A 144,179-nucleotide genomic window follows, 5' to 3' on the forward strand; every position below is an offset into this window, starting at 1 on the left:
ACAGCAGAAGTGACAGAGCAGACAGAGCCACCAGGAGACCCAGAAATGCAGAGCCCAGCAGATGTTCCCATGAGATGCTAAGCAAGCCAGAACCTAGAGAGAGCCAAGAAAAGCTGGGAAATGAAACCCAGCCCTGGAAAAGCCAAGTGAGGAACTCCCACAGGAAACAACAGCTGAAAATAATGGAGCCCAAGAGCAAGGGACCAGCAGATGCCTGCCAGATGCCTTCCCAGCTGACAGAGGAGTTCCTGACAACATCAGACTTTCCTGAGTGAAGGCAATGTCTTGTAGGTGTTTTAATTTGGACATTTTTCAGTCCTTAGAACTGTAAACCTGTAATGCAATGAATTCCCTTTAAAAACCATTCTGTTTCTGGTATATTGCATTCTGGCAGCATTAACAAACTAATACACAGGCAAAGAGAGAATCTAATATAAAGAGTTTAAATAAAGCAGAATGAGACAAAGTTAAAGTTGGAATTATATTGAAATCTTTCTGCCTAAAAATCCAGCAGCCTCTGACATCCTGACATTATCTTACTTAAAAATTTTAAGAAATGTATTTTAACATTGTCCTATTTATTTTTCTTTTCATTTTGTGAAAGCTGTCTCTTGTTTTATTGCTCAGTATGGTGCCAAAAACTTTAAATCTGTCTAGCTTTATGTATAATTGAATCATTAGTAACGATAGTAAAGAAATATCCAAAATTTATAATGTGTGCATTTAAGACGTGCCTGGCACTCTTCTAAATGCTTCACACATTTCATCTTAAAAACCCTCACAGGTAGATATGTATAGCAACTATCTCCATTTCAAATGAAGAAACTGAGGCATAGAACAGTTTAAAAACCTGAACAAGGTTACACACCAGATAAATTGAAAATATGGAATAAAAGCTAAGAAGTTTCCTTCAGACTCTAAAGTCTTTATCTTTAAAGGTTTCATAGTCAGTAGGCATTCTGTCACCGTCCAGCTTATAACTTTTAGAAAGTTAAAAATTTTTCTTTGATGTTCTCTGTATAAACAGGAAATTAATAATATTTGACGCATCAAGTTGCTCATAACTGTGGATCTTTGAATATATGTCCATGAAATTCATGGAAGGTCTAAACAAACCATCCTCCTTGCCAATCTCAGCACAAGGGGGAATTGAATGATTGAAAAAGGAAAGTTGATCTGTTCCACTAAATGTTACCTATCCTTTGTTTCCTACATTTAATAGAGCATTGTCTGGTTCCAAACCAGGAATGCAGAATTCTTGAGAGACAATGGCTTGTGGCTAATTATTATCTTATCTTTCTGGTATGGCTTTTCCACCTGCAGCAGCACTGACTCTTTGAAAATGTGTATTTTCTAATTACCTTTATATACTTTAATATGTATTATTCAGAAATAAAACATGGATAGTTTATATAAGTCATGCATAAAAATGGTCAGAGGATTTTAAATGTTTTACCTTTTGAGATGAGTAAAAGTAATGTTTTGGACTCTTTTCCTAATAAAAAATAAAAGTAATGCAATTCTTCAGATATTTTAAAAATGAATAAGGAAGCATTGAGAATGTGTGTTTACGTGACAAGATGATCATAAGATGCAAAATGAACTGCATTCTAATGTCAGATTCCCAAGAGATCTTTGACACGATGTCACTATTTATTCTTTGCTTTGTTTGTTGTTTTTTTTTAAGAGAATGAATTATGGATGAGTATAAACAGCATACGGATGTAAAGAAACAGCAGGCATAACTTTGATGACAACTTGTTTGGCATATGTAGTTACCTTCTGATGTTTTTCTAAGCAGGTTTCAGATGGAAGGGAAAAACAACATATCAAGTAAAAAGAGATGGAAATGATAAAAGAATTATAGAAGAATGTAAAAAGAATTCCATGGGATTATCTCAGGTCAAAACATCTGTGTATTTCCTCTGGCAACTTCTTGATTGAATCTAATACTTAAGAACTTATTTTGTTCATAGTTATTTTCCTCTACTACCTACATAAAAAGTCCAGTGGAGAAAATGGAATAGCGGTCATTCTAAAATTAGCTTGAGTGGGGAACAAATACCTTCTACATTCTTAAATTCAAGTATAAACTCAGTCATCCTAGAGTAAAGTCTCTAACAGGCGCTGGAGAAGTCTTTTGTTGAGGATGTTTTTAACATGACAGAATTAGATAACTGTTTATATATTTCATAAAATATCTCATACAAATATAAGAATAATTTTAAATAATTAATAATAGACTAGAGTATCTGTATAAAATGCATTTGTATCAGAATCAGTGTATGAGGTTTGGGAGGTTTATAGGGTCCTAAAGCAGCTTCTTATTTTACACTTAATAATAGGTTGTAATCACCTAATAATGTCACACATCATAAATGTACACAATTTTACCATTTCCGATCAAAGTATGTAAATAGAATTTGAGCAGGACCTTGATGATAATTTAGTATAAGAATAATAGTTCAAATATAAAAATATTTATTTCATACTACACAGTAAATTTTTTTTTCCTATTCCCCCTCTTTATGATCTCTGGCATTGTATCAACCATAGGAGAAGATAATGGCAACTGATAACAAGACTCAAGAAAAATGATAAGGCCAAATCTCAATGACTTTATTAGCAAAATAGTTTTCAGGGATGCATTAAGAAGACCACCTTGTTCAACCCACAAATTTGCTTTATGTCTCTTCTGCATCCCCAGCAAACCAGACTGGATATAGCTGAAAATGAATGAATGAAAATCAAGACACATGAGAGAGAGAGAGAGAGAGAGAGAGAGAGAGAGAGAAACACTTTAGGGTGCAAAGAAAAATGGTTAAAGTAAATAAGGAACCACAGAAGGCACCAAAAAAGAAGGCAAGGTTTTAGCCAAAGGCTCAACAGAAGATCTTAAAGATGAAGGCATGAGGATTTGCACCAATTAATTGTTGGCTATTTTACTGGAACATAAGTGTTTAATCAATCATGAATACTCCAATCTCCAGTTAATTCTGCTTAGCAAAGTAAATATGACTACAACAAAAAATGTCTGCCTTGAATGTGTGCTTTAAAAATCTTTGATGTAAGTGTACTTAATATTGGAATTATCCATCATCATGAAATAGCTATAGAAAGGAAAGTTTATCCAGTAAGGAAGCAATTTCATAACTTCAGGAGAGAAATAGTGGTGAGATGCCTATGACTAGATAGCAGCAATTGATATATTATGCTATGTCTACTCCTCAGTCTCATTGGGATTACATTCCAGTATTTAGGATTACATTCCAAGTACATAACAATACTTGACATTACATTTACTCTTCCAGTATCATGGCAAATTTAAGAGTAAATTTTAAAGTGGTAAGTTATAAAATCAACAGGTTTTAATCTGGTGTAAAAAAAAATGCCAGCTTAAAAAAATTGAAAGAATTTTTTTTTAAATCAGATTTTTGGTTTAATCAACTGTATATATCATGGCACCATTGATTGAAGAGTAACTGGTGAATCTAATGACATAGTGGGACATATTTTGAACATGGACTTGATTGGCACCTCTGTGGCTTATCATTCACTTATTCAAGCAAGTCGCAGTTCATATTTTTTCTGAAGTTCAGTTTACATCCTGGAGAAAGGGAAAAGCTAGTAACTACCTTTCAAGGATACTATGGACAGGTTCTGTCAATATCTATTTTTACTCTCTTTTAAGATAGAAAATTTGAAAAATGTAACTAAATATACTAGATTCCTGTGAAGTTTAAAGTTAGGTTGTGCCAGTCAGATGAACCTGCAGGTCTGTGATTTGCAAATGATTCATGTGGGGTGCAGGCAGTGAATTATGTAGATCATTGTAGAATGTCAGTTCCTTGAGTAGGTGTAGTGACATATTCTTGATTCGGCAGGTGGTGTCGTGATTTTTTTTTTTTTGTCATGACAAAATTGGTATCAACTTTCTGATTTTGGAAGATTGTGATTATGACAGAAACATTTTATTTCATGGTTTATATTTCTAGGCTGCCATTGTGAGTGGTTTTTATAAGCTCAACCAGATTAATTTCCTTGGACATATTGGTGGTTCTGTAAAATATCTGTATTTCTTTAAAAAGTTATAATTGAAAATTGAGATGGGACAAGATGGTGGCATAGTGAATGTGGAATTTAGTTCGCTGGCCAAGGAGGCCAGTGCCTCTCCCACATGGGCATGGCAGGCTGGTCCCCAGAGAGGAAAGGAAACAGACTTTACTAGCAGCAAGGACTTAGTTCAACCAACCTCCAATTGTGAAATTAATTAATAAATTCTGACAACCGAAAACAGTTGCCCAGCACAGATAAACCTGGAATAAGCACTAAAGGGATTAGAAGCTTTTGTCCTGACAGAGAGGAGACAGGGATGATGGAAGAAAAAGGCTTTTTGAGTTACACAGCACAAAATACTTGAAAAAGGCTGGACCTCAAGAAAGGAGGCACATAGAGCCTGGAGATACATAGAACCAAGTACCAACTCAAACTCTTTATTGACAAACCAGAGGATCAGGAGTCCAGCTCTGAAAAGGTTTTTGTTTTTGTTTGCTTTTGTTTTGATTTACAGTTTAACAGCTCATTAGATAGACCTGGAAAAACTCTCAGGCTCCAGCAATGCCCCAGGCAAGAGCAGGATCAACTTGTCTGAGAAACAATGTAATTAGTCAGGTGAAAGGAGTTAATTTCTTAAAGGGTGTGTCTTCCACAAGAAAAAGGGTCTGGGGCTTAACTCAAGTGGAATCCCTCCTTCAAGGAATTCAGGCCCCAGGGACTGGAAAACAGAAGCAATTAAAGTGTGGGTTACTTTTTCATCCTGAGATATAGACCTGTTTGTTCTGTGAAAATTTGAATGGATTCTATAATATCTGTGGAGATCTTCCTCAAAAAATAAAAGCTCCATATAGGAAGAATAAGAAACAGAAAAACAAAAACTGAAAAATTCTGGTTGGCTAAATAGAACCTATGCTAGAACTATAAAATAAGTTTATCTGAATATTAAAGAACAGATAGAGAACAAAGCAATCCAGGAAGAAAATCCTAGGTAAAAGAGTGAAAACAACCTCCAGGAAAAAACGAATCAAGAAAATCAACTGCCTAGATGCCAGCAAGAAATAAGGAGTCATACTAAGAAAACTGAAGATATGGCTCTAAGGAACAAGCCAACACTTCAAATGAGATACAAGAGTTGGAACAACTAATTGAGGATATCTGAACAGATATGCAAAACCTCATGAAAAAATCAAATCAACAAGTTGAGTCGGGATATAAAGAAGATATTGGGCAAACAAAGAATTCCAAAGTTTGAAAAAGCAAATCACAGAACTTATGTGAATAAAATAAAATAGCATAGATGAGGAAAAAAAAATGGAAATATACAATGGATTTGAAGAAGCAGAAGAAAGGATTAGTGAATTAGAGGATTGGACACCTGAAATCCAACACAGAAAAGAAAATATAGGTAAAATAATAGAAAAATATGTGCAGTGTCTCAGAGAATTGAATGACAACGTGAAGGGCATGAATATATGTGTTGGTGTGTCCCAGAAGAAGAGAAGGTAAAGGAGGAGAAAGACTAGTGGAGAAAGTAATCATTGAAAATTTCCCATCTCTTTTGATGGACATAAAATTAAAGATCTAAGATGTGAAGCATACCCCAAATCTAATAGATCCAAATAGACATATGCTAAGACCCTTACTAATGAGATCATCATATATCAAAGACAAAGAGAGAATTTTGAAAATAGTAAGAGAAAAGCAGTCCACCATATAAAAGTGAAGCCCAAAAATACTATGTGTGTATTTCTTAGCAGAAATCCTGAAGTCAAGAAGGCAACGGTATGACATATTTAGGATTCTAAAAGAGAAAAAGTGCCAACTAAGAACTGTATACCCAGCAAAATTGTCCTTCAAAACTAAGTGGGAGATTAAAATATTTTCAGAGAAACAATAACTGAGAGAATTTGTAAATAAGAGACTGGCTCTGCAAGAAATACTGAAAGGAGCACTACAGGCAGATAAGAAAAGGCAAGAGAGAGGGGTCTAGAGAAGAATGTAGAAATAAAGAGAAAAAAATAGATGTGAATATGTGTTACTTTGAAAGCTTCCAGCATGTGATATACCAGAACTGGAACAACTTTTAAAAAGGGGAATTTAATAGGATAAAAGTTTACAGTTCTAAGGAAGTGAGAATGTCCAAATTAAGGCACCAACAAGAAGTTGCCATCACTCAAGAAAGGCCGAGGGTCCGGAACCCCTGTGTCAGCTGGGTATTCATGTGACAGGCATCTGTTCATCAACCATCTGTGGGTACCAATGCCTTCAGACTCTGTTTCTGTCAGGGTTCCTCACTTTTCTTCTCCAGGGCTGACTTTCATCTTGGCTCTCTCCAGGTTCTGGCTTGCTTAACATCACATGGCAATGCCAGGTGGGTTCCAAGCATCTCCAAACATCCATGTCTCTTTTTCCATGTGCTGGCTTTGCTCTAAAATTTCTGTTGGTGCTGAGGCTTCTGTCATTTCTGGCTCTCTCCAAAATGTCTCCTCTTTAAAAGGATTTCAGTAAGCTAATCGCGACCCATCTGGGGTGGGTGGAGTAAACATCTTCATCTAGTCAAAAGTTAATACCCACAATTGGGCATGTCACATCTCCATGTTAATAACCTAATCAAAAGATTCTAACCTACATTATTGAGTCAGGATTGAAAGAAATGGCTGCTTTAACAAGAGTGGATCAGGATTAAAATATGGCTTTCCTGGGATACATAACTTCAAACTGGTATAAAACATAAAATCCAAAAGAGGAAATGGAAGAAGAAATTACTGCTTTACAGTAATAACATTCAATGTTAATGAATTAAACTCTCCAGTCAAAAGAGATACACAGGCTGGGTGGGCCACAGTGGTTCATCAGGCAAGTATGCTTGCCTGCTATGCCAGAGTACCTGGGTTCAATTCCCAGTGCCTGCCCATGTAAAAAAAAAAGACATACACAGGCAGAATGGATTAAAAAACAGAATCCATCTATATGATGCTGCAGGACGCTCGTTCTATGAATATATGAAAAATGAGACTTCAAATGTAAAACACGTAAAAGAGACAAAGGGGGACACTACGCATTAATAAATAGAACAGTTCAACAAGAATACAAAACAATCATAAATATTTATGCACCAAGCCGGAGGGCTCCAAAATATACAAGGCAAACACTGATGACACTGAAGAGAGAAATAGACACCTCTGATAATCAATGGAGACTACAATTTCCCACTCTCATCAATGGATAGAACATCTATGATCAAGAAGGAAACAGAGATTTCAGATAATATGATAAATTAACTAGACTTTGCAGATATTTACAGAACATTACACCCCACAGCAGCAGGATACAAAATTTTCTCAAGTTCTCATGGATCATTTTCAAGGCTAGACCATATGTTAGATCATAAAGTAAGTCTCAATAAATTTAAGAAGACTGAAACAATGCAAAACACTTTCTTGGATCATAATGAAATGAAGTTGGAAATCAATAACAGGCAGAGGTCCAGAATATTCACAATTATAAGGAGACTAAACAACACACTCTTAAAAAAACAGTGGGTCAAGGAAGAAATTGCAAGAGAAATCATAACCATGTTGGCTTCATCCACAACTGATTGCATTTGCCATCAGCTAAGGGGAGTGTCTTTTGCAATGCGTGGTGCTTAATCTAATCATGGGAAAGCTTTTAAAGAGGATTCAGAAAAGATAATCACTCTTCCTGCTTCAGACAACCAGCCTCTCCTGAGAGTTTGTTGAGGACCTTCATTGGAGCTGCCAACTCACAGCCTGCCTTATAGATCTTGGACTCTTACATCCCCACGGTTGCCCAGCCAGGTTGTCCTGAGAGTTTGTTGTGGATCTTTATTGGAGCTGTCAGCTCATGGCCTACCCTGAGTGGCCTCAAGAGGGAATGAAGTTGTGAGGCATGCAACCAGGTGAATTTAGGGCTATATCTTGAATGAAATGTCAGAAACAAAGAGACAAATATTAATATGCTTCACTCATATGGACTAAGTATAATATAAAAATTCGGTAAACTGAAGTCGAAAGCATGGGATATCCAGTTGGAGCCTATTGTAAGCCATCCTAGATAGTAAGCCCTTACAGCCATCACATATATTCAGGAGTTGTAACTGTGATTTCTAAATCCTGACTTACTGAGCTGCTTGTATATAACCTGGTCATTCCCAGAAAATTTGGGTATTTATGTGACACCTGAGACGTAGCGTTCTGAAGTTATGGAAGTGAGCAGTGCCCCATATACAACTGTTTAAGAAGTGAAAAAGGAATCAGACTTTGACTCAAAATATGAAGGAAGCTGATTTGGATAGGACTAAGGTAGATTAGAATACAGGGTAAAGGATGATATGGTCCATATTTTCAAACTTCAACTTCTGAGTGAGACCAAAGGGATGTTTATTTTTTGTAATGTATATACATATATTGGATAGCACATGACTATTTAATTTACATGGTCAGTTTAGTTGAACACCATAAGTATATGGAATCTTGAGTAGGTGTGATATTTTATTGGTTTTTCTAGATTAGTGTGATGCCCTGATATATCTCAGGGTAATTTGAGCAGTGAATAAAGAAGTATTTGCCAAGTCCCCATGGGGGACTTGGGAGAAAGGAGGAAATATTCTCTTTCCCCATTTGGTAATTTATCATATTCTCACAAGTAATGGGAACAACCAAATCAATAGGCCAAGCCTTCAATCTTGGGGCTTATACCTGCAAAGATAGGCTAATTCTACTTAAAATTATGCCTAAGAGTCACCCTCAGAGAAACTCTTTTTTTCCTCAGATGTGGTCTCTCTCTCTCTCTCTAAGCCAACTCAACTGGTGAACTCACTACCCTCCCCTCTATATGGAATATGACTCCCAGGGTGTAAATATCCCTGGCAATATGGGGCATGACTTCCAGGATGAGCAAGGATGCAGCATCATGGTACTGAGAAAGACTTCTTGACCAAAAGGAGAAAGAGAAAAATGAGACAAAATGGGGTTTTAGTGGCTGAGAGATTTCAGATGGGGTCGAGAGGTTATTCTGATGCATTATATAGATATCATTTTATAGTTTGTGGTATATTGAAGTGACTGGAGGGAAGTACCTGAAACAGTTGAGCTGTGTCCCAGTAGCACTCTTGATGTTGATTGTATAACAATATTTTATTTGCAATATGACTCTGTGATTGTAAAAACCTTGAGTCTGATGGTTTTTTTATTCAGGGTATAGACATATGAGTGAAAAAATAAGGATATAAAATAAATAATAGAGCAAATAAGAGGTAAAATAAATTGGGTAGATGGACCTACTAGTGGTCAATGAGAGGGAGGGATAAGGGGTATGGCATGTATGTGGTTTTCTTTTTATTTCTTTTACTGGAGTGATGTAAATATTCTAAAAAATGATTATGGTGATGAATACAGAACTATGTGATGATATTGTGAGCCACTGATTGTATAACACGTATGGACTGTATGTGTGTGAAGATTAGTCAGTAAAAATATTTTTTTAAAAAAGAGTACAATTGCAAAATGTGCTATCATCAACTGAATAAATGTTCCACACCAATGAAAGGTGTCAGCAGTGGAGTAATATATGTGTATTTTATGCATGATTGGTTTCTGAATGCACTTTTCCAATAAAAAGTTTTTTTTTTAAAAGTTATAATTATTATTATTGTGTTTTTACTCTAACAAGGCCTAATGGATCCTGATGTCTGCAATTAAGAATTTGTTCTAGGAATGTATGTTGACAATATATTCTCAGTGAAATGGGAATCTGAGTTTGGCAATCTGGTATGATTGGGTTGGAAAGCCAAGACACAGTTAACACTAGAGAATAATCATGATCTTGAAAAATAACATAACAAGAATATGTTATATTGAATTGTGTTCCCCCCAAAAATATAATTTTAAGTACTAATTCCTGGTTCCTATGAATGTGAAAATAGATTTATTACAAATGAAATTAGTGCTATTATAATGAAATCGTACAGAAGTAATGTGAGTCCTTAATCCAATATGTATGATATTCTTGTGAGTGAAAATGTGGACAAAGACACAGACAGAACCAAGAGAGGAAAACACCATGTGTAGATAAAGATGCAGTATGATAATTGTGTTGCTTTCCAACACAATTATCATATGATGTGCTAGTTTGAAACTGTTTTGCACTCCAGAAAAGCCTTGTTCTTTTAATTCAATCTTGTGCTGGCAGACCTATTGTAGGTGATATCTTTTGGTTGTTTCCATAGAGATGTACCCCCACTCATTCAAAGTGGGCCTTAGTCTGCTTGGTGGAGTCCTTTAAAGGAAAGACATTTTTAGAAAGAAATCGGAGTCCAGAGAAGCTAAGACAATGAAAATACCCACAGAGACCTTTGGGATCATAGGAGCAGTAGACATCACCATGTACCTTCCCATGTGACAAAGGAACCCTGAATGCTAGCAGCCTTTCCTCTAAGAAGGTATCCTCTTGTTGGTGCCTTAATTTGGACATTTGCATGGCCTTGGAATTGCAACTTGTAATTTAATAAGTCCCCTTTGTAAAAGCTAATCCATTTCTGGTATAGTGCATTCTGGCAGTTTTAGCAAGCCAAAACTATGATATTCTCTTATCTACACTCATTGAGTAGGCCATCAGGATGCTGTCTTTACAGATACTGAGGATATAATTGCTAATGAGGGAATCAGCATCTTTGAAATACAATACTAATAGCATGTTCTGTGGGTAGAGGATAAAAGTGGGAAATGACTCTGTTGATGTTTATTTCATGAGTTTAATAGAGTTTAATAGTAATAATTAGATTCTAAGGGTCACAAAACACCACGTGATTCTTGAACCAGGCAGCAGAGTGAAAGTGATGTCAGAAGGACCTGCTGAGATTTTATCAGCAGGTAGTCAAGCATATAATCCTTGGGAATTGTATTCATCCATTTAAATTGTACTTAATTTGCATCACAGAAATCTACATACGGTGAAGTAAACTGAATCATTAGGTGGAGAGTCATGACACCTCACCAAGTCCCCAGATTTGAATCCCTCATAGAGACAGAGTCCTTTGAATGAATGGAAAGCCAAACACATGATGAAAGGTTCCTACAAAATCATATGAAGTTCATAGAGTGTATCTTCTTTCCAGTCTTCCCCTGAGGAATCTATTTTTATTAACTGGAACAACTTATACTATAAAAAGAAAATTATATAAACTTCTCTGGAGTAAGTGAGCAATGGCTCTAAACTAATCCTATTTTCCTGAAATTAGGACACCATAGTGTTTCATTGATGAGAATGAAGGTTTATGAAGATACAGAGTTCACCGTTTATGAACTCACCCTGTGGTTATTTCCCCTGTTCCTGTGAGGATGGTTGAAAATATAAATGCTCAGACACTCACAAAATCCCCACAGTAGTTTCCTGGGAGTGAAGGCTATTGGTTGGAAAAGCTAATTGGACAGCTTTGGAGCACTCTGTCCCTACTGAAATAATAAATACAAAGCAATAATGAATTCCTGCAGGCCTTACAGAATGTAGGGTCATTATCAAAGACATCAGAGAGGGAGGAGAAAGGGCCTCTTTTCACATCTCTATTTATCTTATCTCTTCAACCTGTGCAGAAGAAAAATGAATCTTAGAAAATAATAAAGGATTGTTCCAAACTTAATGAGGTGGTGACAAACTAACTGTATTTATCTTATTATTTTTATTACAAAAAATTAACATGGCCCTTGATAACTATTATGCAGCTATTGATCTATTAAATCTTTTTTTTTTCTCTATCCTAACAATCAGAGGAACAGAGGAAACCACATGCTGCCTTTAGCATGCAGTAAATCCTCACTGTTTGGTTCAGGGCTTTATGACACTGTACCTCTCTGCCATAATTTAGTCCATAGGCATGTTGGCTATCTTGCCATACCACAGGACATGACATCCTTGTGCCACAATGCCATATTGCTGAGTGTGTCTGGTGAACAGGAAGCAGCAGTTCACACCTGCTGGAATATAAGAATGACATCCTTCAACAGAGGGAATCGCATCGTTTGTTTCTGGCATCTGTTGTTCCAGACATGTAAGAATGCCTCCTCCAAAGAAACAGTTGCTTCAAATTGTTTTCTCCTTATGCCACTTTGGTGAGCCACTTTGAATTCAGGAAGGAACAGATACTACATTTGATCATGTTGCTCTGACACAGTTACTAACTGTCCCACCAGTCTGCCAGGTTTCACACTGACTGAAAGCAGAAACGGCTCTCCAGCTGCTACAGACTTGGTCATCTTGCACTTCAGGGCTGCTTCCACCCAGCCTTGTTAGACTCTGAATGTGATGGGGCCTGAAATGTCTGTCTGATCAGGATGATTCATGACGCCTGTCACAGGCTTAGATACTGAGTCAGAGTAGAAGCTACACGGGTTTGGAGCAAACCAGGCTGTCTCTGAAAAGTGACCAGAAATAATTCCTAGCTTGTTATTGTGCCATGGTCATTTTTAACAACTGACAATGGAACACCAAGTGATTGTAAATTCGTAACTTCCCATGATGAACTGGTGTAATCCAAAAGCTGTAAAGCCAGTCATACCCAGAAGAGTGTTCTTGAGATCGGATGCGTTATATTCAAGACTCAGCTTGAGAAGGTCTTAATTTCACTGTTTGCTTCCACAAAGGTTCCTTCTTGCTACCAAATTACAGTCTCATTAGGATTTCCCTATGGCTATTAACTGAGGAAAGCATTTTGGCTCAGAGGTAGAATGCTGCAGCTGTACAGGGTACCTGGGAAGAGAGATGGAAGAGAAAATCCCCCCAGTAAGCAAAACTTTGAGAATTACATATCGTTTTCCATTTTACTTGGAAGTAGACATTACTGGATATAAAAACATGCAATGATTCATGGGCTGTATCTAATGGTTTGCCTAGATGATCAGGAATTTGGAAAGAACAAGATTGGAGGATTGGTGATTAGGCAGTTTGTGGAAGAGGAATGTGCATAGACTTCACTGAACTGATCTAAATATTGAGAATATCTATATCTGATTTGAATTACCAGATGATCCTCTCTGGTGATAAGGCTCTCAATAATCAAACAAGGTATCTTGTCTTAAAGCTCTTCGTCAGCTTCTTTCCACATTCATCCTTTCTCAACGGGTTCATAAAAAATGTGCCCGTGTATCAGAGATGGTCATATAAGCCATATGTCTAATACTGCCGATGTAAGTGCCAAATCTGCAAACTTCAGGGAACCAGCAGCCAGCCTCATAGAAGGGAATCTTCCTTCAGAGGGAGTGTAGTCATTTTTCTGACTGTTATTAATATACATTTTTAAAGAAATTATTATGTCTTTTCTGTCATGCTTCTGTAAACTGACCTCTAATGGACTTACTAAATGTCCATTAGGCTATATTCACCAACAGGCTATATAACACACATTTATTCTCATCAAGGAGTTCATTTTAGCACAGAATAAATAAGGAAACAGGCTAACGCAGGTGCACTGATCTAGACAGAAGAAGCTATATTAGAGAATCAACCAGTTTCACGTAGGTGGGGAAAAATCTTTAGAACTTTGGATTTTTGTATGACAGAGTGCCACTCTATATGGTACTAAGGGACAGATGTAAATTATTCTGTAGATTTTATAATCTTATGAAAAATGTAAAATAGAAAAAAATTACTTCACATTTCTTCAACTTTTGGATAATATTCTGCTAATTTAGTACTCAAAGGTACCATGTTTCCATAGGGAATAAAGAATGGGATTATTAATAGAAAACTAAAACTCCAACCAGGAAATTTCGGGAATCATGTGCCACCAGAATAGTAAACCATAAAAGGGCTCTATCCTGTCGCCTTGGTGCTTGATCCTTTAAATCAAGGTTTAATATATTTCCTGCAACAAAATTGGGAGATGAACCAGTCTATTTCAAATTCCATGGATCATCTTGAGTGCATTTCAATCCTGCCATGTGCAGTGGTAGATTAGATATATCTCAAACTGGTAGGACAACCTAGGAGCTCCAAACCTGCAGGAATGAAAATTTCAGTAACTTTCTCTCCACCTCCAGATAAAGGACAGTGGCCAGCTGAGATGCTGACAAAGGGTAAAAGGAACATGTAATGTGTAAAGGAAGATAAATGTTATAGTAAATGCCAACCACAGCCGTGAGGATACTTAAAGGAAAGAGGATATTCTGTACTCATCTGCATTGCCTCCCTTCTATCCTTTATTTACACACATACACACGTATTATTCAAGTATACCTTTTTCTTCAGTTTTTGTCATTCCTCAGTGATGCATACATGCAATGTCTGAAGATACTGGGCTTTCTTTTTTGGGGAGAAGATAAAGATATTTTTGTTTTCAGCTATCTGCATTAATTTAAGTAAGAAAATGTTACTGTTGGTATTGGAAAATTGGAAGATTTGGTGAGCTACCTATAAAACTTAATAAATCCCTTGCTATTTATACTACCTAGTGTGGGTTCTATTGTCTACAATTTAGTATCTTCACATTTTCTTTGGCTTCTTGGGAAAATTAAATGAAAATAACACATAAATTATCTAGAATATACAAGATCAAAAATATTCCTTTTCTACTCTCTCTTGAAAGATATTAGTGATTTCCAATTAATGTCAGTTTATTTCTGAAGAAATATGAATAATGTAAGCTCTCCAGAAAAAGGTGACATTTACATCATGCATTTCATAAGGCAGAAAAGGAGTCATAATGCTGTAGTTTTGTAAAAGTTCTCCTCTCGACAAGGTATAATTTATGAGAGCAGAGCTTATGAATAAATATGCTTATTTCCTGTACTTCTAATAATGTTCTAATAATGCTGGTAACTGTAAGATTAGAATCAAAAGAAGTTGCCTTTTCTGTTTAATAAGAATGTCATAACCTCTTTTCATCTTTTATTACTAAGGTTTATCTTTCATAATCATGTTCAATCCTATGGGTACAGGATAAAAAGATTTGAAGTAGCTAGCACGGGGAAAAGTTCATTATGGAAGGAACCTGATTGTCAATATTGGAAAAATAATCTAACGTAGATTATCATCTTGCATTTTAATTTAAGTTGACTAAGTAGACAAACAGGTCTAAGGATCTGCAAATACTCTTAATATTTGAGAAGGAAAAAGAAATTGAAACTAGAGTCAAATCAGCCCTTTGAAGCTGTATACATCCTTTGTCTGTTAAAAATTTAATGATAAAAATCTCTCTTTTCTAATAGAAGTTCACGTCTAACTATCCCAAAGAAAGACATTCTCTTATGAGAATAAAATCCATTTTTCAAGTCTAAATTTTTCTCTGCTTTTTGACAATATAAAAAGAAACCATTATGAAAAGGTACTTGCAATGCTCTTCTGAACATTCAGAAGTTATACTATTAAAAAAAGTAAATATATTTTAAAATATTGAAATATTCACATTCCTATTTTATCCATGTGTTGAAATAATATTAACTTCTGAATTGTAATTAGATTGTTTATGTTGCTTTGTTTAATTGTTCACTAGGTCTAGTTTTGCAATTTAATTTTTATTTTTAAATAGTTAATATTGTTCTCTTTTAATCAGGACATATACTACTGGATGTAGTCTATTTCTTATATAATGAGCCAGCTTATCCTTAACAGAGCAGAATATTTTCAACTGCTTTCTAAGTTGACTTTTGTTTTCATTTATAGAAAATAGGGGTATTTGGTTATGCAGAAATGAATAGCTGCGATGCTATCTATCACCAGTATTGCTTAATATTGTTCAGAAAGTTTTCACTATTTAATTCAGGTATTAGTTCTTTCATTCATTCAATAAATATTCATTGCATACTTACTGAATGGCAGGTACAATTTCATGTGCTACAGGGGTTAAAGCACTAAATTAAAAAATTCCCTGATCCCATAGAATTTATATCTGAGAAGCAGTGACAGACAACATACTTTGTCCAGCAGCAATAAGACTACAAGGAAAAAAATAAAGATGAGGGTGTAGAAAGAAAGTGACAGGGTTATGTTGTTTTAGAATGGATGTTCAAAGGAGTCATCTCTGAGATTGTGACATTTCAGCAGACACATGGAAAAAAAGAAAGAAACATGCCACTTTAGATATCTCAAAGAAAATATTACAGGCAGTGGAAAGAGAGAATATGTAAAAGTAAATAAAATGTCAGTGTGGCTGGAGTAGAGAGGACAAGAGATAGAGTGGTTGAAGACAAGGTCATGGGCCAGAATATGTGAGCTTTGTTGGTAATCTTAATGGATGCCTTTTATACATCCAAATTAAGTCATAAATTTAGATTTATTCTGAGTGTGATAGGTAGTCATTCCGAAGGTTTTCCAGAACAGGGTGACATAACCTGAGATATTAAAAAATTAAAATTCTAACTGCTGCTTGGAAAATAGACTCTGATAGTGCAAGAATAGAAGGAAAGAGAAAAATTAGGAGACAACTGAGATAGTCAAGGCAAGATAGAGAGCAGGTGAAAGACAGTAAAAAGGGAGATGGAATTCGAAAGGAGAGAGAACAAGTTTGCCCATGATTAGATGCCAATGCAAAGAGAAAAATATTGATATAAATACAAAAACAGATGCATGTGTAATTATCTGTAGTTGTTATGATTGCTTTTATAAAATAAACCTGAAAATTAATAATCAAAAAAAGTAATGAGATGTATTATTTATCCAATTTTGTAGATATAGGAATTGAGGCTTAGAAAGTTCAGTAACTTGGCATAAGATAACACAGATAGTAAATGAGTTGGGATATAAATACAAGTTGTCCTCTAGAAGATAATTTTTTTTCTGTTTTCCTCAATTTATATTTTTACAAACTACAAGCAATACTTAAGTACTACTAGTCAATAAATTGCAATATAAAAAACTATGAAAGAAATGGTCATGCTTACTGATAATTTAAAATAATGTTGCAATATTTATGGAAATCCATTTTGTCATAGTTCTCAAGAGACTTGAAAATATTCATTTCCCATCAACTCCATTATTCTATGCCTTACATTATAACTCAAGTGAATTACTGGAAATGCAAACTAAGCTTTTACTATGTAAATGTTTAACACAACATTATTAGTCATATTGAAAATAAACATTTATCAACATTAAGAAGGGTTAAGCAAACAATAAAAATCAAACAAGGAGACAATGTGTGCCTGCTGGAATTTCTTCACGTTGCTTATTATATTATTGATTGCCATCAATAATTGCTGATCATTACTCCCATTTCCTCAAATAAAAATATATGAGACACTACTTATTGGAAATGTACCTATCTTTCCGGGTCAAGGAATAATCAGCCTTCATGAAAATTCTTAAAAGTGATATTAATTTTCTGTGAGAACAATAACTCCTATTGTACGTCTCCTGATATTCTTCATGTCACAATAGAATTCCATAGAACTCCTAATGTTTATTTTCTCTTTATTATTTTTCCTCATTGGTGCTGTTTTGTTTTTAGATATTTGGTTGTGTCCTTTAGCATTAGCATAAATACCCTCCATTTTAAGAATTTCTGATTCACAATAGCTTTTATATCATAATATAATGAATATAGTCAATGAATGCTTTTCAACCTTCATTACACATTGGAATAACCTGAAGAACTTGATGTCTGGACCTCAGTCACTGAAATTCTTTAGCCCTGGCATTGGTATGCTTAAAAAGATTACTCAGATGATTACAATGTTTCTCAAAATTTGAGAATCAGTGTAGCAATTTATCTGATTCTTCTGTGAGTGCTTATCCTAACAGTTACTTAATATTAAAACACATTTTTTCAAACAGAAAAGAACTATGTAATCTTTATCACATTAAAAAAATATTTAAACCAAAATTTTAAATCTGATGATGAAGTTCTAATAGTCATTTTCAGAATGTTGTTTTAATTACACAGAAACAGAAGCCTATTTATTATCAAATTGATGGTTCTGAAATTTACTCAATTAATCTTTAAAGGATATTATTGCTTAAGGAAGAGGTAAAAAAGATATAAAAAACATAAACTAAACTTACTAGTTTTAAGGATGCCAAGTATTATATCAACCTTATATAAATGTATCAAGTGGACAAAAAGAAATCAGTGTGTCATTTTCCCAATTGTTCCATTTTCAACCAATAATGAGAAGGTGTAGAATTTAAGAAAATCAAACCTAAAACTTTTTTTTTCTGAATGTAGAGGCTTGAGTATTCAATTTTCTATTTATCTTTAAAAGGAAAAGGAAATAAAAGAGAATAAATGATAATGCAGTGGCCACTATGCTTATAGAACACTCAGCATGTTTTTCAGCCTCAACTATTCTGGGCCAAATATGCCAGTATTATTAAAATTTAAGAAGCACCACTTTTTGGGAAAGCTAAGGTTCACCAGATAAAAATTCACTGTTCTGTCTTTTTTTTTTTTTTTTTTTTTTGCATGGGCAGTCTCTGGCTGTTGAACCCGGGTCTTCAGCATGGCTCAGTGCCTCTCGCTTGTCACTGAACCACCATTGCACCGCCCGGTTCCATTATTTTTCTGTGGCAATTGATGACTGAGAATGGACCCAGGCTAATGACAGTGTTGATGGACGGCATCTCTCATCCACAGTTGAAAGGATTCCAAAATCAATGGATCAAGAAGCTCTGAGTGTGTGTTAGATTCTAAGTATGCTAAGGTACGAAGATTAAAAAATATCCACAGTCACAGACAAACATTTAGAGTTGGAAATTGGGCCTGATTTTCTGAGATTCAACAACAAGCAGTATTTATGTGAGCTGATCAATGTTGTGGGCTAAATTCATGCAGCAAACACCCTATCACTGCATACATACACAGAAATGCTGAATATACTACTTAAATTTGAAATTATAATTATAAACAGTCAAGCTTGAAAACAGGAAAGGAAAATGATCAAATATTGGGTAAAAAATTAAAACCTAAGAGCCAGTGTTGTAAGGTGAGATTCCTGAAGTTACTTGTGTGTTGGTTATAGGGACATGCTTAATTTGTGAAAATTCATCAAACTGCTTACTTCTGATAGGTGAACTATTACTCTGTGCATGTCATATTTCCATAAATAATTTTAAATTAAAAGCTCCCCACTAGATAATTCTAATATTCAGGCAAGGGCAAAATATTGATCATGGGAGCATCAGAATTAGGTATGAAATTATAAGTTGACATTTTAATGTCTTTGTGGTGGTGCTTTAAAGCTACATGTACCCCAGAAAAAAATCTAATCCATTCCTGTGGATGTAAACCCATGGTAAGTAGGATGTTTTGTGAGGCTACTTCACTTAGGGAGTAACCCACCTCATTCAAGATGGGACTAATCTTTTTACTGGAATTCTTTTTAAACAAAATGAATACAGAGAGAGAGAGAGAGAGAGAGAGAGAGAGAGAGAGAGAGAGAGAGAGAGAGAGAGAGAATGTGTTACACAAGCAAGTAGCCAAAATCACCAGAATCTGGACAAGAAGGGAGAGACAAGTAGACCTTGCTATGCATCTTACCATGTGGCAGAAGAATCGAGGCTTGCTAGCAGCTCGTGCTCAGGAAAAAAACTCTGCTTTGATGTGGACTTGGTTTGGCCGTTTTCTCCACCTCCAACAATAAACTACTAAATCCCCGTTGTTTAAGCAAACCCACTTCATGGAATCTGCTTTTACTAACCTAGAAAATGAGAACAGCCCTCATAAGAAAAGTAAATGAGTGCTCCTTCTTGGGTGAAGTTGTGCTAAAATTACCTTTCTAGGTAAGTGTGGAAATAATTAAAAGAGTCCTTAAAAAAGGAGACCTAAGATGCCCACCAACTTAGAGATATGGCAAGGATGTCGGCCATCTACATGGAATTATGAGTGCACAAGAAATGAAAACACTGAAGTCTGCATTATACATGCATATGATCAAAATTTTCACTACCCGTGCTGACTAGAAATCCATGAAGAAAGCAACATAAAAAACAGCCTTGAATGAATAAAATGTGTAAATTCCATGCAGAGACCAGTGAGAAATTATATAATATGGCAGTGACTACATCCCATAAACCTCTGGATTACCAAAGACAAGTAATTGAGTCTGAAGATAAGATGAGTAAAACCTGCAAACCATATGTGTAAATAAACTACCATGAAATATAATTAGTACTTAGAACAAAAGAGTAATATTACATAGGCTAAGGCATGTTTTTAAAGTATCTTTAAGATAAGTATGGTTACCGTGCTAAAAGAGATGACAGAATTAGTAAAATAAAAAAGGGCAAAGTAAGGTGTTATGAAAGAAAACAGATAGTATGTAAAAGAATTAAATAGAAAGTCTATGAATCAAAAGTCTGGCCTTGAAGGAAATAACACATAAGTTGAACAATAGGAAATGTGCAAGAGAAGAAAAAGCTAGTTAATTAGAAAACAAATTTGAGGGAAATAATTTACGATAAGGCACAGAAAGATATCTAGTTAGAAAATATGAGACAGAAATGAGGAAGCATGAAAGGTAGCTTGGCAATATCCACATATGTCTCTTAAGAGTATCAAGAAGAGAAAATGGAGAGACTAGAGAAAAAGGAATATTTAAGAAAAAATGGCTAAGAATTTCCCAGATTTGATGGAAAGCATGACTGAGAGAAGATATGTTCAAGGAAAAAATAAGTCTCTTAGTGTTTTTATATAGAAAAAAAAGCAAAATTTTGAACATACCAGAAAAGAAGAGTGGGTTATTTTCAAAGAGTTGGAAATAAAATCGAGAGCAGGATTTCTTATCAGCAAAAATAGAGTATCAAGGAGACTAATACCTTTAACAGGTTAGAAAAATACTTCCCAAGCTAAATGAGTTCAGCGGCTTATTTTCTTTGGAGTGATTATAAAATAATATGTCTTTAAATAGTAAAAGCTCAGTGAGTTTACAAACCTTAGATCATGACTGAGAAAAGCATACATGTAATTTAGAATGAAACTGAGCTTAGAAGAGACCCATGAAGCAAGAGGTAGTGGTGAGAAAATGATTATTATAACATGCTGTTTAATCAGTAAATATTGACTATAACATTATATTTGTTCTTGGGAGACTAAATCATGGTGGAAATAAAATTCCTGACAATGACATTATAGACGTTATAATGAGAGGCATTTAGAGGGAAATTGCACTGTTTTGAACTAACTACCTTAATGAGAAAGAAGATAGAGATCATGATTACCTTTCAATTTTCTTACACAAATATAGATTTATGTTATGTATCTGTGGTAGATAGCTGAATTGGCTCCCTTCCTTGATAGCACCAATTCCTAACTATGGAAGTGGACTATGATTCTGATATGATGTAACTTCTGCCAATTCTGTGCAATTTCATATATTTTTGAATGCAGAAATATGGTGGAGACTTTTTTTGCACTGATTTGGCTGACAGCAATCCCTGACAGAAAAGAAAACAAACCAGAAAATAATACAATTAAGTAAAAACATACAAGTAATTTCAGTGCAAGTAAATAGATGAAGGTACTAAAATGTTGAGAAACTCATATTGTTTTTTAAATTCCAGCTGGTTTTTAATGGTTTTATTTTTAAGGCTCAAAAAAAGAAATATGAGACATCAATTAAGGGAGTCAGACAGCAGAAGATAAGATCTGATGGAAGTCAGAAATATTAGGCTGCATATACAATGAAATCATATGAAAATAAAATCATCTGAATAATAAACTCTACATTAGCTTCAGCATGAATCAAAATTGATGCTAGAAAATTGTTATATTGTACAAAGGCTTGGGAATTAACAGAAGATGTATATTATAAAACGATACATTTTCTAGCAAATGGTAAATGCTAACACATGAATTGGCATGCTAAATAGGAAACAAAAGAAACACAGTAAAATAAAACTTTCTCAAAATAACAACAGATCCACAGGTTAAGAAGTACACGGAGTTACAGGAAAATCTGTAACAGCATAAATACAGTATAAAATTGACACTATATCAAACTCTTGTAAAAATCATTGTGAATGATCATGGTGATGATTATGCAACTATGTGATGATATCGTGAGTTATTGATTATATACCAAGAATGGAATGCTCATATGCTAAAAATGTTCATGTTTGTATGTTATGCTTAAAAAAAATTAAAAATTAAAAAAAAATCAACAAATTAAATTTAAAGATCCAGAAATAGCCAAAGGACACAAGAATTTTATATCAGGCAAGTTGTTGGTTGTGTATAAATTCAATGAAAGCAGATTTATGAGAATGCAATGAGGTCAAGGCATCCATAATATATTAAAAAAAAATACTGAAGACCATCGAAAGTAGCTCCAAATAGATTTTAGTAACAGGAAAATTACAACCTGAGAGAACTGGTGGCAGTAAGGATTCTTGGACCATTAAAAAAAAAGTTATAGAGTTCCTCGGTAGATGGGACTTTTTATGACAGAAAAAATCTTTGTTTTGATACCAGATTGAATCATGTCCCCAAGAAAAGCAAGTTCAAGTCCCAACCTCTGGTCTGTGGATTTGGACCCATTGTAAATAGGATCTCTTCAAGTTGTTACGTCAATTAAAGTGCAGTCTACCTGAACCAGGTCGGATGGGATCATTTATAAGCAGAACGAAACTTGGACACACAGAGGGAGAAGCCACGGGAAACTGCCAGAAGCTGGAAGTTAATGGAATCCATAAGAGAAAGAAGGAGAAGACGTCACTATACATATTAACATGAGTCAGAAAAGCCAAGGACCACGGGCAGTCATGCTCAGAATGTCACAGTTTTCAGGGAAAAAGCATAACCTTGCTGAAACCTTGATTTTAGACTTCTGTTACCTTCAGAACTGTGAGTTGATATATCGCCATTGTTTATGCCAACCCATTGGTATTTGTCCCAGCAGCCAGGAGACTAAAACTGCATTAAAACATTAGTATGAACTATGTGAAAGTACTGACTTCATAGGTCAAAGTATTAATATATCTGTAATTTGATATGGTCTTAGATTTATATGTATAAATTGTATCAGATTCTGATATTCAAAGAGTGACAGTGATTGAAGTTTAAGTGAAGAGAATATTCTGTTAGTGGAGAACCATAGCTTCATCCAGACATGAAACGAACCTATTTATCTTCATGTTGTGGTTAAAAGTCCAAGTTCTAAGAGACTATTGTTCTTCTATGGCCTTCAGATGTTCAGGTATTCATTACAGGTCCTACTTCATTCACTGGTCCAGAGGACCCCAGGGAAGTCATTTGAATCTCTGAATACTTTAAGAAGGTTTGGAAGGTTTCAGAAGGCAGCAATCATAAGGAATGAAGCTCCTACAGAGATAGATGTTACTGGAATGAGGCCTCAATGAGCTGAGGAAGAGATCTTGACCTTTAACTCTCTTCTTCAGCCATGATTATTTAGATGGAAAATGTATGGAGACCAGTTAGACCTGAAGACAGTCAGAGGTTGTTGAGATTTTCTTCACTTGATTCTGAGTCATTTGTGATCTTTGAAAGCATTATTGGTGCTTTGAAAGAAAGAGTGATATTTTCTGCATAATGTAGCAGGAGCAAAAATAAAATATGCCATCTTGTCCTATCCTTACTTATTGCATGTTTATGTGGGGCTGTAGTAGGCAATTGTGTGGTAGATACTACTAGTCGCCACCCTAAAATCCACACTTCTTTGCTACAGAAATTCCATTTTGCTTGGGATGTGCAGGTGTCCAGATAAGAATATGTATTCAGGAGTAGCATCATTTAGACCTGATTAATGAAATGTGAGCAGCATTATATGGAGTGGGCTTCTGAAAAGGTTATTGATTTTCTAGTAAAAATAGATGGAGGGTGCAAGGGTAGTCAGTGTTAGAATTCTCGCCAGTGATGCGGGAGACCCAGTTTCGATTCCCGGTCCATGCACTTTCCAAAATACAACAGGAAAAACAAAGAAATATACAAAAAAATTCAACAAATATTGCTGCAATAACAGGACACTCACATGAAAAAATAATGAAATGTGACACCGCCGTACAGCATACAAAAAAAAAAAAATAGATGGACTTACTCTGCCCATTCCTTCCTTCCTTCTAGGAATATGAACAAATGGAGAGAGAAACACAGCCATTTTGAAGTCCTTGAGTTATAAGTTTGAAATAGAAGACAAATATCAAAAAAAGTCAGAATTTAAAGATTAAAAAAAGTTTGGTTTCTGATGGCATCGTTAAACCACCATATCATCCCTGCACTGCCTTCTTTAACATTTCTTTTTATGTGGGACAAATAAGCAATTTAATCATTTAAGCCACTGTTTGAGAATTTTGGCATATTATTTTCAACTGATCAACTTACTTACTAATAAATATACCTATACATGTTTAGTGAATAATCATAGGAAACGAAGTATTATTGAATAAATGGAATTTATGTGTTAAACATACATCCACATTTCACAAATCATGGAGAAAAGTAAAAGGTCCTTCTGTAAAGAATTGGTAGCATTGATGTACTAATGCTAAAGAATGCATAGTTTTCTGTAAATTTACTAAGTTCCAAATATACCTCACGCTTCTCAGATATCAACAATCCCTAAGTCTGAGTCCCAAAAGTTATAACTTTGATGTTTAATTCAGTGATAAGTTATTAGCTTGAAAAAAAGACAGCAACTTTGCACAAAATAAGTTTTAAAATTCAAGATCATAATATTTTCCCTGCCCAGAGATGTTTTTGATTGGGTAGCAAATTCACGACAGCTCAACTTCTGGGAAAATATTCAGGGTGCATATACAAGATATACATAAGTTTAAACTTTTCTAAATAGCACACACTAAGTTGTAAATTCAAAGATGCTGGATCAAAATTATATGCTATAAAGACTATCAAGAGGTCAGTTTTTAAACTGTTAAACCAGAAATAAATGTCAATCATAAATACATGTTTTGATTTGTAGGACACCACAATTATAACTTGTATTAACCAGTCTTCCCTAGTGTGGTCATTTCCTAACTGAAGCTAAAACTACCCTAACTAGTCTTTTGTTGCTCCTGAGTCTGAAATTTTAAATTAGTAGCTTATCTCCAGCTTTGAAAAACAAAACAAAGAATTTTATTTTATAAAGCAATTACAATTGACATTGTATCTGTATCTGAGGTGCAAACAGCAAACTATAAAAAGGTAAAAACTTAATCTTCTAATCCCTCCTTACAATAAATATACCAATGTTAATTGGTAGTTTTCCTTTGGGACATTTGGGTAGAGTTAGAGTAAACACAATAGTAATGAGTACTATGTAGTCTGTTAGAAGATCCTAGCAAAAGGAGGCACACAGTTCATGGATATGGGGATGACACACTTCAAAAAATTAGGGACAAAACAGCTGAATCAGGAAGGGTATTGATGCAGATTACTAGAATCTTTTCAAAACAGAAGAAATTCAGACACTGTGAGAGAGAGCTACAGGAGGAGCTGAAGAAGCTGAAGTCAATGGATCCCAGAAACCTGTGGAGAGAATATAACCATCGGGTGTGAGGCGGGACTACGAGCCAAGGAGACTAAATGATCTCTAGCAACCAACACCAGAAAGTTACAGACTTTGGGGAGCAAGCATTGCTTTGATGACACCTCAATTTTAGACTTCTCTAGCCTTAAAACTCTGAGCCAATAAATTCCTATTGTTGAAGCAAAAAAAAAAGTATGGGGCAATGAATAAATAAATATGCAATGCAAATAGTTGTTTGAAAACTTTCACACACAAAAAAGCCATATGCTAAAAAAGAACTCTTATGAATTTTTTTTGTTTTGTTTTTTGTTTTTCTTCTGGAATCTGATTATTTAAATAAAAAACAAACGAAAAGATTTCTCACCATTCTTCAGTTGAACTGCTTGTATGGAGGCCATGCTTGGGTAGTTTCTCTATTTCTAAAGTCATTCGCAAAATTCTACTAACAGGAATGCTTAAAAATTCATTTCCACTATGACCTTTAACAACCATCCTCTAGAGCTTGCAATTAATTATTTATAGCAGTGAAAGTTGGAATTCCCAAAGAAATAAAACATTTATTTGTGACCTGGGTGGCATGCAAACATTAACCTTTCACTATATCCCATCTATTCTGGTCCTTTTGTTGGCACGGTGACAGAACTTACTATAAAAAATTCGAGACCTCATGCTTAAATCTTGTAAATTAAAAAGTCCTAAAGTTGAGACACAATCTCTGAAAATGTATGCCACTTTCTGAGAATTTCTAGGCACTTTTAGCACCTGCTGCCATACCTTCTGTCCTGTGAGCCATTGAAAAAATATTCTTATGGCATTTTTTTGTCTATACAAATGAGAAGAAAGACACAGCATTGACAAACAAAACATATGATTTCAGGAAAGTGTTGAAAAGATTTTACAAAAACAGCTTGAAATATTTTCTTGTCACCTTAAGAACTAATTTTACAGAGAAATGTAGATACTCAAAGCCATACACTGGTTTCTGTATGATAGACAGCAGAAGGTGCAGTTAAGGAAAGATGTGCAATCCTCCACTCTGCATAAAAAGGTAGGAAAACTTAAGACTTCTAACCCATTGTTAATGGCATGGTATATGTATATTTACAGAGTTCATCAATTTGGTTGAACTCAGTTTTTACTTGGGGCAAAAAGGAGTGAGTATAGTCCTGATAAGGGTCCCGTGAAGAAAGAATAAAGTAAGGAGTTAGGTATGTATAGTAGAAAAAAAAAAAAGAAAAGAGACAGACAAATTCAAATATTGACCAGAAAAATTAAAAAGTAAAAGGCTGAAACGTTAGATAAAAGATTCTGAGTTCAATTACTTCTATCAAAGTGCCCACAAGAAATGGTTCATAAACTAATAATAACCAAAGCTGTTATATTTAGAACCATTGTTTTTGTATTGTGCAGTTCTAGAGAAGTTTAATAACTTACTAGTCTTGCGAACATCTGCCCCATTGACCATTTGAAGTCTAACTTTTAATATTCTTTTGAATTCATTATTTTATCTGTGGCTTTTGGTACTCGACAACTATGAATACAATTAAATTACAACTCTACCTTTTGGAAAGTTCAATACCTCTATAGTTTATTAAACTGTGTCATAGTCTTCTGCATGCTGTAACTGCTTGTCTGATGCACAATCAAATTTGGTCTGCATCTAATGTTTCACTGTTGAAAAGAAAGGTTCTGCAAAAAATCGGCTTATTTAGAATGTCATGGATTTGAATTGTTCCTTGGACATATACCTATTTTTGAAGATAATGGAAATATATATTTTAAAAGTCTGTATGTACCTCAAAAATTACAAGATATCCATGCCCAAAGTTAAAGAATGGTAAGTATATGTTAAAAAATCAGTGTACCTGATCATGAAAACGGATAAAACAACAAAACTGTTTAGATTACATACTTAGTGGGAGACTTCCAGCTTTTTGTCTGAGTGGAATTGCAAATTATTTAACATCTTTTGGCCGCAGTTTTCTATCCTACAGAATGGGGTTAGTATTGCTTGATATTATCATCTACAAAGTGTTCAGAACAAATTTGGCACATGATAAGGGACTACTAAAGACATTTTATTTCTTCTTTTAGGCAATTCCTTCTCCTTGTTTTTAAACATACTATATTTATGCTTAACACATTATAGCTTCCATATAATTAATAGATTTTTATTTACTTCTATATCATGTCCCCTTTTAAAGTAGAGAACCTATCTTAATATATGCTATTAAATTTCCAGTGTTCATTAAATACCCCCTTTCATTCTGCACAGTCTTGAGGAATTGAGCAATGGCTAATCTTTACTCTTTTATTGCCTCCAACCTATTCTGAAGTTAAAAAAAAAGGAAAACTATATTTCATCCTAGCTGATTTCCCATGCATTGTTCAGGGAAATAATAATTGATCCATGGTAAATAAAATTAGTGAATCTCTGCAGCTACTCCCTTCACAGCAAGCTGAATAGATTTCCTACTGTAGGAGCAGCTAGGCTGCAGGTCAAGCCTGGCTCTTCAGAACACCTGCCATTGCAATTTTTGGTTTGAGGTTTCAATTTAAACCAGGACTGTTTCCTCATCCATGGCATCCTAAACCATATATATTGATCCTGGTCATCAGTAGTCGAATATGTACCTTGTTATACTCCAGTATCTGATACTCAAAGAAAAGATTTTCAAGCTTTAACCATAACCCACAGAAGATATGAAATACATGTTACATTGTAACTATGATACACATACCACACACATACACACATTCACCTACACACACACACACAAAGTAAAAGTTCAGGAAATAAAATTAACTTTGATACCTGCAATACACTTTAATTTTTTTTATTTTATTTATACTTGCCAAGTTTAACATACAGTTCTGTGATTTTCTTTTATTCTTTATTTTATTTTTTAAAATCTTTTTTCTAATCAATTAAATAGAATTTACTACTCACTAACAGGGTGCAGCCAGCAGTTTGTAAATTCCTGCACTGGAGGATTGTATCCTATCTCTTGGATATCACACCCCTTCCCCAAAGTGAATTTTTGGTATTCTCACAGCCTATATTCTAAATAAGATAATCTCTAACATATGCAAAAACTTTGGTGAAAACTACTCCAACCATTTCATATAATTCTCAAACTCCCTAGCATGGTCAGGTATGTATCAATTTGGCCAGGTGGTGGTGCCTGGTTATCTGGTTGGGCAAGTGCTGGCCTGTCCGTTGCTATGAGGACATTTCATGGACTTAAATCATGACCATATTGTCTGCATCTACAGCTGCAATCAGCTAAGGGGAGTGTCTTCTGCAATGAATGATGCTTAATATAATCACCAGAAGGCTTTTAAGGAGGATTGAGAAGAGACAATCACTCTTCCTGCTTCAGTCACCCAGCCTCTCCTGAGAGTTCCTTGAGGACCTTCACTGGGGCTCCCAGCTCATGGCCTGCCCTACAGATTTTGTACTTTTATATCTCCACAGTTGTGTGAGACACTTTTATAAATTTTATACATATAGACATCTTCTGCTGATTCTGTTTCTCTACAGAACCCCAAATACACTCCCCCAAAAACATGGGGTTTATTTTAAATCATTAATAAGAGAATTCTATACAACAGGGTTTTCTCTTAACTTTTGAAGCTTAAATTCAGAACTTTTTGTTTGCGTTCTAACATCATTATTTTATACATTGCTTGTTACTTCTATCCTCTGTGAAAACTTGAAGATCTAGAAATCAGTTATCTTCCTAAATTCCTAAATTTTGATATATGGATGATTAGCTTTTTACATCTTAAAAAATATGTTTCTATTGTGTTTTACAAAAAACTGAAGGAGATTGATCTTCCTACACCTCTGTCTCATCTCCCCTGTCTCCACCCAGGCTATTATATCAAACAAAAATCTTTCTCATTATGATGAATGCATAAAGCTTGGCTGTCACTGACTGAGAAGCTGACAATGAGGGTAAATAGCTAAAGCTCTTTTTAAAGAGAACATAATTTCTCCACAGGAGAGCAATGCAAAAGGGGAGTTGCTGTGCAGCAGCAGCAGCTCTGCCCCCAATTTGTCACAGGCTGCGCTTGGTTTGACTTTCTGCCTCCCAAGGAGGGCACAGACACAGAGGGAAGCTCACGGCATTCCTGGAACTTCTTTAATATAGGCAGAAACTGACTTTCTCTCCGCAAATGAGCATGTAGCACCCAGCACCTGTCTAACTAATTTCATACACACCTGCTTTCCCTATGCCATGAAGGAGGAAAAAAGTTAATTTATTGGTTAAGTGATATATGCTGTATCATGTGTTTGCATTCATGTGTTTACATGCAAAATGATCAATAACACACAATGTATATTTTAGGTATTTTTAAAAAAAATGAGTGAATTGCTATGATACTTGAAAATCAAACACACAATTGCAAATTTAAATTATTCAATTTCCATAATGCATTATTTTCCCATATAAAAACATCTAAACCAATTTTATTCATATTTAATTCTTTACTAAATTTAATATAAAAATGACATTTGTTTAAAAAAAGTCAGTAAGAACTGCAAGCCTAGAAAGAATTGTACTAACATGTGTGACACATTCTACAATTGACATTTGCATTTTATAATTTGCCAGTTAATTAGTCTAATCTGTTTTATTAAAAAGAAAAATAAAAGAAAATGAAAGACTACAGAAAAAACCTTTCCATTTTACAGTTAAAATTTTTACAAATGTGTGTGCACACAGAAAATGCACAATAAATTTACCTGTGATAAAGGAGCACTTATAAAAAGGCTGACAGCTACATTTGTTCACAAGCTGTGTTAGGCTCTTACAACTTAAGAACTTCTTATGCGGTAATGTTAATTATTCGTATGACAGTCTTTTTTTCTAAAAGAGCATGGAGGTAGCTAAATTCAATTTTACATTGATAAATCTTAATTACCTTTAAATGATCTTTTACTTATTTCCATTTAATGGTTACTCAGCAGTATTTGATATGGATATGGACAAGGAAAAGCTTAAATCTTAGCTCAAAATGTGTGTCTTTTCTAATCAGCTAAAGTAAATAACTCTTAGAATAAACCAGGTAAGTACTGCCCTATTATCTGAGCCAAGCAAAAAGGCAGTGACCTACTTTCCTTTCACATTTTGCCTACCCGCAGTATTAAATCAAATGTAGCACATTAAAACCATCACGAAAGGCAGACAATAGTTTCTCTCTGATTGCCTGCCTCAGCCTGGTAGCAGTATGAAAGTTACAAAAGTCATTTGTATCAACTCATTACCATGTCACCTCATTTTGTGCCCCTGCTGGATAAGTGGCAATAAGCCCTGTGTTAGCGTATTCCGCATTGTCACCATTAGAACAAATTCTAATAGCACCCAGCTGTCGAAGATTACCCTAGACAGTTATTGAGATTTAAGAGGGGCAGCTTGCTACTGATTTAGGACATATTCTTTAGAATGTTCCATCATTTATTCTAGAATGGAGAAATAAAGCTAATTTTATGAAGAGGACTCATGAATTATTTTCTTCATGTAGGATACTATAATGTTCTCAGTAGAGTACTCTTCTTGCACTTTAATTCAAGGTAATGATGTTGTTGCATCTCATATAGGCACTTAAAATGCAGTTTAATGCCACCACCACCGCCAGAAGCCCTGCGTGAATTCTTAGGACGTTAAATGAACTGAAGAGCTGAACAGATAAATGAGTAGCTTTGATGTATTGAAACTTTTCTTTCTTCTTTCAAGATGATAATGAACAAGGAATTAGCTCTCCTAACTGTAAGGAAATCTGTTTACTCTAGAAGTACATCCATGGCCTGAACGAAGCAAATAAGATAGAAACAATTACGGAAGTGTCTTTGTACCTTCATGACATATCTTATGCTTTTAAAATAGGACTTTTGGCAATCTCTGCAGCATGGTAGTTCATGGAAAACTTAAGTGCTATTTTAAACTATATTTTTAAAGCAGAACCCTTTTTTAATGTGCTCGTGATTATAAATCTTACACTTTGCCTTTGTTTCTGCATGGCAGTTTTATATCTATTTAGTAAGTTGAAGAGGGAAACTAAATAAAACAAACTGCATAGGTAATTAAACTTGTTTTTAGCTTTACATTTTGCTGAGTCACTAGTCATTTCATACATAATCATACAAATGCTCTAGTTACTTGTATAGTGCGTAGAACACTAAAGGCTCAGTGAGGCAATAGGTAATATGTACTTCTTAGTCTTATGGGCATTGGAACTTTGTCTATAAATGGTCAAGTAGAACCAGCTTTCCAGGCGCTTATAGTAGCCATGGTTAGAGTTGGTCTTTGGTAAGAACAAACTTTAAGAAGGAGAGAAAGAGATGATTAGATAGATAGATAGATAGATAGATAGATAGATAGATAGATAGATAGATAGATATAGATGGATAGATAGACAGATCTGTACCTCTGTGTCCCTATATTCTGAAATTAGAAATATATATATTTTAGAGTGAGCCATGTGTACTTATCTTTGGGTAGTACTATGTGTGTATGGCAGGGAAAGGTGTCTATGTATCTGTGTAGGAGGGATTGAGAGAAAGAGAGTAGATTCTCCACTCAGGCTGAATATGTCCACACCCTTGAAAGTTTAATAACTAAGAAAGGTCCTGGACTTTATGGAACTTCTGCTGTTATATGAGATCAAGTCATTTGATCATTTTCTACATCTGAATAATTGAGATGTGCAACTTACTTTACAGGAAAAGTGTGATGATTATTCCACAGTAAGATCTTAGTAAAAATTATCTCATATATAAATATTTTATAAAAGCTTTTATGCAATCTTGACTTTTTGAACGGAAGGAATTCTATGTTTAATTACAGGTAATTTCTGATTAAATTGTTTCTCATTTACATTTGTGCTTACATATTTGCAAAACAAGCTGCAATTAATTAATTGTAATACCTGATTGTGTAAAATGCCAGTTTCAAAACTTTTGCTATTGGCTTTTAAGAGAACTGAATGCTTCCATAGCGTTAGAGTGACTGATGACCTTAAATTTCTATATGTCTACGCTTTCATAAAGCATAAGGGTGAAGCCAGTAAATGGACACATAAAAGATGCAGATAGATTTTAGTAATTAGACAAACTAGAGACTTACTATACTGATAGCATTTCTGGAAAATAGATATTCATGTGAGAAAACCTTTTCTATTAACTCAGTTATTTGTTCAATCATTTAATTAAAATTATAATGTATGCCAATGTGTACCAAGTAAAGACAACAGAGTTGTGGCAACATTAGGATTTCATTGAAGATCCATCTCCTCACCATGAATTTAGGAAAGATTCTATCTCCTGAAAAAAAGTAAACGATTTGCCGCTCAGACCAGAGTAAGTACAGTGGCAAATGTAAAGTTTACATGTCCTGAAACCATGTTTATAAACTCGTGATTATAATCTGGTTTCCTTTAATTATAATTTGCCTATAGGGAAATCATTCATTTTCCTGAGACTATCTCTTTCAATCTCTTTAACATTATAGCTCACACTGAAAACTAATAAACAGGCATTTATGGCTATCTCTGTGAGCATAATAATGTCTCTATTCTGAAAAGAAAGATCTAACATTAGTGATCTGACTAATCAGATTTCTGAGTCTGAGACATTTATGTTACCGTGGATTCCGTAAGCGAATTCCAATTCCACCTTGGGAAAATTTCTCAGAAACAGACCGTTGGCCTTGCAGGTGAGTCCGAGATTTCAAATATGTATGAACGTGTTTCTGCATGTATTTATGGACATAATTCCTCATCTAAACTCTATTCCATTCATTGTCAAGTTTCTCTATTTTATGGAAGCTTCTCCTACAACAGCTGCTATTTGACCTCTTTTCTTTAGTCAATTGAAATAAAATTATATTATTTTGTAGCAGCATTAACAAATTTGTCAGAGGCAAACATAATATACATATTTTAATTTTCATGATTGGGTATATATGCATAAAGATTATACACCAAGGTATTTATTTTCAGAGAAATAAAATAGCATGTTTCTATTTTTCAATAAGAAAAAGTGGGAAGCAAAAGGTATCAGTCTTTTAAAAAAGAGTAATATAACTTCTCCTTCAAAATAAGCATTTTTAAATTTTTAAATGCTTCCCATCTGGATCTCTGAGACTTTAAATTCTAAAAATATCTAGAGTCATTTGACTTCTGTTTTTATGGAATCATAAGTATATAATTGAACTACCTAGAGACCGCCTAAATATTTTAAGTATCATCTGTAATCCAAAAGAACCCTAAAACAAGTGTAGAAGCTTTTCCGTGAAAAGAAATATTAAGGAATTTATTCTCTTGATGATTTATTTATGGGTAAAATAGAATAATTTCCCCAATTAGCTTTTAGTTGTCTCATTTCTGCAATGATTTCCCCAATTAGCTTTTAGTTGTCTCATTTCAAGTAAGCTACTGCATCTTAGGGTTTACGTTGAAGAGGAACTCTGAGATTTTTTTATCATAATCTAGTTTTTTGCAACTAACATACAAAACAGAAATCAGATCTCAACCATAATCTCATATTTTCCTTATATGATGAAATGTGAAATAGATATTAATCATGATCTTATGAGTGTGTCAAGAATAAGCATGTCAGTTCTTTGTAATTTAAGTAGAGCTCTGCAGCCTTAGCATACATTTACTGTCAGAGTACTTTTTCTTATAGTCTTAACTGTATTTATATCCAAAGGAACAGGTTTTCCTGTTGGCCTCACTATATACATCGCATTAACAAAAGGTTTTCCATGCATGCATTCTGTCATAAATATTACAAACAAATTTAATGAGAATTCACATAGCTGCCAAGCTTAGGAAAGGGCAGTTTTAAACTATATTTTGCAATTGGTATCTCTGACTACTTGCAAAAACAGAAGGCCAAATAACTATCTGTCAACAGTGAATTATTTTATGATCTGAAAGTTTAAAAGTTATTCCAAAGCTAGAAACACACATAGTTATGAGAAAACAAATCAAATTGTAGAATAATGTTGTCATTTTGTTAAATCATATTGTGGTTACAGAAAAAAAATTAATTGTTTGGGCAGTGTGATATTTCACTTTTAATAGAGATAGGTTGTCAATAATGCAGGCCCATATAAAAAGGGAAGGACAATTTCTTCTTTTTTTGACATCACTTTTGAGAGAATTTTTCTATTCACTACTGACAATTAGGTCTCAGTTCTATTACTAGAAACTTTATCATATAATGGGCACAAAAAAAGGGTTAAGAGGTAATCTTTGCCACTTGACAAGCTAAAATGTATGCTACATTCTTGAACCATTTACAAGTGAGCCTTGCCTTTACCCTCTCTGATATCTCACCCTGTCCTAGTTTGCTAGCTGCCAGAATGCAATATACCGGAAACGGAATGGCTTTTTAAAAGGGGAATTTAATGAGTTGTTAGTTTACAGTTCTAAGGCTGAGAAAATGTCCCAATTAAAACAAGTCTATAGAAATGTCCAATCAAAGGCATCTAAGGAAAGATACCTTGGTTCAAGAAGGCTGATGAAGTTCAGGGTTTCTCTCTCAAGGGAGAAGGCATATGGCAAACACAGTCAGGGTTTTTCTCTCTCAGCTGGAAGGGCACATGGCAAATACGGCGTCATCTGCTAGCTTTCTCTCCTGGCTTCTGGCTTCATGAAGCTCCCCAGGAAGCATTTTCCTTCTTCATTTCCAAAGGTCACTGGCTGGTGGACTCTCTGCTTTGTAGTGCCGCAGCATTCTCTGCTCTCTCCGAATCTCTCATTCTCCTTTTATAGGACTTCAGAAACTAATCAAGACCCACTCAAATGGGTGGAGACATGTCATCCCCTAATCCAGTTTAACAACCACTCTTGACTAAATCACATCAGCCAGGGAGAAAATCTCATTACAGTTTCAAACATACAGTATTGAATAGAGATTATTCTACCTTTATGAAATGGGATTTATATTAAAACATGACTTTTCTTAGGGGGCATATTTCCTTTCAAACCAGCACACACCCCAATTGGAAACATATATCTCATAATGTATTCCTTTTTCTCAACCGTATTCCAATATTGAATATCTAAACTACATTTTATATTTAATAGCTCAAACACTGTGAATTGAATACTAGTAGTATATCAGATATTGATTTAAAAATAATAAGTGATATATATATATATAAATATATATATATATATATATTTATATATATATATATCTATATATATACATCACTTTAAAAAGCACAGCAGCTGGGTGGGCCATGGTGGCTCAGCACCTGCCATGCCGGAGACCCGGGTTCGATTCCCAGTGCCTGCCCACGCAAAAAAAAAGAGAAGGAAAAAAAAAAAAACACTGCAGTTGTGGGTAGCTAGATGTTTAAAAACACCTTAAGAAGTAAAATCAGAAGAATTTTTTATCTTAATTGATGTGAGATTTGTGACAGAAACATGGGAAAGATGAACTTTAATTGCATAAATGTGTGGATGGCGGTAATTTTCATTAACGTATGGAATATCAGAAGGCAACAAAGTGGTGCAAACACTATAAATTTGGTTTGGGCCATAAAAATTGGTAATGGTGATAAATGTGAGAGTTCATATTAATTCAATTTACGAATCTGCAGTTTAAAGAAGTGGACCGTAAATAAATATCTGTAAGCCATTTCAGTATAGACAGTGAACTAAGCATCAAAAAGAAAGGAGATACAGAGTGTTAAACTGAAGGGAAAGATGGGAAAACCTAGGATGTATTCTTGTGGAAATACTAACAGTTAATTTGAATAAGGGGGATAAAGTTTCAACAGATGCTCCTGTGTTAGTCACGGTCTTCTAGAGAAACAGAACCAACAGGAGAGATATTTAAATATGAGATTTATAAAGGTATCTCATGCAATCATGGGAATGGAAGAATCCAAAATAGTAGGGCAAGTTGTGAGGCTGGCAGCTCTGATGAAGAGTCTGGATGAATTCCACAAGAGAGGCTCACTGGCTGAAGAAGCAGTGGAAGTCTCTCGTCTCTCTTAAAAGCCCTCAACTGATTGGATTATCTCCTTGTGGGAGGCACACCATGGTTGATCACAGATATAATCAGTCACAGATGTAGTCAACTGACTAATGACTTAATACACCAGCCTTCTGGTTTATAAACCAGCCACGTATATCCTTGTAGTAATGTCCAGACCAATGCTTGCCTGACCAGACAACTGGGCATCATCATTTGGCCAAGTTGACACAAGAACCTAACTATCAGACTCCCAAACCTGCCAGAGGGGTAAGAAGAAAACTCAGGAAACGTTAAAGAGGGATTTTGCAAAAGGTTTGAGTGCATTTAAAGAGATCATTTGGAATGAGATTTTAGAAATATTAGGTTTATCAGAAGATAGTCTTCAATTCCCTTGACAAAGAACCATGTTCTTGGAATGACAAAGGTAGAACATATATTTATGTGTGTTGAATATTAAATTGGTGATTCATAACTATAAAAACTGTTTTGAGGATTTTTTTCTCTAATGGGGCATATGGGATAGTTATTGGAAGAAGATATGAGATCATATCAGGGTTTAATTTTGATGCTGGTTTTTCTATTATGCTTATGTGTTTATTTTGTTTTTCAAAAACTGTTTCAGAATGTTTGTTTTAGAATATTAATAACAGCAATGATTTGTTATTTCTTATATTTCTGTGGTTCTGGCATTTAGGCGAGCATTGCCTGAGTGATTTATCTGCTCCATGAGATAAATCACTTATTCATATCTATAATCAGTTGGAGGTGGGACCTAGATGGAAGGACTAAGAAGGTTTTTACCTCATATATCTGGGGCTTTTGCTGGATTCCAAGAGAAAGTTTTCCAAGAGAAGAATCTCTGACATGCAAGTACTTATCAAGCCACTGCTTACCTCATACTTGCCAATGTACAATCCACCAAAGCAGTCACATGAACAAGCCTGGATTTAATAAGGGAGGGAAAGGCATAACGATGTGGCTATCAGGAAACATGGTTGAACAGGAAACCACTAACATTACAGCATACTGTACTTAAAAGCCAATATAAATGAACCATTTGAAAGACAGGACAAACAAGAGAGAGTTGGATAAAACCATTTTTAAATGTTTCAGAGAATGTGGGAAGTTCTATATAGCCTGGATTTGCACAGTAGACAGAATTTTTCTGCTGTAACAGGTAGGAAGGATGTGAGGATGGATGCAGATATAGTTAAGTTTATATCTTTAGTACTGGAAGACATTTTCATTAGATGATTTCAATCTTTTCTACAAATTAGGAGGCAGAATTGTCAGATTTGTTTGAGGGAGAAGATAGGAGTTGGATGTTTTAAGAGAATGGAAGGGGCTGAAAAGGTCTTGAAGATTAAAGGAGTCGGTTGGAGTCAGAAACTTATTTGATTTGTCAGGCAACATTAGAAGTAGGTGATCACAAATTTCAGCACAGATCATCAGCCTTTCCGTATGGCTCAATGTAATTTGCTAAGATTTTGCTAGTGATGAATTAAAGCTAATTAAGATGAAATTGAAGAAAGTTTTTGGGAAACACTTGAGAATGTAGTTGAGGGATGTATTATCACTTGATCATATAAAAACACATTTAGCATTTCAGGTGTTAAAGTTTATACTTCTTTACTTTAAACCCTCAGAATTTTGTGAGATGACATCTACATTTTAGTGAAGAGGCAAATGAAGTCCTTAGAATTCCAGATAATCATCAATTACCCTAGCTTGCATGGCTATCAAGAAGCAAAAGTCATCCAATGCTGTTTACACTACATTAAAGCTATCTCCCAGGAGTTCAGTGAAAAATTCACTTAATCAACCTCCTATTTGCTTTACCTAGTAGAGACAATGTTTCTTGGTAGATAAGAGTGGAATTCCCAGAGTGGTAGTGATTGGGTTTAATGCCGACTTCACATTAATTAGTTATTTGACTTGGGAAGTGTTTTAGTTACCTGGCTGCTAAAGCAAGCACCACACAATGGGTTGACTTAAGCAATAGGAATTTATTGGCCACTATTTTGAGAAGAAGTCCCAACTCAATGGGTCATCCAGGTGATGCTTTCTCCCATAAGACTGTGGAGGTCTGGTGCTGGCTGCTGGAGAAACTTGGGCCTTGGCTCTTCTGTCACATGGCATCCTCTTCTGGCTTCTCCTTTCTGATTTCCACTTTCTTGCTACTCCCTGTGGCTTTCTCCCTTTGTTTGGATTTCATTCTGCTCATGAAGGATTTCATTAATGGGATTAAGATGCATCATGATTGAAGTGGGCCACACTTAACTAAAGTTACATCATCAAAATATCCTATTTAAATTGGGTTCACACCCACAGGATGGTATTAAGTTTAAGAACATATCTTTGGGGGTACGTAGCTCCAAGCCACCACAAAAATGTGCATTGCATTTGAGAGCTTAACTTTCACTTGGCTTTGTTTCTTCATCTCTCAAATGAGAATTATCATAGCACCTAACGTAAGGATGAAATTTAAAGACAGAATCATTGCCATTGTAAACTTCTTAGCATAGCGTCTGGCACTTAGTAAACCCAGAATAAAAGATAGATATATTGTCATGATCATTACAGGTAGTTTTCAAGACTGACATCAATCAAAACACAGTCATCATTTTGAGAAGAATAAAGTGCCAAAGAATACAGAAGAGGTAATTTCCAATATCCCTGCCTGGAGCAATATAATTTTTTCCCAAAATCATTTATAAAGCACCTACTATGTACCACATAGCCTACTAAGTCCTAGCAGGCATCTACTGATTTAATAGAATAAGGTATTCACATATTAAGTGCATTTGAATTATGTTTTCTAGTTTGCCTTTCTGTGTCTTCTACTCTATTCTGGAATCCAAAATTGATTTGGTATAACTAAAGCATAAAATCATTAGTAAAGTATATAAGTGAATCTGGCGAACAGTTTTCCATTCAGACAGGCACAAATGGAAAAAAAGATTCACAAGTAGCAGGTCCTTTCTTTCTTGAGCTTAATAAAGAGTGTAGACAACAGGAAAAATAATTAGAGATGCTAAAATCCTATAAGATTTCATTTCAAAATGAAATTACAATTAATATGGAATTATTTTTAATTGCCAATTATCTCCAAAATCTTCTCTTCCCTTGCAGTATGTATATTATATATATATATATATATATATATATATATATACATGTACATACATATTACAACATATCAAAGGATAATATAGATTAGTTGGTAGATGCTTCATATTACATATACTGTCTATGCAATACTGAACTTGGAATTTAAAATATTTTTGTAAGCAAGATAATAAACATTACAGCTTTATTAATATGTTTTCTTTTGTGTTGTTTTGCTTCTTTTATCTGATTGCCTAGAATCTGAAGAAGAACCACCTTTGGCAAACATAGAAGGCAGGTTTCGATTGGACCTAGATTTGTAAAGTATGGGTATAAGAAGAGGCTCACGAATTGGAAGAAGCAGCAAGTACAATGGTAAGGAGAAAGGAAAGGAAAGCAGCAAGTACAATGGTAAGGAGAAATGCATATCACATAAATGGTAAAATTTATGTGATATGCATTTAGACATGTATAACAGTGCATCTAAAGCCCAATGATCTGAAATGAGACTTCAGAGGTTACTAGGAGTATATCTACCTTTTTGCATTTTGTACTTGAAAGTATTTCATGTAGGTAGGTGCAATGCATCCTCATAGATGGCAGGTTGTAATTCAGAGTCTCAGTAAGTAGCCATTGCAATTGATTTTAAAGGAAATTATTACTGATAGGTCACAATTTCCTGTGGCAAAATTCTGACTTGAGCAGATTTACGCTAGAGAACTGTGGTTTGTTGGCATTAATGAATTATATTCACTTGGAATTTCAAGTTAATATTTAATTATATAGGTTCTACAGGTGTTATGAAAAGATATAATGAGCACACCACAGTAGTGGTAATTGTGGAGAAAATGACTTCTCATAAATCACTGCTCCTATTCTCCCAATAATGCAGGAAAAATATCAAAACTTATTTAACATATATTACTTATATAAAAATAAATAAACAACAATGTACTGAACATACCCTAAATTTTGTGGAATATGCTTTGGGGAATCACAGTAACTACCTAGCAATGCATTGTTGGAAAGCATTACAGCCTCACACTCCAGGGCACTTGCAAGCTTTCTAGGAAGTTTCCACTTATGCAATCATTATGAGCTGTCTTGCTTTTAATCTCAGCTCCACCACGTACCTGCTGTTCAACTTTGGGTAAATTACTTAGTCTTTTTAAGTCTAAATTTAGTTCTTTGCAAACTGAAGAAAGCACATGCACTTTGTTCATCAGGATATCATGAGGTTTAATAATAAAAATAATAACAATTCCTGTATGCACATTCTGGACTCAGGCAGTACTTCAAATGCCTCACACATATGACTTTACACAGTCCACTCAAAAATCATATGAAATAGACATGATTATTTACCACCAGTTCACCAATGAAGAAACTGGACCCTATAATTAACCTGCATAAATAACGTGCCCAACACCTCTCACATTAGAAGCGTTTTGGTTATTGGCATCAAAGCAGCCTTTCTATTTATGTTATGTTATGTTACATTATGGAAACTTTAAAATTCCCCTCTTTGCAGAAGAACTCTTTCCTGGCATATATTATAAGGTGAATCACTTGTAAGACACTAGATGATAAGAACGAAGGCCTTAGTTACAGATCATTCAAAAACGCACTCAGCAATTGTTTAGCGATCTCTCACTATGTGACGAGAAAGGTTAAGATCACTCGAATAATTGAATGATTGACTATTGAAGATCAGGATCCTGTAAAATTTAAAGCAGGCCCCACCTTCATGCCCCCAATTCTAAGTGAGTAAATGAATGCCTGTCTGTGGTAGATTGAATTCTGTACCTCAATTTAGACATATTCTTAATCTTAATCCCCATTTTAGCGAGTATGAACCCATTATAAATAAGATCTGTTGAAGACATTACTTTAAATTAAGGTGTGGCCCAACTGAATGAGGCTGGATCTTATTCTGGAAAGGTGGAGGCCTTAGAAAGAGAAAGAAACAGGCAGCCAGACAGAGAGAAAACCATGGGGTGAGCTGGAAGCCAATGAACCCAGAAGAGAAAGGAAAAGACATTACCACGTGAATGAGTCAGGGATACAAACCAAAGTACTCCAAAGATCGCTGGCAGCCAACACTACAATGTTACAGAGTTTGGGAAGAAAGCATTGCCTTGCTGATGCTTCAGTCTGGGACATTACCAGTCCCCAAAGCAAATAAATTGTCATTAAGTCACCCACTTGCATGGAATTTGTCATAGCAAAATGGCAGATGAAGACACTGTCCCGGCAGTAGACAAAAACATCGTGGCATAGTTCTGCTTTATAATGTTCAGTATGGAGACAAAAAATCAAACATTTTCACATTGTTTGGTACTTTTCTGTGGTAATCTTAAATAGTTAATTGGGACCAGTGCCTCTGATAAGCTGCTGGTTTTACATTTGGCATCATAGATCCCTCATTTTAAATCTCCACCCTGCTTCCAACACACCCCATTCACTCCTAACTCGAATCTATGTGGCTTTGAACACACTGATTTCTTTAAAGTCACATTTTGGTCACATAATAGATGGTGATAAAAATAATTCATTTACAAAGTTAGAAAAAAATTAATAAAATATTTAGAACATTTTCCATAGTGTCTAACATAAAATAAAGGGCAATAAATGGAAGCAATCACAATTATTCTACAATAAAGGAATACAATAGGAAGAGAAAATAAATTATGACTCTCCGGAAATACTTATCTAATGGTGCAGAAAATGGTATATATTCTATGTTTTAATGAGGCGAACCTGCTCCTTACATATGTCTTTGAAGTATTTTTATAGAAGAAACAATAGAAACATTAAGCTTACTATTATTTTCAATAGTGAAGATCTAATGTTTAAAAGACTACACATCTAGGTAAAGAGGACATTTTAAATCAAAGAAATGCGGTGAGTTTTTCAAGACTGATTTTCATTAGTCATATTTTATATGTTGTAATTATAATAAGAAATTTGCCTTTCAATTTTATGCTAAATAGAATAAATATTGAAAATTATTTCATTAGAAGATTCTTTTTGGTTTTTTTTGTTTTTAAAATGAGTTGCACTTCTCAATCTTTTATAAAACCATGGTACACTTAGAAAACAAACATTTAAAATGCTGTACTGTGGATAGCTGAGGGGGTACCTCTGCCTGAAGCCACTGGCTCGAGGGTTTGGTGGGTCCTGGCCTTATCTAGCATCTGAGGCCTGAGAATATCAAAATACCTGGACAAAATGAGACTCATTTATGTTACTCAAGGCCTCACTTTGAATAGCAGCACCCAGCTGGGGAACTCTGCATTTTAGGACACTATGGAAACTACACATTTGAAAATCCAACTTAAAATTTATCAGTTGTTTTATACTATTGTTTGTACAAAATGGAGAAACACACCTATACCTACATAATAGTGTTAGTGTGATTTCTGGAAAGTTATGTCAAGAACTGTGAAGGGTCTGACAGTTTACTTACAAGCTAACACATTAGCCTGCCACCTCTTCATGGAGGCTGGTAGCACACTCCCGGGTCAGAGATAAAGGATGTCGTTACCCCAGACAGAGCAGGTACCATGAGCACATCATACTCTTGTAGATCCCCTTTTGCCCAAGTCCAAGAGGAGTGATGGGGATAGACCAGATTGATGCCCCCACAAACAGGTCGTGGCACTGTAAGACAGAGACCCCAAGCCTAAGAACCAGAGTCTTGTATAATGTGCAAGAAACAGTCCCACCTTGTCCTTTTGTCTATAAAGGCCCATCACTTAGAAGGACAGCCCAGAGCAAGAGACAGTCAGTTCCTCAGCTGGCAGGATATGCAGAAATGCCAGAGACCCATGGGAAATTGTCTCCCAACGGGCACCAGCAATCTTTTTTATTTGGCGCCATGTCAATACCCATTGCAAGTAAGCACATAAATAAAAAATGCAATCTTAAATGCCTTGTAAAACTAGGTAAGTTATAAAAAAAACTTAAGTTGTCTATGGCACAGCAGGGAGCTGTTATTCATTTTTTAAAAATATGTATTAATGTGTGCTTTAGAGCTATCACCTTAGTTAATCTTCAAAATAATCCTGGAGGAGAGGTGTCATTATTATTAATATCTCTATTTTACAATAGAGGAATCTGAAGCACAGAGAGACCAAGTAACTTGCATGAGACCACACATATAATAAGTAGTAGAGGCAGGTTTTGAACCCAGGCGATCAGGCTCCAGCATCAAAAGCCTTAACTGCATCCCCTTCTGCCTAGAAATTAAATGTCCACTTAAATTCATTCTCTTCCCCTCCCCATTCTTTTCCATTTTTTCCTTTAAAAAAAAACCTGTATTTGCAAAAGAAAAGGCATATATATATATATTTTTTTTTTTTGACTGGCCTGATTTCAATTCTTGATTTAATGTATGTTTTGATGATGTCACTAGTACACAAAATCAGAAACAATCTTCTTTTATACTGAAGGGAAATAGCTGGCTAAATTAAATTGTACTTGGCTGGCATGTAAATGTGTAGAAGAGAGACATTACAAAGAGGCGAAATTTCTCAGATTCTATACACAGTTGGGTTTTCTGAATAACAGAAAACAAAACATTTTGTCTTCAATGCCTCTGGGATACAACAGAATTCACTCATTTGAATCAAAATTTCAATAGACTAGCTTTTCTATAACAAATGTGGAATACAGCAGTAAAACCAATTAATACTCAGTCATATTTCTTTTAACTCATCACTAAAGTATAGCAGAGGGAGAAAGAAATATAGCAAGAAATTTCCAATTTCAACCAAATTTTTGTGGGCTCCCTACACCTCATAAGCTCTGCTCCTAGTCAAGCAAATGATCTAATATTAATATCTGTCATACAGAAAAGCAATCTTGTCTTTTAACGATGCCCTTTCTAGTTCTAGAGTTCAATTCTTCCTTCACACATTAAGACAGTGTCAAAAATTATAATGACTAATGCAAGGTTGAATTTTAGTACTACTTGTTAAATCCAAGTTTCTGAAGCATGTAGTTTCATCCTCATTTTATAGCAGCTCCTTTCAGTCACAGGAAAGGAAAGTGCTCAGATTTTAGTCGTTTTAAATATTAAAGTTACCTAACATTCTCCTTGGGAACATATCTTCAATTATATAAAAACTTATTCTTAATATATTACATAGATTTCTAGCAAAAAAAAAAAAAAAATCAGTCACGTAATTTGGCCTGAATGATGTATTACAAAATTAACTTTTCTTTGCTGTTTGCCAAATAAAAATCAATTTCATCAGATTGACTGCTGGGGACAGAACATAAAGACATCTCATCCAAGAAAAGGGCCTCTCTTCTCCCTTTTAAAGGATCTAATGAGATGGTATAGAGCTTGGTGAAGACATTATTTGAAGGACAGATTTATTTTTTAATTCCTCAGGCTAAATTATTGCCTTATTCTCAGCCCTGCATTGTGAGGTGCCTTCATGCTGCCTTTTCCACCTCTGCTTCTAAAATATTTTTCAGAGATGTTTTCATTTTACAGATAGGTTTTATAGATAGAAAGAGACTTTGTAATCCGTCTCCTAACTTCATCTTTACAATTTTACAGTAGTTGGAATTGAAATAATATTCAAGACCAGAAGGTCAAATGTATCAGTTCCTGTCAATAGCACATGACTATATCTATCATAAATCACATGTGAAGAGTTTAGCTTAATTCGTAGGACTGAAGAGTCAACTTTTAATTGTGTAGCAAAATAGCTAGTACTTATACAGAAATAATAATCATAAGAAGAAAGAAATGGAACTTTTTGGGAGAGTGGAGGTAGAGCTTTTTGGGCCCCTAAATTATAATTATTGGGTTTTCGTATCCTAAAATTGTGAGTAATAACAACCTCACAGTGGACTGCTTTGGGTCCGCTGGTCACAATAAACATGACTTTTAAAATGGCAAATGTTAAAAATACCTAACAAAGTATGGATTCTGCAAATTTGTGGGGATCCAAAACTTCCTGTCTTTCATAGTTACAGATCAGTAGGGGAGAGGGGAGTAGAATACACATCTGACTATGTGCCATATGTTTAAATGTGCTAAAGCTACCAGAATGCAGTATATCAGAAATGGGTTGGCTTTTACAATAGGGATGTATTAGCTTACAAAATTACAGTTCTCAGGCCATGAAAATGTCCATATTAAAGCATCAACAGGATGAAGCCTTCTCTGAAGAAAGGCTGCTGATCTGGGACACCTCTGTCACATGGGGAACACATTGCTGGTGTCTGCTGGTCATTCTCTCCTGGGTCATGTTGCTTTCAGCTTCTGACTTCAGTGACTTCTTCTCTGAGCTTCTGTGCATCCTCTCTTAGTTTCTCAAGGGCTTTTCTCTATGCTTTCTCTGGGCTTTCTTTGTCATTTATCCTCTCATAAGACTCCAGTAAAAAGAGTAAGATCTACCTGGAATGGTTTGGATCACATCTCAATTGAAATAACCTAACCAAAAGTCCCACCCACAATAGGTCTGCACCCACAGGAATGGATTAAAAGAATGTGGCCTTTTCTGACATCCATGACAGCTTCAAACCACCACACCTTAATACCTATATGTTCATAAAAGGAAATTTCCAGCTGTGTTGCAATAGACTGTTTCTGAATTTTTAAATTAATCGAGTTTGACCAGACTATAACTTCCCATACCATTCAAAATGTGAACACATCAGTTAGACTGAAAAGACAAGGTTTTGAGAAAAAAATAATGGAATGTATTTATTGTAAAATTAAAAAAAAAAATGTTCATAAGTGTCCGAAATGTATCGGTATGATTACTACAATAAGAAAACCACCATTGTAAAACCTATGGTGATAAATGGAAAGTGGGCATAACAAAAACATTTAAAAACTCAGTTTGCAATTCGAAGGTCCCAACAGGGTTTGTTTCTGAATGTGTAAAACTAAACTATATGCTTATAAAATACATTAAAGTAGTAACTGAAAAATGTATATGATGAGCTAATAAGCACTGAGCATTTAAAAGCTTTTCGTTCCTGATTTCTTTGTATATAATCTTTGTTCTTTCTCTATCTATAAATCACTCTGCCAAGCCCATGCAGGGAAATTTCAAAGTAGGAATGTAGACGATGAGTAAGGAATGATGGGAAAGACATTTTCAGTGTATTAAAAATTAATCGTGGGAAGTACATTTATTTTCTCAATGAGTGTGAAGTTTTGAATATTAATAACATCCACAATATAAATTATTTTAATATGTCTTATAAATGTCTAATTTGACCAACTTCAGTTTTCCCCTCAATATATTGCCCTAGGTGTTCTTTAGTATTGGCTGGAATGGTCTTGGTTGGGTTTGGCAAGTTATTATAGGTAGTAAGGTCTAACTGAAGTTTGCATAAGTGTGACCTCAAGGGTAAACTCTTGACTCTATTTGAACTCTTTCAGTCTCTGATACCTTATTTGTTACACTTCTTTTTCCCTTTCTGGTCAGGATGACATTGCTGATCCCCTGGTGCCAGGGCTAGACTCATTCCTGGGAGTTGTCTCCCATGCTGCCAGGGAGACATTCATCCCTGGATGTCGTGTCCTGTGTAGAGGGGAGGGCAATTATTTCACTTACAAAATTGGGCTTAGAGACAGTGAGGCCACATCTGAGCAACAAAAGAAGTCTCCCAGAAGTAACTCTTAGGCATACCCATAGGTACACAAAGATTCTCCACTAACTGAGTACTCACAAGAGTAAGCCTCAAGATCAAAGGCTTGCCCTATTGATTTGGGTGTCACTAATGTTTGATACAGTATCAGGGGTTTCCCTAGTGGTAAAGTTTAATAGTTTCATATTTTTTCTTCTATTCCTCAAGGGACTTTCTCAATATTTTTTTGATTACGTGCTTAATATATTTTGGGATGTAGTCGGGCATTACATTAAGCTACACAGGATTAAAGAGCCTCATCCTTATTCTGTGCTCCCTGTGTTTTGATTGTTTAAATGAGCTCTTCACACAGGTTAAGTTAGAAATTTAGGTTCTGGACAAAATAAACCTTTATTTCTTTGGTCTCAAACAGTAGGTGAAGTTCTAAAATAAGACAATGTCCTGTTTACCTGTGTGTTCTGCATTGCCTTAATCCCAACCTCATTGGCTTCATTCTTATCTCTGAATACCAGGTTATACATATATAAAGCAGGCTCTCAAAAATCCAGAAATAATAATTACCACTTTGGACTAAATGTGAATGCTTTAAGAGCTTGCAATCAAGGACCCTGTTTTCTTATAAGCATTTTGTAAATGAGACCATTCAATAATTGCTCTTTTGGTTCTGACCAAATTTCCCACAGGTTCACTCACAGAAGTGCACACCTCACAACTTCATTCCTTTTTGTTTTTGGAGCAGCACAATATTCACTCATATGTATACATCATCGTTCATCATTCTACTTCTCAGTCAGTGTATCCTTCAGCCTCCTGCATTCATTAGGCATTATGCGTAATGTCCAAAGTCCACAGTCCATCAACACTTTCAATTTTAGATAATTTCATTGTTCCCAAGAGAAAGATAAACAATAAACACACCCTTGCTAAATAAGATATCTAAACTTCCCCTTAACACTTGTCCTTCCACCCATTATTTACCCCTGGTGCTGTTGTGGTACTACTGATGTTTTCCTGTTAAACATAACACGTAGCATGTAATTGCAGTTTTCCCCCATATCCTGAACTTAAGCATTCTTTGCACAAGAATCATACCTTTGAAGTAGTTCTTGCAAGAACTCATCTATATCTGTGGGACACATAGGTCTATACAACCCTTTTCAGTCTTGTTCATCTTCAAAATGGTAATATTATTTATAGACCCACTAGTGAACTGCTTTCATTGCTATCTATTCCCTTATATTTGCGTTCAACTTCATTAGCTAACTATTCACCCATCACTACCTTCTGTGTTTCTCTAAGTTCCCTGATTTCTTTATTATAGGCCTCCTTTTTACATTTTCCTTGGTCATAAAAGTGGAGTCATAAAGTATCTATCCTTTTGTGTCTAGCTTATTTCACTCAGCATTATGTCCTCAAGGCGCATCCATCATGTCATGTGAATCAGGACATCATTTCATCTTACTGCTGCATAATATTCCATCGTATGTATATACCACATTTTGTTAATCAGCTCGTTTGTTGATGGGCACTTGGATTCTTTCCATCCTTTGCTGATTGTGAATAATGATGCTATGAACATTGGTGTGAAAATGTTTGTTTGTGACACTGCTTCCAATTTTTCTGTGTTTATACTGAGTAGTGCTATTGCCGGGTCATAGGGCAAGTTGATATTTAGTTTCCTAAGAAACTGCCAAACTGTCTTTCATAGTTGCTGAACCATTACACATTCCCACCAAAAGTGTGTAAGTGTCGCAATTTCTCCACATCCTCTCCAACATGTATAGTTTCCTGTTTTGTTTAATATCAGCCATTCATATAGGTGTGAGGTGGTATCTCATTGTAGTCCTTATCTGCATTCCCTTTTAGCTAATGAAGATGAGCATCTCTTCATGTGTTGTGGAGCCATCTATATTTGCTCTTCAGAAAAATTCCTGTTCATATCTGTGCTGATTTGGAAGGATGTATGCACCCCAGAAAAGCCATGGTTTAATCCTAATCCCATTTTATAAAGGCAGCCATTTCTTCTAATCCCTATTCAATATTGTATGTTTGAAACTGTAATTAGATCAGCTCCCTGGGGATTTGATTTAATCAAGAATGGTTGTTAAACTGGGTTAGGTGGAGGTGTGTCTCCACCGATTTGGGTGGCTCTTGATTAGTTTACTGGAATCCTATAAAAAAGGAAACACTTTGGAGAAAGTTTGGAGATTCAGAGAGAGCAGAGAATGCTGCAGCGTCATGAAGCAGGGAGTGCATCAGCCAGCGCCTTGGAGATGAAGAAGGAAAACACCTCCTGGAAAGCTTTATGAAACAGGAAACAAGGAGAGAAAGCTAGCAAACTAGAACAATATCTTTAGCCCATTTTATAATTGGGTTGTTTGTTCTCTTGTTGTTGAGTTGTATGAGTTCTTTATGCTTACCAATTATCAACCTTTATTCGATGTATGATTTCCAAATATTTGTACCCACTGAATTGGCTGCCTCATCACCTTTTTTGACAAAGTCTTTTGAGGTGCAAAGGAATTGGATTTTGAGGTGTTCCCATTTATCTACTTTTTCTTTTGTTACTTGTGTTTTGGGTGTAAAGTTTAGGAAGTTACCTTGTGTTACTAGGTCTTGAAGATGTTTCTCTCCATTTTCTTTTAGGAGCTTTATAGAGCCAGTTCTTATATTTAGATATTTGATCCACTTTGAGTTAATTTTTGTATAGGGTGTGAGGTAAGGGTCCTCTTGCATGCTTTTGGCTATTTATATCCAGTTCTCTCATGTTCATTTATTGAAAAGACTATTTTGTTCCAGTTCAGTGGATTTGGGGACCTTGTCAAAAATCAGTTGACCACAAATTTGGTGGTCTATTTTTGCACTTTCGTTTTGATTCCATTGGTCAATACTTCTTTCTTTGTCCCAGCACCATGCTGTTTTGATAACTGTAGCTTTATAATAAGTTTTAAAATCAGAAAGTATTAATCTTCCTACCTCATTCTTCTTTTTTGGGTGCTTTTAACTATTCAGGATCTCTTTCTCCAGTGAATTTGGTAACTAGCTTTTCTAAGTCTTCAAAGTAGGTTAGAATTTTGATTAGTACTGCATTGAATCAATAGATCAAGTTTGGTAGAATTGATATCTTAACTAAATTTAACCTTCTTATCCATGAGCAGGGAATGATTCTCCACCTATTTAGATCTTCTTTGATTTTTTTTTAGTAATGCTATGCAATTTTCTGTATACATGTCCTTTACATCCCTAGGTACTTCATTCTTTTAGTCATTACTTTGGATGGTATTTTTTCTTAGCTAACTCCTCAATTAGGTCATTGCTCGTGTATAGAAACATTACTAATTTTTGCACATTAATTTTATATCCTGCTGCACTGCTGAATTTGTTTATTAGCTTGAGCAACTTTGTTGTAGATTTCTCAGGATTTTTCAAGTATAATATTAGGTCATCCACAAATAATGAAAATTTTATTTCTTCCTTTCCAATTTGGATGTCTTTCATTTCTTTTTCCTGCCTGGTTACTCTAGCTAGTATTTCTAGTACAATGTTGAATAAGAGGCCATCCTTGTTTTGTTCCCAATCTTAGGGGGAATGCTTTCAATCTCTCCATTGAATATGATGCTGTCTATCAGGTTTTCATTTATGCTTTTTCTCATATTGAGGAAGTTACCTTTGATTCCTAACTTTTAAAGTGTTTTTATCAGGAAAGGATGTTGAATTTTCTCTAATGCTCTTTCAGAATCAACCAAGATGGTCATGTGATTTTTTTCCCTTTCGATTTCTTAATATGCTGTATTATATCAATCAATTTTCTTGTGTTGAACTATCCTTGCATTCCTGATATAAACCGCACTTGGTCATGGTGTATAATTCTTTTAATGTGTCATTGGATTTGATTTGTAGTATTTTGTTGAATATTTTTGCATCTATGTTCATTAGGGAGATTGACCTACAGTTTTCTTTCTTATAGGATCTTTTGGTATTAAAGTGATGCTAGCTTCATGAAAATGAGTTAGGTAGTATTTCTTTTTCCTCAATTTTTGGGAAAAAGTTTGAGGAGGATTGCATTAGTTCTTTTTGGGATGTTTGATAAAATTTCCCTGTAAGCCATCTGACCCTGGGCTTTTCTTTATAGGAAGATTTTTGATAACTGATTGCATCTCTTTAGTTGTGATTGGTTTGTTGAGATCTTCTGCTTCTTCATGAGTCAGTGTATTTGTGTGTTTCCAGAAATTTTTCCATCTCATCTAAGTTGTCTAGTGTGTTGGCATATAGTTGTTCATTGTATCCTCTTACGATTTATTTTATTTCTTCAGGATCTGTTGTAATGCACACCTTCTCATTTCTGATTTTATTTATTTGCATCCTCTCTCTTTTTTCCATAGTTAATCTTGCTAATGGCCTATTTTTTAATTGATTTTCTCAAAGAACCAAATTTTGGTCTGATTAATTCTTTCTATTCTTCTTTTGTTCTCCCATTCATTTAACTGTGCTTTAATCTTTGTTATTTCTCTTCTACTATTTGCCTTGTGGTTAGCTTGCTGCTCTTTCTCAAGTTCCTCCAAGTGAGCAGTTAAGTCCTCAATTTTTGCTCTTTCTTGTTTTTTTTTTTTTTTTTAATATGGGCATTTAGGGCACTAAATTTCCCTTTCAGCACAGCTTTTGTTGCATTCCATAAGTTCTGATATGTTGTATTATCTGACATAAAAGAAAATATCTTTTCATTTGTCTCCAGATCATTACTAATTTCTCTAGCAATTTCTTCTTTGACCAACTGGTTAAGAGTATGTTATTGAATCGCCACATGCTTGTGAAAGTTCTCCTTCTTTGGTAGTCATTGATATCCAGATTCATTCCATGGTGACCAAAGAATGTGCTGTGAATAATTTCAACATTTTTAAATTTATAAAGATCTGTTTTGTGCCCCAGCATATGATCTTTCCTGGAGAATGTTCCATGAGGACTAGAGAGGAATGTATGTCTGGTGTTTTGTGGTGTAATGTCTTATATATGTGTGTTAGGCTTAAATCATTTATCAAATTGTTTAAATTCTCTATTTCCTTGTTGATCCACTGTATGGTTGTTCTATCTATAGGGGAGAGTGGTGTACTGAAGTCTCCTATTATTATTGTTGAAACATCTGTCACTCCATTCAGTTTTGCCAATGTGTGTCTCATGTACTTTGGCACTCATTGATTGGGAGTATAAACATTTATGCTTGTTATTTATTCTTGGTGGAGTGTCACTTTTATTAATATATAGTATCCTTCTTTGTCTTTTAGGATGTCTTTACATTTATAGTCTATTTTACCTGATATTAGTATAGCTACTCTTGCTTTCTTTTGGTTGCAACATGCATGGAACACCTTTTTCCATCCTTTCACTTTCAATCTATTTGTATCCTTGTGTCTAAAATGACTCTCTTGCAAGCAGCATATACCTGGATTATATTTCTTAATCCATTATGCCAATCTGTAACTTTTAATTGGTATGTTTCATCCATTAACATTCAAAGTTATTACTGAAATGATATTTCTTGAATCCACCATTTATCCTTTGGATTTTGTTTGTCAGATCTATGTATTCTTTCCCCTCTATCTCTTCATATCCTTTAAGTTGCCCTTACTGCTACTCTTTAATTCTGTGCCCTCCTCCAGACCTTCCTCTCTTGTCTTCTTTTTCACAACTGAAAGACCTCCCTTTAGTATTTCTTGTATGGCTGATCTCTTGTTGACATATTCTTTCAGAATTTGTGTTTGTTAAAATTTTAATCTCTCCCTCAGTTTTGAAGTATAATTTGGCTGGGTACAGAATTCTTGGCTGGAAGTATTTCTCTTTCAGGATCTTAAATATATCATACCACAGGCTTCTCACCTCTGTAGTCCCCGTTGAGTTGTTTGAACTCAGTCTTATGTGGTTTCCCTTGTATGTAGTAGATTGCTTTTCTCTTGCTGCTTTCAAGAATTCTGCTTTTCTTCAACACTTGAGAGACTGATTAGTGTGTGTCTTGGGGAAGGCCTGTTTGGATTTATTCTATTTGGAGCTCATTGGACTTCTTTGATTTGCATATTTATGTCCTTTATAGGGGTTGAGAATTTTTCCCCCATTGTAGCCTCAGCTAAACTTCCTAACCCTTTATTATTCTGTTCTCCTTCTCGGACACTGCTGATTCTTTTATTTCTGTGCTTTGTTTTGTCCATTATTTCCCTGAGATCCAATTCAAGTTTTTCCATCTTTTTTGCCATTTGCTCTTCTGAATATTTGAAATCAGTTATCCTGACCTCTAGTTCACTTATCCTTTCTTCTACCTCTTCAAATCTGCTGTTATATGTCTCTATATATTTTTGATTTGGTCTACAGCATCTTTAATCTGCTTTTTGTCTGCTATTTTTCCATTTATCCTTTTAATTCCTCTTTATGCTCTTCTAGTCTATTCTTGATCTCCTTTATGTCATTAGCCATCCCATTAATTTTATTTAATAGCTTTATATAAACATGTTTGATTAGTTGTTCCAAAGACTATGTCTCCTCTGGTGTTTTATTTGATCACTAGGCTGGGCTTTATCTGTCTGTGTCTTGATATGCTTATTGATCTTCTGTTGTCTTCCAGGAATGTGCATATCTTGGTAGATTTACTTTGGAAGTTGATTGCCTTCAGTAGTCTAAAACTTTGTATTTGCAGGATGGATGTGGAAGAGGATGTGGGACGTGGGGCAGAACACAACAGTGTGGTGATGCATTGCAGCGTAGGTATAAGTACAGGTTGGGAATGCTATGCTGGTACCTGAAAGCATGGATGTGGGTTGCGAGGTTGTGGAAGTGTGATGCAGGGGCTGTGGGTATGAGGTGCAGCTCTAAGCAGACTTTAGAGCACAGGAACAGGTTGTGTTATTGGAGACAAAGAGGTAGAGCACTGTGGGAGGCAGATGAGGAAGCTGTGTGGATGCATGGGGGCTGGTGGTAGGAGGTTTATGGGCATGTGTAATGTGGGGGTCATGGGTTATTAGGGTGTAGAGTAGGTGTCTCAGAGGTTGGGGCATGGGGGGCAGGGCATGGGTGTGTCCTTATGCAGGGGGAGGGATCCAGAGGGCCCTGGCTGCATATGTGGGAGTGTGTAAGTGTGGGCACAGGTCATATGTGTTGCATAATTTGGGTTTGGGTGGGGAGTTTCTTTGTGCGGGTGGTGCCCTTGTGTAGATGCACAGGTGTGGAGGAGATTAGATCAGGTGTGCACGTATGTGTACAGCAGGGGCTATGGGCACAGATGCACATATAAGCACCTGCCAGGCATGGGAACACGGTGCTTGTGCCAGCGGGGGTGGGTAGGACAAGTGCACATGTTTGCGGGGCAGGGGATTGGGGTGCATGGGTTAAGAATTTAGTGCATAAATTTGTAGGTGCCTGGAGACAAGGAAGATGTGGATGCAGGTGCTCAGGTCTGGGAGTCAGGGCCTTGATGTGTGCTGGTCTAAGGGGTAGGGCCCTTGTGTGCATGTTTGCAAAACTCAGAGACAACAGTCCAGGGTTGCAATTGCATGGGCTGCAGGTGAGTGTGGTCCAAATGCACAGGTCAGTAGTTGCCTAGAGCTGGGGTTGTGACTGGGGGTCGTGCATGGCACAGATCTGAGAGAGCCATAAACTGATATACATGTGTGCAGCACTCATAAGGGGCAGGGTGGGGTTGTGTGACTGTACGGGCAGGGGGTAGATGCAGCCTGGGTATGGAGGTGAGTGCCCACAGCCTTGACATGCCTGCAGTGGCCTTCAGTGGACAGGGAGGGGGAGGGGGGTATCAGGAGGGATGGAGCAAAACTGTGCCTGGGTAGGAGAGGTAGGTTGGGCTGAGTCAGAAGTGTGTGGGCTTGGGGTATGGGTATGGGGTGGATACACATGGGGTGGGAGTGGCAGGGCATGAGCACTTGGAGTGTGGCGGGGGTGCTGGTGACCTCAGGTGCATGGAGTTTGGGGTGAGTTGCAAGTCATGAGTCTGTGCTGGTGAGGGTAGCACATTGAAGGAACGTGGTTTGGCTTACTTGCTAATCCCCATCTCCCCATTCATGAACTCCTGAGGGCTCCGGGCTTCCATTTGGAAAGGGGCATATTAGGCTATTTGCACCAGCCGGGAAGTCTCCAGTTCTCTGCAACTCAATTCTTCAGCTTTTGCCACCAGGGCCTCCCTAAGGGTGTAGAAGACTCTCCCAGGTCTCTCACACCCTAGAATCACCATCTCAATCACTTTCCCTTCCCTTCTTGAGATGCTGCTTGGAGTAGGATGACTTGACCTGTTCTATTCCAGCATCTTTGAGGCTGATAAATTACAGTAAAAAACAGTAAATTGCCCTTTCTGCACAGTGCCCATTGTGTCTATTCCCATCCAGGGGCTGGACTTTTCAGACAGGCCACCATGGAGTCCAGCATTTGAATAGCTCACAGATTAGAGAAAGGGACATAAAAACCCTCTTACATTAAAACAAGATTAGGCATGGCTGATTGCTGATCATGGCTTTTAATTAGTGAAGTTGGATCACTGGGGCCCTACTCTGATGGTAAACATTGTTTCAATTTGCCCTGAAAAAGGCAGTGGTAGCCATAGTTTCAGCCTACTTTACACAGGAACAGTGGCAGTAGGGATTAAAGATGCTGTGCTTCCTCAGGGCTGCAGGAAACAACCAGCTGAAGAGCTGCATTTGCTAGGGATGTAAGGAGAGCTCAGCTTTAGGGAGCCAATGGAGAAGTTATTGATGGCCTTCCTGAATCTCTCCACAAGGTACTTTGGAGCCATCTGCATCCCCTTAGTGGGTCCCTGACCCTGCTTTGGCTGGAAAGACAGACTTAGGAAAGTTCTCTCCAGTGGTTGCTTTTCCCAGAAATTGTCAACTAAAAAAAAAGATCTTGAGACAATGAAAGGCGTGTAAAAAAACTATACAGGCAAACAGTTTGGAACATAAACAGAAGGGACAATCAAACTCTTGTAAAAAAAGGGGAAATTCTAAAACAACTAACAAGAAAAATACCAGTACAATACAGAGGTCTATAAAGACAGGGAAAACCCTGCAAACTGCACTGACCTTGGGCAGACCTTCCTGATATAAGGGCTGAAATGCAAGGAAGTCTCTGTCTTATCACCAATCAGTTACAAAATCAAGGAACAGACATCTCGTGGCATATCCCAGAGTTAATATATTTAATATTAAAATGTACAATGTGCAATAAAACAGTATAAAACAACACGGGAACAAGAAATGATGATGATGCACAAAAAAGGGTAAAAATACAAAAAACGCCAATGATGAAGATGAGAATGTGGACATATTGAACAAAGCCTCTAAAAATTACTTTAAAGATGGTTCAAGGAGATGAAGGAAAATACAGGAAAGAACTAAAAAACTCAGAAAAAACAATGGATGAGCAATATCAGACAATTAGTAAAGAGAGAGAGTTTTTAAAAGGGAGCAAAAAGAACTGCCAGATGTGAAGACCACGATAACTGAAAGGAAAAATGCCCAGGAGGGTTTTAAGAGCAGAATGGAATTGGTAGAAGAATGATAGTGAATGTGAAGACAAGCCAATTACAATAATTGGACTAAGGAGCAGAAAGTAAATATATATATATATATATATATATAATGACAGTAGTGTAACACATCCCTGGGAAATCATCAAGTACACTGGTGTACACATTTGGGGGTCCAAGAAGGAGACAGAGGAATATAATAAAAAATAATGATTTAACTTTGTGATGAAAGTTCTAGCTAGAGCAATTAGTTATACAAAGTATTCTCTTTGACCTTGTGCTGGTTTGAGTCTTCTACATAACCCAGGACACACTATGTTCTTTTAATCCATTCTCATGGGTGTGGACCCATTGTGAGTAGAATCTTCTGATTAAGTTATTTCCCCAGAGATGTTCCCCACAAAATTCAAGGTGAATTTTAATTGTTTTATTGAATTCCTTTATGAAGAGAAGAAAAGACAGAAAACACAGATAGAGACAGATAGATCTAGAGATCAGAGAAATGAAACCAAGTGAATGACACAGAAAGAGAAAAACACCCTGGAGACATTAAGACCACCGGGCACAGAGAGCTCGGAGAGGTGACCCTGGAGACGCACACAAGGACACATGAGAACCTAACAGCTATGGAAACTAAAGCAAAGGACCAGCAGACACTTTTCCATGTGACAGAGGAACCCCACATGCTATAGACCTTTCTTCAGTGAAGGTATCCTCTTATTGATGCCTTAATTTGGACATTTCCATGACCTAAGAATTGTAACTTGTAACTTAATAATTCCCATTGTTAAAAGCCAACCCATTTCTGATATATTGAGTTTTGGCAGCTTCAGCTTACCAAAACAGACCATACTGAAATGAAGCTGGAAATCAATAAGAGACAGAGAACTGGAAAATCCACAAATATATGGAAATTAAATAACATACTCTTAAACAATCAATGGGTCAAAAAAGAAATCAGAAGGAAAATTGGTAAATATCTTAAGAGGTAGAAGATGAGAGTATAACATATCAAAATTTATGGGAAACAGTGAAGGCAGTGATGAGAGGGAAATTTATAGCCTTAAGTACTTACATTGAAAAAAGAAGAAAGAGCTAAACTCAAAGACCTAGTTGCATAGTTGGAGGAACCTGAAAAATAACAGCAAACTGATCACAAAGCAAGCAGAAAAAAGAGATTAGAGCAAAAAAGAATGATATAGAAAACATAAAAATCAATAGAGAGAATTAACAAAAACCATAGTTGCTTCTTTGAAATGATTGATAAAATTGAGACGCTCTTGATTCAAACACAAACTATAGACTGACTCTCGAAGAAATAGAAGATCTCAAGATACAAATTACAAGTAAAGAAATCCAATAAGTCATCAGAACCCTACCAAGGGTGGGCCATGTTGGCTCAGAGAATGGAGTTCTCTCCTGCCATGCTGGAGACCCGGGTTTGATTCCTGGTGCTTGCCCACGCCGAAACAAACAAACAAAAAAAAAACCCTACCAAGAAAGAAAATCCCCAGACCAGATGTCTTCTTAGGTGAATGCTACCAATCATTTCAAGAAGAATTAATACCAATCCTGATCAAACTCTTCAAAAAAATGTTAAAAGGAGGGAATACTACTTAAAATTCTGTGAGGCCAGCATCACCCTAATTTCAAAACCAGATAAAAATACTAAAGAAAAGAAAACCACAATCCAGTTTCTACATGAATATAGATGTAAAAAAGTCCTCAACAGAATACTTGCAAATTGAATCCAACAACACATGAAAAAGAATTATACACTGTGATTAAGTGGGTAGGAGGGATGTCTCACTGTAAGAAAACCCATTAATGTAGTATACCACGTTAACAAAAGAAAAGTAAAAATCACATGAACATGTCAACTGACACAGAAAATGCATTTGACAAAATCCATCATCCTTTCTTGATAAAAATGTTTTCTTGATAAAAACATTTAGAAAAATGGAGTAGAAGGAAACTTCACTGACATTATAAAGAGCACATATGAAAAACCCACACCTAACATACCCAATGGCAAAGGATAGAATTTCTATTTAAATTGATTATAACATTTTGTAAATGTGTGGTGGTGAGGGTAACACGTTATTCTGAGTGTAAGTCACAGTAATGAATTATATATATGAATGTGGTTGAAGAAAAAATTGTAAGCCATATAGGCCATTATAATAAAGAGTAAAAGATAAAACAGTTCACTATTTAACACAGTGAACTTTATTGTAAATGTTGGATGTACTGGTTTGAAGCTGTTATGTACTCCATAAAAGGCCGTATTCTCTTAACCCATCCCTGTCGGGGCAGACCTATTGTTGGCTGGGAACTTTTGATTAGCTTGTTTCCATGGAGATGTGACCCAGCTTATTAAAATGGATCTTAATCCCCTTGCTGGGGTCCTCTGTGAGAGGACAAAAGACAGGGGAAACTCAGAAGCTGAGAGAGAAATGACCAGAGATATTTGGAACAGCCATTGAAGTCAGAACCAGGAGAGAAGGAGCAGCAGACACTGCCACATGCCTTCTCATGTGATGGAGGAACCCCGATGCCAGTAGCCTTTCCCCAGAGAAGTTATCTTTCTTTGATGCCTTAATTTGGACATTTTCATGGCCTTAAAACTGTTAATTTATAAACTGATAGATACCCTTTGAAAAAGCCAACCTATTTCTGATGTATTACATTCCAACAGCTTTAGCAAACTGAACCAATCGACCACAGTTAATAGTACAAATATAAGAATATTCTTTCATGTATAATAGCAAATGTATGACACTAATATAGGGTGTTAATAGTAATGTGGTGCACTAGGAAAAATGCCCCTAATGTAAATTATGGACTATAGTCAACAGTACATTTTAATATTCTTTCAGCAATTATAGCGAATGTGCCAAACTAATGTAAAGTGTCAATGGTAAGGGGGTAGAGTGAAATGTTGTATTTTTTGCATGATTTTTCTGAAAATCTATAACTTCTCTAAGAAACATTTTAAAACGTAATACTAGGACATATTTCATAGGCTTATGTTTTGGGTTTTTAAATGAGGTAATCCACGTAAGTTGTTTATACAGGACCTAGAACATAGAATCTTTCAGTAAATCCTTGCTATTATTGTTTAAAAATATAGTTAAATGATAATAAAAGTGCTATCATTAATTATAACAAATGTTTCACATCAATGCAAAGCACTGGATTGGGTTTTGTATGTGAATCTTGTATTTTGCACATGATAGTTCTGTATACCCACAATTTCACTAATAAAAATATGTATTTTTTAATATCCTCAAAGACCTAAATTAAAGATCTATAACTACCAGAATCCTAGAAGAAAATGTAGGGAAGCATCTTCTGGACCTTTTGTTAGGTAATATTTACTTAGATTTTACACTCAAACCACAAACAACAAAATAAATAAATAAATAAATGGGGCCTCATCAAATTAAAATTCTTTGTGTCTCAGAGAACTTGACCATAAAACAGTCTACATGATGGGAGAAAATATTTGGAAATTATATATTCAATAAAGGTTTATATCCAGAATATATAAAGAAATTCTTCAACTTATCAACAAAAGACAACTGGGGCAAAAGACTTGAATATGTATATCTCTAAAGAAGATATATAAATGGCCATAAAGCATATGAAAAGATGTAAAAAGTCCTTTTTTTTGATGTAAAAAGTCCTCAACAGAATACTTGCAAATTGAATCCAACAACACATGAAAAAGAATTATACACCATGATTAAGTGGGTAGGAGGGATGGCTCACTGTAAGAAAACCCATTAAAGTAGTACACCACGTTAATGAAAGAAAGGTAAAAATCACATGAACATGTCAACTGACGCAGAAAATGCATTTGACAAAATCCATCATCCTTTCTTGATAAAAACATTTAGAAAAATGGAGTAGAAGGAAACTTCACAGACACTATAAAGAGCATATATGAAAAACCCACAACTAACATTTCCAATGGCGAAGGCTAGGCTTTCTATTTAGATTGATTATAACATTTTGGAAATGTATGGTGGTGAAGGTTGCACGTTATTCTGAATGCAATTCACAGTAGTGAATTATATATATGAATGTGGTTGAAGTACAAATCAAAACCATGAGATACCATTTCTCACAATTAAAATAAACACAATAACAAGGTTGGGAGAAGATCCAGAGAAATAAGAACACTCATCTTTGATGGTGGTAACATAAAATGGTGCCATGACTGTGGAAGACATTTTGTGTTTCCTCAGGAAGCTAAACACAGAACTACCAGAGGGCCCAGCAATCCTACTTCTAGTCATATACCCCCAAAATTTGAAAGGAGGGACTAAAACAGATAGTTGAATTCCAATGTTGAAGACACTGTTATTCACAATTGCTGAAAGATGGAAGCAACCCAAGTATCCATCAGACAATGAGTGGATAAATAAGATGCAGTATATAATCAATAGAATATTATTCAGCCATCAAAAGGAATTAAGTTCTGATACATGGCTGACAACATGGATGAACTTTGAAGATATCATGTTGAATGAAATAAGCCAGACAAAAAAATAGACAAATATTCTGTACGTGCACTGATTTGACACAATTAGAATAAGCAAACTCTTTAGAGTCAGAATCTAGAATATAGGTTACCAGGGGATGGGGTGGGTACAGGGAATGCAAAATTTAGGATTAAAGTACACAGAATTCCTATTTGGAATAATGCAAATGTTTTGATAATAGATGGAGGTGATGGTAGCACAATATTGTGAATGCAAGTAACAGCACTGAAGCATCATATCTGAATTTGATTAAAAGGGGAAATGTTAGATTTTATATGTGGTAACAGAATGAAAAGTTAAAAAAAATATGTGAAACTACACTACACAGGCAGTGAGCCCTATGTTAAATCATGGGCTTTAATAGCAGAATTGTTCAACTATAACAAGTATTTCATACCAATGCAAGTCATTGCTGGTGGGGTGGTTTATAGGGATCCTATATTTTATACATGATTGTTCTATAAACTACAACTTCCTTAATATAGAATATATATACATATAAGTATATATATATGTATATTCATATATGTCTATAAATGAGACATTGGAACTCCAAAATAATATTTTGCTCATCTTCATGACACCAGGTTGCATCGTGTGTTATTGCTGCTGTAGCACTATTAAAAGATTCCCATAATGAGACCTCTGCAGGCCTCTCTCCCCCATAGTTTCACGGTGTGACAGCTTGTGGAGTTAAATATATCTCCGCTGCCTTCTCACTGCAGGGAGTTCTCACAGTCGGGAAGACATCTCTAGAAATTCCCTTGTAAGAGGGTATGAGGAACACACTATGGGAGAAAGATTATAGGGTTTTCTTTTGCATAGTGAGCAAAGATATCTTTAGGTCCATCTCTAGCAGGTGAAGAGGAGAAATGTTGAGCCATCCTGCTGAGACTGCTTGGATTTTTCAAGAACCGTGAGTTGGAGATATGGCTCAGCTACTAGAAAGGTGAAATAACATAAGAATTTCCAAAGTAAAGCACATCATATTGAATTTTACCACATAACTGAGTGATTATTATTTAATCCCATACATTGTCTATGCAGACTTACTGTTTAAAGTATATTATTGTGAAACTTCATTTAATATAATCTGCCAAGGAATCATATCTTAGCCTGGCAACTACTGAATTCAAATTTTTTTTTAATAGTAAGTAATAACCACACAAAGCATTTTTACGTTTCCAGTTACTAAAGGGACCTGTCAAGAAATCACTGAATTCTTAAGCTTGATTTCACAATGCATACATTTTTGACATAAAGAGAGTGAAAAGAAAACATAGGTCAAATTCATGAAAATAGAATTTTATTTTGTCCAGTCAGAGAATAAAGCTGAAAGCACGTAGAAGAATGACTGATCCCCCTGGGGAAAAAAAAAAAAAAAGCAATTAATCTTCATGGACAAAGAGGGGTCTTCATAACTATCACCTCTAAACTTTCAAAAATTATCAACTAAAGCATTTCAGATACAAAATCGTATAGTTGTTATATATTCGATGTTAAGCAGTAGGTGTTGCTGGTAAATTATGCTTTGAAATAATTCATTCCATTAAATTTTTATCTTACCATTAAATTTTAACCTTACCATGTAATCGGTTTTTATTCTCAATGTATATTATTTTATCAAAAATGTTCAATGGGTTTAATGTTTCTAATACATACAGTAAAACATTAGCTGTATTAGCACACATTTCACAGACGTTTGTAAAAGTTGAGTTTTTCTTTTCTGTTCATTATGTGTACGTGATCACAAATGCATTATCCTAAAAATAGGCCCTCCTCTTTTTGTCATCTCTGTGCATCTCTCAGAGCTTTAAGTACTCAGATGTTAAAATAATTCCCTTGCCAAGTACAGCAAAGGGGTCCACATTTATATGGCCCACACCTACACTACAGATTGAGAATCTATGAGTAACACCAAATGCAATTTTTTCTTCTGTTATTTCTAAACCCCCAAAAAGCGGCTTCTGTTAAACCTGTTAGCAGAACTTTTATCTCTGCCTGCTGACTCATAATAGCAAATGCTATTATTATAGCGTCTTTATTTGGTGGTCTATAATGCAGAGCCTTGTACATCATTTCATTACAGGGAATGGATCAAGACCCAGGTGGGATAAATTAATCAGTTATCAACAAATGCATGAAACGCCATTAAAGTTTTAGAACTTATCCTGTTGTTATAGCAATGTCCATCTTCAGGACAGCTACTCACTTAGGGAGAGAAAAAAAAAAGACAAACATCTCAGGCAAAGCCAAGTTTTTTCTATTTAAAATCTGCAGAAGGTTATGTATGCTTATTCTCTTGATTCACGATATAATAATTGAGTAGGGATTCAGGAAAAAAGGATGTTTATTTTGTAAATTTAGATCTATTCAAATTTCCTTATTATTATGTTGCCTGGTAATATTTAAAGTAAGGTTTTGTTGCACTTTTAACCTACTAAGTGTGTTAAAAATATTTTATTTGCTTAGAGCCTTTCTAGGAAATTGGAAGAGATGGTTAATCCATTTTAGAAAATCAAACACGAATGTTCAGAGATTTTATATATTAAAGTCCAGAAGCTGAGCATATCCTTTTTAATTCTCTGTACATACCTCCAAAATTTACATGAAGCCTTAAACCAATTTTACAAACCTGTCTTATATGAACCACAGTGTTTATTTTTTGTTCTATGATACTACACTAAGCTAAAAAGCAACGTTATAAAATCTCTGAATAAACTATAGATTTCTCCCTTGCTCTGAAGAATAAAGGTTACAGACTTGTATATTGCATTTCGGTTCTTCTTGGTAACTTATAAAATAAAACATTGTATGCTATTAATTTTTGAAAAACAGCTGCTAAAATGTGTATTTCAAATTAAAATGTTCATATACCTATGAATGTATGTATGTATGTATGTATGTATGTATGTGTGTGTAAAATTACTCTTTTTTTTTAATATTTTTTTTTTATTTTTATTTTTATTTTTTATTAACGGAAAAAAAAAAAGAAATTAACACAACATTTAGAAATCATACCATTCTACATATGCACTCAGTAATTCTTAACATCATCACATAGATGCATGATCATTGTTTCTTAGTACATTTGCATCGGTTTAGAGGAACTAGCAACACAACAGAAAAAGATATAAAATGTTAATATAAAGAAAAGAAATAAAAGTAGTAGTAATAGTAAAAAACAACAACAAACAAACCAACAAGCAAACAAAAACAAAAAAAAACCCTATAGCTCAGATGCAGCTTCATTCAGTATTTTAACATGATTACTTTACAATTAGGTATTATTGTGCTGTCCATTTTTGAGTTTTTGTATCTAGTCCTGTTGCACAGTCTGTATCCCTTCAGCTTCAATTACCCATTGTCTTACCCTGTTTCTAACTCCTGCTGAACTCTGTTACCAATGACATATTTCAAGTTTATTCTCGAATGTCCGTTCACATCAGTGGGACCATACAGTATTTGTCCTTTAGTTTTTGGCTGGATTCACTCAGCATAATATTCTCTAGGTCCATCCATGTTATTACATGGTTCATAAGTTTATCTTGTCTTAAAGCTGCATAATATTCCATCGTATGTATATACCACAGTTTGTTTAGCCACTCTTCTGTTGATGGAGATTTTGGCTGTTTCCATCTCTTTGCAATTGTAAATAACGCTGCTATAAACATTGGTGTGCAAATGTCCGTTTGTGTCTTTGCCCTTAAGTCCTTTGAGTAGATACCTAGCAATGGTATTGCTGGGTCGTATGGCAATTCTATATTCAGCTTTCTGAGGAACCGCCAAACTGCCTTCCACAGTGGTTGCACCCTTTGACATTCCCACCAACAGTGGATAAGTGTGCCTCTTTCTCCGCATCCTCTCCAGCACTTGTCATTTTCTGTTTTGTTGATAATGGCCATTCTGGTGGGTGTGAGATGATATCTCATTGTGGTTTTGATTTGCATTTCTCTAATGGCCAGGGACATTGAGCATCTCTTCATGTGCCTCTTGGCCATCCGTATTTCTTCTTCTGGTAGGTGTCTGTTTAAGTCTTTTTCCCATTTTGTAATTGGGTTGGCTGTCTTTTTGTTGTTGAGTTGAATAATCTCTTTATAAATTCTGGATACTAGACCTTTATCTGATATGTCGTTTCCAAATATTGTCTCCCATTGTGTAGGCTGTCTTTCTACTTTCTTGATGAAGTTCTCTGATGCACAAAAGTGTTTAATTTTGAGGAGCTCCCATTTATTTATTTCCTTCTTCAGTGTTCTTGCTTTAGGTTTAAGGTCCATAAAACCACCTCCAGTTGTAAGATCCATAAGATATCTCCCAACATTTTCCTCTATCTGTTTTATGGTCTTAGACCTAATGTTTAGATCTTTGATCCATTTTGAGTTAACTTTTGTATAGGGTGTGAGAGATGGGTCTTCTTTCATTCTTTTGCATATGGATATCCAGTTCTCTAGGCACCATTTATTGAAGAGACTGCTCTGTCCCAGGTGAGTTGGCTTGACTGCCTTATCAAAGATCAAATGTCCATAGATGAGAGGGTCTATATCTGAGCACTCTATTCGATTCCATTGGTCGATATATCTATCTTTATGCCAATACCATGCTGTTTTGACCACTGTGGCTTCATAGTATGCCTTAAAGTCAGGCAGCACGAGACCTCCAGCTTCGTTTTTTTTCCTCAAGATGTTTTTAGCAATTCGGGGCACCCTGCCCTTCCAGATAAATTTGCTTATTGGTTTTTCTATTTCTGAAAAATAAGTTGTTGGGATTTTGATTGGTATTGCATTGAATCTGTAAATCAATTTAGGTAGGATTGACATCTTAACTATATTTAGTCTTCCAATCCATGAACACGGTATGCCCTTCCATCTATTTAGGTCTTCTGTGATTTCTTTTAACAGTTTTTTGTAGTTTTCTTTATATAGGTTTTTTGTCTCTTTGGTTAAATTTATTCCTAGGTATTTTATTCTTTTAGTTGCGATTGTAAATGGGATTCGTTTCTTGATTTCCGCCTCAGCTTGTTCATTACTAGTGTATAGAAAAGCTACAGATTTTTGAATGTTGATCTTGTAGCCTGCTACTTTGCTGTACTCATTTATTAGCTCTATTAATTTTGTTGTGGATTTTTCTGGGTTTTCTACATATAGTATCATATCGTCTGCAAACAGTGATAGTTTTACTTCTTCCTTTCCTATTTTGATGCCTTGTATTTCTTTTTCTTGCCTAATTGCTCTGGCTAGAACTTCCAACACAATGTTGAATAATAGTGGTGATAGTGGACATCCTTGTCTTGTTCCTGATCTTAGGGGGAAAGTTTTCAATTTTTCCCCATTGAGGATGATATTAGCTGTGGGTTTTTCATATATTCCCTCTATCATTTTAAGGAAGTTCCCTTGTATTCCTATCTTTTGAAGTGTTTTCAGCAGGAAAGGATGTTGAATCTTGTCAAATGCCTTCTCTGCATCAATTGAGATGATCATGTGATTTTTCTGCTTTGATTTGTTGATATGGTGTATTACATTAATTGATTTTCTTATGTTGAACCATCCTTGCATATCTGGGATGAATCCTACTTGGTCATGATGTATAATTCTTTTAATGTGTTGTTGGATACGATTTGCTAGAATTTTATTGAGGATTTTTGCATCTGTATTCATTAGAGAGATTGGTCTGTAGTTTTCTTTTTTTGTAATATCTTTGCCTGGTTTTGGTATGAGGGTGATGTTGGCTTCATAGAATGAATTAGGTAGTTTTCCCTCCACTTCGATTATGTTGAAGAGTTTGAGGAGAGTAGGTACTAATTCTTTCTGGAATGTTTGATAGAATTCACATGTGAAGCCGTCTGGTCCTGGACTTTTCTTTTTAGGGAGCTTTTGAATAACTAATTCAATCTCTTTACTTGTGATTGGTTTGTTGAGGTCGTCTATTTCTTCTTGAGTCAAAGTTGGTTGTTCATGTCTTTCCAGGAACCTGTCCATTTCTTCTAAATTGTTGTATTTATTAGCGTAAAGTTGTTCATAGTATCCTGTTATTACCTCCTTTATTTCTGTGAGGTCAGTAGTTATGTCTCCTCTTTCATTTCTAATCTTATTTATTTGCATCCTCTCTCTTCTTCTTTTTGTCAATCTTGCTAAGGGCCCATCAATCTTGTTGATTTTCTCATAGAACCAACTTCTGGTCTTATTGATTTTCTCTAGTGTTTTCATGTTTTCAATTTCATTTATTTCTGCTCTAACCTTTGTTATTTCTTTCCTTTTGCTTGCTTTGGGATTAGTTTGCTGTTCTTTCTCCAGTTCTTCCAAGTGGACAGTTAATTCCTGCATTTTTGCCTTTTCTTCTTTTCTGATAAAGGCATTTAGGGCAATAAATTTCCCTCTTAGCACTGCCTTTGCTGCGTCCCATAAGTTTTGATATGTTGTATCTTCATTTTCATTTGCCTCTAGGTATTTACTAATTTCTCTTGCAATTTCTTCTTTGACCCACTTGTTGTTTAAGAGTGTGTTGTTGAGCCTCCATGTATTTATGAATTTTCTGGCCCTCCGCCTATTATTGATTTCCAACTTCATTCCTTTATGATCCGAGAAAGTGTTGTGTATGATTTCAATATTTTTAAATTTGTTAAGACTTGCTTTGTGACCCAGCATATGGTCTATCTTTGAGAATGATCCATGAGCACTTGAAAAAAAGGTGTATCCTGCTGTTGTGGGATGTAATGTCCTATAAATGTCTGTTAAGTCAAGTTCATTTATAGTAATATTCAGGTTCTCTATTTCTTTATTGATCCTCTGTGTAGATGTTCTGTCCATTGATGAGAGTGGTGAATTGAAGTCTCCAACTATTATGGTATATGTGTCTATTTCCCTCTTCAGTGTTTGCAGTGTATTCCTCACGTATTTTGGGGCATTCTGGTTCGGTGCGTAAATATTTATGATTGTTATGTCTTCTTGCTTAATTGTTCCTTTTAATAGTATATAGTGTCCTTCTTTGTCTCTTTTAACTGTTTTACATTTGAAGTCTAATTTGTTGGATATTAGTATAGCCACTCCTGCTCTTTTCTGGTTGTTGTTTGCATGAAATATCTTTTCCCAACCTTTCACTTTCAACCTATATTTATCTTTGGGTCTAAGATGTGTTTCCTGTAGACAGCATATAGAAGGATCCTGTTTTTTAATCCATTCTGCCAGTCTATGTCTTTTAATTGGGGAATTCAGTCCATTGACATTTAGAGTTATTACTGTTTGAATAATATTTTCCTCTACCATTTTGCCTTTTGTATTATATATATCATATCTGACTTTCCTTCTTTCTACACTTTTCTCCATGTCTCTCTCTTCTGTCTTTTTGTATCTGACTCTAGTGCTTCCTTTAGTATTTCTTGCAGAGCTGGTCTCTTGGTCACAAATTCTCTTAGTGACTTTTTGTCTGAGAATGTTTTAATTTCTCCCTCATTTTTGAAGGACAATTTTGCTGGATATAGGAGTCTTGGCTGGCAGTTTTTCTCTTTTAGTAACTTAAATATATCATCCCACTGTCTTCTAGCTTCCATGGTTTCTGCTGAGAAATCTACACATAGTCTTATTGGGTTTCCCTTGTATGTGACGGATTGTTTTTCTCTCGCTGCCTTCAAGATCCTCTCTTTCTCTTTGACCTCTGACATTCTAACTAGTAAGTGTCTTGGGGAACGCCTATTTGTGTCTAATCTCTTTGGGGTGCGCTGCACTTCTTGGATCTGTAATTTTAGGTCTTTCATAAGAGTTGGGAAATTTTCAGTGATAATTTCTTCCATTAGTTTTTCTCCTCCTTTTCCCTTCTCTTCTCCTTCTGGGATACCCACTACACGTATATTTGTACGGTTCACATTGTCCTTGAGTTCCCTGATACCTTGTTCAAATTTTTCCATTCTTTTCCGGATAGTTTCTGTTTCTTTTTGGAATTCAGATGTTTCATCCTCCAAATCACTAATTCTATCTTCTGTTTCTTTAAATCTGTCATTGTAGGTATCCATTGTTTTTTCCATCTTTTCTACTTTATCTTTCACTTCCATAAGTTCTGTGATTTGTTTTTTCAGTTTTTCTATTTCTTCTTTATGTTCAGCCCATGTCTTCTTCATGTCCTCCCTCAATTTATCGATTTCGTTTTTGAAGAGGTTTTCCATTTCTGTTCGTATATTCAGCATTAGTTGTTTCAGCTCCTGTATCTCATTTGAACTATTGGTTTCTTCGTTTGACTGGGCCATATGTTCAATTTTCTGAGCGTGATCCGTTATCTTCTGCTGGCGTCTGGGCATTTAGTCAGATTTCCCCGGGTGTTCGACCCCACAGCTTGAAAGATTTTTCTGCGCAATCTCTGGGTTCTGTTCTTCCTATCCTGCCCAGTAGGTGGCGCTCGTGGCACACGCCTGTCTGTGGGTTCCACCAGCGAAAGTTGCTGTGGGTCCCTCAACTCTGGAAAACTCTCGCCGTAGGGGAGGTTCGGCAACCTAAGCGTCTTGGAAGAATGCCAGCCGGCCCGGGGTTCCAAACGTGGGGAGGGTCGCCGGCCGTCGCAGCACAGGAGAGCGTCCGGCCAAATTAGCCAGTTGGCGTGGGGCACCAAGCGTGGCGGGAGGGCGCCAGCTGTCGCAGCCCGGGAGAGTACACTGTTCCCAGCCGACGGGGGAGTCACGTGTTTGGAAGGGATCCCCCGGTCACTGTTCTCCGCAGTCTGGGGGTTTCCGACCCAACTATCTCAGTTGTTCCAGGGGGCCTCGTGTGGTGGGGGCACCAGCCGCCGCGGCCTAAGGGGACCGCCTGTCCAATTCTACCAGCTGGCCCAGGAAGGTGGAAGGGAGGGACTCCGGTCGCTTGTCGTCCCACCCAGGAAAGCCCGTGCCCCTTGGTGATCTCACCGGAGCTGGTTCTCCCAGATAGTCAGCCGTTCCAGGATGGGGTCCACTGTCCCTTTGATCTCCGTCGTGGCTCCGGGAGCTGCTCTGTATTATCTCCACTCCCCCAGTAGCTGTTCTGGAGGAGGAAAGGTGAGGGCGGCAAGGCTGTCGAGGCTGGTGGCGGAGGAGCACGGTGAAGGCGGGGGAAGAGGGCACCGTGGTGGTTGGAGAGCAGCCGGAGCAGGAGGGGGAAGAGAGGGGAGAAGGAGGGCGGGCGGCTCGGCTGCTGCGGGGCTTGGGCGCCGCGCGGCGGGCCGGCGGAGAAAGAGAGGGGAGAAGGAGGTCGGGCGGCTCGGCTGCTGCGGGGCATGGGCGCCGCGCGGCGGGCCGGCGGAGAAAGAGAGGGGAGAAGGAGGTCGGGCGGCTCGGCTGTTGTGGGGCGTGGGCGCCGCGCGGCGGGCCGGCGGAGAAAGAGAGGGGAGAAGGAGGTCGGGCGGCTCGGCTGCTGCGGGGCGTGGGCGCCGCGCGGCGGGCCGGCGGAGAAACTGTAAAATTACTCTTGATAGCCAATCACTTAATGTAAAAACAGAATCTTGTAAATTCCTAGTTCTTTAAGGATAATTCCAGAACAAAATGAGTTTGTGATTTAAGAAGTCTCATTGGGTGCTTTTTTTTAATCAAGATTTTTTTTTCCAGTTGTCATACAGTTATTATAGATTAGGAATAACATCAGGGATTCAGACTAACTAACTTTCCTTTGCAATGATATTTGCTTTTTAAGTGTTTTTGTTTTCCTGTAATAGAGAAACTTACATAGTTTATTTTTTATTTATGTTAATAATGATGATAGATTTGCCTGAAATGAAAATCTTGAGTCATTTACGAATGGTCATTTTATGACGACACTTTATATACTTGAGTCTATTCAATATAAATTGGGTCTTGATTATATGCCCTGAAATAAATGAAGAAATCAAGGCAAGAAGTGGCTAGTTAAAATTATTTTTGTAACAAAGTTAATAGGTGGCAGAGGTGGAAGTTAAAATGAACCCAGGTCTATCTGATGCTTCAGAACATACTTTAAACAACATGATATTTGCATCCATATTTTCAGTTCAATAACAATATAATGTCCTATAATAAAGCTATTCCATATGTACATGTCACAGTCAATAGACTATGATGTCTCCTCTGATCTCATGAGGGAGGCATACACATATACACAATTTATTAAGGTGCATGCTGAATGCTGGAGGGCGGTAGGATCTCAACACTTCATCTCCCTAAACTCAGCTGCTTTGAGCAGCCATCTCCCAAAACTTGCCACCTCAGTATATAGAGATTTTTCTTTACTCAGTTTCAATCTTTTCTAATCCTGTCCTGGTAGGTGTTTCCTCTTACATATAAACAGTTTATTACTTTATTTGTGTTATGCAAACCTGACCAAACTCTGATAAAAATTACAGCACCTCTACTAAAAAGAAGAATGGGTGGCTGTTGCTTTCAGTATACCTTGGTAACTTATAAAATAAATACATTTTTGAATTTTTGATAACTTATGAAATGTATATTTCAAATTTAAATGTTCTTATAATACTTATGAATGTATGCATGCATATGTATAATTCTTTTTGATAGCTGATTACTTAATGTAAAAACAATTATTTTTCCATTTCCAGTTTTCAAAAATATTTGTGGAAGAATCTTTTTTCACCTTGCTGAAATGGAATGCATATTCCAAGATATATGATTAAACAAAATGTATAAGTAGACAGATGATTTAAGTAAAAGAGAATTAAAATCTAGCTGCATCTTAGTTTCAATGCTTCTATATGACTCTAAGTATAGATTAGCATACTGTGAATCACCTGACTATCTCCTCATGAAATGTGAAAGACCGAAAGCCTAAACCAAAGACTTCCTAACTCTAGGAAGGACCAAAATCTTTAATTTTTTTGCAACACTTTATGTGATTCATATGCAGATGGTTCATAGAATCCCAGTAGAGAATAAAGTGCCCATGTCATGAAACACACACCTGAGAAACTTCTCATTGACCAACTGCCCTGATGCAAAAGTGAGCATATTTTTTAGCAGTTCTATATGTTGTTTCATAGTGAGTCTGCAAAGGAGACAGACATTCAGTGGCTACTCTATATAGGGGATAATATGAAACTCAGAAAAGTTAGATGCTATTCCCAAGGTCATAATGACAGCAAAATTCAGAACTTGAACTTATGCTTGGCATGGATCATTTCTTAACACCCACCTGCATCATTACCATGGAGTTAAACTAATAATATTAATAACCAGAAAAGAATATAGATGTGAGCAGTTTCCATTCTTGACTTTTTTTATATGAAAAAATAAAACAAATTTTACAAAAAAGTAATAGTTTTATTATGGTGTTTTTTTTTTTTACAAAGGAAATATATAACTTACTTCAGACTGTTTTACCATTTTAAATATTAAACTCTAAAATAATTCCAAACAGTTGTATAGAATGACAGAGTTGAAATATCTCATATTCAGTAACTTCAGGTTTACAAACCCTGTGTTTATTTCAAGTCTACTCAAGGACCATAGTTAGAGTCATAACCTTCCTTCAACGTGAACTTGAATGATTCTGAACCATCACCAACTTTTTCAAAAAAAACAAATAAATGTAGCTGGATCTGTATCTATTGGGGACTAACTACATAAATGAGAATTGTACAAATTAACTTCTTTGTATAATGCAACGTGTTTTAAAGAAAAATAAACATTATGAATTTGACGTTTACGTATATATTACTAAAATGCAACAGTAATCACAGCAATTACTTAGAACTAATATCACCAGAAAATTTTCCCATGGAAGATAATTTTATCATTAAAGCTGTTTAGAATTGTTGGTATAATGTGATAATTCAAAGAAGGCAGACATTTAGTTGCTTTATTATCGTTGTTAAGCTCTCTACAGATTCTGTAGAATCTGCCTGAACCTGTGAGACAGCTTCCATCACCCCACACTTTGAACCCTTGGGGTGCCAGGGCTTATACCTAAATGTAGTTATGTGAAAGTGATCCATGATTATCCATTATGTGTCAAGCAATCATCTGAACTCTGGGGACAAGATGGTAGACATATTTCCTGAGAGGGAAAGTCTGAGGAAATGCTTTATAAATTTGCATTTGTAAATTTGCATTTGCAAATGATGCAAATTGTGGTTCATGTAAAGACAGAGAAAAAGGAAAGTTATGGAAAGCCAGAAGAAACCATATGGGCAAAAGCTCTTAGCTCAGGGCATTTAGGAATTAAAGAAATATGAGGCATGTAAGAATTTATATTTTAAAGTGAAAATTGGAAACTGTTTTAAAGAGGAATATTGTGATATTTAAATTTCTAGCTTATTTGATGAAAGAAATTGTGTGGAATAACTGAGATGGCAAAGGGGGAGAGGCAAGCTTTAGATATCTGACTTAAATATATATTTCTAAAATATTGAACATGGAATAGAAATGAGATGACAAAATTCTAAATATTGCAGCATATGATCTAAAATCTAATAAGCATTTAGCAGTGAGATCAATATCAACGACAATGAATGTCTTAAAACTAAATACTTTTTGCCTTATTTCATCAATAGTGTTTCTATATTCAACTTTTAAATATTGTTTTCCCATTTGAGAAAGCCTCTACCTTCTTAAAGTATTAATAAAAATAATACTTAATCTCATAGTAAAGACTCCTACTCATTTCAAGTAGATTTTTTTAAAAAGAAGGATCATGGTGGTTTGGAGTTGCAAATAAAGCTCCATGGTTTAAGCCAAGCTATTTCATGGTGTCTGCTTTAAAGCACCTAGGAACCTAAAACAAACCAAAAATTAATAAAAATGAAAACTGAAATCAAGGTATCTATATTGTATGGACTTCAGTCTTACTGAAAGATTTCATATAGTAATATATGAAAATAAATCTGCAGAAATGAAAATATATACTTTATATTTTATACAAGTTAAAATTAATAATTTGGATATTAACTCCAATAAGTTTAGAATAAATAATGAAAAATAATTTAATAGCTATATATATGCATTCATAATGAGTTGATGCCAAGAAATTTAATAGGACATGTCCTTGCCCTCCATTAGCCTTCATATGTATTTTGAACCCAATATAATGTGGTACACTTTAAACACGATGGCATAATAGTTAAATACCTAAGCTTATTCTAAGGAAGTAATTGTTTAATCCTCTTAATCAATTTTAAGCACATAGAATGTGTTCCAATATGGCATCAACAAAATTAATGAGAGATGTAATTTTTTAGAGCTAAATAAGATTGGAGAAGAGCTCTGGGTTATAAAACTGAGTTTCCAACTGAGGATTCTTGACCAAGCAGATAATTTACACCTACAGTGAAACAGCCTGGGGTGCAGGTTCTGCCACCTCACCACAGCCTATACTGTTATTCCATGAGGCAGCAGAGATCGAGAGATGGCAGAGATGAAATGGAGGCGGCCAAATCTGAAGACTGCTGCTAAGAACTAGAATTCTCAAGGCCAAGGATCAGTTCAAGAACCATGATATGAATAGTATTTGGGCTCCTAATTCAAGGAACTGCTAGTAGACATCAATTTTAAAAAGATGCATTGTTAAATAAACTCCTAAATTGATGGATAAAGGTACTTTATCCATTCTGCTAAGAGCTGGAATTCTCAAGGCCAAGGATCAGTTCAAGAACCATGATATGAATAGTATTTGGGCTCCTAATTCAAGGAACTGCTAGTAGACATCAATTTTAAAAAGATGCATTGTTAAATAAACTCCTAAATTGATGGCTAAAGGTACTTTATCCATTCTGCTAAGAGCTGGAATTCTCAAGGCCAAGGATCAGTTCAAGAACCATGATATGAATAGTATTTGGGCTCCTAATTCAAGGAACTGCTAGTAGACATCAATTTTAAAAAGATGCATTGTTAAATAAACTCCTAAATTGATGGATAAAGGTACTTTATCCATTCTGCTAAGAGCTGGAATTCTCAAGGCCAAGGATCAGTTCAAGAACCATGATATGAATAGTATTTGGGCTCCTAATTCAAGGAACTGCTAGTAGACATCAATTTTAAAAAGATGCATTGTTAAATAAACTCCTAAATTGATGGATAAAGGTACTTTATCCATTCTGCTAAGAGCTGGAATTCTCAAGGCCAAGGATCAGTTCAAGAACCATGATATGAATAGTATTTGGGCTCCTAATTCAAGGAACTGCTAGTAGACATCAATTTTAAAAAGATGCATTGTTAAATAAACTCCTAAATTGATGGATAAAGGTACTTAGCAATTACCTGAGGCAAATTATAGGCTAAAGAAAAATCCTCTCTGAGAACCCTCCTACAATTGGCCTGCGATAAAAAGAACTTCCCAGAAACAAAGTTGAGAGCAACCAGGTTGGCTTACCGGTGAACTCATTGCCCCATCACCTTTGAAAAATCTTGATTTTTTTTCTTGGTCCAACGGAATATACAAATTTTATTTCGGCATCTGTTAAAATGGACAGTCTTTTTCAAGTAACTATGTTCTCTAGAATAGGTTATTTTTGAGTGTGATATAATTTATCAGCACCCAGGTCTGATAACAGGAATGCGTGTCAGTGAGAAACACTGTGATGAGCTTGGCAAAATGGCCATATGAGCCTTTGGCTTGTCCTACACATACAAGGATACATTTGGATACATTTGGATTCATTTGGGACAGTGACAGTTTGTTTAGCAGATTTCAGAAACAATTACATTAAAACAAAGCTGAGGATAAATGTTTAGTAGCCAAGATATTGAATATATTATTGAATTATTTTTTTGCCTGGCATGTGTTCCATTCCTTCTACTTTCTACTTTTTACGTAGATGCTCTACCATGGGTAAAGCAAAGATATAAAATTAAACAGCAATGGTGTGATAAATCTTCGTATTTCTATTGCATTTATCTGTGCATTTTTAAATTTCAGAAACTGCAGTGTTTATGGAATTTTTTTAAATTAAAGTGGATAATCACAGCTATGGTTGAATGTTTTGCAGATACATAAGAATCTAACGCATTTATATTTCAACTTTTTATACTCAAAGATTAAACATCATCTTGAAACATAGTGTATGATTTCAAATGAAAAGCTTCTCAATTTCCGTATTACAGTGAGCTCAGATATTTGAGCTGCATCCTATTAACCAATCTATGTATAATATTTGTTATAGAAATCCATGTAGAGATTTGAAAGTAATTCTTAAAGGTTATATAAGTGTATACATTTTTTTCCTTTTAAACTATGAAGTACAGGATTAAATTTACACAAAAATGAAATTGAGTAACAGTTTTCAATTCACATTTTCAGGATTGATATCACCATATTACATTTCCTTAAAAACCAGCAATGGGGCTCGTATATTATTACTGACAAATAAAGACAGGTACATGCAAATTACATTTTTTTGTTTCCATTTTATTTAAATAACTACTTCAAAATGGTAAATTAACAATGAGATTTTATTTCTCATTCTTAATATGCTGTCTCTAAAACGGTCTTGCCTATCACGTCTGAAAAGTCCATCTTTCTAATGTTGATTTCTTTTCCAGTTTTCCTTTTTTTAAAAATCAGCACAAGGAAAGAAAACGTTGGCTATAAAATGACAACCAGTTGATTTGTAATTCTGGAAAAGTAAAGTTCTGATTTTAAAACTGACAATCCCCTATTTTTTTGGATGATACCCTGTGTAAGATTTCCCTAGCATATACACTCATCAAACTCATTCCTGGCCAACAACACAATAGCCAGAGGGAAAAACTGGGAAACATGTTATACTGTTAGCAATTAAATAGCATTGTGCCTTCCTTGTATTATAATTATTCAGAATGTTCTATGCATATTATTCCACATTTGTATGCTTTCCTATTTAACCTCAGTTAAAATGGGCACTTGAAAATTGAGTCTAAGCAAATATAAAATTATACTTTCTATGTGGAAAGGTGCTATTGTTAAATTATTATTTTTCTGTCAAATGCCTATTCAAGCCCTTTTCAGGGACACAAGACAATAATTATATTCTATGACACCTAGCATCTAGTAGGCTGATTGGAAGAAGTCAAATGTTACAATTGTCCCTTAGCTCACATTTTTTCAAATGCTTTTCCTTTTCTTACAGGGGCTTCATGCTTCTTTAACTATACAGAGCAGGGCTCATAGCATTTCAACAATTCACTTTCCTGAAGATTCATTTGCTGTTAGTTTAGCCTTCATGAGAGAATAAATTGATGTCATATTTTTGATGGGAAGAAAGTGACGGTCATTGTTATGGATTGCTTAAATAATCATTGGTAAGTAGAAAACAAATACAAATGATAGAAATTGTAATTTGCATCTACACATGACATATAAATGTTATTTGAGGTAATCATGAATTTCTTGCAAAATTCATCAATTATATTTTGCTATTGCTCATTTATAAGTCTCCAATGTGATTTAAAAAATAAAGTGTGGCTCATGGTTCTCTGAGCCAAGAAGCATTAATATTTTATTCTTATTCCTTTACGAGAAAAGAAAATAATTAAACAGTATTTTCCATGCACAATACTTCTCTATGATATGAAGCACATCAGATGGAAATGATATTACTACATTAAATGGATGTCCAAAAAGTCAAATAAAAATACACAGTACTTTATCAAAAGCAATTAATCTTTTTTCATCCAGAGTATGACATTTCACTATGTAATTGCACCGGAAATTAAAACTCTTTTCATAGGTTTAATAATGGATGAGATATGGGTTTTGAAATAGTTGTTTTATTGAGCTTTGTCATCTTCAAGCACAGCATGCAAACTGTAACTTGAAACTTGAACCTCTGTCAGCTCCAGGATGGATTAAGGAAAAACAATAAAGTGCTTCCTTTGGAGCCCACCAAGACACAGTTAAGTGCTAAATATTCAAGAAAATTTCCAACATTTTTATTTTGCTTTTCAAATCAGTGTTTACACCTGACACACTGTGATATACTGCTCTAATAACACGCATGACAAATTTCTACATTGACCTTCCCTTATAAACCTTATTATCATGAGTGACAGGCATTGCTTTCTTTATACATTTCTATGCATTGTTTGACTTTTTAAACGCATCTTACAAATTAGATTCCAATGCTGACATGTTAAAATATGTCTAGATGGAAATTCCATTAACTAGTAAATAGTGTTTTCGTAAATGTGTTTATGGCTGACTTACTACATAGTTTAAAAGTGACTAAATATGTGTATATATATTTGGAAGACACAGAATCTGTATTTCTATTTGTTTTGAAATAAATATCCATTTTCTTTTTTATCCTCCCTCAATTTTATTATAAAAACCCTCTATTTTTATTACAAGTATGATGAATGGGTAGTATTTATTAACCAATATTGGGAGAAAAAGATTTGTGGCACCATTTTGAAAATACAAAAATTTACTAAGATGGGGGAGGGGAGATATAACCATATTTAATTTAAAAACTGAATACTCTGCTTAAACTCAGACATTCTGCTTATAAGAAATAAAGATTGCCTTTAATTTAATTGGTTGAAAGAGTATAGGGTATTCAAGAGCACAGAACTTTAAAATCATTTATTCAAGCTAAGACAGTTCTTTTGTATGTGGTAGCTGGTCAATTAATTTCTGAATCAAATTAAAGACAATTTTTAGTTGGAAAATAAGTTTGTACATTTTCTACCAAACATGTTGAGACCTTTATTTATGCATAATTTTGAAACTTCTTGTCCCGAGGTAGGACTCCATAAAGGAAATCTCTCTGGGGTATTACTGGAAAGAAAATGCATTTCTTTGAAATTATGATGTCATGTTACCCCATTTGCTAGATGAAAGAGCAAAAATGTTACTTGCTCTTCCTATAAATGACTCAGCTGCATCCCATGGGATGCTTTATATATTCCTAAGTTTCCATGTATAAATGGTGGTCAGAAAATGCATTATGCAGAAACTGCTGATTGCAGAAGAAAAATAGAATAATAATCTTGCGAGAGAAGGGAGGAAGAGAAGGAAGCATAAAGTGAAACAAGAAAAAGAAGCAACAAGAGGGTTAAATGAAGGAATGAAAAAGGAAGAAGAGAGAAAACAAGAAAAGTGGGAGGGAGAGAGTAAAAAAGTGTTGTGTATTAAAATGGTATTAATGATCTTGAATCCCTTAAATACAGTAAACATGTTGACAACAAACAGAATGTAATCACATTGCCAGAAAGACAGACCCTTTAAAAGGCATCAGAGACGAGACCTTTGAGGTGTAAAAACCAGTGCAGCTGCCACACCACTGGGCATCAGGGCCAGGTATACTGACCCCCCACCCCACCCCCATTGCCCTGACTTTCAGCTCCAACGTCCATGGTATGCTGCCAGGTTTGCAGCATATTATATAAATCTGATATATGAGAAGTATTTGTTAACCAGTACTGCTGCTCTGGCATCCAAACCTTGACCAGTGCCTGCTGACCATTTCTGGTCCTCTGGACTCAGCATCAGACCAACACCCGAGACCTCTCCTTAAAGGTACCGATCCGCCTTGGGTCAGTCCTCAGGCTGAAGGAATTTAGGGACTCTGGTAGTTTCCACCTTAAGTGAGTTGTGTCCTTGACCTGGTTATTAAGTATTGATTGTATTGGCAGCTTACAATTAAGCAAGCAAATAAATTGCACTGAACATCCAAATTATGGTTGTGCCGAATCTAGTTCAACTATGATCACTTCTCAGGTCACTTTATGACAAATTTTCTAAAATCATATGACAGTTGGCATACTTGGAAGTTTTGCAGTGCTGACATGACTATCTTGCTACCACACTACAACTATAATAATTTTATCTGAAATCCAAATACAAAAAAATTTACAAAAAACAATCAAAGAACCCTATAGAAGGTAAGAATTAGTTGGTCTCCAGACCACACGATGTTTGGGTGCCACCTGGGTACATGCCAGTTTAAAAAAGAGTCCTGTGAAAGGGACAACTAGTCACAAGTTAGAAACAGATGCTATCAGAACATCTGCTGGAATAAAGAAGAATCTCATGAATGATACTTGTAAAGCCTAACACCTGAATCAATCTATAGAACATAAATTTCTTATTTAGATATATTCTCACTGTCTTTTTTGGAATTTTATGTGTTCTTATTTTAATTGACATTTACATTTGAAGGGATAACCTGATGAAAAAGTTGGGGAATATTTTTAAAAATATGTAAAAATCTTTTCAAACAATTAAAAAGGTAAAAACTATGGAGTAAAAAAAATGAAGACCTTTGGTGGTATATAAAGGCCCTATTCTAGTTTGCTAGCTGCCGGAATGCAACACACCAGAGATGGATTGGCTTTTAATAAAAGGGGATTAATTTTGTTAGTTCTTCAGAGGAAAGGCAGTTAACTTTCCACTGAGGTTCTTTCTTACATGGGAAGGCACAAGATGCTCTCTGCTGGCCTTCTCTCCAGGTCCCTGGGTTCCAACAATTTTCCTTGGGGTGACTTCTTTCTGCATCTCCAAAGGCCTGGGCTGAGCTGCAAGTGCTGAGACAAGGAATGCTGAGCTGCTTGGGCTGTGCTACATTGCAGTCTCTCATTTAATCACCAGCCAATTAAGTCAAACGTCCTTCATTGCAGCAGGCATGCCTCCTAGCCGACTGCGGATGTAAATCGGCAACAGATGAAGTTCACGTACCATTGGCTCATGGCCACAGCAACAGACCAGGTGCCTTCACCTGGCCAAGTTGACAACTGAATCTAACTACCAAAGGCCTTCACAGAGATTTAGTATTAGCGATGGTTCGGATGTCAGCTTAATCACCCAACCAGAACAGCTACACCCTATAGCTAAAGGAGCTAAAATCCTAGTTCAAAGGATTGTGCTTAAAAGGCCCATCCCAAATTCCAACCCATTTGCTTTAGATGTGGACACAGATCCCCTGTGAGGCTATAAAAAAGGACTGACTGGATGACTCACATAAATAGGAAGGCAGGGAAGCAAGAGCCATCATTGCAGGTAGAGCTACTGAGAACAGTAATGACATGGTGCCCTACTGCAACAACAGAGCAAAGGGCATTTACCAAACAAGAAATCATACAATTAAGGCAAGGATTCTCACAAAATGAAGAAACAACTGAAACACAGTGGCTGTTAGATCCATGGTCGAAAAGAGGATGCAATTTGCCACTAGCAGAAAGTGAATTAATACAATTAAGAAACATATCTAATGATGTGAGGCTGAATCAAATATTCAGAAGTTTTGGAGAAATACATCCAGAAAAAGAATGATCACTGATTGATTGGCTGTGTCGGGAATAGAAATTAAGATGGTCCTTACCAAATTTAACAGTAGTGTAAACTGGGACTTGGTCCTCTGCTGGGAATGCCATTAACTCTTGATGAAGCTGGAGCTATTGACTATGATTTATGATGGTGATACTGATAGTCCATTAGAAGCAGAAGCAAATTAAGAAAATTATACTAAGATCTGCACCAAGTCATGAGAGAATAGCTCTATTCACATAGTTCACAAGGGCTGATAAAATTGGCAAATTAATTGGTGTAATTAGAACTGCTAAATAATTAAGTCAAAATAAAAAGTATGCATTCAGAGCACTGTTTACATTTGAAAAACCAATGAGACCACCCTCACTTAATCCTGAATGAAAAACAGGAAACACCTATACCAATGAGGAAAATGCAGAAAGAAAATGGGATGCAATATTTTAGGAATCCCTTCAAAAATAGAAATGGGGAATTTAGACAGAGAAGAGCACCATTTAGAAACAATGGTGATGGTAAATCAAGACAGAACATTAGACCATCTAGGACCCTTTACATATCTAGAGCACTAAGGAAAGAAATACAAGAAGAAAGATGGAGATACATAGAGACCTCATCTTGCTACAGGGACTCTGCATTCTCCATCCCTTGGTCAAAGCCAGAGGTAATCAGCCAAATGCGAGGATGGCCATTTCTAAGGATAAACGTGAATATGAATAACATTTCATGTTAGTAGATACTAGATTCCAAATTTTAATGATTAAAAGCCAAATTAATAAAGATGAAGCAAATAACAAAAAAAAAGGTTATATTGAAGGTCTGGGTGAAAAAAATTAGTACAGGAACTTGGGTTAATATAAATATTGTAATTGAAGATATAGTACCAGAAAGCCAAATGCCAGTACCAGCTTTAGAAAACATATTGGTAATGGACATTAAGGCACCACATGTACATAGAAATAAGGACAGTTGCATTAGCAAAGGCTAAATAAACTGCTGTTTATTTAGCTACCAGATGTGAGTAGAGTATGCTGCCAGATGTAAGTAGAGTAATTATTACCCCACAATGTAATTTAAAAAGCGGTTTCCAGGTTATTACTATAAATATACAAGAGCTATTAGCAGAAAGCATAACACTTGCCATCTCACCTTATACGAATGTCACTTGTGTGATTCAAAAATCACGTGGACCTTAAGATTCCCTATAGATTTTAGAGATCTCAGTAAGGCTCCTAAACTGGAAGGCTTACTACCAGATATTGGTACACTAGTTAATAAAATTATGACAAGAAAAGGTGCATGGTATTTTATCATAGATCTTAGTGATATGCTCTTTGCAATAACCATTGCTAGCCAAAACTAGCTCATGACAGCATTCTCATGGGAAGAAAGGCAAAATATGTTCAACACATTACCACAAGAATGTATTAATATCCCAGTAATTGTATGCACTGGTTGACACAAGATTCACTTACATTTTCTAACACACATCCATAACAGGATACTATTTTATCTTATATTGATGACATCAGTATAGTTGGAAATAGACAAAAGAAAGCAGGAGAACACTTGACTATAAATAATTACCCATTTAACAGGAAAAGGCATGACTATAAGGTATAAGGTATGGATACTACTGTGAAAGCTTTTGGAATGTGGTGGTCCTCAGAAGGACTGACCATACTACATCCAATCATAAGCAAATTATGACAGTTACAACCATCCGATACCAAGGAAAGGCAACAAAATTATAAGTGTATTTGGAAAGAGTATATGCTCCATATAGGTTATACTGCTGAACCCAATATATGAAACAACAACAAAAAGAAAAACGGACACCTAGGGAGAAAAACATGAATTCACTTTACAACAACCAAAAAAAAACGCAACTGCAACTTATCAGATACTAGCACTCAGAGTACCAGGATCTAAATTTATACTAGAATATATATCTAAACAAAGTTTTGTGACATGATTATTATGGGCCAAAACGCCAGAAGACCTTAAATTGTGTTCAGTAACTTTCTGGACTAAAAAATGTGCATGGGTTGAAATGAGATACTCTTTCTTAGAAAACAATGTTAGGGCACTGTATGAAATACTACCAACATGTAGCACCATTAACAGAAAAATAGCATATTGTTAAGAATCCCCAATAACCTATTCTGGTATGAACATCAAATGAGTGCAAAAAAATTGTGCTGGATCAATGGGTTCTCAAATGAAAATGGTACATTTCCAAACAGGAACTTCAGATGGACAGCTGACTCTCTGAATTAACTGAAGGAATCTCAGCCTTCCTAACTGTGGGCTTGCTGGAAGTTCTGAAGGATGATTTGAGTCCAGGTGCAAGCAGTTGGGTGATGGGAACCACTCTGGTCTGAGCCTCCTAGCAATGTGTGATTTATCCAGCTACAGCTACCATAACTTCCTTTCCCCATGGTGGAGTCACAATGACCTCATGCTGGAAGGATGTGGCTTTGAGACCCAAAGATCCAAAGACCGTAACTCATAAAGGGATAGTGCATGCAGTGCAAACTGCACAATTAGTATCTGTCCTAGTTTGCTAACGGCCAGAATGCAACACACCAGAGACAGATGGGCTTTTAATAAAAGGGGATTTATTTTGTTAGTTCTTCAGAGGAAAGGCAGATAACTTTCCACTGAGGTTCTTTCTTATGTGGAAAGCACAGGATGGTCTCTGCTGGTCTTCTCTCCAGGCCCCTGGGTTTCAACAGTTTTCCCTGGGGTGACTTCTTTCTGCATCTCCAAAGGCCTGGGCTGAGCTGCAATTGCTGAGATGAGGAATGCCAAGCTGCTTAGCTGTTCTCATTGTGATCTCTCATTTAAGCACCAGCCAATCAAGTCAAACATCCTTCATTGCAGCAGACATGCCTCCTAGATGACTGAAGATATAATTAGCAACAGATGAGGTTCACGTACCATTGGCTTATGTCCACAGCAACAAGACTAGGTATACTCACCTGGCCAAGTTGACAACTGAATCTAACTAACACATGTCCACCCTTTGTCAACTTGGCAACTTCAAGCATCACCTTAAACAGGTGCAAAAACTTCTCTTCTTGCTGTGGGCCTGTGAATCTCAAAACAAGTTATCTGATGCCAATATGCAAAGGAGGATAAACACTGGATCCATAGGGAGAAACTGGAAGGAAAACCTGCAGGCAAACACCATTGGATTTCAAAGTCTGAAAGTCATTTATCCTTCGGCTTTAGAAAGTGGCAGTCCCACCCCTTCCAAGGGCCTATGCAGTGGCCAGCCTCTTTCCAGAACAAATCGGAGAACATCAAGGAGACCACCTCTGGGCTCCACTCTCTCCAGGCATCAGGGCCACCCCTGGGCTCTCTACCATTTCTGGGGCACATGCTCAACCCCTCCATGTGGTGGCAGCCAGGCTCTCCCAGTCCCCCAAGGAGCATGCTCTACCTTTTCCAAGGCCTGAGGCTGCACAACTCTTCCACCACAATGAGAGGGGAGACTCATCCTCACCCTTCAGGGTAAACTCACCCTCTCCATGTACATGGGTGGGTCCACTCTCTTGGCCGAGGTTTCTTGGCTTCAGACCCGAGCTTCCATGGTTCTCACTCTGCAAACTCCAATCTCTCCCTTTTGTGTGCTCCATTGTCAAGATTGGTAGTAGTTCCATTTACACCAAGAGTCTCTTCAAACACTCAAGGACTTAATCATCAATCTCTTCACAGTTCCTCCAAAGTCTTCCCCTTAGCCATCCAAAACACCATTCAAACATATCTGGCATTTGCAAATTGCAGCAGCACCCCACTCCTGGTACCAAATCTGTTCTAGTTTGCTAGCTGCTAGAATGCAACACACCAGAGATGGATTGGCTTTTAATAAAAGGGGATTTATTTTGTTAGTTCTTCAGAGGAAAGGCAGTTAACTTTCCACTGAGGTTCTTTCTTATGTGGAAGGCACAGGATGGTCTCTGCTGGTCTTCTCTCCAGGCCCCTGGGTTCCAACAACTTTCCCCGGGGTGACTTCTTCCTGCATCTCCAAAGGCCTGGGCCGAGCTGCAAGTGCTGAGATGAGAAATGCCAAGCTGCTTAGCTGTGCTACGTTGCGATCTCTCATTTAAGTACCAAGCAATTAAGTCAAATATCACTCATTGCAGCAGACACACCTCCTAGCCGACTGCAGATATAATTAGCAACAGATGAGGTTCACGTACCATTGGCTTATGTCCACAGCAACAAGACTAGGTATGCTCACCTGGCCAAGTTGACAACTGAATCTAACTAACACAGTATCAATCTGGCTGGCAATTGAACAAACGCTAAAAGAGAAAAAGGCAATAATATACAAATTATACATATTTACAGATTCATGAGCAATAGCTTAATGGAGCAGCAATAACGTTGGGATCACACAAACTGAGTAATTGACAAATTATTAACCATGACATTTGGGCAAATAAATATGGGATAAAATAGCTAATTTAAAGATCGAGATCATGTTGACACATACATCTGCATATCAAAAGGACAAATTTAAGACACCAAAGCATAATAATGCAGTAGACAGGTTAGTCAGGGTAGAAAAAGGACACGGAACAACTGTAATTAAGGTAATAATCAAGAATGAAAAAGGAGAATGAAAAGCAGATAAATGACACAACACCGTGGAGTAAAATATGTGAATGGGCACAAGATGGACAGGACACCAAGAGTTACATGGTGCATTGAAATGGATGCAGAAGAGGAATTTGCCCATGTATGCACACATTACAAGAAATACTGCTCATAAATATGAAATCTTTAAAAACTTTGCAGCATGGAAATATAAAAACGTTACATCTGGTAAACAAAAAGCAGAAACAGCATTTGAAATAATGGAAATTGGCTATGTAGATCCAATGCCAGCAAGAGAAATGAAGCTTATATTTGTAATATGGCATAAACATAGTCAGGGATTGAAATGTCTTTCCATGTTAAAACAATGATCAGGTATAAACCATGAAATTTCTTGAAACATGGATAATATGTTACGGAAACCTTCTAATCACAAAATCAGATCAAGTTAGTCATTTTACGGGAAACGAAGGACAAAAATGGCCAGAGAACAAAGGAATATTCCAGTACTTTCATTTAACATACATCCCTACAGCAACAGAAAGCACAGAGAGAAATTAATGGATTATTACAAGAAAAATTGAGGACACTAACAAATGAGGCAGACTTGAAAGGTTAGTCTAAACAAGTGTGGAATGCCACTAAATCTTTAAATCATAGGGAAAAGTTGAAGTTACCTAGTCCTATAGATATAATTAGAACACAGCCTACTGAAATTAAATTACTGACTGATACAGAAATACAGACTTAAAGAGAAATAGAGATAAATTTGTTAATTAGAAGCATGGATAGAATTATGTAATTTGGAGAAATTATAGCACCAAATTCATGCAACATTTACTGGCTAACCCTATGGGAAAAATACCTAGCATAGGTTAAGCATACTAATATCTTGCCTGTCTCACTTGCAGATGTGTTGCAGATGTGTTGGACTCTTCATTGCAGTTCTGGTTAGACTGTTCATCTTTGTGAGCTTCATTCTTTTTGGAAGACTAACTGCAAGAACTGAGGTGACACCAGTAGGATGAGTTCCAGCATCTCCAACCACTATCTGGAATACCGCCAAGCAAGCTTTAATGCTGGCAGTTAGTCATACGGCTATTTACTTGTATTGAATCTGAAGTAGATGCCTATCTCCTATTGCACCACTGCTACACTACAGTAGGTTGAGCCCTTTTGAAGAGTGGAGACAAGCAGTAGAGCAAAGCATCATCTGTGTGAGCAGCTGTGACAAAAACCTCCAGGATCTTGAATAGGATGACTGGGAATGCCTGATGCCAACTGGGGGGCACTGAGAACTTTGATAATGCCACTACTGAAGACACTGAGACTGGCATTCCTGAGTCATTTCAGATTGAGCTATAGGCTGCTTTAGGCACTATTCAAGGCTTGAGTGAACAACACCCAGATTTAATACCTGAACGGCTTTCTGTAATCGCATATTATAGTGAAAGAGCAAGTGCATATTACCCACAACGGGCTGTTGGTATTTTAGAACTGACAGAACAGCTAACAGAGGCAGCAAAACAAGTTCTAAGATGCCAGTTTGCTGCCAAAGTAGCTCTTGTTTAGTGAAACTAGTAACACGTCTATGGGTTAGAGCAACCAACTGCTCTAAAATCTATAGATCTTGTAATTGTTTAATGTTATGCTTACTGCATTTTTGCTGAATGAGATTGTCAAGAATACTAAACATGGGAGACACAGAAAGGTGTCTGGTAATTCTAGTAATGAAACTATAACCATAAACACAATACAAAGGACTCAATTATACAAATAAAATGAAAACATTTCATCTTTGAATGACCACATTGGCTAGCAGAAATAAGTAGCCTTGAACCTAAATATACCCGTATGAGTACATGAAAACACAACATCACAATTAGAACATTTATTTTCTCATGTCATACAGATTACTTTGACCAATACTTTCAATGGAAATGTTATAATACATTGAGGTAGTTAAGCAGTTATAGATATCATCACCATAAGGATATTAGGGTCCATAATCTAAAGGATTAACATTATTCTATAAATACTAACATAGATACAGCTTACTAAGCAATAGGAAGTTGCCAAAAAGTGCTGGGCTTTGCTATGAATGGTTATTATAATCTGGTAGGCAGAAATGTTACAAATCTTATAACAGCCATGATCCCAAGAAAAAGTTGCGACTGGTACTTAGAATTGTCAGCAAGGCACTTTATCTTTTGTGGCTATGATACAAAAGATATGTGAGGAAATTAATGATGTTGATTATGATGATGGGTATTGTAAAAATAAATGGAGGCACCATTAATAATCAATAAAATTGGTTTATTGGAAGAGAAAATGTTTGAACAGGGAGATCTCAACTGAAGTAAGAGTCTCAAAATAATTAGTAAGTTAACATTAGTTATAAAGGCAATAAGGGTATTTCCAAAGGGGAAATTATAATCATTGGTTGATATTAAGTTCCATATTACAAAGGAGTATCATATAAAGCAGGGAATGGTCATAGATTGACTATTATAGTATAGTGGCTTATTATGTTGTTTTTACTGAAACAAAATAAGCTTATACCAATTATTGCTTAAACAGTGGCTTTTGAGGGTATGTCCGCCTTTTTCAGAAAGCTCCACTTTTATTTTTAGCTTGTGACAAAATTTCTTGTCATTTCTAAGAAAGGGGTATCTCCCAGCACTGCACAGAAGGCAGCTAATTTATTTAACTTAGCAGTGATGGTGATTATGCTGTTGAAGAGGAAGAAAAGGAAATAGCATTACACCTAATACCATGTCATGAATACACACCATAATTATAACTCTCAGCAAAATTATAACTCTCAGCAAACCTATTAAATTCTATAAAAGACTGGCCTAAGGTTACTATGGAAATACCTCCAGTACTATCTAGTGAGACAGTGAGAATGGGGTGCCATTGGAGCTATGTGAGAATTGGGTATATGGTATTGGAGCTATGGTATCATAAATGACCATCATAACCCTTAGGGTCTCAGAATGGCCAACTATATTCCACTACAGAAATATGGCTATACGTGAAACTAAATTAGCCACATCAAAAGCTTAATTCTTTAAACCAGAAATCTTCTAGAAGCGGTTTGATAATGAGTTTGGTTATACAGAATTAGACTGGCAATTTAAGTTATTTCCCTTAATGTTCATCACAGTCGATTTCATGGATTATAAGAATTCTCCACATTTAGGCCAGAATTTACAAACTGACCATACCCACCAGACCTTCACTCATGATTTTTAAAAATCCTCTGCCATTAATGTAGCCTAACGATAAGACACACCTACTCATTAAGAAATTGTAAACAAAACTCAAGAAGAAGATCATTAGAGAGAACATAAATCATGGCTTCTTCCACTGGTCATTGGGACATGAAATGATGACAGTGAAAGCACATACTGAGAATTAGCAATGGCTAACACCTTTGCAGGACCAGATTTGTTAGGATCATTCATCATACAATAAGATTCACATTAATACCACAGGGCTGGTGAGTCAAACAATTTGTGAAGAAATTTGCAATAAAAAACTAATAGGACCTCTATAGGAGTTACAATCCCCAAAATGGATACATCCACTCTTTATTATTCTCATAGAATATTGACCAATTTAACTGCAGGATACACTTACAGATTTTGCAAAGATAATACAGTGGAACAATTAGGGAAAAATCCAAAAATGATAATATTAAATGGAATGCTGATATTACTAATATGTCATACAGCAAGTGGTAACATCAAACTAATTTAATAAAACTATGCAATAAATACTTTCAAGATCCATTTAGCCTACTATTTATGGATTTACCATTTATCAGAACCATAGAAAGGAAACCTTTAAAATTTCTATGGGAATTAGAAGAAAGCTTAATAGGAACTCTGATATATAGTACCAGACAGAAGAAATGGATGTGAAATTGGAAAATTTTAAAAGAACACAATAAAAATTAAGTGCCATGCCATGTCAGCTTTCTCAAATTTAGAACTTTCAATTAAAAATATATATGAAATCATGGCCCATATTCAGGAACATGGGAGAAAGGTAGGGGAATCTTAAGACATTCTGAAACATCAATGTGTCTGTTGGATTTTAATAATCAAAATATCAGAATAAATATCAACAAAATATAGCTAGAAAACAACCGTGATATGCTGTAGTAGAAGCTAAGAGATATGTGGGATATTTGAAGGCTAGCACTTACACCAGGAAAATACTGGACACCAAATATTGCTGATAATTTAAATAGAGCTAAATTAGATGTGATTTATGGCAATGGTTATGTTTACTTAGGGACATGTGACATGTGAATATTTGCCCTCAAGGGAGGAATACAAGAATTGGGATATTATACATGGTAATATTCGATTTTCCAAGAGAAGTGTGGATGCTTAGAGCAGATCAGATGCCCACTGACATATAAGCTATGCAGATACAAGCATTAAGTTTGGAAAGCGGACCTAATTTCTAGCTACAAAGAGATACCAGAAATAAATACACCTAAAACTTGTGCTAAAATATCATAGAAGCTGCTAGTAAATAATCTAGGTAATTGGACTATGACAACATGCTTTAAAAATGAAAGAAACATAACTTACTGGAATACTGGAAGGAATATGGAATTTCTCCTCTAATTCACCACATTTCAATAAATTACATATATTATGGTTAACAGAAAAAATCACTATGACTGGACCATTAAAGATAAAGGAATTGTGAAGTTGAAGAATGAGGTATATCAGATTGCTACAATGGAAATAACTCTAATTAATGCAAATAGAATATCAGTAAAACATGATCAGGTCAAACAAAATTTTAGGAAGAGATGAAATAGATCCAGTCCTTATTACAGAAGACAGAAAAGGATCATGAGATAGATTTTCCAAAAGCATTTGGCACATTGAACACTGCCTATATGACAAATGAAAATACTTTGCAGCAAGCTATGAGCTTTTGTATGTCTATTAATGTTATAAAAACTGTTACTTACTAGGAAGAAAAATTGTTCAGGTAATATATTTGGATGATTTGGAGAATTAAAATTTTAGAAATTTGGAGAGTGGTTGTTTGAATATGTTGAAAAGACTAGAGCAACTAACACATTGTATTGTTGATTACAGTGTTAAAAACTACTTACTAAAATGTATTGTTGAGCAAAGTTGTTGTGATCCAAGATCAAAGAGTGGATTGTTATATACTAAAATAATATTAATGATCTTGAATTCTAAGAATATTGTAAATCTGTTGACCACAAATAGAGTCTAGAAAAATTGAGAAAAAAATGTTTTGGTAACAATACTAACCAAACATTTCTGTGAGAATATGATATGGACTGGCATGACTCCTGCCAGAGAAACACTTGATAAGGACATTACGATCAGATCTCTGAGAGCAGATGTCACTCTGGTGAGTGTCAGGTCAAGGCAGATGGACACCCCATTACTCTGATTCCCTGCTCCAAGGTCCACACTGTACTTGGAGACTTGCTGCCTCTCCTCATCACCACACCATGACCAGTGCCTCCTGCCAAAGGCTTTGGGTCCTCCACTGATGCCTTCTGGGAAAGCTCCTAAGACCTTTATTAAAGGTGCCCTCCTGCTTTGTGTTCGCCATGGGCTGATGGACTTTAGAGAGTGTTGTATCTTTCACTCTCTAAAGTTAAGTGTGTTGTGTCTTTGACCCAGTTATTAACTATGGATTGTCTTCACAGTTTGGGAATATATGAGCAAATAAATTACACTAAGGAAGCAAACTTTAGTTGTGTCAAATCTGCTTTCAATTTGCTGTCATTTTTCAATTCCCTTTACAACAATTTTATGACAATTACAGGACAAAGGGAGGAAGAAAATATGGGATAACTTGAATTTTGGGCATGTGAAACATGGACTAAAGAGATATAAAACTTGTCTGAAGAAGTTCATGTTGACAACGACCAATGAAAACTAACATTTGCAACACATTTATACAATAGAGGAACTCTATGAGGCTACCGGGAAGGACTCTTCTCAGAGGAGTAGAAGTGAGACAAATATCAACCAGTGGTATTTGTGATTTTTTATTTGAGACATGAGTTGTTCAGGCACATAAAAACAATAATGGAAATTTTGTATTGGTGAGATAAGATGAAGTACACAAACATGGTACATGTTCTGGGAAATTGATGGTATTTGTTACATTTGTTGTGCAGAAAGCATTGTGGAGGATACTCAGGGGAAAAAGTTGTAAAGGTAGAAAGGAGCCAGTTCGTTTGTGCAATGGTAAAAATTTTTACATTCGAAGCCAAAGGAAATCAAGTGAAGTTAAGACATTGAACGAAAAACTGAAAGCCCTTTTGTCAATAACAAAATAATTTCTACATAGAGAAGCGTGAATTATCGCCAATGAAATAAAAACTTTTGGTATATGCCTGGGTTTTAATTCTACTGGCTTTGCTCAGATTCCTTCACTTCATAGTGATTCAGCTTCTTTTTCTGAATATTTAGGATAATAATATTTGTACAGGGTCTCTGTGGGAATAAAATGAGAAAATTAACCATTTCTCATGGAAACCATTACATAGTAAGTGCCTAATACGGGTTAGATAAAAAGCAAAAATTGAATCGGCTAGAAAATGTCCATAAATATCTGTGAATTAGAAGAAGACATATGAGGTATATGAGGAAAATAAAACAACTAGAATTGAAAATATGTATTTTATCCCCACACTGGTACAACATTTATGCTTTTCAGTAAGTATAAATGCTTTTGTTCAGTAAGCCATTTGAGAAATCAATTTCCACCTCTGTAAATGGATGTGATTGATTTAGAAATATAAAGTCTTCATTTTATTTCTCATTTTGTAATTAAACAGGCATATTTATCACTAATGTACAGCAGTAAAAAAGAAATTACTAATATTCCCTGTACTAGTCTTTCTACTTCAAAAAGAATTTGATAATTTTTGTCTATCTTGTATCCTATTTCTTTTGTCATTCTCAATTTATATTCTTAGTCCATTATACATTTAATTCGACATTTAATTCCAAAGTCAGACAAATATTAAATTCTAATTTTGAATGTATTAATCATGTTACCTTGTACAAATCATTTAACTTTTTATGGCTCAGTTTCTGCAGTTCTAAAATGAGGATAAAATAGTATCTCCCTAATAAAGTTGTTTTAAAAATTGTATATATATATACATATATATATGTATATATATATATATGTATATATGTATGACAATTAAAACAGTGACTGGCATATATTAAATATTCAACAAACACTTGTTTTTATACTTGTTATTATTACTATAGCTTAAGCTCATACTACTTTTTTATTGGTGAGAATCATGAAAGATAATCATTATGTAAAACCAGAGAAGGTGCTATTTTCAAAACCATCTAAAATATAAACAAGTTTATTGTGTGATTCTGTGGCAAGTTTTTGAAGGAAAGAATGCCACAGAGTTTGCTAGAGGGTGCAGTAATAAAAATAACACAGGTTTTGGAAACAGTCATATCCGGACAGTAATTTTGACTTGACCACTTCTGAATTTATGGTAGTTGTGTGTTACTTAACTTTTCTGAACCTCAGATTCCATTTGTGTAAATGGACATAAATATTCACATTTCCTTTTTTCTTGAGATGGTTAAAGGAGTGTGTAACAACAAATGAGTTTTTATTTCATTTTCCATTTTCAAAGATATATACCCAAATTATACACCCAAAATGTATCGACTTACACTCAAGCTGAAAACAATGATAAAACTAAAGGATGCATGAAACAACTAAATCCAATAATTGGAAATCTGATAATGCAGAGCTATGATCCTTGAGAGAAAACAAACACAAAGTGAATTTTACATTTACATTGGCTTTCTACCTAGAACAAAGACAAATCATGCACAGGTAAGGAGTGTCCAGACAGGGAAGACGAGTTATTCTGGTCAAAAAATGCAGAAAGTTGGGTGGGCCATGGTGGCTTAGCAGGTAAGAGTTCTTGCCTGCCATGCCCGAGGACCCAGGTTCGATTCCCGGTGCCTGCCCATGTAAAAAAAAAAGATGCAGAAAGTCAAGGTTGGGGCTATGGGAATGGCGAAAATATTCAGGGGAGAGCTTCTCTGAGAAGCAGTTCCAGAAGACGACATAGAAGTACTCTAGAGTCTTTTGACAAGAATAAATTATGGCTCTATAGGGCTAGAATCTGATACTTTTTTATTTTAAATGTCAGAAAACAATTCCTGGAGTTTGTGAAGGGAAGAGAGGCACCAGAGTTTGCACAGTACTGGAAGTCATAAAAGTGGATAAACATTTCTGAACGCTCGGGGCATTCGCTTGTATCTATGGAAAGCCTAAGCTCTAAGAATGGGACTTACCCTAAGCTAATACTATGGACTATTCTAAATATGTCTCACCAAAATCTAGAATCACACCTCAGCAGGATGAAGCTGAGCGTCCAATAAATTAAGATTTGCAAGAAAAGTCTACATACAGTAAAGGAAAACAATATAATTCAGATTCTTAACAATGAAGCATCTACAGTAAGTAACTTATAAAAGTATTATATGTATGAAGAAACATGTAAATGAACTGTACCCAGGATAAAAAGTAGTAATTAACTGAGAGATAACACAGATGCTGTAATTAAGACAAGAATTTTAAAGTAGCTATTATGAATATAAATATGGACATCATAAGTCAACTGATGATGAAATCTCAACAAAAAAATAAATACTATAAAAGTTTTAACTGTCAAAGAGTTCTAATCATGGCATAGAGCAACTTTGAAAAAATTTAAACTGGAAAATGGAAATTTTGGGGAGAATTTATTAAAGCCCTTTAATATTTGAAGTATTATTATATTGCTTAGAAAACTAGAAATAAAATGAAATTTCATGTACACGATAAAGGATATACATAAAAAAACCCACAGCTAACATCAAATTCAACAGTGGAAGAGTGAAAACTTTCCCTCTAAGACCAGGAACAAGAGAAGGATGTCCACTGCTTCAACTATTATTTAACATTGGACTGGAAGTTCTAGCAAGAGCAATGAGGCAAGAAAAAGAAATAAAAGGCACCCATATTAGAAAGGGAAGAAATAAAATTTTCTCTATTTGCAGATGATATGTTCCTATATATAGGAAATCCTGAAAAATACCCAACAAAACTTCTAGAGCCAAAAAAATGAATTCAGCAAAGGGGTAATATCAATACCTACAAATCAGTACAGCTTCTATATACTAGTAATGAACTATCAGAAGAAGAAATCAGGAAAAAAAATTTCTAACCGAGCATGTGAATGACTTACACACAGAAAGCAGCAAAACATTGCTAAAAGGAACAGAGAAGACCTAAATAAATGAAAGTGCATTACGTACGCATAGATTGGATGATGAAATAGTAATGAGATGTCAATTCTACCCGAAGCGATTTACACATTCAAAGCAATCACAACCAAAATTCCATGACTTCTTTGCAGAAATAGCAAAGCCAATCATCAACTTTATATGGGATGTTAAGGGGCCCAGAATAGTCAAAGTCATCATGGAAACAAAGAATAAAGTTGAAGGACCCAGACTTCCTGATTTTAAAACTTATTACAAAGACTAACCAAAACAGCATGGAAATGACAGACATATGGACTACGGAATTGAATTGAGACCTCAGAAATCAACCATCACATTTATGGTCAGTGATTTCTGACAAGAGGGCAAAGGCCATGCACTGAGAAGAGTAGTCTTTACAACAAATGGTTCATGAAAAACTGGATCTCCACTTGGCAAAAGAATGAATGTGGACACCTACCCCACACCATATGCAAAAATCAACTCAAAATCCGAAGGTAGAAATGGAGCAAGAAGTCACCAGGTTCCTGTGCTAATGGATGTGGACCCCAAAGCCTTTGGGACAACTTCTCCCTGCTACTTGGGGGCTGCACCTACCCAGCTGCTCCTCAACTGTGCTTCTGCCTCCTCCTCCACCTCTGCTGCTTTGGACTTTGGTTTATAACATGTCTCATTTCATCTTAGTCCCGGGAGAGCAGTGTTAGGTTTATGTCTATATTTGAGAAAATGAACTGTTGTGCAGGCATTGGTACTTGTATTGGGGAAACATAACACACAAGCAAGAAGCTTACAGCCTCAGTGGTTGTGCTGGTTTAAAAGGATGTGTGCACCCTAAAAAGCCATGTTTTAATCCCAATCCCATTTTATCAAGAAAGCTGTTTCTTCTAATCTGTATTCAGTATAGTATGTTCGAAACTGTAATTAGATCATTTCCCTGGAGATGTGATTTAATCAAGAGTGGTTGTTAAGCCGGATTAGATAGAGGCATGTCTCCATGTCTCCACCCATTTGGGTGGGTCTTGATTAGTTTCTGAAGTCCTATAAAAGAGGAGACATTTTGGAGAATGAAGATTCGGAGAGAGCAGAGAATGCTGCAGCACCATAAAGCAGAGAGTCCACGAGATGGGCTTCATCTTTAGATGAAGGAAAACGTCTCCCAAGGAGCTTAATGCAACCAGAAGCCAGGCGAGAAAGCTAGCAGATGATGCTGTGTTCACCATGTGTCCTTGCAGCAGAGAGAGAAGCCTGACGGTGTTCACCATGTGCCTTCTCAGTTGAAAGAGAAACCCTGAACTTCATCGGCCTGCTTGAACCAAAGTACGTTTCCCTGAATGGATACCTTTGACTGGATATTTCTATAGACTTGTTTTAATTGGGACATTTTCTCAGCCTTAGAACTGTAAACTAGCAACTTATTAAATTCCCCTTTAGAAAAGCCATTCTGTTTCTGGTATACTGCATTCCGGCAGCTAGCAAACTAGAACAAAGGTGAAAATGTTTCATATCAGAGACTGAGAACTCTTATAGTCCTTTAGGTCATCTCTTCTCCAGACAGAACATCTCTTCATCTTATTGATAAAACTACAAAGCCAAAATGTCTTTCATTGTCAACCAAGGCATGTCAGACCAGTTCTATTGCTACAAGATGTCCCATCTTATTGCCAAGGTAGAGAGCAAAGAAAGGGGAATCAAGACAGTTATCTTCAACAGGGTTCATGTCAAAAGGGCACTTAATTGGCTTCCAGTGTAACCCACCAGATGCTTCGGTTGTGAACTGGGAGCACAGACCCAGTTTGATGTTAAGAATGATGGTGACATTATCAATGGATCTTATAAGGTGAATAAGCTGCAAGACTGGTGGATGGGTTCATTAAAATTTTCTTCTCTGTCCTGAGTGTGAGGATCCTGAAACAGATTCAGATCTCCATGGTGACCCAAAGAAGCAAACAATAGGTAGTTCTTGTAAAGCTTGTGGCTAGCAAGTCATGCTTGACATCCATTATAAATTCTGCACACTCATCTTCAAAAACTCACCAGAGAATAGTGACATGGTACAGGGAAGAAAGGAAAGGAAAAGAAAAATAGGAATGTCAAAGACAAGGAGAATGTCTCTGCATTCAGCAATGAGGCACCACCACCACTACCACCAAAGGAACTCAGTTCTCCTCTACATGCTGTGGAAGAAGAGGAGGAGGATTGTGGAGGAGGCAACCGAGGAAGCTCAAAGGTGCCAGATGGATGACATCAGTGACCATGCAAAATTTTGATACTCACTGGTGATCTGGAAAGGACTTTTCAAAGAGCAGTTCAATGTTCTGTTGTATTATGTTAAAAAAAATAAAGAAGAGAGTATTATTGACTTCTCTGACAAAGAAATTGTTGCTGAAGCAGAAAGACTGGATATAAAAGCCATGGGCCCCCTTATTTTGACTGAAGTTCTTTTAAGTAAGAAAGATTTCAATTAAGAAACACAGGCACCATTTACTCTGGTTTTTCATAACAACAAAAAGACTCAACAGTATCTTCTTCATGGTTTTAAGTGTGTGGTAGCTATGCATCAAGCTTAGCTCAGCTCCAAGAGTCTACATATCTTGAAGTAGATGTATGACACAGACCTTTTGCAAGAAGTCATCATCAACTGTTCGGAAAAGCATCTAAGAAATATGTTTCAAAGGAACTTGCCAAAGAGATTTGGTTCAAAGCTGAACCATTTATTAAAAAGGAGGAATCTTCTGGTGATGAAGAGGAAGATGAAAATGAAAGCATTGAGGTGGTGTATTCGAAGGCTGACAATGTAACTAAAGATGAAACTGTGAGTTGGACAAGGATGATGACATTGAGATTGATGCTATTTAAAATGATGGATGCAACCTAGCTTAAGAGTGTAATACTGCACATTTTTTCTGCATTATCAGTCAGAAGCGCAACACATATATGCAAAAGCCAAAATGGCTTAACATCATGCTACATTTTACACTGAAAATATTTTATCATGAGAGGTCTGTAATTAAGTCCAATGAGACATCCAGGAGTCCACACACATCAGTGGACAAATGTGGTTTGCTTAGTCATAGTATGTTTCTTTTTGAGGAAACTAGTGGTGGAGGCACATGGATCACATTTATATAGTTATAACAAATAAAGACTTTTATATTTGGTCATTCTTATATTTTGGTCATTTTTCAGATTTTTGGCTCTAAATGACTTAAGTAAATTGGGTCCTTTTAAATCTGTTGCACCTTCATATAACCTGCTAGGATTTGGGAACTTATTAGATATGCTACTCTCAGAGGTTGAGACTGCATAATGGTCTTCAGCAGAATGTAAACTTAAATTTATTAGCAATTAATGAACTTATTCAGACATCTAGAAATATAGTTGGTTTTAGCTTTTCTCTGTAGTCCCTCAAATTGCCATATAGTAATGTACATTCTTTCCATGCCAAGGTGGACTGATAATAAAATGGAAGTGCAACACCTTTATTGTACTGAGAATTAAAAATGACCTGAGTGCCCTACTAATAATTTCAAGAGCAGGTTTTGAAACTTGAACGTTTTGTTCTGTTTTCAGATTGTGCAAACTTGCCCCAAATTGCAGTCTTGGAAGTCATGGGCATTGCACTTTGAAAGAGCCAGGGAAGTTATTACATTAATAAACCAACATCTATGTGCATGTAGCTATTGTGTTATACTGAGAGAAAACTCTCAAACTTTGGGTTATGATTAAATGGCAAGCTCTATGATTTTGTTTGGGGAAAGCAAGAAAAGGTGCACTTAATATAATCCCTAGCAAACACTATGCATAATTTTTGTTTTTACTTTTATAATTTAGATTACAATTTCTAGATGTTTGAGACATGCTGCATCTTTTGTTCACTGTGTTTTTCCTCCTGACAATACGGTTTTTTAATATGTTTTACATTTTGGTTGCTATCTTGCTAAAATAACTGTTACTATGTCTCAGCATGATTTTCCCCCTAAAACATCTTATTTAAAAAACAAAGCTAAAGTTAGAGCCTGTATTTTGGTGTAAGACTTGGAATATTTTTTGCTTCATAGTGAATATGGCCAGCTACTGAAGAAATCTGTGATGATGGTTACTGGGTGCCGGTGACAGGACCTGACCTGGCCCATCCAGAGCTTTAGATCTAGACAAGCACCAAGTACAAGCTGATAAGGTCCTTACCCAATTAGCTAAACTCACTTGGTGTGGGTTCTGACTAAATCTTAGTAATAGTCTTTTTCAAAGTAAAAACTTACTGCAGTTATCCCTTTCCATAAAATGTGTAGTGTAGGAATCGAGAAGCCATAGGGCTATTCTTTTTTTAAATCTGGAACACTAGTTTCTAGCATTTACCTCTTTTAACTCTACAATCCTTTGTGACCCATCTCACAGATTTTAATGAGGTCTTTATAACAAAGGTATATAATACATTTTCACATTGAAATTATACAAACATTTGATGGAATAAAACCTTGATAGTTTGATACTTTAAAGGAATTGAAATCTAACAGCCCTAGGGGAGAAATAGGAATTGGTCTCCAGCTACCTGTTGATCAACTAGAATGGGTCTGAACCTGGACGGAATGTATATTGTCCCACCAAAGATAAGCTTTGCAAATTCACATCTCACCTATGTTTCAAAGTCTTTGCTGGAAATCCAGTTTGCTTTCATTAACTGAAATTCTGTAGAAGATACTGGTGGCCTAAGTTGCACTCAAAATATCCAGGGTCAAGCGAATGAAGTTCTGTTATAGAGCTTTTCTTTTAATACGATGGTAAAAATGTTCAGAACTTCTCAACACTAAAAGAAAATATTGGCTTAGACCTGTGCAGTTTGGTGTCAAACTTCAATGAAATTCAAATTCACATAACCTGAATTTTATTCACAGAGGTTATCTGAATAGAGTAACCCTTCACTTTGCTTTAGTCAACGGTTTTAAAAATTGCATTTCTCAAATAGCTATGTTAGTTGATTAAAACAATGATAAAATTGTATTTTGTCTCTGACTTGATGTTAAAAATTTAAATTTAAATAAATAAAGAAAAACTGAAGGCATTTCTTTTGTTGATTGTAGAAATAATTGCTCATAGATGCAGTCTACTGACTAATGATTTAAATCCACAAAAATTCACAGTAATAATCAGGCCAGTGCTTGTTTGATGAAATACCTGGATACTGTAACATACCCAAGTGGACACGAGAAATTAACTATCACCCTTCTGAAATGAAATAATCTCATAAATGATTATGACATATATTTTAATTATAATTCATAATAACATATTTCAGCTTTATAGCTAAAAAGTTACTTTCAACTTTATTTTACTCATCAGGACAGTGAATACATTGTGCTAGCTGTACATTAAACTTATGCTAATGAAAGCAAGAATATCCTTTCATTATTTTTTAAGCCATGATAAATAGCTCTACTTTGAGAGTAAGTAAAAATAAGCACAAATATGAAAATCTTTCCAGCTTTTGTTAAATGTGAAAAAAAATCCAAATATGTGGCAGACACAAATAGCTGTGCCAACATCATAGCAATGTGCTTGACCTACATCATAGGAGTGCATAGCAGTGGGCAATGACAATGTAAATATTAGAGAGAAATGTTGGATTTCATCCTTAAAGTAACAAAAGATTCATAATTCTATGTGCCAGACCCTTTATAAAATAGCATAAAAGAAAAACAATATTTCTGTATTAAGGCTAATAGTAACCTAATCATCTATTTAACTTTGATAATAAGAAACTTCCACATAACAGATGATGCCTCACTTAACAAGGGGACAGGGATTTCACATATTTGTGAATCAAAATGATTTTAACTATTAAGAGAGAGACGAGAAGAGAGAACGAATAATGAGCAAGAAGCAAATTAGTCGCATAGCTGAAATTTACTCAAGGAACCATATGGATAATTTTTATTTTTGTTTGATATGCAATGACTATAAAGGTCAAGCTTCTCAGTTTATTACAGAGAATTGATCTAGGATGCATAGAAAGGTCTGTGGTATTAGATAGGCAGGCAGTTAAGAATCGTGATTCCTTAGATATTGGTCTAGGTACGGTTATATTTATTTATGCATGTTTCAAAGCAAAATATCCTGAATTATAAGTTTGACTGAGATTCAATATGTACATACCAAAATCAAAAGGCTAAAAGGAAGGGAATGTCCCTGCTCTTTCTACACCACTATGATATACTGATGTTAAGAGAGTAAAGGTAATTGGAGAAGAGAACTCTAGAATGAAGAATTGTGGACAGAGGATAAAGTTGAGTTTAAAAGCTCTAAGAAGCAAAAGCAATAAATTGCCTTTTTTGTATAACAGAATGAAAGATGGAAATATAATAAAAGTCACATTTAAAATAAGATCAGAGACATTTTGCTGGAGTCTGACAATGACAGATTATGCCATCTGCTCAGATGGATATTTTAAAAGGGAAGTTAGAAGAATTGTGACAGGGCAGCATGACTGGGGTGAATGTTAGAAACGAAAGCAAAGGGATCAACCACAAAATCTACATTTGTTTATCAAGTTTTTTTTAAGGTAAATGAAGAAGGAAGACTATGATTTGTTGTATATTGTAGTGATATTGAGAATTTGGAGGACATTATATTCATAGCCCAATCATTTGATTAAAAGAATTAAGAAATGTGAACTAGAATATGATGTTTTATCATATTAAAGAATCCAAAGACATTTATGAGTATTTTGTTAATACTACTGTTTGAATGCTAATAGGGAATAAACTAACTTTAAAGATACCCTCTCACAAGAAGACTTCACAATGAAGGAAAACGAAGCAAGTGAACTTTTTTTTTAAGGATTTGACTGCTGAAACCTTAATTCACCAACCAGGGTTACTTGTAGAGGAAAAAACATTGCCAGATTTTAAGATAGGCAATGGTAACTAGACTATTTCTCACCTAAGAATTGAGCTTAAAATCTTCTAACAATAAGTAGAATTTTGTAAAATATTCTTAGAAATAAGCATTACTGGTGTTACATAAACGATACCTTTATTCGCCTAAGAGAATAAAAAACCTAGTGGTAAGAATTTGAAGGCATTAGTTACATAAATGTTGAAAATAACTGATTATCATGAAGATAAAAACTAAAAAAGAATTGATTACTGCATAAGGGTTTGTCATCCGGGGACCCATTGGAGACAAAATTTAATCAGTCCCCAGCATTATGAAATTGTGTGAAAAATAGAAAAGGATGAAGAGATGAACTTTGAAGAGCCAATGTCCTTAGCTGTCATCAGATACTCAATGGGGTGTGCAAGCCAAGCATTTAGGATCGCCTGTTCTACACTAGAGTTAAAGCTGTCAGTAGACAGAAACCTTAGGGAATAGAGTCTTCCCACGAATACTAGCATGCTTGTAGCCCATGAACCCTCAGTTCAGGCACTCAACTTTTATAAACTCCTCCTAAATTCCAAAACCAAAGTATGTATAGTATAAGATCACAATCGAATATGTAGTTGAGGTAGATCGAAAATCAGAGCACTTTGCATTTTAATTGAAATGAAGTAAAACACCTAAACAAGTGCCTGGTGAATGGAAGTATCTCAGCAGATATTTGTTATTAATATCTGTCTTTTCTCCCTGTGACAAAGTAATCTTTTTCCTATATATTGAAATATCCGTTCATATTTAATATAATTTTATGTTTATTCTATACCAGAGTTCGGTAGTTATTATTCTCTTTAACTAGATCTTTCAATTATAGGAAAAAACAACCCTATATCTGACTTATAAGAAATTTTGTTGAAAAGGTATTTTCCAGGTCTTGCTCTTTTATACATTAGTTTAATAGACTGAGCATGGCACATGGAGCATAGTTCTACTCTAGAGTCCTGAAAGGGATTTAAAACATGGCATGCTCTGAGCATAGAGAAGAGCCAATGCGGGTTTAGCTACAGAACAAGGGTGGGGAAGGCATATTTATAGAGGTGGGCTGATGCCAAATCGTTTAGGGTCTGTAAGGCTGCACAATGATTTCTTCCTCACTTGAAACAGAAAACGATTGGTGGGTTTTAAAAAGGATCTCATGTGTGTGAATTTGCTTTAAATAAATATTGTATCTACTTTATGAAGAGTGGATTATAGAGGGCAGGAAAGGAGGCAAGGAAATTAGTCAGTTTACTGCTGTAATATTCCATTTAAGTTCTGAGGACAATTTGGGCAAGTAGGATGACAGTGTACAAACCTACATGGACACATTTGAATACATTTAAAAATAGAGCCAATGAGAAAAGTTGATGAACTGAGGGTAGAAGTTATAGAGTATTTGTTCTGAGCAACTTGGAGATGCTGAGACCAATACTAATTCAGAGGACAATTAAAGGAGAATACCTTGTTAGGGGAAAATAAGTCTTTTGGACATATTAAACTTGAAAAGTCTTTTCAATTTCTAGATGAAGATTTCAAACAGACATTAATTATATGGGTCTAAAGATCAGTTCAGAGGACAGTGTTAGAAAACATATTTTAGTAGTTTTTGTGGGAAGAAAGTAATGTAGGGGGATATATTTTCCTTACAGAGGAAGAATTTCAGAAGACTGACAGGTTTCCCCACCAGGAGGTAGGATAAGTGATCAAAACTCAGTTTTGGTGTCAGCTGTGAGCTTCAGTTTGGAGCCAGGGAAAGGGTACATCCTTTCTAGGATGGTTGGCAGAAAATAGGGAAAGGGAGGTAGATTTTCATTGTCTGGCTTGGGTGAGGGGAATTGGCAGGTGTTGATTGGTCTGTTTAGAAGTGGGTGCTAAGTGGGGAGTTATTGCAAGCTTGCAACTGCTGGGGCTGTAACTGCCAGAGGGCAGATGTTGGATAAGGGGGGTTATATTAGGAATGCAGCTGCCAGAGGGGAATGCAAGGATACTCGTGCAACTGCCCTGTGGCTGAGGCAGGTTCGGTTTTGCCAGGGGCCTCCTGGAAGTTAGGAGTGGGGGAAGTTTCCTGGAATGCTTGCTAGGGGTCCTTTAATTCAAGGGGGTTTTTGGCCTAACAAAAACAAAATGATGAAAAATTGCCTTGCATCCTTTTACAAAGAAAGAATAAAATCAGGAACAGAAATAGCTGGAAGTTACATGAAAGAATATATGCATACATATTTAATTTGTATATGTATCTATACTTAACATGGAGCATGAGCATATGAAGAAAAGGGAGTAATTTATTATTATTGTAAAGGTGTACATAAAAAATTAGAACTTAAAAAACTCATCATGTTTAGTTAAGTTCCCCAAATTTAATTTTTTTTACACAAGCACAGAATTTAATTGAATTTGTAGAAACAGCAACATATATATATTTATATGTAATGAATAGACAGAAAATAATTTAAATATAAATACATGTTTGGTCTCTTGATGTTTTAACATATCTTTATCTTACTGAAGGTGGATGAATGTACTACTTCATTGAAACTGTGTATTACCATTTTGATATAAATTGCCATTCCTAAAAGAGGCCTAATATCTATTAAAAAAAAACATGCATTTTTTTGTTTGTATTCTAAATTACCTTGTCTTCTGACAGTAATAATTGAAACTTTAAAATACGATTATTCTTCAGTAAGATAATACGTAAATATCTAAAATGTTAGATAAATAGAAATAATTTCAGTGGATTTAGTAAGTCTTCAATTTAGACACCAACATCCCTTTTCTATGCTACCCTCTAGATCACCAAACTAGCACATGTCTGGAAAAAAAAAAAGATAAAAGGTTTATTCCTACCCCAACCCCCACCAGGTAGCTTCATGACCCCAGTTAGTGAGGCATGAAATGAGAAGACTTCAAAAGATGGCAAAAGGTTGTGATACAAAAAAAAGGTTTACAGATGTAAAGGGTAAAACAGCATGAGCAACTATGGAGGTGAAGCTGTAGACTATGACACATAAAGAGCATTGAATCCATCAAGGATAGAGAATAGAACTGTAACAATGAAAAGAAATACTACCTGCAGACTAAGAAAACTAGAGAGGAAAGCAAAATGAAATACCTCAGAAAAGTGATCCCTCTAATAGCCAACAAAGTAAATGAGAGTGCCTTTTTATATTATTTATGACCATAATGCAGAGGAAGAAAAGGAGAAAAAGAAAAGTAGTATAATTGGGATGTTTGACAGCCATCTTACACAAAAAGAATAAAATGAGATCATAAAGGTAGGTGGTTTCACCCTCGTTTCTTTTTAAAAAAAAATAATTTTGAGGTGTGCGTCTTTTGAAGATTATTATAAGTACCGAGAAAGTTAAATCTATGGTTGAGTCAATTAGCTAGCATGATGAACAAAGACCATTTTCATAAAAAAATAAAATTTTTTTGGTTCTCTAAAAATCAGCAAAGTTTATTAGCAAAGAGCATCAAACGCCACTTATGCAGAGTGAAAGAGCAGGAAAAAAGATGATAAATATTAAGCAACTCTAATAAAATGAGAACTCTGGTTAGGGGGAAAAATCACTAATAGTTTGTCGTAACAAGAAGAGGGAAAAGGATATTGAAAAATATGACATAAAACAATATATTTAATTATCTTTAATGGCAAGTATTTTAATAAATAGCATAAAGATGATGATAGTGAGATATCTATGCACGCTGGGCCTCTGATTTTGTTACTTATGACCAGAAATATAGTTTGGTTTTATATGCTGCCTTTGGTTATTGCTGCTTGGATTTTTTTAACTCTAGAAAGTGCTGAAAATATTAGTGATTTGAGAATAGTGATGATAGAAAAAAGTGAAGGTAATAAGTTTGATTTTAACAATTTGTATTAATTTATATACCCAACATTGAGCCAAACTTAGTTCAAAGTGGACATTAAATAAACATTTTTAAAATAACTTAGTGAATGACATAAATTACCTTACTCTATTTTCATATCTGAATCTTAAGCAGATTTTCAGAGATAGAAAATAATTACGATTAATTACAAACAATGTTTTACTCTAATGTGAATGTCTATGATGTTAGTGATTATAAGAACTTGAGCACATAGATGTGGATATTTTCCTTCGCAGAGGTTCACCTTGCAACTACCATTACTGTCCCAATCTAATTTAATTGTGAAGTTGATTGGATGTGAAATTAATTATATGTGAAGTTAATCCAAATGAATTATAATAATCTTGAACTTTTTTTTGTAATATTGGCAATTTGAGAATAAAATATCAATGGACTGATTACAATTTTAGGTATATTTGTAGGGAAAAAAAGTAAATGAGGACATCCTTTATCCCTCCTTGCTATTTTTTCATTCCAATCGCTTTGCTTGATACCTTATCTTTTAGTTTTATGATGCTTTTTTCAGTTCCTTCCATTCTAAGATTGACATAATTGACCTTTCGGTGGTTCTAATAGAACTTCAAACTTTCACTAGTGTAGCAATCTTTATACTATATTGTTATTGCTCAAATGATTTTCAGTTTTCCTCAGTAGACATATGGTAAACTTCATATGAACTTCATAATGATAAGGACTTTATTTTCTGTTTGCTTTGAATTACTAGCTCCTAATACATTTGCTGTAACACATTAGAAATACATACAGGTGAGAATAAAGGAATGAAAAATCTGTTTATGTGAGACTCTACTTGATCAAACATGAACCATGATAGATTAAGAATCATCTATTTATGATTTGTACATTTACAAATTAACAAGTTAAGCATAGTTATCAAGTCAATTTTCAAACCACACAAAGGTATACATACCTATGTTAACAGTATGTGTTTTTTTTTGTTTTTTTTTACATGGGGAAGTTGAATTTTCCCCATTTCTCACCATTCCCCCAAGGGGACTTTGCAAATACTGTTTTACTCACTGTTCAAATCACTTTGGGATTTATTGGGCATCACTCTGGACAAACCAACAAAATTTCATGCCCTACTCAAGTTTCCATATACTTGTGGTGTTCAATTAAACTGTCCACATAAGTTATATTAGGAAATGCACTTGTCAAATTATAAATTTTGTACCAAATAAACATTTTTTGCTTTATCCTTACACATAAATTAAAGTTTTAAGATATGAATTGCCATCTATTTTCAATACCCTGCAATATTGACATTCCTTTGTTCTTTCTGATGCAAAAACATTTTTTAATTTAAACATTTAGCCACTATCATTTTACACTCTAGGCATTCCTAGATTATATATACCATCCCAGTCTGTATTGTCTATCTTTCCTTCTGATTTCATTTGTAGGGCGGGAGCTTTTGGATTATTTTCGTGGAGATGTGTCTCCATCCATTCAAGATAGGGTTGCTTAATGGAACCTTTTAAAGGGGAACCATTTTAGAAAAAGTTTACAACCCACTCAGCCAGAAATCTTTGGAGATGAAGAAGGAAAGTACCCCTGGGGGAGCTTTATGAAACAAGAAGCCTGGAGAGAAAGTTAGCAGACATCACCATGTGCCTTTCCCGCTGAAGAAGAAATTCTGACTGTCATCGGCCTTCTTGAACCAAGGTGTCTTTCCCTGGATGCCTTAGATTGCACATTTCTATAGCCTTGCTTTAATTGGGGCATTTTTCACAGCCTTGCTTTAATTTTTTTTTTATTAATTAAAGTATGTGTTTTTATTTACGTCAAATGAGTGTACAGTTCTCTCTTTCCCTACTCACTACGTGTCTTGGAAGGGTTACCTGACCCCTTTATAGTTTTAATTTTAATATTTAACATGCCTTAAAGGTTGTGGTAGGCATAAATTGATCGCCGTATTTCTATACTGTAGATCCAACTACTTCAGGAAGGTCTGCATTAACAATTGAGTAATATTATTTATCATGGGGAAATGGATGCAAAATAGGAATGAACACCAGGATGCTCTGGGCTTTTTTTGATTCTTTGGTCTTTAATCTGCTTCTTCCTGTTTTCCATACTTGCCTTCCTCATGTTGTGTACATTCCTCTGTTGTAGTTTCTAGAATTATTTGCATGTTTGAGGATTCTTTGGGATAATTTAATTTTTGCCTACAGGTAAAGTTTCTGAAATATTAGATCTTCACACTAACCAAGACTGCCTCGTTATATGCATTCTGTTCCCTCAGTCAGTACCTGAACTCATCAGAATTCTTCTAATAGATAAATAAAATCCTCATTCTGAATTGAAATTTTAGAATTTCAATTTTGAAATAAAAAAATAATCTTGGGCACTACTGATTTAGATGTTTCAGTTCTCAGTGGATTATTGAAATCATCAATTTTAGTTTTTTCTTATTTTTGATGTAAGCATTTAGACCTATAAATTTCCCTCTCAGCACTGTCTACAATGTATCCCATCAGTTTTATGTTTTTTTTTTCTTTTCTCATTTTCATTGGTCTCAAGATATATACTGATTTCTCTTGTAATTTCTTCCTTCGCACGCTGTTTAAGTGTGTGTTGTTTAACTTCCATAAATTTGTGAATTTTCCTGTTCTCTGCTTTTTGTTGATTTCCATTTTCATTCCGTTATGATAAAAACTGTTTTGTATAATTTCAGTCTACATTCACTGAGTCTTGTTTTGTGATCCAACATGTGGTCTATTCTGAAAATGACTCATGAGCACTTGAGGAAATTTATATTTTTCTGGTGTTGGGCGCAATAATATGTAAATATATGTTAGGTCCATTTCATATATCATATTATTCAAGTTCTCTACTTCCTTATTGACCCACTGCTTAGATATTTTATCTATTTATGATAGTGGTGCATTGAAGTCTTCAAGTACTATTGTAGAGACTTCTATTTCTCCCCTCAGTGTTGTCAATGTTTGCCTCATGTATTTTGGTGCACCCTGGTTGGATGCAAAAATATTTATGATTATTATTTCTTCTTGGTGTATTGTCCATTATATCAAGATATAGCATCATTCTTTTTCTCTTTTAATCGTTTTGCATTTAAAGTCTATTTTGTCCAATATTAGCATTGCTGCGTCCATGCTTTCCAGGCTGTTGTTTATATGAAATATCTTTTTCCAACCTTTCACTTTCAATTTATTTGTGTCCATGGGTTGAAAGTGAGTCTCTTATAGACAATATAGATAGATCATATGTTTTTTTTAACCTATTCTGCCAGTCTATGTCTTTTGATTGAGGAGTTTAATCCATTAACATTAAATGTTATTACTGTAAAGGCAGTACTTCAGCCATTTTCTCTTTTCTTTATGTCCTTTCTTATTTTTGCCTCTCTTTTTTTCACCCATTTAATTACCTTTACCGATATTCCTCATTTCTATACTCTATTCCAAACCTCTCTCTTCTGTCTTTTCCTTTCAGCCAGTAGCACTCTCTTTAGCATTTTTTGTAGGGCCACTCTGTTGTAAATATACTTTCTCAGTTTGTGTTTATCTGTGAATATTGCAAACTCTCCTTCGTTTTGGAAAGGCGGTTTTGCTAGATAAAGAATTCTTGATTGGCAGTTTTTCTCTTTCAATATCTTATGTAATCCCACTGCCTTCTCACCTCCAGGGTTTCTGATGAGTAATTGGCACTTAGTCTTTTCAAGATTACCTTTCATGTGATGTATCACTTGTCTCTTTTTGCTTTCAGAATCTCTACCTTTGGTAGTTGGCATTATGATAAATATCTTGGAGTACTATTGAATTTATTCTATTTGGAGTACATTGTGTTTCTTGAACTGTATACTGATGTCTTTCATACTAGTTGGAAAATGTGTGACTACTATTTCCTCAAATATTACTTCTTTCCTTTATTCCTTCTCTTTTCCTTCTGGGTCACCCATGATGCTTATATTCACATGCTTTGTGCTTTCATAGAATTCCCTGAGACCCTGCTCAGATTTTCCCATTATTTTATCTATTTGTTCTTTTGCCTGTAATATTTTGGATATCCTGTATTCTAGTTCACTGATCCTTTATTCTGCCTCTTCAAATAGTTTTTGCTTCCGTTGTATGTTTATCATTTCTATTGTGCCTTCATTTCCATTTTTTTTTTTTTTTTTTTGCTTTCTTCCAAATTCTATTTTATGGTCACTCAGTATCTTCTTTATATCATTTATGACTTTTACCACATTTTTACTCATGTCTTTGAATTGATTTAAAAGAATTATTTGGACATCATTAAATAGTTGTTTCAATTCCTGTATCTTGTCTGAAATTTTAGTTTGTTCCTTTGACTGGACCATGTCTTCTTAATTCATAGTATGCAGTAACGTAGGACATTTTTGCTGTTGTCTAAGCATCTGATATTCCTGATGAGCTTATTTTGGAGGTCAGTTTCTCTCTCTGGCCTGTGGTCTTCTTCTTGATTAGGTTAGGCTTTAACTCTTCTTTGTCACTTGGTTCAATATATTCTAGACTTTTAGAATGGCTTGTGTTTAATCAGAATGTTTGCAGCTCTTATTAATCTTATTCTTGCCATGAACATATGGTATGATTTTTTTAAGACTGCACTATTAGTTCAGTTGTCTCTCCCCCAGGAAAAATCTTCCTTTTCCTTCTTCCTCCTCTAGGACTTTTTATCTGTTCTGTTTTTTTGTTTGTTTGTTTTCGCTTCTATAGTTGTAACCTTCTTTTTGTGAACTCTAGCTACTTATAGCTGTAGGACTAATTCTGGGATGGGGCCCCCCTGGAGCAGGCCTACTCACATCAGTTTTTCCCAGACAAAACAGATCTAGAACCCATGAAGCGGGCACAGATAAGTATCCAATTGCCCTAGATAGGAGGCCCAGAAGAACCCCAATCTTCTCTATATCTCCCTGATTCTGTGCTTCCCAATCACGTCCAGAAGATGGTGTTCTTCTGAAGATGGTGTCCAACTGTTCCCCACAGCCCTACATTGTTACTGCCCCTTTAATTGTCAGCCACCTCTGCCCCTGCCTGGTGTGTGGCTGACAGAAGTTGCTCCCTGCTTTTGGCCAGGACAGGCTGAAATTGTTGCTCAGATCCCAGACCCTGGAACCTGAAGTCTCTAATCCATAGCAGCAAACTTCTCTGGGTCTTTCTATGCCTCCCCTGTTTTGTTGGGGAGGTGCTTCTCTTCAGTATATTGTTCCCAATGCTTCAAGAAGTTCAATGTCTCTGAATCAGCCCCACATCTTCCTCTGCTGGGCACCTGGTTGAGACAGAGGCTGCCCGTTACTTTTGGCCAGGGTAGGCTGAAACTGTTGCTCATATCCCAGACCCTGGGATCTACATTCTCTAGTTAACACTCATAAATTTCACTGGGCCATGGCATGCCACCTTTCTTGGGGAAGAGCCACCCTTCAGCAACCTGTTCCCTCCACTTGGAGAACTTACCGTGTCTCTCAATCAGCGCACTTTTGCCCTTGCCAGTGACATGGTTGATATAGAAGCAGCTAGCCACTCTCTGCCCTATGATGGTTAAAACTGTAGCTATTCTCTCAGAACTGGAATCCAGCACTATGAACTAACTGATCAAAAGCCAGAATTGATGCACTGCCCTGACCATTCTTTTCCCACAGAAGAGCTGCCCTTCAGCAAAATTCTCCCTGCCGACTGAGAAGTTACTTTGTCTTTCAATCTTCCCTGCCAGAAATAAGGTTGAAACAGAATGCACTGGGTGCTTTCTGTACAGGGGTGAGTTGTAAATTTATCTGTGATTGGAGCTGGTAACCAGCAGTCCAGGCTTGCTAATCAGAAGCTGTAAATGGTGTTTGGCCAAGTCTTCCCCCGCCACCACTCATCTCCTGGGAGAGTAGGTTTCTATTTCCTGCCAAGGAGTGGCTTTCCATAGCAGCCTGCCACACCAGTGGGGCATGGCCACAAGTCTCTGCAGTATGGATTGATCTACTCAGAGCTCTTAACTGAAATTTACCGCTCTCTTCTTTCTGCTCATCCCTGGATGGTGTATCATTCCTTCTAGTCTCTGGGGACCCACAAACAGTTGTTTCAGCTAGTTCCTTACCGTTTACTAGCTGCTCTGGTGGATGAACTGAATCCTAGAATTCCCCATTCCACCATCTTTTGGGGAGGGGAATATCATTACATTTTATGTGTTTGCCTTTTAAATCTTGTGGGAAGTTAAAATTGGTGATAAAAACCGAAAGTACAATTGTGCTACCATTTATATTTACCCACATTATTACTCTCACTGGAGATCTTTACTTCTTTATGTGGACTTAATATATGATATGCCTCACTGTAAACCTAATTTAGTTTCCTTTAAATACAAAGAACTCCCTTTATCCTCTCTTGCAGGATTGGTCTGGTGGAAATGGACATCCTCCGTTTTTATTTATCTGGAAATGGTTTATTTTCTCCTTCACCCATGATGGACAGTTTTTCCAGATATAGAATTATTAGTTGACAATTTTTGCTTTCAGCATTTTAAATATGTCGTCCCACTGCCATCTCACTTCTATAGTTTCTGATGAAAGATTGGCACTGAATCTTATTGAGGCTTCCTATACATGACATGTTGCTTCTCTCGTGTGGCTTTAAGAATTTTCTCCTTATCTTTGGCATTTAGCAGTTTGATTATAATATGCCACACTGTAAACCTAATTTGTTTTATCTTGTTTAAACTACTTTGAGTGTCTTAGATGTGTATATTCATGTATTTTGTCAAATTTGGAAAGTTCACAACCATTATTTCTTTGAATATTCTCTGTGTTATTTTCTATCTTTCTTCTTCTTCTGAGGATTTGCAATATGCATGTTGGTATGCTTATAGGCTCCACATGTTCCTCAGGGTCTGCTCCCTCTTCTTCATTCTTTCTTATTTCTGTTTCTCAGATGGATGGTTTCAATTGTTGTAACTACAAATTATTTGATTCTTTCTTCTGCAAGTTCCAAAATGCTATTCAAACCCTCTGGAGAAATTTTAACTTCTGTTATTGTGGTCTTTGACTCTCATTCTTCTTTATCATTTTTATCTTTCTATTGATATTGTTTGTTTTCATCTATCATTTTCCTGATTTCCTTTCATTCTTTGTCCATGTTTTCCTTCAGCTATTTGAGCATATTTAGGACCAATTAAAAAAATAGTTTTGCCTGGTGTGTCCCAGGTTTAATCATCCTCACCGATGGTCTCTAATGCTTTAGTATTCTCCTTTGCTTGGACCATTACTTCCTGTGTTTTTTTTTTCTTTTTTTTAGTATATGAATTTTGTAACCTTTTGTTGAAACTTGGACATTTTGATATCTGTTAGGAAAGTCACAGTCATCTGTTAAGTGACCATAACCCAGACCTCACCTACCTCCTCTGGAAAAGTAACAAACACACCCTAAATAAGCAGCAATCCCCTGGCCTTCCATTATTCCCACATCTGTTTCTATTGTATACTTTTCATAAATTAGGAGAAATGTTAAGTCTAATGAAAATGCCCCGTGAGACCATAAACCTGGAACTCAGGAGAAAGAAGCCACATATGCTTATCAGAATGGGAACTCTCAGTAGCAGGGCCCTCATACCATAAGGTAGATAAAAATCACACTCAAACAATATAGATCAGTATAAGGAACCAGGATCCAGGCCACACCCGATCATACATTTTGTGAGCAAGTCACTGACTGCAGCTACCTACATGACCAGGATAGATGTAAAGGTCAAAAAATGTAAAACTCCCCTTCTCTGATCACTGTTGGTAACCAACATTTGCAAGCCTCTGCTGAATCAAATTTCATGCGTGTCTGCTGAAATTCCATTGTAGCCAAATCCTGTGGGATTTTGTTAAACTTATAAAGTTTATAAACTTATGAACCTCCTTGGCACTCACTCTCTTACTTGGGTGGAGTGTCAATTTTCATTTTCCAATTGGGCACCATTGGTTAGAACTCCTCCTGTGGTTAAATCTCTAATTGAAACTCATGGCTGATTTTCTGCCTAGCTGAATTAAGGGCTTTATTGATGGTCATTGCTCACAAACCAGGAGATACATTAACTATTTGTGCTGACAATTGGGCAGTGTACAGACCATGTGAACGGCCATGTGGAAGTAAGACCAATGGACAGTTGTTGACTGCCCCTTATAGGGAAAATAAATGTGGGAAGACATCTGTACTACTTGTCAGAAACAAAAGTGTTTCATGTCTCTGCCCACTAAAATTATTTTTTATCTGGTAATACTTAAACATGATTTAGCAGAAATTCATAGACTAAAGTCAACGTCATGCAAGACTGCTGAAAGGTTACGTGAAAAGAGAGTACACCAAAGATACCAGACTCTGTAGAAACTAGCACAGCAATTCCTGCTGCCCATCACCAGACAACAACCAAAATAAGTTGTGGATGCCCGCTCCTCCTCTTCACTGCAATGCCCCAAAATATTTTCTCATCAAGTCAGTCACCTTAGAGATTAGCATATTCCAGCAAACAGATGGCAGATAGATTTTATTGGGTCCCTTCCCTTAACCAGAGTGGCAAAATATGCTTTTACAGCTGTAGATATGGTCACTGGACTCTTGCTGGCCTTCCCAGGAGGGAAAGCTACCCAAAGAGCTACATAGCTAAGATAGCTAAGTGAATTCTTCAGGATCCCCACACATGTGGACAGTGGTAGAGGGACCCCCTTTACCAGAAAACTAATCTGAGTCTGGCTACTGAATATGACATCTTATGATTTTTACTTGCCTTACAACCCCACAGAGCAGGGTTAACTCAAAGAATGAATGGGTTTTTAAAGGAGCAGTTAAAATATAAAAAGCAGGGTGGGCCACGGTGGCTCAGCAGGCAAGAATGCTCACTGGCTATGCCAGAGGACCCAAGTTCGATTCCTGGTGCCTGCCCATGTTAGAAAATATATATATATATATCAATCTCTGTAGCAGTGGACCTGCTAGTTGTATCCAGCCTCCACCAACCTTGGTCTTGGCAGCTGTTCCAGTTCATGTTTAACTGGTAATGATGGGGCCTATGCAAGGAATTCAGGTGAAAGGACTAGCAATGATGCAGTCACAATGAGGTAATGAAAATAACTTGTTCTTGCCTGTACCACAATCATCACAAATTGGGGAAAATAAGGTCAATTGGCCATGGTCCTGGCTGATGCAGCTGTGCAGCTGTGCTGATTGGGAATCCTAAACCCATGGGGTATTGGAGGCACCCAAAATTTCTAACCTGGGACCCCCCAATACCCTAAGACACAGTGTGTATGACTCTGTGGATATTTATTATGCCCAGACTATCTGTGGATTCGTGTGTGGGAGGATTACAAATATCCAGGACCTGGGACCCATCCCCTCCTTTATTTTGAGAGCGAGTCACTGTACACACCCACCTACATGGCCAGGACAGATGTTGAAGATCAAAGAATGTAAAACTCCCCTCCCCATGGTCCCAGGCACTGCACTATATGTCCTAGAGTCAGCAGTCCTTGCCTGCAATCAGCACAACTTAACTGCTCTCCCACAATATTCTGTAGGAGAGTTCCTTGAGCTTTAGGTTATGAGATATCAGATGAATCATACCTGTAACATCTCACTGGTCAAAGCTAGTAGTCTGGTCAAATTTACAATGAAGGATTAGGGACATAGGACTTTATCTCTTTAGTGAAAGTACTGTAAAGTTACATGGCAAAAGGCTTGGATACAGGGTGGAGTGAAAAACTGTGGAAAATCTGACAATCTGCCATGTGGAAACTGAGACATTTAAAAAAAGATTTTCATAAAGGCAAATGTCTTCTATGTGTTGACTTCTTTACTCATCATATTCTCAAGGTTGGATGAATAGTTCTCTTTAATTTATTTGAAATTTTCTATTTTCAGGATCTTCAGCTTTGGGTTGTGAGGAAATAAAAATAAATCAGCTTCATCCTGAATTTTATATATTGAAATTATAAAGCATTTTCTCATGTAAATGTTTTGCAATAAGTACATTATATTAAAGTGCACTTTCTTTACGAAAGTTTAACTTCCAGTCACAAAAAATTGGGTCTCACATTCTATATGATAAGTTATTTGACACTTGAAATTAACTTTCCAAAGAAAATTATTTTAGAGAACAACCAACAGAAACCTACTAATTTTTATTTGCATGGAATCAAACAATATTTTTGTAACTCCAATATATAATAAAGACAAATAATATAGCATTTGAAATGAAATACACATGCTTTGTAGATTTTTACTATAGAGGGAGATGTGTATTTGTCTGCTTTAGATAACAATAAGCCTTATCAATACATTTATTAAGTCTTAATTCACAAATGACTAACATCCTCCTGGACTGGTTCCCCTTCTCACTTAAATACTTCCTGCAAGGGTTTATTTAATAAGAAGTTTCCATAGCAAAGATTTACTTGAGAAGCGTGTTGCAGTATTAAATTTGAATGGAATTTTCTGTATATAAAATTGTTGGTGCAAGTTGCTTTCCCCTTTGTACATCGGTACACACACACATACGTGGGCATATGTACGTACATACAGACACGCAGATAATTAACAGATATGTAATTGATGGGTTATTTTCAATGAAATGAATACGTGTCGTGTTAAAGATTGTATTTAATTCATTAATGGGAGAACTAGACAGATGTTACAACAGAATCAATAGAAAAATCAAGGAAGCAAAATTTTTATGTAGCACAAGAATGATGAAACAAATTCACAGACTTATGTTAAACCGGCTTTGTTCTTGTGGAGAAGGGAATCAATTGAAGCTGCAGTGGATAAAATTCATTTACATATGTATACACAAAAAATATGTTGTATTTCTCTTTGCTATCTACAACTCACAAACTTGCAAAATAGCTTATAGGTAACTGAATATTCAGATAGTCCTCACAAGTTTGAATGTTGTGCTGCATTAATGCTTAGTTTTCCATTCAAAATACCCAGTAATCCTTTTAGTTTATTCTAAATTGCTTTATAGTCTTCCCTCCTTTGAACTAAATAACATAAAAGATTACTCTTGATTATAGAATAAGAACCATTTATTATGTATGGCTTAATTATTTATAGAGGTGCAGTGAAAGTGTTAATTTACCATATTGACTTTCTTAAGTTTGCTATGCTGAAAGTTTCATAAGAAATCTCGGATTGGATATTCAAAAAACTCAATTGGTTGTATCATATGGTAACAAAGCCACACTTAATAAACTCTCTTCGTGATTTTCCTGCAATATTTATAAATTTGCATAAGTCCCTGTTTTTGTTTTTTTTTTTTTTAGTTCTCTAAATTGTCCTAAAGATTCTGAGCTCACCAGGGAGTGATCTTGCCATCTGACATTTAAAAATTGATTTATGTAAGTGAATATTTAACTTCAAAAGCCAATTATCACTGAGTCCTATACTTTAAGAAACTTAATCTAATTTTTTAATACCTGCCATAGGTAGGAAAAAATCACACACACACAATCAGAGATGTTCTAGTTTGCTAGCTGCCAGAATGCAACACACCAGAGATGGATTGGCTTTCAATAAAAGGGGATTATTTAGTTAACATATAGTTCTTAAGAGGAAAGGCAGCTAACTTTCAACTGAGGTTCTTTCTTACGTGGGAAGGCACAGGGCAATCTCAGCTGGCATTCTCTTCAGGCCTGTGGGTTCCAACAACTTTCCCTGGGGTGATTCCTTTCTGCATCTCCAAATGCCTGGGTTGAGCTGCAAGTGCTGAGATGAGATATGCTGAGCTGCTTGGGCTGTGCTACATTGAGTCTCTCATTTAAGCACCAGCCTATTAAATCAATGTCATCATTGCAGCAGGCACGCCTCCTAACCGACTGCAGATGTAATTAGCAGATGAGGTTCACATACCATTGGCTCATGTCCATGGCAATAGAACTAGGCACCTTCACCTGGCCAAGCTGACACCTGAATCTAACTACTAGAAGACGTAATGGCTTTTCCAAATTGCAGAAACATAGACATAGAGAGAAAAAATAATCTATAGCTTCAATTTATAGTTGCCATGAGTCAAGAGTAATCACAGAAACATGAGCGTTCACTGTTTCAGGTATCCGATAGCTGTTCTCCTTACTGGTGTTCTCAGACTTCTTAATTGGCATGATCTTATTGTGGACAAATAAACAAACCAAAAAGACCAGAAACCAATTCACTATCATCTCTTATCCAATAGTGAATGCATTTCTATAAACCATTAGTTGCTTTACATTTACAGAGATCACAAAATGTCCATGTCGTAATCCAATTCACATTTATTGTTGCTACTTACAAGCTGTGCCAGTTTGAAAATATTATGTATCCCAGAAAAGCCATGTTTAATCCTGATCCAATCCAGTGGGAGCAGTCATTTCTTCTAATCCTAATTCAACACTGTAGGTTAGAAACTTTTGATTAGATTATCTCCATGTAGATACGACACCACAATTGTGGGTATTAACTTTGACTGGATTGAGATGTGACTCCACCCACTCCAGGTTGGTCTTGATTCCTTCACTGGAATCCTTTAAAAGGGAAAATATTATAGAGAGACTCAGAAATGACAGAAGCAGCAGAGTCAACAGAGTGCAGATGTAGATGCTTGGAGAACAGGGCTTCAGAAAACAGAGATATGGATATTTAGAGAAGCTTGGAGACCAGCAGCCATCACCATGTGATGCTAAGCAAGCCAAAACCTGGAGAGAGACAAAGGAAGCAAAGAGATGAAAGCCAGCCCCAGAGAAGCAAAGTGAGGAACCCCCAAAGGAACACAGTCTGATAGCAATGGAGCCTAGGAGCAAAGGAGCAAAGGACTAGCAAATGCCAGCCACGTGACTTCCCAGCTGAAAGCGGTGTTTCAGACTCATCAGCCTTTCCTGAGTGAAGGTAACTTCTTATTACTGCCCTAATTTGGACACTTTCATTTCCTTAGAACTGTAAATTTGTAACTTATTAAATTCCCTTTTATAAAAGCTGCTCCAGTTCTAGTATATCACATTCTGGCAGCTTGCAAACTAACACATAAACCATTAAAAAACTATATAATCATATTCTTTACATTCTCTGCTCATTCAAATCTTTGCTCAAAAATAGCCTTCCGAGTGTTCAAGGATAGTTCAGTGGTAGAATTCTCACCTGCCATGTGCGAGACCCAGACTTGAGTCCTGGCCCATGCAGTTCCTGAAAAACAAGCAAACAAGCAAACAAACAACAAACAGAAATTCAACAAATAGTGCTGCAATAATAAGATACTCACATGGAAAAAGAATGAAATGTGTCCCCCACCAAACAGCATGCAAAAAACCGAAGCCTTCATAGTGAGGCATAGTGAGTCATTTGAAATTTCCACCTCCACCCCAACCACCCTCCTAAACTTGCCTAACCTGTTTATTTTCCCACAGAACTTACCATTTCCTAGAATACATTTACTGATTTTTATACTTATTGTCATCCAGACCCCACTAGAATGTACCCTGCACAAAGACAACAATTTTTACTTTTTTAAAAAATTCTAACAAGTATGTGCTTTGGCACCTAGAATAGTGTCAGGCATGTAATATGTACTAAATCAATATTTGTTGAATGAATGAACTTATACTTCAGTATGTCATCATTCTCTCTCAGTGGTAGTATTAATCTGGAGTTTGGTTCCTTTGGATGTAAACTTGTTACCATGCGAAACGTGTTATATTCAGAATCTCATGCTGGAGGTCATGATCAGGTTAATGTCCCTACAGATGAAATCAGTGAATAGGGACAGAAGAAACATTGCTGATTATTCCTACTCATCTGGCTCTCTTCAGAAGAAAATTTCTATAACCGAAGCCTCACTTTTTAAGTTTTAAGAAGCAGCTGCTGCTTTTCAACGAGGTAGCTTCCTTAAGTTATGATCACTCAGTGGGTTTCGGGGAATGATAGTGTGTAGACTGCTCCTTCTCACTGCAGGAGGACATTTGTGCTGGTTTATGTTACCCTCACTTTGGACCACTTGGCAGTACTGCTGCAACTGAATTTTTGCAGTGAAGTGGCAGAAAATGATATTCCCAAGGGAAAAGTGGAGAGTAGGGAGATAAGGAGGGCTGGGAGGCTAGAGCAGAACTTAAGCACTTTACTCATATGCAGAAGGGATAAACCATCCCTGACACTGGGGAGCTGGGCTGGTACTGGGAGCTAGGCTTTGGTGCTCTCCTGTTGAGCATCAATTATTTCATGGAACATTAACATCAGATAAGGCCATGCTTACCTGTGATGGATCAAGATTTTTTTAAGTTACCCACTTATAAAATCACCTCCCGTTCTTTACAGTATTCAACCCAGAGTAAAGTACTTCTTTCCCAAATTCTACCCCATATCATCTAAAATGAACCAAATCCTCAGCTAACTCCTTTCAAACAACCTTATATCAAGGCATTCTCCATTTCCCCACAGTGTGCTTTTTCTCTCGCTGTGATTTTCCACCATGCACAAGTATAGACATGTTCTTAATGGTCGTTGTTTGGATGTTAAAGACTTCATCCTGAAGCCTCAGATGGTTCTGAGTCAGGAAAATACTAGAAATTTTAACAATGGGCTCTCTCACATACACAATCCTGATTTGCAGTTCACTGGTTTCCATGATATAATTCCTTCCATCATGGATAATTTAAAAGCACCAGGGATTTAGTCAGCCTTAAAATCCCTAGAATTCTAAGAATCAGGTCTTACTGGCTAGCATGACCAGCTACAACACACTATTACCTGTAGCCATCTTGTACTGTTTTATTTTTCTCCCACTTCCTCAAACCATGTGTGCTAGCTTGAAAGTATTATACACTCCAGAAAAGCCATGTTTTAGTTCTGATGCAGTCTTGTGGAGGCAGCCATTTCTTTGAATCTTGATTCAGCATTGTAGGTTGGAATCTTTTGATTAGATTTTCCCCATGTAGATATGATGTACCCATTGTTATTAACTTTGGATGTGACTCCACCCATTCCAGGTGGGTCTTGATTAGTTTACTGGAATTCTTTAAATGAGGAAATGTTTTAGAGGGAGCCAGAAATTGCAGAAGCCTTAAAGCTGACAGAGAAAGCAGACCTGTAGAGGCTTGGAAAATAGTTGCTTCAGGGAACAAAGACACAGATATTTGGAGATGCTTGGAGCCCAGCAGACATCAGCATGAGATGTTAAGCAAGCCAGAACCTGGAGAGAGCCAAAACAGCAGAGCCAGGAGCAAGGGACCAGCAGATGCCAGCCATGTGCCTTCCCAGTTGACAGAGGTGGTCCTGCCCCATAGGCCTTGTTTGAGTGAAGGTAACCTCTTATTGATGCCTTAATTTGGGCACTTTCACTCCCTTCAAACTGTAAACTTGTAACTCATAAAATTTGCTTTTTGAAAAGCCTTTCCAGTTCTGGTATATCACACTTGGACAGCCTACTAACTAGAACACTGTGCTACCTTGCTAGGTCTATAGTTGCTCTAAGACTAGCTTGGGGACAAGCAGTAGCCTCAAGCTCACCCTCTCAACTCTAACTAGGAAGCCTGTAATTTAGTTGTTATTTAGGCAGCCATGAGCAGAGGTGTTTTCAAAATGAAAATTAATCATTGGTTTAAAATAATTTTAAAAATATATTGATAATAGTTAAAGAAAAAGAAAAAATTCACATAATTGAACATAACTTCTGCTGATAGAAATCATTTTCCTTTTAAGCTTTACTATACCAAATGGCATAAATCATCATGTGTAATATCTAAGGCAAATATTTTTAATCTATTTTGGCATTTGCTTTCATTATACTATTTGAGAGCTGTTTTCAAAAGGAAATAATTTGCTCCTAAGGCACAAGTATAATGATACTTAGGCATAATGATGTAAAAGAAAAAGTGAGTATTACCTGAAGCATTTATAATTTTAATATTCAAACATAGCAAAATCTGGATGAAAATTTAAAAAAACACCTTTCCACAAACTACTTTCTTTTAAGGCTTTTGAAGTATCTATTTTGAAAACTTTGAAGGTGAACTGTCTACTTATAAACCTTGGTACACATACTAATTGGGTGACCTTGGTAAATTTACAAAACTTTTGCTCCTCAGTTTTCTATTCTATAAAATGAATGTGAAAATAATAACTACCTTGAAGAGTTATGATGATGGTTAAATCAGTTCATATATTTAAAGTGCTTAAAATGTGTATTAGATATTCCAAATATGTGAATATTATTATTTAATGATGAGCATACATTATAATTACCCATTCAAATATGTAACTTTTATACAAGTAGGTATATACAATAGCAAGCATAATCTTTAAGGGTAAGTTTATACATATTATATTAAAATTCATAATGTGTACATTTTCAACATAGAAAATCTTGGACATAAAGCATTTATGATAGCAATATTCACAGAACCTTATGGATGTAAGTTATTTGGGAAAAAAGTTATTCAGTAGTTCTTAAAAGTAGAAGCCATAAAAAAGAAGAAAACAATCATTATGACTGTGATTCAATACTGGCATATTTTGTTTAAGTTGAAATAAAAGCTATTTAAAACTTTAAAAGTGTGAAATTACCCTTGCCTTTTGAAGTGGTAGTTTAATGTAAATGTAAGAAATTAAAAGGTGACTAACCATGTATTACTTTTTCATATTTGTAAGCTTAATCCAGTCAGACATTTAGAAATTCTGTCACAGATGTCTGAAACTGTTAAAATTAGCATGCTTTATCTACAGAATGCAGAATGTTCATTTACATAAAATTGGTTCATTTCTAACACAATGTAGTTATAAAATATGTTTTTATAAAATATATTTAAAGTAGCTGAAACAGCTTCTTGGAAAATTATTTGAGGGAAAAATTATTTGAAGGGAAAACTGGTAGCATTTCTGATGTATTCACCATGATTCATTCCAGTAAGCCCAATCCACACATTTACTTCATTGATAGTTATTGAACCTTATTTTGAAGGAAAAGATTATTATTACTGCAAAAATAGAATGAAGTATTAAAATTTATTGGCAATCTAAGTGATGCATTAGGTTATTTTCTTTTACTGCTTCCCTATCCATGTAGTTTCTAGAATATCTATTTTAAAGGCAAACATGGTCTCTTATTATTTAAATGATTTTACAGAATACTACATTCAGACTTTTAATAAATAAATGAGTTTTTTAACGGTATCTATTTATAATAGAAATTTAAACAATAAAATTACCAAGAAACAAAAAAAAAAGAGTTAATGGATATCTGGTAGATACATGGAAAGATAGATACATGGACAGATTGATTGATTGGGGGAAAAGTAGGAAAAGAGGAAAGAAAGAGAAAAGATTTCAATTTAACAATTTATAAGTAGAAAGATGAGTTTGAAAAAATAATATAGAATTAACTAAGTAGAGAAATCATTCAACCAAAGTCTAAATGATTTGATGTTATTTTTAATATAAAAAATTAGCACTGTAATCAGGTAAGTATGTATATTTATCCCTACATTAAGGCCTGAGTTATAAGCCAAACATAAAACTTTTTTTACTTTCACCATATTGAGGGCCTGTTTGAATAGATTTGCCAGAACAATGAGCAACAGGGCAATTTTGAATCTTACTTTTAAAATTTGAATGGAGAAATATGGATAGCATTGCTTATTTGGTAGCAGAAATGAAGTTTAAAATGTCATGAAGCAGAAAAAATGGCATGAGGAACACTTATGATTGTTAAAGCATTGACAAACCAGATTTGAAGTAGCTGAAACAATTATATAAAGAACATATACAGCAAGAAATTGTCACATTAGTAGCCAGAAAAAAAATTATACAGATAGAGATAAACAACATATAATTAGCGGTTCAGTCATGTAAATGCTATAGAGTACTGGGAAAATACAAACATCTCAACTGTGGCCTCTACCCTGATTTGTTTTCCTTCATTTCACTTATCCTCACTAACATGTAGTGTAAATTACTTATTTATATACGCTTTGTGTTCTTCCACTAAATATAAATTCCATGGAAACAGCTTTGTTTGGCTGATTGTTGTCACAAAACCCAGGAGTGTCAGACATGTAATAGATGCTCAGTAAGTATTGTAAAGGTATTAAGTGCAGAATAAACACTTTCTTATGTTGATAGCTCTTGATTACTTTGCATTTGTTTTTGTTTGTTTGCAGAGGGTCCGTTTTCAAAGAATGTTAAGAATGTTCCGCACTTTAAAGATTCTACATGGGTTCTGAAAAAAAAACAAAAACAAAGATTAGACCAGAGGTAAATGTAAATGAAAACAAAAATATAATAGAGAGAATCAACAAAATCAAAAGCTGGTGCTTTGATAAGATGAATAAAATTGATAAATGTTTAGCTAAAGTGACAATAAAAGGGAGAGTATACAAGTAACTAAAATCAGAAATGAAAGAAAGACGTTACTGCTGACCCCAGAAGCTGCCGTGAGAGTATGGGGAAACCCTGAAAACTCCGGCATAGTTGCTGACCGTTTTGCAACAGATATCAGGCCAAATCGTGGTAGCTATGCTGTGGCTTGAGTTAGGAGCCCTGCAAATGGCTACTGAGGCAGAACAAGCAGTGAAAGCCACTGTACACCACTTGGAAGAGGTTTGAGAAGCAAAGAATAAAGTAATTCCACCTTTGTAGGCAGTGGTTCCAAAGTTTGTCTCATCATTACAAGGAATTAGCCCTCAATTATGTCATTATCAGTTTGCTTTAGATCTAACTGATGTTTTCTGCAGTGTTCCCTTAAATAAGGTAAGTCAACTTGCTATCACCTTCACCTGGGAGGTTTAAATACCAGTTATTCTCCCCCTGCTACTCTTTAAGAGTCTGCTGCTGTTACATCAATCGTTATTCAGGGCATAAGAAGGGTCAGCATAGTTATAGGTAATGTTCATATGGGAATAGAAGGTCCTGAATTTGTGATAAAAATTTTAAGAGGCATTTTTTTGCATCAAGTTCCAATATTTTAAGTGACTCCTGTTTCCCCTGGGCTTAAGACTCTCAACTAGCATGTCTGCTAGGCCAGCATTAAGGATAAACGAGGCATCTGCTTCATTTACCCCTGTTTGGATGCTCTGAGGAATACGCAACAACAAATTGTTGTCATTTCCCCTTTAAGGGTATAAGGAGCTGGCCCTTTAATCTGTATTCTCAGAGTTTGCATTGGTCCTTCCATTAGTATTTCAACACAAGCTATGGTTGCAGACTGTGACACTATTACATTCAAGCAAGCTAAAGTCTGACAGTTTTTAGTCCACTGTTGCAAAGATGACTTATCATCTTTTAGCTGTTCTTTAACAAATCATCAATTCTTACAATAAAGCCTGTACTTGCAGGATTTTAGGACAGATGGAACATCCGCATGATGTCCTGATACATGGCACAAGATTGGGCTATCTGTCCAGTAAAATGGGGTTCCTGAATCACTATCTATCCTTTCAGAGTGCCCACTTTCTCCAAACATCTGGTGATGGCCCTCTGGTTTTGCCTTCCCCACCAGGAAAGTTAACAACAGCTTGTAGCCATGTCCATAGTAGTAAAAGCATACCTTGCCCTTTCCAAGAACAGAAGGGAACTGATGGAATCCACTTGCCACTAGGTCACAAGGATTTGTGACCAGCCGATGTGTTTCATCGGTTGTTATAGTTTATGTGGTCACCACAGGGGGTACGAAGGGAACTGTCTAGTGGTGCTCACTTCCTGCTGGCATGGAACTGGCATCTGGAATTTTTGTCATTGGCAGGCATCCCAAATGTCTTTCCACAATTCTCCCCAGAGGGCATGACATATCACTGTCCATTTTTACTGCTTCCAGGTTGCCGTTCAGGGTTCAGATCTTACAGCCTTTGCAAACACCCCAGCTGTTGGTACAGCTAGTTTGTCTCCTGGCTCATGCACTACTACTGTCCATACTGTTCTTAACTAACCCATTGACTGCTTTGTATAGTGCCAGTCTCACACCATATCATTTCAGTACTGAGTTGTACTGCCACAGCTGTACATGTGGGAGACTGCCTGCTAGCAGACCCAAACAGAGTTGGGATTGGTACCCACTTTCTCAAGTGAGCATTTCAACAGCTATTTCAGGCACAGTGACTTTAGCTGTTGAGTCTTATGTATTTAAGACACTGGTCTGAGAATTTCATGCATTTCTTGCAGTCAGAAGGCTGGTAGTGAAAATGCTGTGCTGTAGCAGGCAGGCTTGCCTTATGGTCAATGAGCTCAGTTGGGCACTGCAAGAATGTGGCTTGTGTCAGTTATTCACCCTGAATAGGGATGGTCATTTTCAAGGTGACTAAGCATATTGGCATCAGTCCTTTTACTTGCATTAAAGAATTATATGTAGCACACAGTTGCTTCTTCAGGTGCTCTATCTCAGTTCTGCTCCTTTCAATGATTGTAACTATCACCCTGTTTGCTTTTTTAAAAGCTGCTTGCTGGAGATTTTCCCATTTCCAAGTATGATCTTTTCTAATTAGCATACAAAAATGTTTTAACATTTGGGTTAAATGAGGAACAAAAAGTTTCCAATAGTACAACAACCCCAAGAGAGTCATTAGTTGTTTCAGCGTATGTAGCATAAGAAAAGCTTTACCATATTAATTACTGAAGAAGGAACAATTTTTGTCTCACCCAACCATACGACGCCTAAGAATATGACTGGGCAGCCAAGGCATTGCAGTTTGTCAAAAGTAATTGCCCAGTCTCACCTTTCAAGTTACGATAAGGAGCCTTAGCTTTTTTTTTTCTTTCTTTCTTTTTTACTTCTGAGGGCAACATGGTTAATACGCTATCATCAATATAGTGAAGCAGGATTATACTTGCAGGACCTTTCCGTTTAGCTAAGTCCTTTGCCACAATGTTGTGGCAGATAGGCTATGTAAACAGCCTTGTGGGAGCATGGTGAAGGAAGGGCCTTAGATCCCCTTTCCAGTGAAGGTAATAGCAGGTGACTTACCTTATTTAAGCGAATACTACAGAAAACTTCAGTTAGATCTAAAACAAATTGATAATGACATAATTGAGGGCTAATTCCTTGTAATAATGAGGCAAAATTGGAACCACTGCATACAAAGGTGGAATTACTTTATTCTTTGCTTCTCAAACCTCTTCTAAGTGGTGTACAGTGGCTTTCACTGCTTGTTCTGCCTCAGTAGTCATTTGCAGGGCTCCTAACAGAGGGCAGGCCATAGCTGCCACTATTTGGCCTGATATCTGTTGCAAAACAGTCAGCAACCATGCTGGAGTTTTCAGGGTTACCCCATATTTTCATGGCAGTTCCCAGGGTCAGTAGTAATGTCTTTTATCTTTTTTGATTTTAGTTACTTATATACTCTCTCTTTTATTGTCACTTTAGCTAAACATTTATCAATTTTATTCATCTTTTCAGAGCACCAACTTTTGACTTTGTTGATTCTCACTAATATTTCTTTGTTTTCATTTACATTTACCTCTAGTCTAATCCTTGGGTTTTTTCTTTTTTCTTCTTCTTCTTCTTTCTGCTTGCTTTGGGTTTAGTTTGCTCTTTTTTTCTAGTTCTTTCAGTTTTGCGGTTAGGTCTCTGATTTGACGTATTTCTTCCTTTATAATGTAATTCTTTAGAGCGAGAAAGTTCCTTCTCAGCACTATCTTCATTGCATCACATAAGTTTCAGTATGTTGTATTTTAATTTTCATTGGCCTTGGGATATTTCATAATTTTGCTTCTCATTATCTCTTTAACCTATTGCTTGCTAAAAAATATGTTGCTTAATTTCCACATATTTGTGAATTTTCCATTTCTCCCTGTGTTATTGATTTTTAATTTCATTTCATTGTGGTAGGAGAATCAATATTCTGTGATTTCAATATTTTTTAATTTTATGACCCAACACATGGAGAGTTATCCATGTGTACTCAAGAAGAATGCGTATTCTGTTTTTGGGGGTACAGTGTTCTATCTATCTATCTATCTATCTATCTATCTATCTATCTATCTATCTATCTATCTATCTGTCTATCTATCTATCCATCCATCCACACATCTATCTAATCTGTTAGTTCTAGTTGATTTAGTGTATCATTCAAATTCTACACTTCCCTATTCATCTTCTCTATATATGTTCTATTATTGAAAGTACTGTTTCAACATCTACTATTAATGTAGAACCATCAATTATTTCCTTCAAATCTGTCAGTATTTACTCCATATATTTTGGGGCTGTTCTTAGATCCATATGTATTTATAAATACCCTCTTGAATTGTCCCCTTTATCAGTATATAATGACAATCTTTGTCCCTTATAACTTTCTGACTTAAAGTATATTTTATCTGATACTAGTATAGTCACCCCAGCCCTCTTTTGTTTATTACTCGTTTTGATTAATTTTTCCATCCATTCACATTCAACCTACTTGGATATTTTAAATTATTTATGTATTTTTATGGAGATATCACCACATACCAAACACTCCCATCAAAGTATGCAATCAGTGGTCATGATGTCATTACATAGTTAAGTATTCATCACTGTGATTATTTTTAGAACATTTACATCACTCCAGAAAAGAAATTAAAAGATTAAAGTAAATCCATACTCATTATCTCTTTACCCTTCCCTCTTATTAACCACTAGTATAGTGACTTACCCAATTTTTAGACACACAGTAGCGGTATTTAACTAAGACAGTGTATAATAGATATATATATATATATATATATATATATATATATATATATATGTATAAATAAATGTTATATAGAGCCATATATATATATTATTGGAACAAAACATCCAGAAGTTGATCCACAGAAACATGGACAGCTAGCATTTCTTTTGCCGTATAGTTATCAAAGATCATAGATTATAGATTATCAAAGATTAGGGCTACTGAATTAGAGTTTACAACTTTAGGTATTTCCTCTGGCTATTCTAAAATACTAGACTCTGAAAAGAAATATCTGTATAATGGGTCAGTAGTCACAGTCATATGTTAAATCCTAATTTTTCAGTTACACCTTCTTCCTCTCATTTTATCTTTCAATCTACAGGGACATCTGGGCAATGAACATTTTGACTTCTTCAAACTGGAAAACTGGCCTTCTAGGATAGAGGGATGAATCTGCTTGTTGTTCTCGGAGAGACTGGCACCTCTGGGCTTCAGAATTTATCTGACCTAGTATCAATCTGGAGGCCTTAAGTTTCAAAGAAAATAAACTTACCAAGAAAAACTTATATAGAGACAGATAAAAGTCTGAGCCCTCCCTGTGGTTTTCAGGAATCCTGTTAGGTGGGGCATGGCATACTGTGGTAATTTGAAACTGTATGCTTGAATTCAACGTGTCTTGAAGACAGCACTATAGTTGGGTCATGATTTTATCCATTCTACCAATCTCTGTCTTTGACTAGAGAGTTTAATTGCTTACATTTAAAGTCACTTTTGATAATGCAGGAATTTCTTCTTCCATTTTGCCATTTAGCCTTTGTAAGTCTTACACATTTCTTGCCCCTCACTTCGGATAATGCCTATTTTTACATGTTTGCTTTTTTGCGTTGTATCATATTGACTGCCTTCTCATTTCTATCTGGATATATTTTTTATTTACTTTTCTTATGATTACAAGGGGTTAAACTTTCACACCTAAACATATAACAATCATATTTGGTTTGATACCAATTTAACTTCAATAGTATGCATGTATACTTTTCCTATACCCCTCTATCTCCCTCATTGTCTTTTAGTATTTGTTGCCATTTGTATGTTTGTACATATTATGCCCTAAAATATAGATTTATCATTACTTTTTATTCATTTGCATTTTAACACCTGTAGGAAGTAAGAGATGGAATTACATTCCAACAATACAATGCAAAAATATTGATAATTATAATTAAGTAAAAGATACCTTTACTGTGCTGCTTCAAACTACTGTCTAGCATCCTTTCCTTTAGTCTGAAAAATTCCTTTTATCAATGCTTTAAGGGAAGTGTCATGGTCAGATTCATGTGTCAAATTGGCCAAGTGCTGGTACCTGTTTGTCTGGTTGGGCAAGTGCTGGTCTGTCTGTTGTTATGAGGACATTTCATAGAATTAAATCATGATCACGTCAGCTGCTTTCACAGCTGATTCTATTTGTAATCAGCCAAAGGGAGTGTCTTATGCAATGAGTGATGCCTAATCTAATCACTGGAAGCCTTTTAAATAGGATTCAGAAGAGAGAGGCTCTCTTCCTGCTTTGGCTGGGGAGCCTCTCCTGTGGAGTTTGTCTAGACCCTCCGTCGGAATTTTTGGCTTCACAGCCTGCCCTGAAGATTTTGGACACTGTGTTCCCATGGTCCCATGAGACAATTTATAAATTTTATATTTGCGAGTGCCCCCTGCTGTTTCTGTTTCTCTAGAGAACCCTAACTAATATATCTTGGTACCGAGAGTGGGGTGGCTCTTAAGAAACAGAATCTTAAAAATGGGTTTTTATGAATGGTTTTCTACTCTGACTTGACTCAAAGGCACTAAGGACTCTGATTCCCATAATCAGAATGACACTCCCAGTCCATGGAGTGAGTTGGTAAAAGAGATAGGCAAAATATCACCATTCGGTTCTCCTAATGCTTCACTTGTACAAAGCCAGGCTCTGGGGGATAATGTTTTTGACATCTTTACGGAGTTATGTAGAAATAAGAGGTATAGAGATGTTGGCTGGATGTTGTTAGATATACTGGCTACATTAAGGAGTGAAAGGGATGGGCTTAAGGCTTCAAACAAAATGCTTAAGTGTTGTCTGACAGGTGTAGTTGTTTCTATGAGTATCCTGAAGGAAAATCTTATTTCCTGTAGTCATAGATTTGAGATCTCTGAAAATCAGACTCAGAATTTTATTGTAAGAGTAGCAACTTTACACAGTAAACTGAAATCTCAGTGTTGCATGGTGTCTGCCATTAAAGTGAGGGCATTGATTGGAAAGGAGTGGGACCCTAAAAAATGGAATGGTGACATATGGATTGATAATGATGTCGGGGGTGAGATTGAAACCCTATATCATGCTGAGTCTTCTCTAGACAACCTTGTAATAGTCTTCCCTGAGGACATAGCCACCCCACCTCCAACCCTATGCCATAATTTTGTCCGCAGGGGCCTTAATCATTTCTCTGTCCCACAAGACGCCACACTGGTCCATTATATTGATGGTACAATGTTGATTGGGCCTAATGAGCAAGAAGTAGCAACTACTGTAAACTTACTGGTAAGGCATTTGCATGTCAGAGGATGGGAGATAAGTCCAACAAAAATGCAAGGACCTTCTACCTCAGTGAAATTTCTAGGTGTCCAGTGGTGTGGGGCATATCAAGATATCCCTTCTAATGTGAAGGAGAAGGAGCTACATCTGGCCCCTCCTATGATTAAAAAAGAGGCACAATGCCTAGTTGGTCTCTTTGGATTTTTGCAACAACATATTCCTCATTTAGGTGTGCTACTCTGGCCCATTTATCAAGTAGCCAGAAAAGCTGCTAATTTTGAGTGGGGACCTGAGCAAGAGGAGGCTCTGCAACAGGTCCAGGCTTCTGTACAATTTGCTCTGCCACTTGGGCCGTATGATCCAGCAGATCCAATGGTGCTGGAAGTGTCAGTGGCAAATAGAGATGCTGTCTGGAGCCTTTCGCCAGCCCCTATAGGAGAATCACAACACAGACCCTTGGGATTTTGGAGCAAAGCCTTACCATCTGCTGCAGATAATTACTCTCTTTTTGAGAACTAGCTTTTGGCCTGCTACTGGGCCTTAGTAGAGACTGAACACTTAACCATGGGCCACCAAGTTACCATGAGACCTGAGCTGCCTAACCTGAGCTGGGTGTTGTCTGACAAACCAAGCCATAAAGTTGGGCATGCACAGCAGCACTCTGTTGTAAAATGGAAATGGTATATGCGAGATAGGGCCAGAGCAGGTCCTGAATGCACAAGTAAGTTACATGAAAAAGTGGCCCAAATGCCCATAGTCTCCACTCCTGCCACATTACTTTCTCTTTCCCAGACCAGAGCTATGGCCTCTTGGGGAGCTCCTTAAAGTGAATTGACTGAGGGAGAGAAAACTTGGGCCTGGTTTACAGATGGTTCAGCATGATATGCAGGTGCCACCCGAAAGTGACAGCTGCAGCACTACAACCCCTTTCTGGGTTGTCCTTGAAGGACACTGGTGAGGGGAAATGCTCCCAGTGGGCAGAATGTTGAGCAGTGCACCTGGTTGTTCATTTTGCTCAGAAGGAGAACTGGCCAGAGGTGCATTTGTCTATTGACTCATGGGCTGTTGCTAAAGGTTTGGCTGGATCATCAGGGACTTGGAAAGACCATAATTGGAAAATTGGTGACAAAGAGGTCTGGGGAAGAAGTATGTGGATAAACCTTTCTGAGTGAGCTAAAAACATGAACATATTTGTGTCCCATGTGACTGTGCACCAGAGGGTGACTTCAGCAGAGGAAGGTTTTAATATTCAAGTGGATAAGATGACCTGTTCTGTGGATACCTGTCAGCCTCTTTCCCCAGCAACACCTGTCTTTGCCCAATGGGCTCATGAGCAAAGTGGTCATGGTGGTAGGGATGGAGGTTATGCATGGGCTCAGCAACATGGACTTCCACTCACCAAGGCTGACTTGGCTACAGCCACTGCTGAGTGCCCAATCTGCCAGCAGCAGAAACCCACACTCAGACACCAATATGGCACCATTCCCTGAGGTGACCAACCAGCTACATGGTGGCAGGTTGATTACACTGGACCACCCCCTTCATGGAAGAGGCAGTGATTTGTTCTAACTGGAATAGACACATACTCTGGATATGGGTTTGCTTTCCCTGCACGCGATGCTTCTGCCAAAACTACCATCCGTGGGCTTACAGGATGCCTTATCCATCGTCACGGTATTCCACATAGCATTGCTGCTGATCAAGGAACACACTTCACAGCAAATGAAATGTGAGAATGGGCACATGTCATGGAATTCTCTGGTCTTATCATGTTCCCTGTTATCCAGAAGCAGCTGGATTGATAGAAAGGTGGAATGGCCTTTTAAAAACTCAATAACTGTGCCAACTAGGTGGCGATGCCTTGAAGGCTGGGGTAATGTTCTCCAGGAAGCTGTGTATGCTCTGAATCAGCATCCACTGTATGGATCCATGGGTCCAGGAACCAAGGAGTGAAAATGAAAGTGGTACCCTCATCATTACCCCTAGTGATCCATTAGAAAAATTTTTGCTTCCTGTCCCTGCAACCCTGAGCTCTGCTGGTCTACAAGTTTTAGTTCCAAAACAGGGAGTGATTCCACCAGGAGAAACAACAATGATTCCATTGAACTGGAATATCAAAATGCCACCTGGTCACTTTGGTGACCATGCCCCTGAATCAACAAGCCAAGAAGGGGATTACATTATTATGGGGTGATTGACCTTGACTATCAGGGGGAAATAGAACTGCAACTACACAATGGAGGTAAAGAAGAGTTTTCATGGAATATAGGAGATCCCCTAGGGTGTCTTTTAGTATTACCATACCCTGTGATTAAAATCAATGGTAAACTGCAACAGCCCAATCCAGGCAAGACTACTAATTGCTCTGAAACTTCAGTAATGAAGATTTTTGTCACCCCATAAGGCAAAGAACCGCGGCCAGCTGAAGTATTTTCTGAGGGTAAAGGGAACATGGAATGGATAGTGGAAGAAGGTAGTGATAAATATGAACTATGACCATGATCAGTTACAGAAATGAAGACTGTAATGTTGTTTTGTTCCTGTTATACTATTTAAGTTATATCAAGTTTAAGAATGAGTATTACCCAAGGGCTTGCACCCTATTCAGGAGAGAGTTAATATGTTTCCAGTTATATTCAGGACAGAGTATTGTTAGGTGAAAGAAGAAATGTGCATTTTATTGTTTTTTATTTAGAAATTAGGTATGGTTTAAGGTGATATGTATAGCTGCCAAGTTCACAAGGGGTGGACTGTCATGGTCAAGTTCATGTGTCAACTTGGCCAAGTGGTGGTACTTGTTTGTCTGGTTGAACAAGTACTGGCCTGTGTTGCGATGAGGACATTTCGTAGAATTAAATCGTGATCACATCAGCTGCATCCACAGCTGATTACATCTGTAATCAGTCAAGGGGAGTGTCTTCTGCAATGAGTGATGCTTAATCTAATCACTGGAAGCCTTTTAAGTAGGATTCAGAAGAGACAGGCACTCTTTCTGCTTCAGCTGGCAAGCCTCTTCTGTGGAGTTCATCCAGACCCTCCATTAGAATCATCAGCTTCACAGCCTGCCCTGTAGTTTTAGAACTCTGTGTTCCCATGGTCACGTGAGATACTTCTATAAATTTTATATTTGCGAGTGCTCCCTGTTGACTCTATTTTGTTTATCTGTGAATGTCTCTGTCTCATTTTTGTAAGATAATCTCACTGGATATAAAATTCTTGCTGGCAGTTATTTTATTTCAGAACTTTAAATATTTCAACCCACTACCTTCTTGCCTCCATGGTTACTGATGAGAAACCAACCCTCAATTTAATTGGGAGTCCCTTGTATATAACCAATTATTTTACTTTTGGAGGTTTAAGAACTCTCTCTTTGTCATTTGCATTTGACAATGTGAATAATATATGATGGAGTATATTTTTCTTCATGTTTATCTTGTTTGGTGCTCTCTGGGTTTCTTGGATGTACATATTCACACCTTTTGCTAAGTTTGGGAAGTTATCTGTTATTATTTATTTGATGATCTTTTCTGCTTCCTTCTCTCTATTTCTACTCCTAGAACTCCCATGAAGTATATATTGGCGTACTTGATGGCATCCCAGAGCTGTCTTGGGGAATTTTCACTTCTAATATTTCTTTATTTTCTTTCTACTCTTCTGCTTGATTCATTTCCAGGGCCTTGTGTTCTCACTCACTGCTTTTTCCTTCTTCCGATTCCAATCCAATCTTGAAAACCTCCTGGGGTTTTTCATTTCAGCTATTGTGGTCTTCAACTCCAGTAATTCTGTTTGATTCATTAAAAAATTCCATTTGCATTCATAAAATATATCATTTTATTTTGTGAGTTTTAAAATATGCACATTATAAATATATTTATAATTATAAACCATATATATTTAATATTATAAATATTTTACAAATTTTTTTTTCAGTTACATATTTCTGAGCCTATCTTGATACTTGAGATCTAATTAACTTGTTTTAACTGCTGTATAGTATTTCTGCATAAATAATTAATCGATGTATTCCTATGTTGATGAATATTTTGAGTCTTTCCAATATTTACTGTCAATCTTTCTTTGTTATTTTATTTCAAGCATCTTTCAAATATAGAAAACAATTAATTCAAAAATCTGGTGTGACAGGCTCTATCTTAAAATAGCTGAGTTTATCCATTTATAGTTACAATGATTCCCAATATATTTCCCAATCTTATTTTGCTTTCTGTATACATGATTTTTCTTACTCCTCCTTCTCTCCCTGTATTCCTCCTTCCTTCTGTCATTTACTTCTCCTCTCTTTTTCTATCATTTAATTTTTCTATTGTACAATATAACATATATACAAAACAATGAAAGAAAAAAGCAGTGATTTCAAAGCACTCTTTACAAGTAGTTACAGAACAGATCTGAGAGTTTGTCATGGGCTACTACTCCATCATCTCAGATTTTTCCTTCTAGCTGCTCCAGAACTTTGAAGCATGGAAGGAATATTTATATATTTTAATAATTGTAATAAACTTTTTTATTTTTTGTGAAAAATAACATACACAAAGCAATAAATTTCAAATAACATCACAACAATTAGTTGTAGAACAGATTTCAGAGTTTGGTATGGTTTAAAATTCCACAATTTTAGGATTTTACTTCTAGCTCCTCTAAGATACTGGAGACTAAAAGAAATACCAATATAATGATTCAGCAATCATATTCATTTGTTAAACCCTACCTTTTCTGCATAACATCACCATCCCCTTCGATCTTTCTCTCACTCTTTATGTTTTTGAACTATGCCCATTCTAGCATTTTCATGTTGGAAGGGGCTGTCGGTTATATGGGATAGAGGGAAGGAACTGGTTGATGTTCTGGAGAGGCTGGTCCCTCTGCATTTCAGGAATTATCTGGTCCAGGAATCCATCTGGAGGTTGTAGGTTTCTGGATAGTAACCCTAGTGCATGAAACCTTTGAGAGTCTTATATATTGTCCTAGATGCTCTTCAGGATTGGCAAGAATGGTTTTGGTTGGGGTTTGGCAAGTTATGGTAGGTAGCAAGATTTAACTGAAGCTTGTATAAAACTTGCATCTACTCCAGAGTAGCCTCTCAACTCTATTTGAAATCTCTCAGCCACTGATACTTTTTTTGTTACACTTTTTTTCCTTCTTTTTGTCAGGATGGCATTGTTGATTCCACAGTGCCAGGGCCAGACTCACCGCTGGGAGTCATTTCCCATGCCACCAAGGAGATTTTCGCCCCTGAAAGTCATGTGCCACATAAAGCGGAGGGCAATGTTTTCTTTTTCAGATTCAGGCTTAGAGAGAATGAGACCACATATGGGCAACAAAAGAGGTCCTCCAAAAGTAGCTCTTAGGTATACCTGTAGGTAGGCTAAGCTTCTCTGCTACATACATCAGCTTCATAAGAACAAACCACATGATCAAAGGCTTGGCTTTTTGATTTGGGTGTTGCTAATATTTGATACAGTATCAGGGGGTTCGTTGGTGGTAAAAATGTATTATATATGCTTTCTCCCATCATTCAAGGGACTTTGCCAATATTTTTTGATTTTCTGCTTTATATACTCTTGGAAGTATTCAGGCATTACATTAAGCTATGCAGGATTAAAGGCCCTCATTCTTATTCTGAGCTACCTGTGTTTGGATTGTTTAAATGATCTATCCAAACAGATTGAATTAGATTATGCGGTACAGAAAATTTAGGTTCTGGAAAAACTAAATCTTTCTTGCTTTGATATCAAAGAGTAGAAGAGGTTCTAAAATATAGACAATGTCTTCCTTACCCCTGCATTCTGAATTACCTTAATCTCAACCTAATCGTTTTTTTTCTTATCTCTAAATACCAGGTTATACATATATAAAACTGCCTCTCGAAATTCAGAAAAAATAATTACCACTCTAGACTAAATGTGACTGCTACAAGAGCTTACAGTTTAGGCCCTTATTCTCTTATAAGCAGTTTCTAAATGATCACACAATAATTGCTCTTTTTTTCTGGATTATTTTGCCCCACAGTTTCATTCACAATGTTGCATGCTTCACAACTTTGTTATTTTTTATAGGAACACAATACTTGATCATATGTATATACCATCATCTGTCAATCTACTACTCCATCAATGCATCTTACATCCATGTTCATTCATTAGGCATCATGTATAATATCCTAAACCAACAGTCCATGAACACTCTTATCTGTCTCTTTGGATGCCTTTGATTGGACATTTCTACAGACTTGCTTTAATTGGGACATTTTCTCAACCTCAGAAATGTAAACTAGCAACTTGCAATCCGACAGCTAGCAAACTAGAACAAGCCTATTTAATAATTGGGTTGTTTGTTCCTTTATTGTTGAGTTGTATGATTTCTCTATTTATATAGGATATCAAACATTTTCCAATGTGTGATTTCCAAATATTTTCTCCCAATGAATTGGCTGCCTCTCCACCTTTCTTGCAAAGCCTTTTGACGTGCAAAATCATTTGATTTTGAGGAGTTCCCATTTATCTATTTTTTATTTTGTTGCTTGTGTTTTGGGTGTAAAGTATAGGAAGCTACCTCCTATTACTAGGTCTTGAAGATGTTTCCCTACATTTTCTTCTAGGAGCTTTATGATACTAGGTGAGATATTTAGGTGTTTGATCCACTTTGAATTAATTTTTGTATAAGATGTAATGTAAGGGTCCTCTTTCATTCCCTTGGCTGTTGATATCCAGTTTTCCTATGCCCATTTAGTGGCAAGACTATTTTGTCCCAGTTGAGTGGATTTGGGAACCTTGTCAAAAATCAGTTGACCATAAATTTGGTGGTCTTTTTCTGCACTCTTGATTTAATTCCGTTGGTCAATACTTCTATCTTTGTGCCAGTATCATGCTATTTTTACCACTGTGGCTTTATAAGTTTTAAAATCAGGAAGTGTTAATCCTCACACTTTGTTCTCCTTTTTCAGGATGCTTTATTCTATTCAGGGTATCTTTCCCTTCCAGATGAATTTGTCAACTAGCTTTTCCAAGTCTTCAGAGCACATAGTTTGAATTTTGATTGGCGTTGTGTTTGGGTAGAATAGACATCTTAAATATATTTACCATACTTATCCATAAGCAAGGAATGTCTTTCCACCCACTTAGATCTTAACTTTGATTTCTTTTAAAAATATTAAAGTTTTCTGCATAAAAGTCCTTTATTTACCTAGATAAGTTCATTCTTATGTATATGATTATCTTAATTGCTATTTTCAATGAAATTATTTCTTAATTGTCTTCTTATTAGGTCATTGCTTGTATATTTGAACATTACTAGGTTTTGCACATTAATTTTATATACCCGCCATTTTGCTGAATTTGTTGATTAGCACAAGTGACTTTGTTGTAGGTTTCTCAGGATTTTCCAAGTATAGTATCATGTAATCTGCAAATAATGAAAGTTTTGGTTCTTACTTTCCAATTTGGAAGTCTTTCATTTCTTTTTCCTGCCTGATTGCACTAGCTAGAACTTCTAGTACTATGTTATATGATGGCGGTGACAGAGGGCATCCTTGTCTCATTTCTGATCTTAGAAGGAAACTTTCAGTCTCTCTCCATTAAGTATGATGCTGGCTATGGGTTTTTCATATATATCCTTTAACATATTGAGGAATTTACTTTGGGCACCTACCTTTTGAAATGTTTTTTATCAGAAAAGGATGTTGAATTTTGTCAGATACTTTTTCAACATCAGTAGAGATGATCATGTGATTTTTCCCTTTCAATTCGTTAATGTGCTGTATTACATTAATTATTTTCCTGTCTTGAACCATCCTTGTATTCCTGGTATAAACCCCACATGGTTATGGTGTTTAATTTTTTAATATGTTACTGACTTCGATTTGCTAGTATTTTGTTGAGAATTTTTGTGTCTATGTTCATTAGGGAGATTGGCCTGTAGTTTTCTTTTCTTATAGCATCTTTATCTGGTTTTTGTATTAAAGTGATATTAGTATCATAAAATGAGTTAGGTAGTGTTCTTTATTCCTCAAAATTTTGGAAAAGTGTGAGCAGAATTGGTATTTGTTAATTCATTTTAGAATGTTTGATAAAATGTCCCTGTGACGCCATCTGGCCATGGGCTTTTTTTGTGGGAAGATTTTTGATGACTTGATTGAATCTATTTACTTGTGTTTGGTTTGCTGAGATCTATTTCTTCCTGAGTCAGCGTAGCTTGTTCATGTGTTTATAGGGATTTGTCCATTTCATCTAAATTGTCTTGTTTGTTGGCATATGGTCATTCATAGTATCGTCTTATGATTTATTTTTGTTTCCCCATTTCCTGTAGTATGTCCCCCCTCTCATTTCTGGTTTTGTTTATTTGCATCTTGTTTCTTGCACCCTTGCTAGTGGTACATCAATTTTATTGATTTTTCCAAAGAATCAATTTTTGTTTTTATTGTTTCTTTCTATTGTTCTTTTATTCTCCCATTCTTTTAACTCTGCCTTAATCATTGTTATTGCTATTCATTTTGGGGATAGTTTGTTGTTCTTTCTCAGTTTTCTCCAGATGAACAATTAAATCCTCAATTTTTGCCCTTCTTTTTTAATTTAGGCATTTAGGACATCAAATTTCCCTCTCAGTACAAACTTAGCATTTCTTGAGTTGTAGGACTATCAGGGTCCATTCCTGAGTATTTCCTAACCTGATCCTTCAACCTTTGCAGGTAAGCAGTGGGAGACTCATCTTTTTCTTGAGGCACCTCAAAGGCCTTATTTAAGTTCTGAGATTTGGCCACCACTTATTTAATCCCTTGTGTAACGAGGTGTCTATGATCTCTCATTTTTTCCCTGACTTCCTGATCATTATTATTCCATTGGGATGTACATTGGGCAATTTTTGTCCTACTGCCATTACCCCTTGTCTGGGTGGGTGTTGACTCTCCCATTCTTTCATAGCTGCCCTTCACACCATTCGCCTTTATTCTCCTGTAAAGAAGATATTCAGGATGGACAAAAGTTCAGACCAGGTATATAAACTGAGGCCTAAAAATGTATCTGCTTGTTTGGCCAACCCCACTGGATCATCCATTAATGATTTCATCTCTTTCTTAACCTTCCTTACTTCTGTATTCATCAATGGGCTGTTTGTGTAACCGATTTTGCCTGGTCCAATAAGTACTTCTCTCAGAGGGTATAGAGACTCAACAGGTTTATATTTCTTTACCCTTTTGTCCTTAGGAGTCCCCAGGTTTTGACCTTTACAGAATACAGAAGGGTCCCCATTCCCTATAGCCAACAAATAGCATAATCACACTCCTCTTTGGAAAAGGGTTTCTATTAATTAACAAAAAGCACAAGGTCAGCACAATGCCAATCCTTATCTGGCCTGTTTTTTTTGGCCAGAATATATTGGATGGCAAAAATGCTTTCTTTTGTTAATGTGTGACAACAGTATTTAATCATTTTCTTTTTGTCCTTTTCCTTAGTGATCAGACCAAAATTTTAACATTCCCCCTGATGGGCTGTCCAGGAGAATATCCCTGGGGGACTCTACAGGTACCTTCTTCCCTTTTCCCTGGTTGGCTGACTGCCTCTATTACCCATTCTGAGTCTCACCTGCGTTTCTTTCTCTCAACACAATTTCACTACATCTTTCATCTGTCTCTGACCCTTTCCCCTGCAGGAGAAGCGAACTGCAGATTGAGACTCGGCACTCACTTCACACAACATGTTGCCCATCTTGGACACACACACACTCAACCTCAGTCTGATCAGAATCCTTCCCAACCACCAAGGCATTATTTAATAGTTCCTTTTCTTTCCTTGGTCCATGCATGGAGTTGCCTGGTCACTGTGAGGCAGTTTCTCTCTTCCCCCTTTTCCTGTTCACAATTGTTGGACCTAAGCATCTGGTCACCACTTTTTCTAGCTGCTGGAGGTGACCCCCAATGGTGGAGTCTGAGACTGTTCAATCAGCAGAGCATGCCTTCCTTTCATCCTCCTCAGGGTTCCTCTCCAAAGCCTCAGATCCTGGATGAGCCCCCAAAGGTGTTAGAAAGACAGCTGTACCTGAAAGAGAATAAATGCTCACCTGTTTGTGGAGAAGAAAATAATTTATTCACTATCTTGAAAGAACAGGCTCACAACCAAAATATGGTGTTCAGTGACCTGAGCAGATGAAAGCAGTAGCATTTATTCTCTATGCCTAGAATGCAGGTCCCTCCCTTGTTTCTCCACTGGTTGGATACTTCAGAGATTACAGCCTATCAGAGCAGCTTAACTATTCCAAATTTTCCACCAAGAGTGTCCACTTTTGATTACATTTTACATTCCAATGGCTCTGGTCAATATTTTTTAAATTTATTTTTACCCATTAAGGATTTGCCATTAATTCTAGTCTTGCATCAGAGGCCCTCTCCTTTCCTTCCCTGCAAGACTGGTTTGAGCTTTCTTGCAACCCTTTGTTTAGTGAGTTTCTTTTCTCTCATCTGCACCATTTTGAGTGAAAGATAAACTTAACTTTATTCTTACAGTCTTTCCCAGCCAAAACATGGCCAAGACCCATGAACGGATCACAGACTGACTTCAAAATCCCCTGGGGAGGGCATCAAGTAGCTCACCAAGTGCTTCTCCAATGGCTCCCCAAAGTTAGTTTTGCCACCTTCTCTCTCCCAGTGCTCACAGGTTGCAGGAGGTCTAATTATTCCAAAGGAAAACATTCTGAACCAAGTGACATAAATTACAACTTCAGTAAATCCCTCACCTATCACATTAATCAACCCCTTTTGTGGCTTTCTGGTGCTTTTCCTCCAGACTACTCCCAGCTCTTAAAGAGCTTACTGTACTCTGTTTTGATGGAACTGAAGCTACTCTCTCTTCCCCCCTATAAAACTTCCTGAGTAAAGTCATCTTTGCCTGTTTAACATTGCCTGGTGAAATCTCTCTTTGGCACCTATAAGTAAACTATTATCTGGGCCTGATCAGTAGTTTTTCCCTTTATACCAGTAAAAGGCAACAGCTCTGCAATCCCTACCATATACAACACATATGCATTTGAACTTACCTGTGGTGATTCCATTATATGTAATTCCTGTCTGACCTTTAGCACACATAGAATTTTGACCTTTCTACTTGTAATCATGCCTCATGACTTTGCCACTCTTCTCCATACATTAAAATTCTACATATTTCCAGAAATTTGTGTGCAATTGTTTACACAATTCTTTTCTTTAATTTCCATTAATAGACATGAACCAGGCTAAACATTTCTTCTTGATATTTATGGAGAGCACTCTGAGAGCTAAATACAAAGGTTTTATGTTTTGTATTCTGGCCCTTCTATTTCATCAATCTTCCAATGTAATGAGATCCTCATTTGGAATTAAGTAAAGGTTAGCAAATATTTTTTTTTGTATGTTTAATCTTCGTATATGAAGAACAAGTAACACTAAAATTAATTTACATACAATTTTCATAATATATTAATTTACTGATATTACTAAATATTCTATGTTTCAGTGAAATTAAAACATTAAAGCCATCTGTATAAAGCAATCGCTTAAAACCATTTTAAACCTTATTCTGTTGTAATCAAGAGTACTGTACCACCATTATCACTGCAGTAAGGTATCTCAGCAGGAGTGTCTTAATGAGATGTTAATGGAAACCTTTCTCTTTTCTCACATCAATATGCTTAAATATCAATGAAAGTGAAAAAGATTCAGTGTAAATTTAGGTAACTTGATTGTAAATGAGATAGACATACTTTTTTATTTTTTTGATTTTCTGAAGTTCATTAGAAACTTGTAAGTGGTACAGATAAATTGAAGCAAAAGGATACAAGTTTTGAAAGAGAAACTTTTGACTGAATATTTTTTAAATTTTTATTTAAAATGCTTGACATAAAATTTGATGAAATTTTTAAAGAAAGCATAATACTCAAATCTCTAAGATCATTGGGAAAGCGACGCATTTATCTATCTTATTAATATTACAGCTATTGAACTAACTTCCCAATTAACTTCAAATGCTTTCAGGGAGATCAGAAGAAGTCTAGAAACTTTCAAAAGGAAGAATGCTGGTGTTCTTTTTTGAATATATTTGGACTACATCATTTATATTTGACTGTCTCCTTTTTATATAGGGACAGAGCATTACTTTAGGACTTCCCTACTTTCTAAGATGACAAAATCAAAATGGTAAAGGAGAAATAAAAATACAATTTAAATCATTGATTGCATTCAAACGATAGACACTGCTGAAAAATATATCAAAAGATGCTGTGCCTTGCTAATGATGCCTCTTTTTATTTTTTAAAATTTTTCCAGGAGACCTGGGAAGCTTTGTTCAGACAAATTTGGTCCAAAAACTAAATTTGGGATCAAAGGCTTAAGATGCCAGATTCACTAATCATATTAACATGAGGGAAAAAAAGAACTCATAAAAGGAAATAATGCAAGGTTGCAAATTCCTATAAGTATCCTTCACTTTCAACTTCATAATTTAGGACATGCTGTTATAGGGTTCTTGAATATATATTTCTAATCTCTCTTAAATAATAAAGAATTCTCCTCTGGCGTACCCAATTCTATCTCATATCATAGTTATTTACATATATGAGTGAATTTATTTATATATTAGAAAGTCATCCTCGCATTCTTTTCTTACTGATAATTAAAAATAAAATATTATCTTATTCAAAATATAAATAAGTCATTAATGTGCAGAGAGTTAAAAATACAATGGAATTTAGATGTTAATAAAGACATGTAGTTATGATATTAGGTTAGAGATTAAGATTAAATG

At 35.9% G+C, this 144,179-nt stretch overlaps 1 long non-coding RNA gene and 1 pseudogene across 1 annotated transcript; both read left to right on the forward strand.

Moving 5' to 3' along the window:
• Positions 1-22,734: 22,734 nt before the first annotated feature.
• Positions 22,735-87,820, forward strand: LOC143666096 (uncharacterized). The gene is made up of 5 exons (XR_013167389.1): positions 22,735-22,843; positions 39,073-39,149; positions 39,856-39,972; positions 77,323-77,494; positions 86,978-87,820. It is a non-coding gene; the product is annotated as an uncharacterized LOC143666096 (long non-coding RNA).
• Positions 87,821-97,001: 9,181 nt separating this feature from the next.
• Positions 97,002-98,263, forward strand: LOC143666097 (eukaryotic translation initiation factor 5 pseudogene; annotated as a pseudogene).
• The last annotated feature ends 45,916 nt before the right edge of the window (positions 98,264-144,179 follow it).

This window comes from Tamandua tetradactyla, chromosome 22 (genome assembly GCF_023851605.1).
Source record: "Tamandua tetradactyla isolate mTamTet1 chromosome 22, mTamTet1.pri, whole genome shotgun sequence".
NCBI lineage: Eukaryota > Metazoa > Chordata > Mammalia > Pilosa > Myrmecophagidae > Tamandua > Tamandua tetradactyla.